Here is a 124153-nt window from a genome sequence, read left to right on the forward strand (position 1 = left end):
TGTGAAGAACAAATAAAATGTTTAATATGTAGAAATGAGGAAAGAGGTCTATTCATGCTGAGCTAACAGTGTGAGCAAATGCACGGAAGTAGGAAATTAAATCAGGTCAGATCACACAGTACACGAAAGGAAGTATTAGTAAATAAAGCTTGAATTTATATTTTGGCAAAATAAATGAAACAAGATTATGAACTCCCAGCAGACAGAACTTCTCTGATTTCCTCCTTAATTTTGCTACCCTGTGTGCCACTGAATAGAACTGAATGGCACAGAAGTTACACGGTTCCCATGTGTTGGTAGACTAAGCCAGTGTCTGTACCCATCTGCTTTTGCCCTCGCCTTGTCTCCACTCTAGAGGCTGCAACAAGCGTTGGTTTCTCAGTTTCCCTCTCAGCCCTCAGTGGCCTTACTTCACAATCTTACTAATGAACTATAAGCAGAAATCTGTTGATGGGCTTCTGGGAGAGTTCTCCTTTGCAATGAAAAGGACCAACGTCCTGGGAGTATTTCTTTCTCTCTTCCTCACACCAGGTCTGGAATTGCAGCAACTACCCTGTGAGCATGAAGTTAGGGAGCAGAAGATCGTAATCTCCAGGCACCTTATTACGTGAGAAAAATGAATTCCCATCCACTGTTAGGCACATTGTCTGTTCTAGCAGCCAAAAGCATCCCGAGCTGATACAATGGGAGATAGTCTGGATTTGAGAGTTTTTAAAAATAAAGTAGAACTAGCTTTTACTCAGGCAGAGTTTGATTTATTCTATTTTTCTCAAGTCAGTGCCCACAGTCCTAACGAATTTGAAACCTAATCTAGTATTTGGCCGAGGTCACTCTAGAACTGGGAATCTATAAATGGGCTGTAACTACGTACCAGAGACAGATGACTTTAGTGTTCAGCGCCACTGCTCATCAATACAGCTTTCTGCACGGTCTCTTAAATCGATTTATTATTTGTTCTATCTGGAAAAGTGTTCTGTTGTCAAAGAGAAAAGGCTTTGACATTAAATAATGACCTACAATATCAGAATAATTGAATGCAACATCCATAAAGAGGAAATAACTGACTGATACGGAAATTCAGCATGACGTAAATGTTACTTAGCTGCCAGATATAAGGCAATATAGGCTAAATTTTCTGCTGTGAAAAAAATGGATATACAATGATTCTAGGAAATGAGAAATGCTCAAAATATCAGATTTTAAGGTACAGCTTCATCCATATGTATTTTTATATCTTGGTGGCCCTCAAAGTCAAATAGGATTCAGTTTAGTCTATGTTCCAATACAACAAATACATTTCTGGTTATTTAAATTGGCAAAAAGATAAAACTCTGAAAAATTGAGAAAACATATAAATGAAATTACTGAAGAATTAACAACCTCATAATTTTTGGCAATCTTATTTTGCACCCTTAGTTTCGTGAATATGCTGTATATCACTACCTATCTCTCAATAGTACCTAATTCAACAATCTTTTGATAACTTTCAGTGGAAGGATTTTGGCACCCTTCATAAATATCAAATAAAAACCAAAGTTATAATTCACATTTTCTTGAGGGGCATTGTTTTCTCTCTAAACTTTGCTTTTAGCTTAGAATTGGGAGTTTCCTTCCCTTTTCACTCATTGTATCGTATTTAAAAATCTCTAGAAATAATGGGTTAAATTTTTTTGAAGTAAAAATGAATTCAAATCTTTGCACTGGTTTATGGGAGAGGTAGTCCACCAGTCTCAAGTATCCTTGCATGGCCTTGCTAAGTGTGCCACCCTCGAGCCTAACCATCCGAAATACTAAGTAGTTTTTATATAGTTATGTATACAAATAAGTTGGTGAAAGTGACCAAAAGATGACTATGGTGTAACTGTCTGCTCCCCAGGAAAAGGGGTCTGGCTTGTTTGATGCTTGTTATAAAACCTGCTGAGGGCTGGACCGGTGGCTCAGGCGGTTGAAGCTCCGTGCTCCTAACTCTGAAGGCTGTGGGTTCGATTCCCACACGAGCCAGTGGGCTCTCAACCACAAGGTTGCCGGTTCAACTCCTTGACTCCTACAAGGGATGGTGGGCAGCGCCCCCTGCAACTAAAGATTGAACACGGCACTTTGAGCTGAGCTGCCACTGAGCTCCTGGGTGGCTCAGTTGGTTGGAGTGTGTCCTCTCAACCACAAAGTTGCCAGTTAGACTCCTGCAAGGGATGGTGAGCTGCTGCCCCCTGCAACTAGAAACGGCAACTGGACCTGGAGCTGAGCTGCGCCTTCCACAACTAAGACTGAAAGGACAACAACTTGACTTGGAAAAAAAGTCCTGGAAGTACACACTGTTCCCCAATAAAGTCCTGTTCCCCTTCCCCAATAAAATCTCTGGGGGCAAAAACATGCCGAGCTCTTGGCCTTGGTTTCTTCAGCTGTGGCAGTCCACTCTGTGTGCAGCCTATCACATTGCCTCATGAGACTTGGGGGCATAAGAACTGGCACCACCATGCTGATGCTCCTACTGGTTTGTATGCTGTAATAAAACATTTTATTCTCATCTATTGAATCGCATTGTCTACTTCTTTGGCATCTGTGGAAATAGAAGTTTTACACTGTGTTAGCCCAATCAGACTACCAAGGACAAACCTGTAGTGTAACAAAATCAGGTGCACTGGCCCCCTGCAAAGAGGAAGACCATACACAAGAACCATGGGGGTATCTCATCAAATGAAGGAAAAGATAAATTCATTATAGAATTCGGGGGGGGGGGGGGGCGGGGGGGAGGGGAGAAGGGTGGAGTTTAGGTAAAATTTAAATGAAGCTGTGTTTTTGTAGGCTCAAAGCAAGGTGGTGTGTAAAGCTCTAAGCTACAATGTATAAACTCTTGGATTCCTTGGAATCTACAAAGTTAAAATATATGTAGAATATCAAATCTAGAACCTCTATCTGATGTCTGCACCCACAGTGGAAATTGCAGCTACTTCGCTAGGTCAAAGGGACTTAGATACTCCAGGCAAAAGTGAGATGTTTTATTCTTAAAGATATATTTTCAAATAGCAAAAATTTCTGATAGTAGCAGCAGTAGTCACTCAAAGAAGGTGGTTATTATGACATTTTACACCTGCAGCATGTCCTTGGGAGAAATACCATTGCCTATTGATTGTGCAATTATAATTTTTAAACCCCAAATCCAGCTATACATATTTTAAAACCATAGTAATTAACAGTGATTTTTAGGAACTTAAAAAGATAGGAAACTTTTGTCAAAAATTATTCAAGAGTTCGCTAGAGGTACAAAGAGTAAAAAGAGTATTTTTGGCCTTAACAAAATATGTCCTATGATTTTTAAATAGGTCATATCAGAAACCTCTGTTATCTGGGCAGAGAATTAGTTGGTTGCTCTGCAAAAAAGAAAACCCAAATCTAATTTTACTTTTTTTGAGTATCATCTATGTAATAGTTTGCAGCAAGTTATTTATATGCCTTTTTAAATAAATAAATCTACCAACATTTAATATACCCCTAATATTTTTTCCATTTATAGACTTTAAAATTAATCTTAATATACTTTCATAACAAGGTAAAATTCATGTAACATAAAATTAACTATCTTAAAGTGTGCAGTCGGGTGTCATTTAGCATGTTCACAATGTTGTGCAGCCATCACCGCTATCTAGTTCCAAACATTTTCATCATCCCCAAAACAAACCCGTACCTATTAGCAGTCACTCCCCACTCTCCCCTCCCCCCAGCCCCTGGCAACCACCAATCTTCTGTCTCTATGGATTTACCTATTCTGGGTATTTCATATAAACGGAATCATACAATATGTGACCTTTTGTGTCTGGCTTCTTTCACTTGGCATGTTTTGGAGGTTTATCCATGTTGTAGCATACATATACCAAGTATTTCATTCCTTTTTATGGCTGAATAACGTCTCATTGCATGGACATACCACATTTTTTTTATCTATTTATTGGTTGATGGACATGTGGGTTGTTTTTATCTTCAAGCTACTGGGAACAGTGCTGCTCTGAACATGTACAAGTACTTCTTTATATACCTATTTTTAATACTTTTTGAGTATTTACATAGGAGTGGAATTGCTGAGTCCTATGGTAATTATACAGTTAACTTTTGAAGACCGGCCACGCTATTTTCCACAACAGCAGCAACACTTTACATTTCCACCATCAGTGCATGAAGGCTCCAGTTCTTTTCATGTACTTATTGGCCATCCGTGCACCTTATTTAGATGTCTATTCAAGTCCTTTGCACATTTTAAAATTATATTGTTTGCTTTTTGTTGAGCTATAAGAGTACCATACACGTGTGTGTGTGTGTGTGTGTGTGTGTGTGTGTATTCCGGGGGTGCCAAAAAAATGTATGCACATGACTTGTATTCATCTTTTATCAGTATATATTGAGTATTACAATTTTAAGTTTTTTTCCTTTCTTAAAATGTGCATACCTTTTTTTTGGCACCTTCTGTATTTAGGTGCTCTTACGTTGGGTGTGTAAATATTTATACATCTTATATCCTCCTCCTGGATTGACCCCTTTTTCATTATGCAATGTCCTTCTTTGTCTCTTTTTACAGTCTATTTTGTTTGATATGAGTATTGCTACCCTAACTTTCTTTTTATTTTAATTGCGTGAAACATCTTTTCCATCCTTTGACTTTCAGTCTGTGTCTGTCTTTCTATATGAAGAAGCCAGTTTTAGAATGAAATTATCACTATAAAAATTAAACCCCCATTTTGATATACAGTCATATACATACCCACAACAGTCATTAAAGGTGTTTTAAACAATATCTTCAGACCTTGATAATTTCATAAAGTCATACCATTAAAAAGCCAATACTTACTAATATTCAATGTATAGAAAACAAATGTGATCTCACTCTTTTAGAGAAGCCAGTCTCACGATTTTTTTCTTTTTGTTTTAAAGCACCTCTCAGATGAACAATCTTATTCATGTCCAAGTTGCTCAAAGTGGTGACTATAATTCCAAATTGTCCGCAGTGAAGTAATGCTAGAAGTTTGTCCAAGTTTCTTACCAAACAAACCCAGGAGAAATTGGCTGACACTTGGTCAAATGTAAAAATATCAGTTACAAATGACTTGGGCCCTTAACTTTAATGTTAAGCCACCTCAGCTGCTGACTGGAAAGATCGGCAGGAGCCTAGGGGACAGAATATTTACAAAGATCTCTCCCAAAGCCAATTTCTGATAAGTTGTCAGACAAACAACATACAAGGTAGTAGACACACAGAAGATAAAGATGATGCTAAAAGCCAATTTTACCAGAAGATACCAAAGTCTAATCAGAACTCTGAAATCCCAGGATACAAATAACAAATCTGACACCAAAGGGCCAAAAAGATCATCAGAGTCCAGATTCAGTGCAAAATCCATGTCATGAGGGATAGAGATGTCTCAAGTGGGTGACATGCAAGGGGCTACAGATATGCATATTACCAAGTCAAGGATCCTGGTCCATGGCAGTGAGGGTCTCGGCCATACCTTGGAATAAACTCCAAATTTATCCTAGCCTAATCAGCCTGAAATCACCAGGGACAAATCTGTAGTCTGACAAAATCCGTTTTCATTTACCCATTGTGGTGAGGGACACCTGGGACTGCTTTGGCCCTCAGACTGGGGAGCTGGCAAAGACTTGGCTGGTGTGTCTATGTGACTAGGGAGCCAAGATGAATGGCAGCAGCGAGGCTGCCTCATGAGCTCCAAGCTACTATGCAGACTATTCAGTTGGGACACAATTATGCCCTCAACGAGGCCTGCTACTTTGGATTTCTGCATGGAATACTACAGTAGAAGCTATTCAAAGCCTGAGTGCTATACTCATAGGTGCTCCAAACTGACTATAAAATGGACGGAATGACAGTTCCCATAATGAGCCCATCACTGCAGAGAATAGCTGAAAAGATGTTGTGATCTGACCCCTTATCCTAAGTGAAAAACTCTACTATCTTTTTTTTTTTTTAAAGATTTTATTGGGGAAGGGGAACAGGACTTTATTGGGGAACAGTGTGTACTTCCAGGACTTTTTTTCCAAGTCAAGTTGTTGTCCTTTTAATCTTAGTTGTGGAGGGTGCCATTCAGCTTCAAGTTGTCCTTTCAGTCTTAGTTGTGGAGGGTGCAGCCCAGCTCCAGGTCCAGTTGCTCTTGCTAGTTGCAGGGGGCACAGCCCACCATCCCTTGTGGGAGTTGAACCGGCAACCCTGTGGTTGAGAGGAAGTGCTCCAACCAACTGAGCCATTGGGGAGCTCAGGGGCAGCTCAGCTCAAGGTGCCGTGTTCAATCTTAGTTGCAGGGGACGCTGCCCAGGATCCCTTGCGGGACTCGAGGAGTTAAACCGGCAACGTTGTGGTTGAGAGCCCACTGGCCCATGTGGGAATCGAAATGGCAGCCTTCAGAGTTAGGAGCATGGAGCTCTAACCGCCTGAGCCACCGGGCCGGCCGCAAAACTCTACTATCTTTGTTTTTAGCACTTGGAGGCCCTCTGTGGTAGGCTATAATGACACTGATCAAAAAAATGCCCAGGATAAAGATGGACACCTCAAACCAGGCAAAGACTCAACAATCTGAGACAAAACTAAGGAAGGGAATATCAAACTCCCTCCATAGGGACCCACAGGCAATGTGGTTATGGCTATTCAAACAGGGGGTTCCCACAGAAATAGGGTGAATGCCAAAGAAATTTGGCCCAATATTGAGCTATGGGGTGGGGGGAGAAGCTCCGGCAGACAGTTAGCCATCCAGCTAGAAAGCTGGAACTGAAAAGTACTTCTATAAAACCCGATCCGTCCACAGAAATCATTTTCTGTCTACTGGAAGAAGTAAGAAGCCAAGTAGCTGCCTTAAAACAAATTCTTCCTTCAGCACCTTTACTGCTTGACTATGAACTATGTATTCTAATTTAACTGCCTTTAAGGAGAAAGGGGGCTACAGAGGTAGTTGAGGTTTCTCCATCCCCAGGGCAGAATGGCTTAATCTCTAATGAAGGTACAATGAGGTGGGGTGGGGTGCAAGGAAGCAGGATAGACATTTTTATGACTCATTTGAATACTAGTGCACGTTCACAGCTATGCATGCAATTGGCCAGATTTGGAAATGGAGCAAAATGTGGAAGGCAATTAACTGTAACCATCTGTGTCAGGCTATTCAGACACTTGTCACACACCTCTGGCAAAGGGAGGCTGCTTCTGCTTGGAGGTGCCCCCTTTGCGGTGTTCTGGACTCACTGCCTCCCCGATACCAACCCACTACATTCCATTTGAGAAACAGATCCTGGTCTGCTATTGGGCATGAAGGGAGACTGAGCAGCTTACACAGTACCTTCAGGTAACACGGCACCTAGATATTCTCATCTTAGGTTGGGTCTACTCAATGCTCCCAGAGTTGGAAAGACACACCAGCCTTTTCATATTTAATGAAAATGGTATATTCAAGAGAGAAGTAAGCCTAATCCTACAGGTATGTCCTCCTCACATGAGAAAATTGTGACCACATCGTTAGGGGCTATTGTAGTTCCTTCTCCTATAATGAAGCCCTGCCAGTTGTGACAACATGGATTAAACTTTGAGGATGATATGGTAAGTAAAATAAGTCAGATATAGAAAGACAAATACTGCATGATTTCACTTATATGTGGAATCTAAAAAAGCCAAACTCATAGATTCAAAGATTAGACTGGGGGTTGCCAGGGGCCAGGGATGGGGGAAATGGAAAGATGTTGGTAAAATGGTACAAACTCCCAGTTATAAGATGAATAAATTCTAGGGATCTAACAAACAGTGTAGTGACAATAGCTAACATGTGCTGTATACTTGAAGTTGCTAAGAGAGTAGATCTTAAATGTCCTCACCACAGAATTTTTAGAAAGGTAACAATGTGAGGTAAAAAAAAGATACTGAATTTTAGCATAGCTAGAAACATTTAAGATTATAAATTTGTATAAGCATTTTTTGAAACATTATTTCAAAGCCTGAAACCAGACTCATTAAAATATTTGATATTTCTATCTCTTTTATAAGCAGTTATAATGGAAGTTTCCTTATGGTTTTCTTTTTTTAATGCTAGTTTTAAATACTTTATAAAACACAAAAATGTTTTAAAAACCTGAAAGATTGAGTACATATAAATTAAAGGCTGTTCATTAGGAAAGAAAAAAGATCTGGGCCTTCAGTTGATTACCCATCCTCAATTTTTAAAAACCTTTTATTATGTATATTCTCATACACACAGAAGAGAAAAAACAGTATAATGAACTCCCATGTATCCATCTTCAGTTTTAACAATTGTCAACATTCTGCCAATCTTATTTCATCTACCTCCCCCAACTTTTTTCTGAAGTATTTTAAAAGAAATCCTAGACACTTCATTTCACATGTAAATATATGTAAATTAATCTTAATCCCAAACAAGTTAACGTAACATAAATAGAACTACAGTGCATAGATGGAGGAATATACCTGTTTAATTCATTCATGAAAACCAGATAGCTAGGAACTATACTAGGTGCCGGGGATATCACAGAGAGAGCCACATGAGGGCAGGAGAAGACAGAAAGTTCATAGGTTATTAGGTGGAAAAACAAATACAAGAATCATTACTCCTAAGTAGTGATGATATAGTTAATACTTACAGATCACTTACTGTTTTACGCCCTTTGGAAATGTTAACTCATTTATCCTTCACAATCATCCTCCAAGGTAAACACTATTATTACAGATGAAGAAACAGATCTGGAGAAGTGAAGCAGTTTGCTGGAGAGCGTTCAGAGCGTAAGTAGTTGAGCTAGGATTTTTATCTAAGTGGTCTGATTTCAGAGGCTGTGCTCTAAGGGAAAAAAAGAGAAGACTACTTTAATATTGTGGTAAAAACAATGTTAGTTGTTCACCAAACCATTTCATTTTCTTCCTAGGCACACAGGAAGATTGTATTTCCTGGCTCTCTAGCCTTTAAATGGGCCATGTGACTAATCCCAGCTAATGGTATGTGGGTGGGCACAAAAAAACCCCAAAACTCTCCCTGGCTAGAGTGACAGCTTCCAGAGCCGAAAGAAGGCTGGATCTCTGGGTTACTACTTAGAGGAGAACCTCTCTATCAGGTACATCTTTACTGAACTTTGTGAGCACAAGAAATAAATTCTTACTATATTAAGTCACTGAGATTTTGGGGTTTGTTATGGCAGCTAGAATAAATACCAAGAGAAACATTTTAATTTAAACTTAAAAATTATGAAAAATTTCAAAAATATTGAAAAGTACGGAATGTATTAACAATAATATCTCTATCCCTAGATCTAAGAAATGGTCACATTTCCTTCAGATTTTTCAAGAAACCCATTAAATACAACTCATAGCTAATAACCAATAAAGCATTACCTTATCTTTTATCCCTCTCTAGAAATAACTACTATCCGGGAGGTCATGTCTATCTTTCTCATTTACATTTTTTACTTCGACTGCCATGTATTAAATTATAGAGTATTATTTTGTGTGCTTTAAAAATGGACAGAAATGGTATCAAAAAATTGTTTTCATTCAATATTATTTTTGAGATGTATCCATGTTGGTACATGTGGATCTAACTCATTCATTTGAACAATTACATAGAAATATAGTAATTTACTTATCCATTCTCCTACTGACAGTTAAGATTGTTCTTTTTTTTTTTGCTTCCACAAACAATGCTGCAGTCAACATCCTTGTACATGTCTAATACCATATAGTCAAAGCAGGTCTCTCTGAGGATTTTCTTACTTAAACTGATACTATGAAAATGAGAAGCCAGCCACGTGAATGGGGGAAGCAGGTGCTTCAGGTATCTGGAACAGTGGACAAGCCCTAACACCTTAGGGGATGGTATGTTTTAGACCCAGTGAGGTTATAGTGTATGAGTGAAGGAAAGAGTGGCAGGAGGAGCAGGAAAGGGCCACTCTGTTAATGGCTTTAGAGGCCAAAGAAAGAAGTTTGGGTCTTGTTTTATATGCAAAGCCATTAAAGTGTTCTCATTTTGTCTAGATTGGTCAGACCATACTCAGAGTATTTTGAGTTCCTTCCCTCAACTTCACTATGAATGAATCATTTGTTGAATGAATGCAGTTACTGCTTTTGCTCTCCGTTTTGAAGGAATTGATTGTAACCTAATAAAAAAAAATTACTTTCCAATTCCTTTTTTGCTCTTTTGTGTCTGAGGGGGAGCTGTATGTTCCAAAATAAATTACATGAATCACAATTTCATTTTTCCATCAAAAGGGCTTAAAAGGAAATGTTCTTTTTTCTCCATATTTTGCAATCAATGTGTTCGTTCTATTAAAATCAGATTGACTTCATGAAAAATATAAAGTGTTTAGGTCAATTTAAGAGCTGAGGAAATATCATGCTGCTAGTTCTGAAACTATCCAACGTGTGCTAGTCTGGTGTTGATTAAACAGAGGAACAATTGAAAAAATGTGAATACAAGAATTATGTATACTACAGGGCCAACCGTTGTACTGTAGGCTTTAAAATTATAAATATTATTTCCAATAGTGGCTTGATGTGAGTCATTCCTTTAGTAACTCAGCCAAACATGTCAACACTTTCTCTCCTTTCCCAATCATTTCTTCGACGAACACTTCCTATATTTGCCTAGTGGCTATACGAGGCACTATAGGAGGCATGACAATTAAGTTTGCGAACTGGTTGCAATGATGTTGCTAACCTTTTTTGATCTCAGAGGGATTATTCATTATGAATTTGTAACAACTGGACAAACAGTTAATCAAGTTTACTATCTGGAAGTGCTGAAAAGGCTGCATGAAAAAGTTAGACGACCTGAAGTTTTCGCCAACAATTGATTGCTCTTGCATCACGACAATGCATCAGCTCACACAGCACTGTCTGTGAGGGAGTTTTTAGCCAGTAAACAAATAATTGTATTGGAACACCCTCCCTACTCACTGATCTGGCCCCAATGACTTCTTTCTTTACCCAAAGATAAAGGAAATATTGAAAGGAAGATATTTTCATGACATTCAGGACATCAAGGGTAACATGATGACAGGTCTGATGGCCATTCCAGGAAAAGAGTTCCAAAATTGCTTTGAAGGGGGGACTAGGCACTGGTGTAGGTGCACAGCTTCCCAAAGGGGGCGTACTTCTCTAAGGTGACCATAATGATATTCAGCAATGAGGTATGTAGCACTTTTTCTAGGATGAGTTTGCAAACTTAATGGTCAGACCTCATACTATCAGGTTGGAAGGAGAGGTACCGGTATCATCTCTTTCAGGAGCTTTCATTTACATTACCTGTCTGATCTCCAATAATTGAAGCACATCGAGTCTCACAGTCCTATTCCTGTATTTTCACCCTATTTTCTTTTAGAATATACTTTTTAATACTAGTTTTCAATTTTTAAAGATATCTATTCAAATTCACAGAAATTTCGATAAAATCTAATCTGATGGATGTGGGTGACATTTTCTGTTTTCTAAAACCCCCATCCGCCCATTAATTTTTTCCTTTTATTTGGAAGTGGTTATACTCTCTGTAGGTAGAACTTTACTGCCAAATAGACTGAATACCCAAAGGCATGGAGTCTAACTGTGTTTAATATATGCAATAAGGCAGAGTTAAAATCCCGTCAATATCACATAGAATCAGAATATGAGTGTTAGAGAAGACTTTAAGGACCATGTTGTACAACCACCGCCTATCTTTTGGGTGTATGTGACCACCAGGGGTTTTTAACAGAAGCCAATAGCTTTCAAGCGAGAAAAACGCTTCAATAAAACAAATCAAAACAACTGCAAAAGAAATGGTTAATTCTAGCCAATTTGTAAAACTTGTTTGTTCCTTGAGGTAGGTTGCATAGGGATGAATGATAGTCGGCCCTCCAGCAACTGCTGTAGGGGGTTTAAGTAATGCGAATGCCTTTCGGAAACACAGTGACGTTATGTAAATGTACTTTAGGACCACAAACGGGGGAGCAAGCGATTTCACTCCAGAGGTTACAGCTTCAGAAGACATATAAACGGCCTTCAAGAATGACTAAGAATTACACAAGTGGACAAAAATGAGAGTATTTTAACCTTCGCAAAAGCAAGAGGGTCTCTTACACCTAAGAGTTACAGATAGGAATCTGCAAAAAGATGTTTGAAAAGAGTCTCAGCAATGGACGCTTTTAGACAATGGATTTCTAGCTTAGCTGCATATAAGAATCACCTATGAAGCTTTTAAAACTCCGGAAGCCCAGACCTCACATCAGACAACTAAAGTCCAATCTGTGGGGCTGGCACAGTATTTTTTTAAAGCCTCTTCCCCCGTGATTCCAAAGTGCAGGTGAGGTTGAGATTACCGTTTTGAAGCAGGAAACAAAATATTAAACATGGATTTTCGGGGGGGTAAAGTGGTGGTAGGACATGGAAGATGAACTGAAAGCCCTTGTAGGGAAGGGCGGCTACTGCAAGCGCAGGGACAAGAACCGAGTGAGAGCCAGCGGGAGAGGATGTAAAGGCTATTTCTGTGGTAGAACTGCCGGAATTTGGGGGTCACTAATGAGATCAGTATCCATCCAACTCCATTAAAGTGAAGTTATTCTGCCAGCAGCCCTGCTCCTACCTCCAATCATATTTTCTCGCATCTTTTCCCACAGTTAAAAAAAAACACACCAATGACGGTAACGTTTTCTATCCCACGAAAGGCGCATGAGCAGACTGTGGGAGGTGCAAAGACCTGAGAAGTCACAAGTGCGCAGCTGCTACAATTTCTTCGCAATTCCATAACCAGAACTCACAGACATCTCGGCGGGACAATCCCCAGCCGCATCGGCGCCATCCTACAGAGCGCGGACAAGTACCTCAGGCCTAATTGGAGCCTTTTAAACCCCGAGGGCGGTGAAGGCAAGGGCGGAGCAAACACTGACGTTCGCGGTGACGACTCCGGCTCCGCCCCCACACCCGTTTCCGGCGGTCGCCGTTTCCGCTTTTCCGGTCTGCGCGCCGGCCCCGCCCCACTCCCACGCACCCCCGAAAGTCCCGGCCCCCCGACAGCCGGCAGAAAAAGCACAGGTTGGTGTCGGAAGTCCCCCTGCCGGTTCCCCTTCCGCTCTGCCTAACGACTTCCGCCTTGGGCCGTCATGGACGCTGCGGCTACCTGGCGAAGCAGCATCTGATCGGTGGCGGAGGCGCTGCTTCCTTGCAGCTGCAGCCCCGCTTTCCCGCCCTCTCCCCCGCCCCTCGCTCCAGTCCCTGGGGCTGGCGGGCTCGTCGCTACATGGGGGCGGGCCTCCGCGGCCGGCGCACGGCTTCCTGTTCAGAGGCGGTCCGGCAGTAGGCGGCGGCGACTCTGCCCGCGCCCATTTCGGCGCGGTGACCGAGCGCCCGGGAGGCTCGCGGGCTGCATCTTGTGCCGCTGCGCCAAGCCTGGCCCTGCGCCGCCATGGCCCCAGTGCAGCTGGAGAACCACCAGCTGGTTCCTCCCGGAGGCGGTGGCGGAGGCAGCGGCGGCCCCGCGTCAGCCCCGGCGCCTGCTCCTGCTGGAGCCGCCGTGGCGGCAGCCGCTGCCGCCGCAGCCAGCCCTGGCTACCGGCTCAGCACCCTCATCGAATTTCTGCTGCACCGGGCCTACTCGGAGCTCATGGTGTTGACGGACCTGTAAGTGCCGCGAAACCCATGCCTGCTCCCCAGCCCCCCCTTCCCGCCCAACTGGCTAAGAGGTTTGCACCTCCCTCTCCCCTAGAGGCTGCTGTTTTCTCCTCTCTGCGGGGCTGCTTAGTCTAGAATTTCAGAACTCCTGGGGCTCAGCGGAGGTGGAGGAGAAGCTTGGCATTTGGGGTCTTTCTGGATAAGCAACCGAGACTTGTTAATTATGCATGTTGTTAGACTTGCTCTGAAAATCCCGTCTTTGGGGTTTTTGCTCAAGTTGCTAACTAAACCCTATTGATTTCTAGGCTGGAAGCTGTTTAGCCCAAAGCCCAAGATTAGGGTTTAGGAATACATAATATTCGAGCTTTAAGAAAATTCCAAAGACAGGAAATCTGTTTTACAGCCTCTTGACGGTACATTTTAAATGTGGATTGTAATTGCTTTTGACTAAGTTTAAATTCGGGAGATGCGTATAAAAGAATCCAAAATGTTGGATTCCAAGTGTTGTTGTTTTTCCTGAAACATTTGAGAGTGTTTGAAATCTTAACGCATTTCGTGTAAGTGAAAGATTTTTTTGTAACTGGCCTGCTGTTATTATTTCTTGAAGTATGAAGGGAATTTATAAATCACCCAAGGTACCCATGAAATGCCTGGGAACATGATTAGGGTGTTAATCCCCTTCAGAATAGGGTCAGAATATACTAATGATTTTCAGTGTGTGAAGAAAAGACACTGTAAAATTGGGGGGCATATATACTTTAATTACTGTTTTATGTATTTTGCTCCAGGTTCAGAAAAAGGTAAAAATTATTAGTTTTTATCTAGATTAGTTTGTATGTTTTATCTGTTGCTAGACTCCAGTGTTTTCAATTGACATAATTAGTATATGGATATTAGACTAAAGTGTCAGTAATTTGTTACTATAAAATGTTTGTTTGCAAATAACCAAAAGAATTAAGAAAGGTTACACTGTTACTGTAAAACATCATTCTCACTCAACTTTTGTACATTGTACTTTATTGAATGGGAGAGAAAGAAGTCTACCCCGTCTAAGGAGAAACTTAAATAGGTGTCATGATTAGAGTTTATTGTAGTGATATACTCTGCACCATTTATTGTTCGATTTCATGAAAATCCAAGAGAAAAAAACATCCAAGAGTATCCATGAGAAAATTTCATGTATGTAAACGTCACCTGTCCTATGTATAGCTATGGAAAAGTGTTGAAAACTGTAGTGTTCCTACTATTTTAGGACCTTAGTTATGAAGAGAGAAACCTCTATGTTATCACTGTAGAATAAGTATATAGTTTTAGTCCCATGCCCTTTATAAGATAACGATTCCCATACATCTCCAGCATAGATCTCTCCACTGAACTCCAGACTATATCTAGATGCCTACATTTAAATACCCAACAGTCGTTTCAGTGTTCCAAGTCCAGAACCACACTCCTGCTTCCACTCGATTCCCCCAAACCTTTCCTATCTCACCAAATAGTGGCTCCATTTTTCCTATTGTTGCTTAGGCCAAAAATATTGGAATGATTTCTGGCTCCTCTTTTTTCTAGTGCCATACCCAGTACATCAGCAAGTCTTGTCATCTCTGACTTCAGAATCTGAGCACTTTTCAATGTTTCCATCAAGTGTTATTCCTTCACCCGTGTTACTTCAGTAGTCTGTCTGCTAACTGGGTTTTCCTCCATGAAACAGGCAGGATAATCCTTTAAAAATTTTTCTGCTCACAACCCCTCCAGTGGTTCCCCATCTCACTTCGAGTAAAAATTTTTACAGTCACCTATTTATAAGGTGGCCATATAATTCATGGTCCAAATCAGGACACTTTTGAGCATGAAAGGTGGTGCTGTTAGTAATAATATTAATCTCAGTTTATGCCTGTTGCTCTGTCTTCGGCAAACCAGAACATTGTGGTCACCACACCTTTAAGGCCCTATGTGATCTGTGCTTTCTCTCTCTTCCCTCTTTAATTTCATTTCCTAATACTCTCCTCCTGGCTTGTTCTGTTTCAGCCACTCTACCCTCTTGATGTTGCTTGAAAGTGGCAGGCACTCTCCCCGCTTTGCTCTGCCCCCAGAAATCTATGTGGTTTGCGTTCTCATTTCTTTTAGGTCTTTATTCAGATATAATTTACCAGAAAGACTTTCTCTGACTATCCATGAAAAGCCCTCTGCCTCTTCACTCTCTGCTCTGTTTCTCTGTACAGCACTTGCTGCCACTGGACATTATTTATTGTTGGTCTCCTCTCCACTGGAAGCTTGGAAGCTCCGTGAGGACAGGGATTTTGATTGGTTTTGCTACTGTCCCCACGACCTAGAACAATGCCTGGCACGTAGTCAGGGTTTAACTAAGTATTTATTGATTTAATACATCAACAAATGAATTTTTAAAATTGTCATCGTAGACCATGGATAATTTTATAGGAAAATTCACTGTTGCTCTTGATATATAGGTGTATATATAAAATAACTTTTCTCTCTTTTGATTTGTGGTAACCAAAATTAGTTAAGTTCCTAAATCATTTTTCCCCCTTGTCCAGGTAGAAACTGTCAGCATTAATGCATTAATAATGTAAAACCAGTGTTCTAGATACACTTTATAAGAGTCTTATTTCTGCCACATTTGATGCTTGTCTGTGAGCTATTGAAAGTAAAAAGGACAGCCTTGGCATTTTAGGCGGTTTGTCTTTGTCCCCAGATTTCTAGTTTTTTTCTTCTCCTTCTGACCCCCACCCTCCCCCAATATACATGCTGTCATCTTAGAGTTTGCACTCTGCCTTGACTTTGTAGGGACTTAGCTTTTTCCACTCTTTTTTAAAAAAAACCCTTAGTTAAAATCAGAAAGTGCTAGTTAGAACCTTAGGTAGTCTTATCGCACTTTGGTGTAAATGAGTTTCTGTGACTTACCACTTTCAAAAATTTGCATTTTAAGTCTTTTGCCCCAAATGGTGTATTTGTTGTCCATAAATTCCTGTTCTTTCTACCCACAGTCTCTACTCTTCTGTTTCTCTCTCTCTCTCTCTCTCTCTCAAACCCATGGTTCTTATTCTCTCCCTTTCTTGAGGATGGGAATTGTGGCTTCTCTAGGAGTGTTCTCAGGAGCTTTCACATGTAGAGGGACTTGCCAGTAGCTGCTTTTATTTGCAGTGTTACACTAAAGCCTTCATTTCTGCTTTGTCATCTGATCTTTCCAGCCCCCACCTCGTTTTCTTTATTACTCAGGTTATATCTTCAGCTTCTATCCCACTATCTACCCTAAGAATTGTAGGTAACTACAAGCCAGAGCTCATTTTAATGGTTTTGCCTTCTTATGCTTTGAATCCCTGGGGGTGGTTTTAGTTTTTCTGCATCTGTGGAATGTGGGTGGGAAGGGGATCTAGGGGTCTTGGTGTGTATTCTTCAAGAACTGATTAAATGTAAGGGAAGCTTTAGAGTTGTTCAGGCCATTGAATCTTGGACCATGGGAATGGAGGTTTACAGAATATGGCGATTCAGGAGGCAAATCAGGACCTTCCTAGGAGCCTCAGTGGATGTGAGTGTTCAATGGTATAATTTGTCAGGGAAAATGGTGACATTGGTGCTGGCTATCAGCCCTGGACAACTAGCAGAAAAAGAAATCAAAACCTTACTGGCGCTGTTTAAAAGTAACGCAAATCTTTTACATCTAACCACATGCAACATTGTAATTACTGTAAAACCTTTGGCTGACACTGGCTCTTTTGTATGTACTCAACTTCCAGTTTTGCCCACTGTAACAAAACAGAAGGATTACTGCTTGGAAACAAAGTTCCACTGGGACAGGGAGGCTGTCAACTAAGTAGCAATCTGCATCCGTGGCCATTTGGGTCTTCAAAGAATATTTTCTCTGACTCCGTCTGATCCATAGTGTGCTAATGTAAGACGGGCTTATTAAATGTTTGAGGTTCGTGCAATACCTTTTGAAGCATTTTGAAAGGAGAGAAATGTTCCTTTGTTGATTTTTTTCCCTTATAGCCACATTACTGGAAACTCATAAAAGTATTAATGAAAAAGTAGGTAACCACACAAGCCTGTAGTGGCTGTTTATCCAGTTTTTCGAAAACACTGCGGTATTTAATAGAGTCAAAGTAAAGGCCATTATCATATTTTGATGAAGGTATGCATATATTTAGTCACTTTCTCTTTTTTTCTTCTTAGACTGCCAAGGAAATCTGATGTGGAAAGGTGAGTATGAAAAAAACCTTAAATCTTTGTCTGTGTTGATATATCTATGAGTGTGTATTTATGTACGAGTAGGAGAGAGTGCATGTGGGTGCTAGGGCTGTGGATCGGAAATCTAGGCCCAGAAAATCTAGGGTGCATTTTATTGTACACCATTTGTTTAGGGAGCCCTGGGAAATGTAATTTCCTCATCCTTGACAAATTGGTGTGAGACCAGCTCTGGACCTTATGTGCTAGAAACCTGTATTCAGTCACTGGCCAGGTCAAGTGCCTGAGGGGCATGAGAAGCGGTAGAAGATACAGAACTTGATGGAAAAGCTGAGAAATAGACTGACTTTCGAAAGCTGGCTGCTAATTTACCATTTGCTAATTATGCTGTTCGATATCTTTAGAGAGTTGGCATTTGCCTACTGCTAATGCTGATTTATAGTTGAGAGAATTTTGATTCAATTGGAGTTTGGGGCTTAAGATATAACTAAACATTAGTATGTTTCCATAGGCCATAGGAGGAAGATACATTAAGGTTTCAGAGAAATCATGTGATAGAGATTGAAATTGTGGCTCCTGCGTAGGCTATTTGACTATATCTTTGGCACTATTTACGCTCCTTGGTTGATTTTTTTTTTTTTTAATACCAAGTCACTAGGGACACTAGGGAGGATTTTAGCAATCCATTAGGGACTACATTCCATTCCTACCCCCAAGTGACCTTTTTGATAGAATTAGACAGATCAGAAAGATAGGGGTAGAAGAGACAATTGAAGCATGCCTGTGTTATGGTTTGACTGATCAGTTTTAAAGGAAGGAAATGAAAATGAAAGTCAGGATTGTTTTGTCCACTCTCAGGTAGGAAGGGAAACTGGGCTCCAGAAAACTGACTCATGCTGCCTATCACTTGAGACAGTGTGGTGTCAGGAAAAACCATGTTACAGTAGTTTGCAGAGGGAGGGATGTCTTTTTTCCAGTAGAGAAGTTCATTCGGGAAAGCTAATAACATACAAATACATTTGCTCTGGGAGAGTAGCAGAGGCTTCACATCCTCTGTAATCCATTGAAGTGACAGTACTGAGGCTCTTAGCACTGGGGTGGCTGCCAGATTTTAATGTACATTTAACATTTCTGCGGTGTCCCACTCTTGCCTGTGAGGCTCTGCTTGTTTTATCTCTTAGGATCCTTCAGAGACACAGGTAAAGTAACTGTATCAGTGTCCTTGATTCTTCTGTACGTTACCAATAATCACATTGCTGGCTGATCCTTAAGGAAGCCTATCAGGTTGTGGGCCACGTATGCTCTCGATAGGAGCTAGACTCTGAAGTCTTCAGTCAGGATTATACTTAAGCAGAAATTTTATATTGGTGCATTGCATCATGGTGTTGCTATTGGCGAGATGAAGAGATGTGGATTGGATCTATAGCTTATTGAACAGCTGTACTAAGAGGAACAGATCAGAGTCCACTTAGAGGGAGGTTGATGTCCTGTTTGGGTCCTGTCATTAGTCCTGGCCTGTTGAATGTTTTTTTTCGGTGTCTTAGGGTAAACCATGAAAGGTATGACTATCAGTTTTGTAGCTGAGGTGAAGTTGAGAGGTCTGGTTAACACATTGATTGACAACATAAAGCTTTTAGTAAAGCTTTGGAGGCTTTATGAGGAGATGATAAAAATTACTGATGAGTATTGGGAGAAAAAGCATTGTAGTGGGTATAGCATACAAATAGATACAGACAGACCTGCTAGCTTTTATTTTCAGTACTCAACTTTCTTAGCTTTGTTTGGATGGTTTAAGTTTGTCATTGACATTAGTTTGGTAAAGAGTTGCATAGTTCTCTGATTATTCAATTTTTAAAAATCATGTCCTTGCAAAATGGGAATTGGGCCTTTGCTTTTGTAGAAATAATAGTTTCAAGCTTTGGTAAAGATCTATTTTAATTCCTTTATCTAGTTTATTATATTAGTGAACCAAAAAGGTCACTAATTTCATAACTCGTAATTTTAATTATGAAATTCATAACTCCTAATTTGCTCTCCTATGTGACCCAGTTAACTTTTATATAGTAATTTTATATCTGTGTATTTAGTATGTTTTAGTAAATAACTTTTATTGCAATATAAAATTGATTTTTAAAATGTGATATATTGCTAAAATCTTTTGGATTTATTACACTGAGGTGGAAAAGAAGCATATGCAGGTGGTATACAAAATGTGACAATAATTCATATGTATTTAGATAAATATTTTAGGTGGTTCATTTTGTTGTAGTGGTTGTAAACAAAGATTGAGTCATACTTTAGTTCAGATGAAATAAATTGTGAAATACTCTTTTAAATATGTTGCTTCATTCAGAATTGTTTTATTTTATAGGAAAATAGAAATAGTGCAGTTTGCTAGCCGGACGCGCCAACTCTTTGTTCGATTACTAGCTTTAGTAAAATGGGCTAATAATGCTGGCAAAGTGGAAAAATGTGCGGTGAGTTAAACTTTTGATTTTATTTTATATAAAATAACTTCGTAAAATGTTAACTTACAATAGACATAGTTTCTATCTGCTGATTTGTTTTGAGAGACATTACTTATGTGAGTAATCATATTTCTATATGATAGTGCATAATATATTTCTGTAGAAACTTATTGTTTATGGACACCTAAGCAGAAAGAAGAGTACGTGGTATCTGGAGACATTTTTATGCTAGAAGACATTAAATAGGAGACTTGAACTGAGGGGGGGAATGGTTAGCTTAACATTTGTACGGTTCCTTAGAGTTTGCAAAATACTGCCTTAAATTTTGCCTGTTAATTCTAGACAGCCCTGTGAAATGGCAGTCAGTATTTTACAAACAAGGAAAGGTTCCCGGAAGTTAAGTGGCTTCTTTAAGGTCACGGAGCTGTTAATAATATCTGTTCATTTCTGTATCATCTACTCAGTCTCCAAACCTTTGTTGAGCTTAGGGTGTAGGGTATGGGTACGGTGGCTGAAGGTTGGTGATTGTTGAATAAACATACCAAAGATGCTAAAATCTGCCCCAAAATTTTTAAGCTATTGTTAAGTGTTAAGGAGGAAAGACAGCAGTAGGGATCTTGCCTTGAGCTATTGAGTTCAGAATTTGGGGGAGGATGGTGTGGTATTAACACGTGAGAGACACATTTACTCCCTCCTGTTTTACTTCAGTCACTTGTAATGAGGGGAATGGAATTCGTATTGAAAAGGGTAGAATAATTGTCATAAAATGAATAAAGTCCTAAAATAATGAGAGCATTGACCTACTTTAATTGCGATCTGCCTTCCAGGCCCAGCTTTACAAGGCCAAGTAGCTGTATTTGGAAAGTGGGGGAAAGTGGGTAGATTCTCTGAGTAAGCTTGACATTGATGCTTACAATACAATTTTTTTCCGTTCAATTATGTAATGCCATTTAAAATTTTTATCAGTTTTTATAGGCGAAAGCAGAAAACCAACTTTATACTGGTTAAATTATATTCAAGTCATTTTTAAATTCTCTTTAAGTTTATCAGGCTTCCTAGATAAATTAAAATTAGCAGCCACCCAGTATAGAGGTACCGCAGTAAATTTATTTTTAGCACCCTGACAAGCTAAATTGAAAATACTTTTATAATAATTTTATATTTGCAAATCTATTGGGGTTTGCACATTCCATAAAATTACACTTCAGAAAGAAATCTGCAACACAGTTGTGTTTCTGCACATGATTTCCTGACATCTCGCCTCAATTTTAGCCCATTGCATTTTCTATCCTCAGTTTCACTAGGTTCCATTATCATTAGACATAAAACTGATGTGAAAATTGCTAAAGTGAAAGGAAAAAAGAGGTTATGAAGAAGTTGAGATTTTAAAATTCTAGAATAATTCTCTTTTTTAAAAAAAGTTAAAAGTAAAACCTGATTTTCACTGTTGATACTCAGTTCCAGCTCTGTCAGCTAAGTCAATGACAAGACTGGAAGAATTCTATTAAGATAAGATACATTGTAGCCACAAATCTTCTCTCTAGGAGTAAGCTGGTATCATCCTTATGTATAACATTGTTCAAAGGTTTGTTTAGCGGGAGAAGATTTTGTACTACATACTAAGTTTTCCTTAGGGGGGAAGAAGTCCTTTCATTCATCTGTTGTCTGTTGATATGATTAGGAAATACAAGTTCGTAGACAGAAAGTCTTTTGTATACTCTAAAGCATGATTCAAAGAATAGTTTTTGTTATAAATATTAATAAACAGGCTTATTCCAAGGTTATTTATCAGAAAGTTTACAATTCATTTCATTGTATTGGATATTTGGGCACCAAGTCTAAATCTATTTTGGCTTAAATGAAGAAGTGTGGTATAGTATTTATGAAAAGCCTAAGGTGTCTTTTCAATAATTTGTTAATTTGGGGCAGTCGTCTCTTAAAAATGTTCAAACTTTCAGTGAAAAGTTAGGTATTTCTGAAGTATATCAAATCTAAGCGTTCGATTTTTCAAATCTGGTGTTAAATCCCAAATTATACCATGGGTATTTAAATTACCTGTTTGATTCCACTGAGTTGTGCTTCAATAACATCAAATAAAATCCAAAACTCTTGGTTTTGATACTGAGCCATATTGCATTCATCTTTAATTAATTCATAGTATAGTATTCTATTAGTTTTTTGAATTGGCTGTTCAAATAAGTCACATTCTGAATAAACTCATGTTGAATTTATGTTTTGGTGTTTTTGTTTTGTGAATGTAGATATAGATGTGTTTTTATCAAGGATAAAGTCCATCAGCTGGAGAATTAGGATTATTCATGTTCTGACACTTCTGTTCTCGACATAATGATTATTTAGCTAGTTTCATCAGAGGTTCGTAATAAATAATGATTGTTAGCCATGCCAGACACGTTACATGTGTAGCTGAGTGCATAAATATACAGTTTGTAGGACGTTATTGGTAGAACAGTCAGGATAGTGTTTTATCTAAGAAAAAGAGAAACTAATCTTTTATTCTAGAGCTTTTTTAAAAACAGTTTTATTGAGATGTAGTTCATATACTATACCATCAACCCATTTAAAGTGTACAACTCTGTGGTTCTTGATATATTCACAGATATGTGTAACCGTCACCACACTCAATTTTAGAACATTCTCATCACCTTAAAAAATAAACCTGTACTGTTTAGCTGTCACCCCCAAGTACCTGCCCCTAGCCCTAAGCAACTAGTAATCTGCTGTCTATATAGATTTGCCTATTCGGAACATTTCATATAATATGCGGTCTTTTGTGACTGGCTTCTTTAATTTAGCATAATGTTTTCAAGGTACATTCATATTGTAGCATATGTCAGTACTTTGTTCTTGTAACTGAATTGTCTGGATCTACTACATTTTGTTTATCCATTCTTCTGTTAATAGACATTTAGGTTATTTCCAGTTTGGGGCTATTATGGATAATGTTGCTATAAACATTTATGTACAAGTTTCTATGTAGACATATGTTTTCATTTCTCTTGGATATATACCTAGGATTGGAATTACTAGGTCACGTAGTAACTCTGTGTTTAATCATTTGAGCAACTGCCAGACTGTATTCCAAAACGGCTGTACCATTTTACATTCCCACCAGCAATGTATGAGGGTTCCAATTTCTCCATGTCAGTATTTGTTATTGTCTCATATTTTGATTTTAGCTGTCCCAGGAGTGGCATCTCATTGTGGTTTTTGTTTGTGTTTCTCTGATGACTGACATTGAACATCTTACCATATATTTTTTGGCCATTTGTATATTTTCCTTAGAGAAATATCTATTTGATACTCAGTTAAATTTTAAAAGAGGTTATTATTAACCGTATTAACAGCTGGCATATGAGTACTTTAAAAAAATGATAATCGTCAGGGACCTACATGGATTCACAAATAAGTTACTCAAAACTAAAGTTTTAATCTTTATTAATTTGATTTCTAAGTCGAAGGACTGTAGCTGAAGCTAGTATATTTTGAATTGAGCAATGCAAGTGTTTAATTACCCACCTTTAAGGTGACTTGGGCTGGATAAACTGTGGCACCCCACTAGGGTTGATGCATGTCTTCCTGGAGGGAGGTCTTTGGTATTTGGCCTTGGCTTTGCTCTGATAAGCATTTTTACCAAGTCCCGAGCGAAGGTAGATTTTGGATGACCTAAATCTGAGTGAAAACCAATTCAGAAGTTGAGAGAAGCAGGATTCAAAATGGTTTTAAATATGTTAAAATCAGACGGATCTTGCTTGTTAGAGTCATTTACAAAAGATCAAGGCCTTTTAGTTGATTCCAAGCGTGCTGTGTGATGGCATTGTCGTGGCTGCTAATAAGTTAGTATTGGTGGCATTGACAAATCCATTCGAGTAGCATTTGGGTGCAAAAAATAAATTTTCTCCAGTGTTTCTAAGTTCTCCTGGCCGGGCCAATAACTAAATTAACAGATTAACAGGAGAAAATGTCCAAATTTATTATATATGTACATATGGAGGTTCCAGACGAATATGGACGGAGTATGGCAGTGGAGGCCTGTGCGCCATTCTGCACTGAGGAGAAGGGGAGTCGGGGTCTGGGATTTCAAAGGGTAGTAACAGGGCAATTCACAGGTAGAGGGGAAGGAACTAACGTGGTAAACATTCTTGTGGCCACCCAGAAACAATGGGGCACAGAGGGGAGTCCAGCAAAGAAGCTTTGCTAGATTTTTCCCTGTCTGCCACATTTAGTTTATATTCTGATGCTAAAGTAATGCTGCCTGGCGCAGGTTTTCCTACCTGAATTCCTTTAAGCAGGTAAGGGGGAGGGTCAAGGGTTCTTTCTGAGTCTTTTGTTTCTTAAAAATCACCAGCTTAAAATCAGTCAGTATCCCACCCCGTATTTCGGTCCTCACGAGGCATCGAAGGTAGCCCTCGTACCAAGCTTTTCGGGCCTAACATAGAGTTAGAAGAAACATTTTTTGGTTCCAGCTTCTCTGATTATTGACTCTTTCTTTGGGCCAGTATCTTAAACTAAGCCTCAATTTTCTTATCTCTAAGGTGATAGTAATCGTCTGGTTTTGTCTAAGGCTTGTGAAGATCAGATAATAAAATGAGTGCGGAAAGACTGAGAAAATGTAGGGTGTTGTGTGTGTGTGGTGTGGTATTAACTATGGATACCATATTTTAAGTTGGCCACTGATAAACGGGAGCAGTGGGGCAAGGATGGTGAGTGAGGCATTTGGAGGTGTGAAAACTAATTGAAGTGACTTGGAATGGTTAGCTTGAAGGTATGTTGGGCTTCCCCTATTTGAAGGACATGAGAGACTAAGTACTGTTCCGGAATAGAAGTGGAAGATAAAAGTTTCAATGAAATCGATTTTAGCTCCGTGATGAGAGCTCTACTGGTTCAAGTGCCCTTGTGAAATGTACTGAGTAGAGAACTGATGGGAAGGACTTCCGTACTGGGCGTGAAATTTGCCTAGATATCCTAATGGGCAGTGTTTGTTGCGTGTTTCGTATGTCCTAGGCGCTGTTCTAAAGGTTTCACATGCATTAACTCTTAATCCTGAGGACAACCTTACGAGGTTGGACGTAATCTCCATTTGACAGTTGAAAACACAAGCACACAGGGATTAAGAACTTGCCCAAGGTTATAGGGCTAGTAAGTTGCACAGTTAAAATTGAGACCAGGGCAGTCTGGGTCCTGGAGTCCATGCTTCATTACTAACTGTTAAACAAAAGTTTTAACTTCCACAGCTGAAGTCTTTTTAAAAGAAAGGGTTTATTAGGACATTGCTAGCAGAAAAAAAAAAAAAAAAATTACCGGTCTAGGGTAATGGAGTCTAAACCTCCAGTAGCATGGCTGGGTAGAAAAGACAAGTATGTCCCTCATCCCGAAGTTTTGCAAGTGTTCTTACAAGTCAAGTTGGGGGTGGTGGTGAGCCATTCTGAAAGAATTGACATTAGCTATACACAAAGGGGTTGGGAAAACCTGAAGCATGGCTAGTTCTGGGGAAAGCACGGCAGACTCCTAAAAGCTCCTGTGTAAACCAGAAGCAGGGGCTCCTGCAGGTTCCATGGTACCTGGCAAAGTCTCTTTTTAGGCAATCTTGGAAACAGCCACCTGGAAGTTCATTTAATAATTTCACCATATTCTAAGGAGTGTGGACAGTCTTTTGTTGGTTTTGCACTGCAATTGTTAACTGACTGACCCCTTTTTGTCTTTTCCTTCTGTGATTTAATTTACGACATCTCAGAATTTTCTCCTTGTCACCAACCAACTCTCGAAGTCTGTAAGGGTAGTAAAAAGCGTTCAATTCCTTTTGTTTTTTTCTAACTTGTGATATTATGTACGTGGAATGTTAAGGATGGAGAAATGAATTGGAAAACGTTTTACTTAAATTGATAGAAAATTATCTTTAAAAAGGTTTCTTCAAATTACTGGGAAATTTTTTGGAAGTAATATTTTGTAATCTGGAACACCTATATTAATACCCCTCAGAGTTTACTTTGGAATGAATCAATGACATGTGAAGTGCAAACTGGCTAGTTTTCAAGGAAGCTGAATGCTTTTGCCCTTTGCTTTAAAGATGATCTCGAGCTTCTTGGATCAGCAAGCCATTCTGTTCGTTGACACTGCTGATCGCCTGGCCTCCTTAGCGAGAGACGCTCTGGTCCATGCGCGCCTTCCTAGTTTTGCCATTCCATATGCCATTGACGTACTGACGACTGGGTCTTACCCACGGCTGCCAACCTGCATCAGGGTAAGTACATTCCCCCCACACCACTCCTTTGTAAAAGTTGAAGGCTTTGGCGTTGGATCCTACTACCATTAAGTAGCCCAGCAAAAACCTTTCACATTTTCAAAACAAATATTTCAGGTAGTTTGCACCCCCCCATAACTAAAATTGTGTTTTCTAAAAAACAATTTGCATCAGAATGTGAGTAGCTATCAAAATGGGTGAGTCTTTTTTCTCTTTTTTTTTGGATGAGGGTGAACAGATGTGCAAATAATACCGTTTCCCCGAAAATAAGACCTAACCGGAAAATAAGCCCTAGCATGATATTTCAGGATGATATCCCCTGAACATAAGCCCTAATGCGTCTTTTGGAGCAAAAAATAACACAAGACCCGGTCTTATTTTCGGGGAAACATGGTATTATACATGCTAGTTGCTTTTTGGAAGTGTTGAGTTTTTAAAATTTATTGTCGTGGTCGTTTTTTATTGACATGCTGCTATTTTATTTTATACTTTGAAGAAGTGGTGGAAGTCATCTAAGACATTAAGTTGGTTTCATAAGTAGAGCCTGAAGAAGATAACGTTGCATTTCTGTCTTAACTGGGTGACTGGTGGCATCATTGACACTCTAATGCATGATAGTAATGGTCACGGTTATTGGATGTAGATTGCTTAAATGAATGTTGAGATTGTCTTGGGTAAAGTAAGAAACTATTGTAAGATAGGCACAGGTAAAAATTATGCTTCTTTGTACATTATTCTAAAATCACTTAAATTTTTTTCAAGGATAAAATTATTCCTCCAGACCCAATCACCAAAATTGAGAAACAAGCCACACTTCACCAGCTGAACCAGATTCTTAGGCATCGACTTGTAACCACAGATCTTCCTCCTCAGTTAGCCAATCTTACAGTTGGTATGTACCCGAAGTTTATTTTTTTAAGAATTGACTCACTAAAATAGTTTTTGACATAGCTTTTGAGATTTTATTCAAACATTATGAAGTTTTGACCTACAATTCTGGTGATGTTTGACTCTGTGACTTGTCAGCCCTGTGATTTCTCTTTATTACCTGGAAATACAAGGCTGGTATTTGAAGCCAGGGAATGGGTGAAATCACCTGGGGCTCTAGGAGAGACAAGTCCCAGGATTGAGCTTCAATAAAATATTGTTTGCTGATGTTAGAAGAGTCGCCCATGGTTTCTTGATGACCTGGAAGCTGGCTACTGCTTACGCAGGAACCACTGACTTGTTTGAACGAAAGAACATTCAATATTTAAAATTTCTTATAAGTAAGACAGTTCTAGGTTACCAAGAAGCCGCTTATTTTCCAGCAAAGTAGACTTCTTCTTCTTTTTCTCCTAAAAGCAAATGGCCGGGTGAAGTTTCGAGTAGAAGGAGAGTTTGAAGCCACCTTGACGGTAATGGGAGATGACCCTGATGTTCCATGGCGTCTTCTCAAGCTAGAAATTCTAGTTGAGGATAAGGAAACAGGAGGTAAATCATAAATAGTGACTTATGTCCCACATATTGATTGAAATGTTTGGTGATTTTGTATTATTGAAACATTCTTGCAGAATAATAAATGTGTTTAGCAATTTATCCTGTAATTTGAAGTAGATTTTATGATAATCATAACTACTTATGACCTTTGAGGTTTCAGTGTTTTTCAAGTGTAATGTTCTCTGGTTTCCATAAATAGTTTCAATTCTTTTTTATTTTTTTAAGTCATTGTTAGTATACTCTTCTTTAGTTGGTACTATGACACAATCTGTGCACTTTTCTGATTGACCACCTTCTTTTCCCCTACCAATAATGGAAGATGGGCGAGCCTTGGTTCATAGCATGCAAATCAACTTTATCCATCAGCTGGTGCAGTCTAGGCTCTTTGCTGATGAGAAACCTCTTCAGGACATGTACAACTGCCTACGTATCCTTCTGAAATTTGAGACGAATTTGTAAGGAATTTGTATCTTCCTCTCTCCCCCACATTTCCAGTTGCCCCTAATCCTGAACTATAGAAGACTAAACTCCCCCCTCCTGCTTTTTTGGTAGAAGTGGGGCTGGGGAAACTGGTCAGTGTGCAGGATAGTGATACATCTATAATAAACCAAGTTTTAAATTCTATTGTTGACTTTGCAGATAAAAACGAAAAATGATGAATTAGCAATAGTACTCTTTGGAGAAAAAAAGAGTACTATTTGGTCTACCCGTGTTCTCTAAACTATGATGAATTAAGGGGTAACTTGGACCTTGTAGTTTATATTATATCAAAATTAAATATAGTACCTTTTTTTAAAATTCTGCCACAAATTATAACACTTTTTAGGATCAGTCATTGGAGAAATATAATTTCAGAAATTTCTTTCATAGCCAGCTTTTTAGGAATAGAATAGAGCTTTTGTTAAATGAGGTTTGCTTGTACTTCACTGGCTGTTGTAGTAATATGTATTATATTTGCTTAACAAGATCCATCAGATTCTTTCTGCTTGTCACTTCAATTAGAAGTGCTACATTCCCAAACTCTAATGTTAATCCGGGAGCGGTGGGGAGACCTTGTGCAGGTGGAAAGGTATCATGCTGGAAAGTGTCTTTCCCTCTCAGTTTGGAAGTAAGTAAAGTTGATTCTGGTGGGTTCATGCTATGACTGTAAATACTCTTTTCATTTCTTTTTCTCTCCTACTTCTGATTAACTATATACTGATAGCTGTGCAACTCTTGCAGCATGATTTTGTATAGTAAGGTCCCATGGTATCATAAACCACATAGGACATCCATAATTGGCACCTTTCCTAGAATATAGCATGTTTTAAATATGTAGACATCTATCTGCTTGTACTGATTCACTATTGTTAAAAAGTTAGATTACTCTGGGCTCATGTCAGATTGCTAAAAGACCATTAATTTAGATTGCTGGCTGTTGTTTTCAAAACCATGCTTATCGCTGTTTTACATTTTGAATTGCGGCTTTTAAAATCTTTTTTGGGGAGAGTTTTGGGAAAAATCAGTATTGAGCTGTTTACTGTCCTCGATTCCCTGTTTAAACTTTGCTTGATTCCCATTTTCTGTAAAGGAATCACAGATAAATAGACAACACTTAGAAGGTTGTTTTGGGGCGTTTTTGCGTGCATGTTTTATTTTTAAATTGTGTCTTTTTGTTTGTTTGTTTGTTTGTTTTGCTGCAGTAAATCAAATATTGTATTGGGTTACAGAATAGCTATCTTCCCAGTGTTAATAAAGTCCCTCCACAATGAGGGCCTGCCATATTCTAGGCTCTGGTTAAGCACACAATAGGTTGCCTCTATTTTATTTCAAAAGTTAGTAGGCTATGTTGAAAAAAATTCTTAGTATTTTTTCTCTTTAGTCAACAGGTTCTTGGGAGAAAAACAGGGACGGCATCTGTTCACAAAGTTACAATTAAAATCGATGAGAATGATGTCTCTAAGCCTTTACAGATTTTTCATGATCCGCCTCTACCAGCTTCTGATTCTAAATTAGTAGAGAGAGCCATGAAGGTAGATGTCAATATATTTTAATACTGGTTTGATTAAATGAATGTAATATAACTTACCATTTGTACTTAAACTTTTAGCACAAACTCTGTAAAATACCTAATTGTTCCTGAAACCCTTTATGAAACTTGTTTTAAATTATTGTTATGCTTCTATATTGGTTTTTTAAAATCGAATATTTGTAATTTTAAAGATTTTTTTCAAAGTTTTTAATTTCGATCGTTTTGTTTTTAAGGCCTATCATTTAATCACTATGATAGCTGATACATATAGTATCTTGATTTATACTTGGCAAAATGTTAGCTATAGTCCTAAGCTACCAATACCATGTAAGTTTATTTTTTTTTAACTTTCAGTTTGCACTTAATCAGTGTGATTCTAAAAGGAATATCTTGAAGCACAATAATCTACTCTCAGGCTTTTAAAGTAAAAATGTTTAAATTGAGCATACAATTGTGTTCTTGTCTATGCAGATTGATCACTTATCAATAGAAAAACTCCTGATTGACAGTGTCCATGCACGAGCTCATCAGAAGCTCCAGGAACTGAAGGCCATTCTTAGAGGTTTCAATGCCAACGAAAACTGTAAGTTCTTTTATATTGGCATTTTGTCTTTTGTGTCAGTTAGCATTCACTATTATTTTCTGAAGGGTCTTTCTTAATATGACTTTCCTGATATACTGGTTTTGTTGTAGAGGTCAGACATTTCTGCATTTTAACTTGTGACCTACTAAGTTTGTCCTAATTTTCCCTTATTTTCCCCTTATTTAGTTTTGCCTTATTTTTGAAATGTATGCATATTGACCGCTCCTAAGACTTTTTTTCCTATTGAAATGGAAGCTATTTTAATATTTGAATATGAATCTTATTTCTTTTAGTTTTTTGTTCTAAGGTTAAGGCAGCTTTGCAAATATTTGTAATGTATAAAATATGCTTCTTTGAGTGAAAATTTATCCTTTGTCTTTAAAAAAATTGTTTTGAATCGTTAATATATTAACAGGGTTCAAAATAAGAAATACAGATATATACACAGTGAAAAATCTTCTAGTTACCTAGTAGATCCAGAGCTTTGGGGGACAGTCAGTCATTTAGAAAATAAGTGCTTTCATGCTAGGAATGTAGTTTCACAGTATCATAATGAGCATGTTTACTCTCCTCACCCCAGTTGTTTTTGGCTGTGATTACTGGGAGCCTACAATGAACAGCCTTTAATTAAGTGAGATGAGGTAAACGAAGTGCCACGTAAATGCGAAGTCTCCATAGCACTGGTAGCAGAGGTACTGCTTGTCATCAGCACAGAGCCCACCTCAATCCATTACAGTTAAAAAAGCAGCTTCTTAGCTATGGACTAGTCAGGCTCGATTAAAACCGCTTTGATGAAGTAGATAAAAACTGCCTGAAGAAAAGAGAAAGTCAGGAAAATGAATTTGTATTCAGAGGACAGTATTTATTCAAGGAAAATGACAGAACAGAGGTGAAAAAGAGGATCTAAAACAAGTTAAAGACTAAGGGGAAGGGCAACTTAAAAATGCAAATACGGGCCTTAAAGAAATAAAGGGTATGCCAGACATCTGGTGAATGTAGTGACTAAATCTTTTTTTTGGGGGTGGGGGGAGACACATGTCCTCTATCAAGATTTAACATTAGATTCCTCATGTCTTAATAATTTTAATTATACGATGTAGTGGAAGTTGTTTCCCCCCTCCCAATTTTAATCCCTCAAGCAAAGGTATTAAATACAAACCTGAAATTTATGATTGGAAAGTATAATTACTAATAAAACTCTCATTGGAGTTAGAAAGCCCACATGACATCCCCCTTTTTGTTTTTTAAATAGCTTTATTCACATACAATTCACTCATTCAGTGTTTTTTAATAGACTCGAAGAGTTGTGCAGCCATCACCACAATCTAATTTTAGAAAATTTTAATCATCCCCCAAAGAAAACCTGCACCCATTAGCAGTCACTCCCCCATTCACCCCTCCCACCAGCCCTTGGCAACCAGGAATCTATTTCTGTCTGTAGAATAGCCTGTTCTGGACATTTCAGAGAAATGAAATCATACACAGCAGGTCCTCAAATAACATCATATTGTTCAACATCGTTTGGTAATAATGTTGATGAGATGACATGGGAATTTAGCTCTTGTTTATATCAATTAGCCTATGATAAAATTGGTTTCATCATACCTCGTTTTGCTTAAAGTCCCGGAACCTATCGATGGCATTGAGTGAGGACTTACTGTAATGTGTGCTCTTCTGCATATTTTTGTTAGCAGAATGTTTTTGAGGTTTGTCCATGTTATAGCATATTTCAGTACTTCATTTTTATTGTCAAATAATTTATTATATGGACATAACCACATTTTGTTTGTCCATTCATCATTGATGGAGTTAGTTTCCACTTTTTCATTTTTTTTGCCTGTGATGGATAATGCATTCATGAGCATTCATGTCCAAGTTTTGGTGTAGACCTGTGTTTTCATTTCTCCCGAATATGTATATACCTAGGAGTAGAATGGCTGTGTCATATGGTAACTCTGTTTTATCTTTTGACATGTTTAACACCTCTTTTTTAATCCCACTAGTAGTGTGTGAGGGTTCCAATTTCTCCACATCCTCACCAACACTTTTCATTGTCTATCTTTTTGTTTCTAGTCACCCTGGTGGGTGTGAAGTGGTATCTCATAGCAGTTTTGATTTGTGTTTCCCTAATGATTGTGACAGCATCTTTTCATATGTCTTCTTTGGAGAAATGTCTGTCCAGATCCTTTGTCCGTATTGTAATTAGATTATCTTTTTATTATTGAGTTATAACAATTCTTTATGTAAGTCCCTTTTCATGTATCATGATTTGCAAGAATTTTCTCTCATTCTGTGGGTTGTCTTTTCACTTTCTTTATGGTATCATTCGTAACGAGATTTTAATTTTCATGATGTCTCATTTGTCTGTTTTTTGTTGTTGTTGCTTGTACTTTTGGTGTGATACCTAAAGTATCCATTACTAAACTCAAGGTCATGCATGAAGATGTGCTCCTGTGTTTTCTTCTAAGAGTTTTATAGTTTTAGCTCTTACATTGAGATTACCTTTCGTTAATATTTGTGTATGGTGTGAGGTAGGTTCCAACTGCATTTTGTATGGGCATATACAGTTCTCCCAGTAACATTGGTTGAAAAGACTGTTTTTTCCCCTATGTAATTTCTTGGCACCCTTGTTGAAATACCACTTTTGTTCTTAAAACTTGTAAGTAGTTTTGCAAATCTTAATGTTTCTTAACTTCTAATTTTTCAAAATAGTGAAATTGTAAAATTTCATTTGTTAGGATTGCAGAAAATAGGTTTGTGATCTTTTGATAGGCTCTGGTTTACTTTAGTATCATCTGTAATGAAGGCTTAATAAGTAACAAAACTCATATGATTGCCCAGGGGATATTTAAATTACTTTAAAAATAGACTCTAAACACGTGTTTCCATAGGAAGTTCTGTGTGATGTTCGTGTAAGTTGTGAAGATTTTTCTTTAGCATTTTGTAGAGATGTCACTGCTTTAGTAGCCAGAAGGTTTAAGTTCAGCTGTGTGCTCTTGAACAAGTCCCATTTTGGGGCCCCATTCTCCTTATCTGTAATTAGAGGGTGTTAGCCCAGGCTCTTCCTAGGTCTCTAACTCTAGTGGGAGTGTGCTACAGCAGTGGTTTTCAAACCGTGGGTGTCTCTAGAGTCCTCAGTGGTAGAGAAAGGTGCTTCCAAAACTGTGTTTTGGAGGGGAGGGAGCTGCGGGCACGTGCAGTTGGGCCTCTCATTCCTGCTTTAATCAGAACAGTTCTGGAAATGAGGACTGCTATAGGAAAGGGTCTGCTGACTCACCAATTTAGGACATATGCTTTAACTTCTTTTCTGAATTCACGTTCATGCATTTATACTCCTCATGCAGTCCTGCTTGATCCCTTTCGTGATGGGGAAGCATGCTTCAGTTGGGTCCTTGACTGGGACCAGGTGTTGTTCTTGGAATCTTTTAATCACTGGCTTTTCTTCCAGCTCCTCACTGGAATAAGCCGCCATGAGAAGCTTGAAAAATGGAGCATTTCAAGGGAGGGCTAGGGGAATACACAGACAGTAGGTTTCGTACAGCCCAGAGGGCAGTGTGTGGTTTCTTGAGGGTGGGGAAGTCAGGGTGGGCATGTCTCGGGGGAGAATAGGCAGGACTTTGAAGGGAAGTTCAAAAAAAGTAGTACAGGGTACTGAAGGTGACTTGCCACGTGGCCCCATTCGCAGCACTGCCTGACTCTTGAGAGCCTCTCTTGGGTTGTGCTGTATCAGCACTGGACTTGGGGTATCGAGGTCAATTCCGAAGCTGTGAACCACACACAGCCATTCCTGATCGCCTAATTGATTCTCTTTAGTCTCTATACATTATATTACTGTCTATTGGCCCGTTCCCCATGTTCTCAATAAACAGATAGGGAGAAATAGGAGGTTTGTGTATATTCCTGCTGCAGGAAAAAGTGGTGTACAGCCCTGTCATCTTGCACAGCCTTTAATTCTCCCTCCTATATTTTATTCATAAGTTTCTCCATTTTTGGTAACACCTGTTGCCTTTAAATGCTTAGAGTCTTATATATTTTGTTTTCTGTAAAAAAAAATACGGACATTGGTGGCTACAAAATATGTTCAGAGATACACACCAAAGTATTTTCTATCTTTTGGACTGTATTGTACATTCTCCTTTGATGCCCTGTCCTTTCAAGAATACTCAATTTTATAATTAGACTGAAATTATAATTGTTATGCCAATTGTCATAACTAGTTTTATGCCATTGTTTCACTTTAAAAATGGTTTTGCTTTAAAGAATACATTCCTATCCCATTAGGAGTTATAACAGTACAGATGTGTTTTAAAAATCAGCATCCCTGCTTCAAATCCGTAAGTGCTTTTTACTATATTAATAATAAGTTCAGCAAAACATAATTTGAATTAATTTGTCACACTGGTCTGAATTATAAAACATTGTAAAAGAAACTCCTATTTGTGCCTTTTTGTTGTTCTATTTCTTTGTTTGGTGTTTTTAGGTAAGAGTTCTGCAGCACCTGCCTGTTAAACATTTGTATACAAATATGTGTCAAATATACTTGAAAGCAGTTTGTTTTCATCTGATTAAATATGTCTCCTGCATTTTTTTTTTGCTTTATTAATTTGTTTGATAATTTGTATAGACAGTACCAATGGTAACTTTATTCATTTTAATTATTGCAAATTCATAAGAGTTTGGGTTTGTTTCTTTGATACATAAAGAAGTATAGATAGCATACATTGTTGAGTTCTTTGCTTTAAAGCATCTTTACAAACTTGTCATTTCTTCCTCTTAAGGACCCATGGCACGAACAGCAAGATTTATTGTCCTTGTTTTACAAAGTAGCACCAAGAAGTCACACCTGGTGAAAGGCTGGGCCTACATTACTGCCCGCCTCACTGCCTGCCTTTCTTCTGTGCTGTAGCTTTAGAGGAACGTGGTAACCAAAAGAGCATATTCCTTTTACAACTCCTCGATCTGATCAGCACGTGGTGTGCTTTCAGTGCTTTGCTCCTTTACTGGAATTTGTTACGCCAGTTTGTGGAATTAAGAGAAAAGTTAATTGGGCCTGGTAGAAATACTGTGAAACTAGACAAGTATATTGGCAACTTTGGGAATTTCTGTATAGCAGTTGCCTATGTTCTTGTTTTATCTGTGACTTGGAAATGAGATTTATAAGTAACTTGAAAAAAAGTTTTTCTATATAATCCATAATATTTAATAGTTCTCAAGTGTTTTTGTAAACACATGGGCTCTAATTGCCAGAAAACTTCTGTGAAGAATGGCATTGAAAATATTTAGGCCATAGATAAAATTTATTCTGTTTACCAAACAACTAATTTTCTTCCCATTGTATCAAAAAGAACATTAATTATTAACTTAGCAAATTACTGATTGAAAGTAACGCTAGAATTCAGCTCACTGATAAGGTTAAGTTTTCACGAGCTATTTTAACCTTTTAAAGGAATCTTGGAATTTTTTGTTGTAGTATTTGAGAGGGTATGTTTGTTTCAAGTCCCCTTAAAGATTACATTCTTCCTTCTGAGCTACTAATCGACTTAATACTACTATTCCAATTTTGCAAAAATCATGTTTTTCCTCTACTGTTCAGGATTGTTCAATAGTTGGTTTGTTTCTATTCACTGAGAAATACTTTTTGAAAGAAAATACTCAGAAATATAATTTTTAATTCTCAACTGTTCAGCTTCCATAGAGACTGCACTTCCAGCTCTTGTTGTTCCCATCTTGGAGCCCTGTGGTAATTCGGAGTGTCTACACATTTTTGTAGATTTGCATTCTGGAATGTTCCAATTGATGCTTTATGGACTTGGTAAGTAACTAAATGATATAGTCAATGTAAGGAAAATATTTTTAACAAAAGGAAAGTTACAATTTTCTGCCATTAGGTATTGGGAGAGGTGGCATAAGCAGTGTAGAGAGTAGACATGGAAGGAATAACTCGTTGACTTCTGTTCCTTGAGGCCCATTTTAATTCTACTTTGGATTTTTTTTTTTTTTTGTACCAGAAGTTAAACTTCCCAGTATGAACTGGATTCGGGTTGTTTTTCTTATGTAAAAGTAATAAATGTTGATGAATGATGTTTTTTAGATTAACTTTTATCACTAATAGATGGGTGACATGGAGATGGATACAAGGGATTCTCATGTCATTCATGGCTGAAGAACATATTTATGACCGTATAAACATCAAATGTGACTTAGGGCACTGAATCCTGGAGGAAATGATGTTTTTCTGGCTTAAACACAGAAGAAATTAAAGTTTGATTTCTGACATATTCTGTTACTGAGTTGGTGTTATAAAATGATGAAATACTAGGAACTTAGTGTTTTTGTATTGCTAATAGAACTTTGTTCTTGAATATATTAGCACATTTTCCATTTAAAATTAATGTTAAGCTAGATATATTGATGAAAATAAAAGGTTTTCTGGAATTTTGTATGGCTATAAAGATAGGTCTTTCTGTGAACTGCTTATGGAAAACTGGCCTCATTACTTTGAATCACATCACATTTATGATGGCTAAATGATGGCTAAATTTATGAATTATCTTTTAACTGTGGTTTCAAACCAACCAGGCAATTATTTGTTTTTCAAAACTTTATTTAACTGTTTTCTTGATTGTGAATTAACACAGTACATATTCAAATAAAAAACCTAAACATGTAAAAATGAGGGAAGCAAAAATAATTCCCTCTTGGCAATCATTGTTATTTTAGGGATGTATGCTTGTCTTAGTCAGCTCAGGCTGCCATAACAAAGAACCAGAGTGGGTGGTTTAAACAACAGAAATTAATTTTCTCACAGTTCTGGAGGTTGGAAGTGTGAGAGAAGATTGCCAGCATGGTCAGTTTATAGTGAGGGCTCTTTTCTGGCTTGTAGATGTCGGCCTTCTCACTGTGTCCACACATGGAAGGAAGAGAAAGAGAGGAAACTCTGTCGCCTCTCTTATAAGGGTGCGAATCCCATCATGAGAGCCCCATCTTTGTGCCCTCATCTAACCTACTTTATCTCCCAAAGGTCCCACCTCTGAATGTTATCACATTAGGAGTTAGGGCTTCAGAATATGAATGGGCGGGGGTGGGGGGGGTAGTTCAATCCATAACAGTGCTCCTGTATTTTTTTCTTTAGTTGAAATCATTTTATATTTTGCTTTCTGCTCAACATTCTATTATTAGCATTTTCTAGTGTCATTAAAAGTTCTAAGTGACATGTATCATTAATCTTCAGCCAATAGCTCTTGCTTATGCCAGAGACCATTTGTGTGTAAAAAACATTTTAATGGAGTTTTACAGTTTTTGTAATTTTTAAGTTTCTAAATTTAGTAATACTAAGCTTTAAATATATAAGTTAAATATATGAAATTACTAGACTAAGAGCTTTGGGCATTAAAATATAGGCAAATAATTCACATATTTACTACCTGCTAGTGTACATTGGCTATTAATTAGTTGTTTTAGCTATAACTCTCCCTAAATGTTAAAGAGGATAACAAATTTGGTTAATTTATGCCTAATGATGCATTTAGTTTTCTCTGACTCAAAAATAACTACTTTCTGCCTAAAACAGTAAGTTCATTTAAGTTTTGGCCTACCTAGATATTTTGTGTCTCGTGTAAGCAGTTAGTTAATGTGCTTTATTCTATAGACCAGGCCACTTTGGATGACATGGAAAAGTCTGTGAATGATGATATGAAACGGATCGTTCCTTGGATTCAACAACTTAAGTAAGCTTATTTATTTGGTGCAAGACTAAAAATGGAAATGTATTTTGACAAGTCACATTTTCTCCGTGATTACTCTTGATCAGTCATTGTCCTTAATTTTTATGACATGAAACTTGAGCACCTTTTGGTACTTAGCATCTATGTTCTCTTGGAATACATCCAAGATGGCAGTGCTTCATATCAAATTCCCCTCTAAAGCAAATACAGGTGTTAAGGGCATGACATTCAGCTTTAATTCCTTGCTACGTTTTCTCTTGTACAAGCACTCGACGAATCACTTACACAATGAATTTTCTTGTATCTAGTGTTCTCTGCAGTAGAGTCTTATTTATTCTTATCCAGGATAATCTTCATGGTATGAAGCTGCCAGCTGACACTTTTCAGAATAATCATTTCTGCTTCTCTAATACTGTTATTCAGTGTGTCTCCAAATCCTTGGAATGCTTCATACTGTTAAAATAAATAGAATGAAAATGGAGCTAGAGATAATTCTATGAGGTTTCATTACCACCCTGATATACCAAGGTATCATGGCAACTATAACAAACTCTTTTCAAATTAATAAAACAAAATTCCAAGGGATGAAAATAAATTTTAGAGATCAAACCTAAAGTTTACATGTGGAGAAGGGATGGGGCTAAACAATTCAGTGGAATCTGTTGATTTTGTGATCTTCTAGTCTACCCCTTCTCCTTTTGCAAGTTTTGGTTTTGTAAATATTTGAAGAATTCAATATTATCAAGTCTTTTTTTTTTTTTTTCATTAACAGGACATGATTTTTAATACCAATAGAGAAATAATATTACATGAGCCTTCTTTTGAACAAGTAGTTTATCTGTATATGAAAAATCATCATCATTACTCTGGGTAACAATTTCTAAAATTTTTGTGGTTTAGCATTTTTTTTTGTGCATTTTTGAGAATTTTGGCTAAACAAGCAAGGTTTAAATACTTAAATGCTTAATAATTCACGTCTTGCATAACTTGAGGTTGTTTATCTGGCAATTCCAGCTAGCAGAAATACAACTTAAAACCAGAAAACTAAGTCCTAAAAGCCTTAAACTTATCAAACGTGTGTCTGTATTTACATAATTTATTCATAAGAAAATCCCCCTGGTTGTCACTTATAGTAGTGCTTCCGGCATGATCCTTGGTGAATAACCAGTGTATCACGAATCTATCATGGCACATTTATGTTTTTGACATAACTTTACTGAAGTATGGTTTACTATCATAAAATTCACCCGTTTTAAGTATACAATTCAATGACTTGTAGTAAATTTACTGAGTTTTGCAACCATAACCACAATCCAGTTTTAGAACATTTCCATCACCTCAAAAAGGTGCTCATTTACAGTTATTCCCCCTTCCCACCCTAAGCCCCAAGCAACTATGTGTATCTTAACTGTTGCTGTTTTTCTTCTAATAATGTACATAGTGGAGATACTAGTCTCACACAGGTATGTTGATGGGACTGGAAGTAGCTATTTAAAAGCAATTTTAGCAAGTTCAGGATATTAATTTTAAATTGTATCCAAAATGATGCAACTATTGGTGTATTTTCAAAATTTATCTTCATTCCCTTCATTAGTAGCCAGTTCTGGCAATTGATCCTGTGAAGTTGCAATTAAATTTAACTTGTTTTCCAGTGGGACAAAAATGATTTCCAGATTTTATACATTTTGGAGTAATAGTCGACAAACTACCATTAAAATGTCATGTATTATAACATGGTTTTACTACACAACTAGTATAGTTTGTACCACATGCAGCTCACCACACAAAAGCAACGGCAACTGTAGTGGTCTATACCCTGTTCAGCTGGGCAAACCTACTGATCATGAGTTTGGATGTGGTGGCATTATTATGTTGCTATGAAAATTTTCTAAATTCATAATCTTATTTTCTGTACTTTTATTATTGTGGATTAGTGAGAGTTTGTGACTTCTCTTTTTCACATACCCCCTTTTCACATATTATATGGTGTCCTAGCCTCAAAGATAGGAAATCAAATAAAAGGAATACTATAAAAAGCATCAAAGTGAACAGTCTGGTGACAACTGAGAGAGAGGTGAGAAACAAAGTAATTAACTTTTACTGGCACCTGCTAGGTATGCACATCGCTTTACATATACACAAGTACAAAAACTGGGACTACATATCTTCAGTGATAACCAGAAAAATCAGGGTCTTTTGTATTTATTGTTTGTTACTCTATTTGTTTTATAAACACGGCAGGTATTTTATAAAGGATGTTACGATTAGTTTGTGCTGTCTTATAAACCATAGGATATCTGTCATCCCCTGTAATAAAATGATATAGTGTCTGAGCTTTAATATTAGTTAATTTTACCTCGTAACTAATCAAAATCATTCACATTACAGTTTAAACTCGTGAACTAGAACTAAAACTAACAGTCCAATACAAGACTGAAGAAATGATTCATCATTGTGGTCTTATGTCCCTCTACTAGTTGAGTTAAATTTCAAATTAATTGCTTTTTAGTGGTCTTAAATAATCTGTTTAAAAATGAGTAGCACACAGTTAATCAGAAAAGTCTGTGATTTTATTATGTGGATTATGTTTTTTAAATTAAGGTTTTGGCTTGGACAACAGCGTTGCAAACAGTCTATAAAACATTTGCCTACAATAAGCACTGAAACATTGCAGCTGTCCAATTACTCAACCCATCCTATTGGAAACCTTTCTAAGAATAAGCTGTTCATTAAACTTACCCGTCTTCCACAATACTACATTGTAAGTATGCATAGGGGTGATTTGGGTGATCGAGTTCCGTTCTATTACTGTTTTGAATAATTGATTATTTAATTGCAAGTTTTAATTTAATTGCAAATTTATCGAATAGTTGACTTTTGTATAGTGATTCTCAACCCAGCAGAAGTAGTGATGATAAGGATGGGGGAGAGAGGAAAATCATGTCTCTAAGGAATTATGATAATCGGGGAGGGTTTGGGGAATATAAGGTATGCCCCCATCCATCACCCTATGATCTTTCCTGCTTGGAATATTGCCTCTGTGTAAAAAGAAAAAATTTGAAAGCAATTCTGTGAAGGTTTAGAAATGTTTTGGTGTCATAAATTTGTTTCGTTTTAATCAAATGTTAACTTGCATAATACAGCCTGTTAAATATGGTCTGGGTGAAGGAACTTTAAAAAAAACTTTATTTTAAAATTTTGATTACAGTTTCATTTTTGTTTTCTTAACAAGGCTATGTTTAATCTCTCAGGATCAAAAAAAAACAATTAAGATTCTACAGAATTAAACACCAAAGGAATGTCAAGGGAATGGCACAACTGCCCCATTCTCTGGGGTACAATAGCTATTCCAGTTTAACAGCTAACTTCAAAACAAAATTAACTTTTATATTTTCTAAATGAAATAATGTACAACCACCATCTTCATCTGAGCTTATTCTAATTTTCAAACACAAGGCTTCATTTTAAGCTTGGAAAAAAACTTAACAAGAACGATGGCCTTCCTTAGTATATAGTGTGTACCTTACAGGAAATTTTTTTTAACAATCATAACAGTAATAATGCCATTAATGAAGTCCTCAATTTAGAATCTCGAACATTCTTCCATCAAAGGGGGGGAGGAGGGTATTCAGTCCAATGAGTCTGTCTCAAGATCTTCATCTCGTTTGTTCCACTTGTATTTTCTTTTCAGTAACTGGATTAATGCTTTGAGCCCAAAGTGAGATGTATTTTTTATTACTGTAGATAACATGTTGTTTGGTGCTCAGTTTCCATTTGTTCCTCTTGCTTGCGTTTTCTCTCTGCTGCTTCTTTCTAATGTTGGCCTTTCAGCATATACCTTCTGTGAGCAGACTGAAAGTTTCTCCCACCTTTTTTCTCTTCTTTTCGCCTTCTTAATCATCTTCATCTTCAGAATCAGAGGTTGATGTAACCCCTGTTATAGCTAAATTTTTCCTTTTTGATTCAACTTCTTCCCCTCCTTTTTGTCTGGCTCTCTTCTTGGCTTTCTTTCTTCCTTCTGGCCTTCTTCATCCTTTTTAAGCTGCTTTTTAGGCTGTTTTTCCGCTTGCCCCCTTTTCTTACTCTTGCCTTCCTCAGTTGCCATGTCACTCTCTGAAGGACAGGTCTGTTTTACCACGTTGGGTCTGCCTCTGGGTTTTGGAATCTTGACTTCCGAAGCTGTAGGTCGTCCTCTTTTAGGACTCACTTTTACATCAGCAGATGCTGCTGCTGTTGTCACTGCTCCTGCCTCCTGGGTTTCTACTTGCTTTTCTGCCTCCCTCTTTCTCCCTCTCCTGGCAGCTTTTGGAGTGGCTATGTCATTGCTGTAGTCACATCCTCATTGCTGGCTTTTCCTTCATGGTCAGTATCTCCCTTTGAAACACTAGTTTCTTTTTCTTCAACTTCAACATCAGATGATGCATTTGATTGTTTAGCTGACGCCTGTTGGCTTGAAAATTTCACTTGCGGATTGTTATCTATCTCCCATAAACCTTCATTAAAGCCTTTTCGTTTATTTGGTTTTCCATACTTATTTTCTGAGTAAGGAAATACATCCTTTGGCCCTAAAAAAGCAGTCCCATGAGTTCCAAAAAAGAAAATGGGTAGTTTGTTTGTGGGTGGCTTTACAGCTCCGTCAGGAACTTCATCTACTCGAACCGACCAATGGGGATAACCTTTCATCTTGGCAAAGACGAAGTCTCCAGGTTTGAAATCGCAAGTCCTGTTTCGCTAGGGGCGAAGCCGGGCGTACGAAGCCCAGGGCGGTAGGGACGCGGACGAGCAGGAGCCGAGGCTTTGGGGGCTGGCGCAACAACCGGAGGAGGGTGTCCTGACTTGCCTGCCGGGTCGCGGGCACTGAGGCTGCAGGGGCGGGCCGGCCGCCTCTGCCCGCTCCCACGCGAGCCACCTGCTCCACCAGCTGCCGCAGAGGCGTCTCAACGGCTTCGAATCGCAACCATCGCAACCGCCGCCCGCAACCGTCGCAACCGCCGCCCCCCGCCGCTGTCGCTGCGCTGCTCTGAAGGAACTTTATTTTCTAATCCTTGATTGAGTGCATATACATCCACTTTATTGATTACATGCACATTTCAGTGCATAGTAAGATTATTCTATCTTACTCCCTTTTCACTCTTTCTAGGTATTTCCCAGTTAGTTTCTTTGAGGTCTTTGGTTAAAATTTTGCAAAAATTGAAACACGAACTCACCCTAAATACATTTCCCTGCTTGTTGGAATTTCTTTGTACACCAAGTAGATACTTCTGGCCAGGAATCTAAGGTGTTCGAAAAAGTTAATTCAAGATTGTTGGTTGAAGGTAATAGGAGTGAATTTTTTTGAGGTTTTGACCTGTACTTTTAAAAGATGTCTTTAAAAAGTGCCCTCTGTATGCCTGATCACTGCACTGTACACCTGAAGCTGAAGCTGAGCAATAATGAATGTCAACTACAATTATATATATATATACATATATATGTGTATATATATATGTACACATATACTTACAAGAAGCAGAGTACAGCATTAGGAATAGAGACAGTGGAAATGTAATGGCTGTGTGCGATGTCAAATGGATTGTGGATGGGGTAGGGTGGTTATCACTGGGTGGGATATAAATGATAAATGTCTTATTACATTATTTTGTACACCTGAAACTAATTAAAAAAAAGAAAAAGAAGAATGGATACAAGAGGGACCAAGGAGGATGGTAGGTTTTATGGGAAGCCCAACAGAAGAAGAGCTAAACTTGTCACCTCCTCGCTCATCTCCCAGTGTACTTGGAAAATGGGTTGTGCATTTCTCATTAACTTGAACGAGGGAAAAAGATGCTTTGCATATTTGTAAATAAATGAGAAAGAACCTAGTGGGAAAAAAAGTGCCCTGTGTAGTCTGACATATCTTTTTTTATATGTATTTTCAATTAAAGTTGACATTCAACATTATTTTCTGTTAGTTGCAGGCATATAGCGTAGTGGTTAGACATATAATTTACAAAGTGATCCCCCTTGATTAGTCTAATACCCACCTGGCACTATACATAGTTATTACAACATCATTGACTATATTCCCTATGCTGTGCTTTACATCCCTGGGACCATTTCGTAATTACCAATTTGTACTTCTTAAGCCCTTCACTTTTTTCACTCAGATCCCCAACCCCCCTCCCATCTGGCAACTATCAGTATGTTCTCTGTATCGATGAGTCTGTTTCTGTTTTATTTATTTTGTTCTTTAGACTCCACATATAAGTGAGATCATATGGTATTTGTCTTTCTCTCTTTGACTTGTTTCACTTAGCATAATACCCTTCAGGTCCATCCATGTCCCAAATGGGTGAGATTTCATTCTTTTTTTTTTTTTATGGCCAAGTAATATTCCATTGTATATATTGTGTATATATATGTGTGTATATATATTGTATATATATGTATATAGTATACATATGTTGTATATAGTATCTATGTGTGTATATATATGTGTATATATGTTTATATATATCCCACATCTTTATCCAGTCATCTGTTGATGGACACTTAGTTTGCTTCCATATCTTGGCTATTGTGAATCATGCTGCAGTGAGCACAGAGGTGCATATATCATTTTGAATTAATGTTTTGAATTTCTTCAGATAAATACCCGGAAGTAGAAATTCTGGGTCATAAGGTAGTTCTGTTTTTAATTTTTTGAGGAACCTCCATGCTGTTTTCCGTAGTAGCTGCACCAATTTTCAATCCCACCAACAGTGCATGAGGGTTCCCTTTTCTCCACATATTGTTTGTTGATTTATTGATGATAGGCATTCTGACAGGTGTGAGGTGATATCTCATTGTGGTTTTAATTTGCATTTCTCTGATGATTAGTGAATCTTTTCATATGTCTATTTGCCATGTGTATGTCCTCTTTGGAGAAATATCTGTTTAAATCCTGTGCCCATTTTTTAATTGGATTTTTAGTTTTTTTTGGTGTTGAGTTGCATAAGTTGTTTTTTTTTAATTTATTGGGGTGACATTGGTTAATAAAATCATATAGGTTTCAAGTATACAATTGTGTAATACATCATCTATATACAGAAGGTGCCAAAACACATTTTAAGAAAGGAAAAAACTGTATTAAGATTGTAATACTCAATATATACTGATAACAAAAGATGAATACAAGTCACGTGTATACAATTTTTTTGGCACTTCTGGTATTGCATTGTGTGTTTACCACCCAAAGTCAAATCTCTTTCCTTCACCATGTTTTTTGACCCCCTTTACCCTTTTCTACCTCCCCCTCTCTCCCACATGAGTTCTTTATAAATTTTGGATATTAACCCCTTATTGGATATATTGTAAGTATCTTCTTGTATTCAGTAGGTTGTCTTTTCGTTCTTTTGATGGTTTCCTTTGCTGTGCAAAATCTTTTTAGTTTGATGTCATCCCATTTATTTTTTTCTTTTGTTTCCTTGCTCGAGGTGACAGATCAGAAAAAAATACTACTAAGAGCAATGTCAAGAGAGTTTACTGCCTGTTTTCTTCTAGGAGTTTTATGGTTTTGGGTGTTACATTTAAGTCTTTAATCCATTTTGAGTTTATTTTTGCATGTGGTGTGTAAGAAGGTGGTCTAGTTTCATTTTTTTGCATGTTATCTGTCCAGTTTTCCCAACACCATTTATTGAATAGACTGTCTTTACCCTATTGTATAGTCTTGCCTCCTTTGTCATAAGTTAAATGACCATATAAGCAAAGGTTAATTTCTGGGCTCTCTATTCTGTTCCATTGGTCTGTGTGTCTGTTTTTATGCTGGTACCATGCTGTTGTGATTACTATAGGCTTGTAGTATAGTTTGATAGCAGGTACTGTGATACCTCCAGTTTTGTGCTTTGTCAAGATTGCTGTGGCTATTCAGGGTCTTTTATGGTTTCATATACATTTTAGGATTATTCTAGTTCTAAAAAGTGCCATTGGTATTTTGATAGAGATTACATTGAATCTATAGATTGTTTTGGGTAGTGTGGACATTTTAACACTGTTAATTCGTCCTGTCCATGAGCATAGCATGTGCTTCCATTTATTTGTATCTTCAATTTCTTTCTTCAGTGTAGTCTGACATCTTAACTTAGAGTTACTTACGTAAACTAATAAATCTCATTGATGTGAATTTCACTTTTTTCTGAATTTTTAAACACCAGATGTGGAACTAGATTTGGCACATGACAAAGGATTGTCGTTTCATTTCTTGGTGAGCTTCCCGATCGACCTTTAAAATGATATTCAGAATATACACACAATAATCAAACCTGTGAACACACAAGGATCTCTTACGCTGAGCCACACACACACAAAATGGTTGTAATTTATTATTTTCTGACCTTAATTCAGTATCAACAAAAAGCCAGGCTTCAGTTTCAATTACTAGTGATTTGTTATGAAGCAATAGTTTGGATCACAGGGTTTAGACCAAAACTGAATGTATATTACTCACTTAGGGATGACATACTCACAGGAGTAGAAAAACTACTACCGTGGACGTTAAGAAGAACAGAGGACAGGCTTGCTGTCTTCAGATGTTTTTCTGCTGTTTTAATTTTCTCAGATTTATTAAGATGTACTTTATATGTAGCAGAAATTCAATTTTTTTGGTCTTAATTTTTAATAAATGCATGTAGTTTTGTAACCTTTATCTCAACAGAACACAGAACAGCTATCCCCCCAAATTCCTTCATACTGCCCCTCTGTAATCAGCCCCCCTCGGTGCACTGTCAGTTAGTGACCACTGACCTGTTTTCTCTCTGTCTGGTGTTGCCTTTCACTCTAGTTTCTTTCACTCAGCATAATGCCCTTGACTTTCATCCATATTGTTATATGTGTAATAGTTCACTCCTTTCATTGCGTAGTAGTATTCCATGGTGCAGATGTGCCAGTTTGTTTAGCCAGTCTCCAGTTGAAAGACTTCTATCTGGGTTGTTTCCAGTTTGGGTCAGTTATGAATAAAACTGCTATAAAAAACCTATTTGCATATGGGTTTTTTTTTTGTGAATTTAAGTTTTCATTTGTTTTGGATATGTAACTGGTATTGGGATTGTTGGGTTATAATAGCAAGTGTATGTTTAGCTTTATAAGAAATGGCCAAACTGTTTCCAATGTGGCCAGATCATCTTTGGATTTCTGCCAGCAGTACAAGAGAGTTCCAGCTGCCCTGCATCCTTTCCACTTGGTATTGCAGTTCTTTGTCTTTTTTTTTTTTTTTTTTAAGTTTATTAGGGTGACAATTGCAGGGTTTTTTTAGTTAGCCATTCTGACAGATAATGTCGTGCTATCTTATTGTAGTCTTAATTTATGCTGCCCTAATGACTGATGATGCTGAAAATGTCTTTTCATGTGCTTATTTGCAATCCATGTATCTTCTGTGGTGAAGTTCATATTACTTTTCATTCTTCCATTTTCTCAGGTGTATTTGTGATACTTAGGTGTTGGCCAATTTCCTGAAAAGACAATCGGGAAGGGTGCAGGGGAGGGGTAAGGGAGGCAGGAAGAAAGGGAAGTGTGTGTTTGTCAAGAATGGCATTTATTTCTCTCACTAAAGTATTTAGGGGACTTTTCTTAACATTTCAGGTAGACCTTGAAAATACTAAACTGGTATAGTGGGTAAGAGCAAAGTCTCTGGAGCCAAACTTCTGGGATCAAAGCATGAGTTCATCACTTCTTAGCTCTGAGACCTTGGACAAGTAACCTAACTTTTGTGCCTCAGTTTCCTCCTCAGAAAAATGAAGATAAGAATCTCTGCTTCACAGTTATTAGGATTAAATGTGTTAACATCTGTCAAGTAGTTAAAACAGGACACGGCACATAGTAAGCTCTTTATCAGTGTTAAATCTTGATGATATTGTTCTCCTTATCCTCACAGTGACTACATTTTTCAGTTGAACAATCAGGGTTTATTTTTATATGTTTCCAAGTACGAGAAATAGTTGTCATTTTTCTCTGACATAATAGTGGAATTCTTAGGATGTTTTTTAATGGTTAAGTGAGACAGCAAGGCATTTTAAAATACCACTTTAGAAACTCGAGTATAACTACTGGACTTAAGCATAAAATTTTTTGAATTTGTAAACTAAGCTATGAATATCAAGAACAGTTGATGTGAGTAGTCTAAATGTCCTATTTGCTACATAGTTTATGGTTGCTTTTACTGTTGTTCTTTAGCCTGATCTAATTTTTAGAAAACAAATTATGTATTTACTTGGAATGCTTCTTTTGACATCACTATTGATTTGTTTTTGTTTGAAGAAAAAAGACATTAATGTTAGATTTACGATTCTGAAACCTACCAGTATAAGGAGGAAAATGTCCAATACCTAATCATTTCTCTGGGTCTCCTTTCTCATTTGGGCCTTTTTAGGTTGTGGAGATGTTGGAGGTTCCCAATAAACCCACACAACTGTCATACAAGTACTACTTCATGTCTGTCAATGCTGCAGATCGTGAAGACTGCCCTGTCATGGCACTCCTGCTGCAGCAATTCAAGGAAAACATCCAGGAATTGATTTTTCGTACAAAAACTGGCAAACAGCCTCGAACCGGTACCAAGCGCAAGGTATGATCACATATGGAAATGAGCACAGAATTTGTGTGTATTAATTTTGTTGTGTTCTTTAACTGTTTTTAATATGGGAAAGAATTAGATAGGGTTTTTAAGAGAATGAGCAGCAATAAGGTTTAAGTAACAATTGTCTACATTTCTTGAAAATGCTTCTCCTTGAATTAATAGTTAATTATATGCCATTTTCCACAAGAGACCTTGTTAAATACACAGTATTTACTATTAAACTTTCCTTATTTAGACCAATATTTGCTCAATAAATGTTTGTTGAATGTATAAGATTTTTGGTTAACCTTGAGCTTTGTCAAATAGTTTAGTAATTACATCATGTGTACTTTTTTACTCACTTATGTTCTTAAATTCTAGTTGTCTGATGATTTGTGTCCAGTAGAACCCAAGAAAACCAAACGATCAGGAGAAATGTGTGCCTTCAATAAAATTCTAGCTCACTTTGTTGCTATGTGTGATACAAATATGCCATTTGTAGGACTTCGGTTGGAGGTAATTTTTTTATACAATTTTGGGGACTCTAAATGAAAGAATAATTTTTAAAATGCTTTGCTAAAGCTGCATGGATTCCATTAGAATCAGAATGGTTGTAATCTTGTTCATTTTGGGAGGTGCGGAGTTGAAATCATAGTATCTCATTGTATACATGTAAACCATAAATTATTTCATCTCTCTGATTCAAATTGCTCTTTATTGAAATGGAAAGTAAATTCTTTGCAGTTAACAAAAAGGGACAGCTTTTGAGAGTTAATATCTTGTATACCTCTTAGTAGGAGTATTATTTAACTCTGTTAGGGATGGTTAGTTGATAACAGGCAGGGGTGGCTTGCTTTTGAGTTGGTGAAGCCATACATGTTGCTTACACACTGATAACATTGGGTTCCTTTCTGAGAAACAGGTCAGAAAGAATAATTAAACTCAATTTACTTTTGTTATATGGAGGAAGCGATAGACTTATGCAGAATTAGTGTGTTTTCAAGAATACACTGCTGTTATAATCCAGCATGAACCCAAAACATGAAAGTAAAGGGAGGTAACAGAACCTGTATTTTAATATTTCCAAAAAGGGCTTTAAACCAGGATCGGCAACCTTTAAAAGTGATACACTAAAACCTTAATTATTTCCCTCCAGTTTAAAGTTTTATTTTTGTAAGCCTCCTCCCCTCTGTAAATTACTGTGAATGAAGAGATCTGGAAATGTGGAAATGGTTTATTTCAATTGAGCTGATGAAGACCATCTTGGGAAGACTTCTTGAAAATATTTTCATGCTTCAGAGCAGGGGTCGGCAAACTTTTTTAAAGGGTCAGATAATAACTATTTTAGGCATGTTGGTCATATGGTCTCGTACAACAGCTACTCAAATCTGTTGTGTGGTATGAACCGGCCATAGTTGATATTTAAACAAATGAGCATGTCTGTGTTCTAGTAACACTTTATATACAAAAACAGGCAGTGGGCTGGATTTGGTCCAAGAGCTCTTGTATGCTGACCCGCTGCTTTGTAGTGTTTTGGGATCTGAAGAGGATAAGGTGTGACATTGTGAAGAGCAGCAATAGCCCAGAGAAATCCAAGCCCGGAAACGGGCACCTACAATAGATACTCCTGTCCTCAGTGTCCCAGCTCCTAGAGCTGTGAGCTTGATGAATGTCCCCTTATTTGGGTACTGGCCATTGCTCCTAAACTGTGCGGGCAGTGTCCATGCTTCGTATCTGCTTGACTGTGTTCTTGGGCTTTTGCATTGTGCCATATGGATTGATTGTATGGATATCATTCAGTTACTACCTTTGCAGTGCGAAGGGAGACTACATGGTGCCCAGAGGTGATGTAACACAATTCTTTCCTCTCCCTGCCTGCTCTCTTTCCCCCTGCCCACAGGCTAGACATCGCAGAAACTAGTGTCTTTGTGGTGCCACATAGACTAACACGTATAGATGCGTGTTCTCTCTGTCCTTCTCTGTGCTCCTAAACTGTTGTGCACATAGGACATGTAAGCACATTCTGTAGTACTCTATTGTACTCAATCAACCTCTTAAAAGCTTACCTACTTTTTCTCTCTCAATGAAAAAGACATGTTAGAGACAAAAGCAAGCACATTTGCTGCTTAAAGGAATTTATATGAGATGTCAATAACTAAATCTAACCTTATCAAGGATGTTTATATCCCTGATCCATAGAATAAAGGTAATATTTTTGAGCCCTCCCACACTTCACTTCCTTTTGAATCTGAACCCTTACTGATGATTTGGTCAGCACCTCTTTTTCTGAACCTCTGCTTTTCCCAGGCTGAAAGAGCAGGGCTCAGTCAAATACTGAGGGCTGCCTTAAATCCTTGCTGGAACAAGGTGGGTATAAATAGTCCACCATTGAAGACCTGGGAATATTTGCCAAAGGCAAGCATTTCTTTGGTAGATAGGTGACTTTCTGGCACACCTAAATAACCTGTAGTTCCACAGATTGGGTCTCAGGCACTATCCCTGCATTTATCTTTTAACTCACTTTCTGAATCCTCCAGTTGGGAACGATACCTCATTTGGGGAAATGCATATTGGAAATCTTTTCTTCTTGGGTTTCACACAAGAAATAGTTTGTTAAAAATAAAAATGTATTCCAGGAAAGTGATAAATTAAAAATTGTTGTTTGTGATTAGAAGTGAGATATGGCTATCATTCAAACTGTTTCAAACAAACATAATTGAATGACACAAGAAAGCCAATCTCATTTTACAGTTGTGTCATTTGGAACCACCAGAATTGATTCTGGATTGCTTTTGGCTCACTACAAAAATTGGATCAGTCTCCCGAATTTTGAAGATTTGCCCCTTAGGGAGGTGTTTTTTAAATACTAGCTCTGAATCGTCTTTTCAGTTTGGCTGGACTTAATTTAGTTTCCCAGGAAATAAATGATGTGGCCAGTGCTCATGCCTAATACGTTGTAACTTGGGCTGTAGAACAGATGCCATGAGAATAGGCAATAGTACTTAGAAAAGGTAGTTTCCTTTGTAAAATTGGTGGTCTGATATAACCTGTGCTTTTTTTCTTTCCAGTTGTCCAATCTGGAGATTCCACATCAAGGAGTACAAATGGAAGGTGATGGCTTCAGCCATGCTATTCGTTTATTGAAGTAAGTGCCTGTCGTGTGTCCCATTTGGTGCCACACATTGTAAGCACCCCGCCAGAGCTGCTCCTCTCCATCTGTGAGACAGCATAAAGCAGAATTCTGAACCTGTGGATGTCGCGGATTTCTACATAGAATTACTAAGGTCTGGCGAGGATTCTTTCCACCTGCTGAGTGGAGATCCAGCACAACTTGATATTTTAGGATGTCTTTCCTCTGCATTTCTTTCTTTCATTCAACAGATGTTTCCTGAGCGTGCCTATGTGTCAGGCTTGAATTCTGTTAGGGTCCTTCCGGATACTGTGGGTTCATGAAGCAGGGGGATCTGGGCTAGTTTGGAAGTCAGGAAAGGTATCACTGAGGAAGTACCAATCGGACTCTGACTGCAGGAGAGGTGAGAATTAAAGTAAAGGGGCCTTGGGTGGGAGTGGGTGGTCCTAACCAGAAGAGATAACTGCTCTTGGGAAGACTTGGAGGCAAGAGAGCTCAGCATCCTGGAAATGAAAGAACTTCAGCATGGCGGGAGTGGGGAGAGGTGAAGCTGGAGATGTAAACAGGAAGGCATCAGGTCCCGCAGGGCTTTGTGAGTGTCCTTAAGGAAGTAAGACTATCCTGATGGCAGTGAGAAGCCATCAGATGATTTTAAGCAGAAACTGACATCGTTAGATGGGTAGTTTTGAAAACTCACCCTGGTAAACAATATGGAAAACAAATTGGAGAGGAACAAGACTGAGGTGGTGAAACCAGTTGTTGAAATGGTTCACACGAGAGTTGTTGATGGCTTGGACTAGGGAAGGTTCCACAGGGACTTAGGAGGTGAAATATTCAAGGGTTGATGATTAGATTGATGTTGAAGATGAGAAAGGAGAAGGTGGCAAAGGTGACTCTCTTAGTTTTATCTCGGGCAAATGATGGATAGGTGGTTTCTGAGATAAGGACACTGAAGATATGAGTTTGAAGGGGCTTTGCTAAGTTTGAGGTGCCTAGCATCCCTTTGGGCACATAGGGGGAAGTGTCTCAAGCTCAGATGACAGGTCTAGGCAGGAGAGGTAGATGAGTCATCACCAAGGTGATAGTAATTGAGTTGAGATAGTACTGTGTTTCCCTGAAAATAAGCCCCAGTTAAGATCATCAGCCAGACGAACACCCTAATGCGTCTTTGGGAGCAAAAATTAATACAAGACCTGGTCTTATTTTGGGGAAAATAACAGTATAAGACCCGGTCTTATTATCGGGGAGACACGGTAAATTAGATCACCAGGAAAGAGAATACAGGGAGCTGGGCAGCAGGCTTGGTTCTAAACAGATGGAGGCCAAGGGGCTAAAGGATGCTTAAAAGGCAAGCTAATGCAGTGTGTGTGCTTCATAAGGTGACCAGGATGCACTTGCAAAGCTAGCATGCCATTTAAGACATCAACCTTTTTCTTTTTTTTAACTATTAGGTGATCAAGCTGAGATTCAGACAAAGGAGTCTGGCTTTAGAGCCATCTTGTTTTTCTGTTTTTTTTTTTAATTAATTTTATTGGGGAATATTGGGGGACAATGTGTTTCTCCAGGACCCATCAGCTTCAAGTCAAGTTGTTGTCCTTCAATCTAGTTGTGGAGGGCGCAGCTCAGCTCCAGGTCCAATCACCGTTTTCAATCTTTAGTTGCAGGGGGCACAGCCCACCATCCCATGTAGGAATCGAACCAGCAACCTTGTTGTTGAGAGCTCACGCTCTAACCAGCTGAGCCATCAGGCCGCCCGAAGACATCAACCTTTTTGATGCAGAAAACATTTTCTTTTTTCTTTCTTTTTTTTTTTTGACATTTGTATTATTTCTTAGATGTTGCTTAATAATACAAACCATGTAAGCAATTTTTATTGATTGAATTCCTCTGTCTGACAAGAAATAGCAGCTCTACAGTTTGAACCAGCAGGGCTTTAATTTTTATTACTTGGGAATCAGTTTGTTTCTGTGGAAGACGGGAAGGGCTAGCAAATGGCAGGCACTCCACCCATGTGTCAGGCTGCTCACTCTGGCTGCGGGGCTGAAGAACTGGAATAGCTTCTCTTCCTGGCTATCTCAACGCCATCTCTATGAGCCGTTTTCAGGAGAGGGAAAGCTAGTCTTACAGTGGAAATCAATATGGAAAATGTAGTACTTTTAATGTAATTGCCTTTGGTTTTGAATTACTTCTGCTTAAAATGCAGGGTATTTTTTTTTTCTTTTCACTCTTCTTGGCAACTGCAGATAAGTAGATGATGTTAACATTTGTGTTCTGTTCTCTTAGTTATGTTTTGCATGTTTTGCAAGAATTTTAAAATATCTTACGCGCAGTAGTTTTATGAAAGAAATTTCAATCCCCTTTTTGAACTTGAGAACTCATAATAGTCCTGCTTAAAAACGAAGCACTTCGTATTTCTAAGCTTCATTTTACAATAATTTTTAAGAAAGTCTTTACTGTATCCTGGCTAATATTTTCTTTAATTAAAACTTAAAAGGAAACTATATAGAAATGAATAAATTAAAGATAACTGTCCACTATATGCTGCCCCTTATGGGGGGTAGGTAGAAGTGAAGAAAGGAAAAGTAAACAAATGTCTAAACGTGACTTTATTAAATTAAAATCCTGCATATGTGATTGCTCTAATACATTTCATCTTCAGAAACTGTTCTTTATGCTTTTAGTCCTAGATATATTAATATTAAATGAGAGTATGAGTTGATACGTCAAAGCTTTAAAATCAGCACATTTTTCTTCTCTTTGCAAAAATATGTTCTGTTCTTGTTCAGCTTACGTCCTTGAAAATCTGTTGAGCAGGCCTCCTTGATGTATCTCTGAAAGTATCGTGGCAAACACCTTAGATTGCTATGGTTCACGGACCTGTTGCTTTGTGCGGATTCAAAAGAGCCTTGATTCTACAGCAAAAACGGCACAAGGCTCAAGCAGCATGCTCATGGTGCCTGGTTTTGAGCTCTTGAGCAAACCTCCCACCTTCTGAACTGACGGTACAGTAATGGGCAGAGATGCTGGTCCTCTCGCCACATCCACAGGTTTTTTCATCTCCTCCGTTGTGTTTCTTTGCCTCTTGTAGCTTATGCACATAATGCATAGGCCCAGCTCGTTTTTGCAAGTTAGGGCTCAGCTTATGTCAGTTGTGTGACTCAGTCCTTCTGCATATGTATGTACAACCTTTATAAAACCCTGTAGGCACAATGGCGCTTCTTTTACTAGCACTTTCAGTGATCGCCCCGGTTCTGTACCACAGGGACAATATGGTTACTGATGTTTGCAAAACCCCTCAAAACGAAACTGACACACACAGTACATGATGGCCAAAAAGGAGCAGTGCTGGTACATATCTGCCCTAGAACACCAAAGTCGACTTCCTAAATATGTTCAATACTTGGAATTATAGGAGAAAAATCAGTCAGGAGTAGCTATTTACATCGAAAAACTTTTTTGAGTTGGTAGAAATTTTCAGATAAGGTTAATCCATTATCCAGGAAATGTCTTCCTCAGTTCTTAATTTTTGGCAAATATAGTAGTTTGAGTTTGTAACCATTTTGTCAGGTTTTCCTTTTTGGGAACCTGTTATTTTCTTCCCCCTCACATAATAGTCATGTGGGGAAGATAAAAATTATAATTTTGGTTTACTTTTATTCTCTCTGTTACATTTATAGCCTTAAAAGCAAGTGAATGTCTTACAGGTTCCTTGAAGTAGAGCCAATTATATCTATCACAGATTAAGAAAGGGATAGGGAATGCATTTTCAGGGTCATGTTGTCCCTGAGAGCATAAATTAGGTGTCTCACCGTAGTTCTTCCTTGAAAATGTGCTGGCTTCTGTGTGTTCATTTTCTAACCAGATGGATTTCACGAAACACCTGTTTTATGTGAAAAGAAGGTAACGTACTACATTTATATTTTCAAAATCAGGATTTAAAACTCTATCTAAATTGGCTGCTTTGTAACTCTTAATGGGTTAGGGTTACGTTCTGAAGGGTAAGGGTAGGCAAAAGTCTTCAGTAGACTTATGAAGTTGAAAAGCATATATGTAATGTATGTGATTCCTGTATAATAACTACCCCAGATAACATTGGATGAAATCTTTTTAGTAGTGATAAAAGATATACAGTATGAAGGATTAACTTTTCAAAAACTTAAAAAACAAAAGCTGTACATTTTAGAGGAGCTATGATGGAATTTTTAATTAACTGAGAAAATTTCAATGCTATGTTAATTCTATTTTTATGCAAGCTATAGACCTTTCTTCCCCCCCTGCAGATTTTGTTTTTTACCATATGCAGTCTCTCCTTTTTGCTCTCTTAAAGTTGCTTATTCTAGGTCAGTGGTTCTCCACCCCAGGGTGGTTTTGCCCTCTAGGGGACATTTGGCGATGTTTGGAGATACTTTTGGTTGTCATTAAGTGAGAAGAGGGGGTGGAGGTGCTCCTGGCATCTAGTAGGTGGACTCCAGGGCTGCACAGGACAGCCCCCCGCAGTAGTTCTCCAACCCACGTGTGAGTATTGCTGAGATGAGAAACGCTGTTCTAGGTGTTACACTCTAAATAAGAGGCCTAAACCCAGTGATTCCATGTTTCCAATTATATTTGTTGTTTTTTGCCTTAGATATTGATAATCACTCTACCAAGTCTGAGAATTAATCCACCTTCCCTGTGACTTAAAGGATAATGTACAATTAAATAACATATTATCTCATTATTTCCTCCGTTACTAATAAACAGCTGAAATATATTACCTCATGATGTTTTATGACAAATAAGATAGTTCATAAAGCTCCAACAGGAAAACAGATAGGTAGGTGTTTTAAGATACCAAAGCTGATACATTCCTTTTGTATATGTGATATATGTAGGGGACAATATGTATGTTAAATAAGCTAATACATGTGAAGCTCATCACAGTGAGTGTTACCTCTTCAAAGGAGAAGGGAGGGAGATAATGAACCTGGAGCTTGGGCATCTCAGTCAGTGATCAAGACTTGGTTTACTGCAAGGGGGATTAACTTATATGAATATTTGCTGTATTAGCCACCAGAAGCACTTTATATGGTGGTTTGTTTTTTTAAAGATTTTATTGGGGAAGGGGAGCAGGACTTTATTGGGGAACAGTGTGTACTTCCAGGATTTTTTCCAAGTCAAGTTCTCCTTTCAGTCGTAGTTGTGGAGGGCACAGTTCAGCTCCAGGTCCAGTTGCCTTTGTTAGTTGCAGGGGGCACAGCCCACCATCCATTGCAGGAGTCAAACCGGCAACCTTGTGGTTGAGAGCCCATGCTCCAACCAACTGAGCCATCGGGAGCTCAGCAGCAGCTCAGCTCAAGGTGCCCTGTTCAATCTTAGTTGCAGGGGGCACAGCTCACCATCCCTTGCGGGACTTGAGGAGTTAAATCAGCAACCTTGTGGTTGAGAGCCCACTGGCCCATGTGGGAATCTAACTGGCAACCTTCCGCATTAGGAGCATGGATCTCTAACTGCCACCGGGCTGGCCCCCATCACTTTATATGTTTTGTTGTGTTTTAAAATCACTGACAATGTATGGTAATTATTTATTTCCATTCTGTGCTTGGGAAACTGAAGTTCAGAGAGTTTAAGAGTCAGAATTAAAATGCAAGTTGCTGACTTCAGTGCCCTTTCCACTGCATCATCCTGCCTTCAAAGAATGATTATATAAGTGTTTTGTTTTCCTTAGTTTTTCCTTGAGGATGCTCCAGATAGATGTCGTATAAAGCCAGTGTCCTTGCTTTTCTTTTTTATTTCAATTAAAGTTTATTGGAGTAACGATTGTTAATAAAGTTACATAGATTTCAGGTGTACAATTCTGTATTACATCATCTATAAATCACATTGTATGTTCACCACCCAGAGTCAGTTCTCCTTCCATCACCATATATTTGATCCCCCTTACCCTCGTCTCCCACCCCCCAACCCCTTACCCTCTGGTAACCACTAAACTATTGTCTGTGTCTATGAGTTTTTGTTTCTCATTTGTTTGTCTTGTTCTTTTGTTGTTTTTAGTTCATATACCACGTATCGGTGAAATCATATGGTTCTCTGCTTTTTCTGTTTGACTTATTTCTCTTAGCATTATAGTCTCAAGATCCATCCATGTTGTCACAAATGGTCCTATTTCATCTTACCGCCAAATAGTATTCCATTATGTATATATCCCACAACTTCTTTATCAGTTCATCTATCGAAGGACATTTTGGTTGTTTCCATGTCTTCGCCACCGTAAACAAAGCTGCAATGAACATTGGAGCACACGTGTCTTTATGAATAAATGTTTCCAGATTCTTGGGGTAGATACCCAGGAGAGGGATTGCTGGGTCATACGGTAATTCTACTCGTAATTACTTGAGGAACTTTCACACTGCCTTCCATAGCCAATGCACCAGTCTGTATTCCCACCAACAGTGTGAGAGTTCCTTTTTCTCCACAGCCTCTCCAACACTTCTTACTATTTGTCTTGTTGATGATAGCCATTCTAACTGGGGTGAGGTGATATCTCGTGGTTTTTATTTGCATTTCTCTGATGATTAGTGATGTTGAGTATTTTTTCACATGTCTATTTGTCATTTGTATGTCCTCTTTGGAGAAATGTCTGTTCAGGTCCTCTGCCCATTTTTCAATTGGGTTTTTTGTTTTTCTGTTGTTGAGTTGCATGAGTTCCTTGTGTATTTTGGATATTAGCCCTTTATCGGAGGCACTGTTTGCAAAAATCTTCTCCCATTCAGTTGGTTACCTCTTTATTTTGTCGATGGTTTCTTTTGCTGTGCAGAAGCTTTTAAGTTTCATATAGTCCCATTCATTTAATTGAGCGTTTACTTCGCTTGCCTTTGGAGTCAAATTCATAAAATGTTCTTGGAACCCAAGGTCCATAAGTTTAGTACCTATGTTTTCTTCTGTACAGTTTATTGTGTCAGGTCTTATGCTTAAGTCTTTGATCCATTTTGAATTAATTTTGGTACATGGTGACAGATAGCAGTCCAGTTTCATTCTTTTGCACGTGGCTTTCCAATTCTCCCAGCACCATTTATTGAAGAGGCTGTCTTTCCTCCATTGTATGTTTTTAGCTTCTTTGTCAAAAATTGTCTGTCCATATTTATGTGGTTTTATTTCTGGGTTCTCAATTCTATTCCATTGGTCTATGTGTCTGTTTTTCTGCCAATACCAAGCTGTTTTGATTATTGTAGTCCTGTAGTACAAGCTAAAGTCAGGGAGTGTGATACCTCCAGTATTGTTCTTTTTTCTTAATATTGCTTTGGCTATTCGGGGTCTTTTGTGGTTCCAAACAAACCTGATGACTTTTTGTTCTATTTCTTTTAAAAAATGCCATTGGGATTTTGATGGGGATTGCATTAAATCTGTATATTGCTTTGGGTAATATGGCCATTTTAACTATGTTGATTCTTCCAATCCATGAGCTTGGAATGTCTTCCCATTTCTTTGTGTCTTCTTCAATTTCTTTTAAAGATGTTTTACAGTTTTCAGCATATAGGTTTTTCATATCCTTGGTTAAGTTTATTCCTAGGTGTTTTATTCTTTTTGCTGCAATTGCAAAAGGAATTGTTTTCTGTATTTCTTTTTCTGAGATTTCATTGTTAGTATGTTAGGAATGCAATGGAATTTTGTACGTTGATGTTGTAGCCAATAACTTGACTGTATTTGTTGATTGTTTCTAATAGCTTTTTGGTGGAGTCTTTAGGGTTTTCCTTACATAGCATCATGTCATCTGCAAAGAGTGACAATTTAACTTCTTCATTTCAATTTGGATGCCTTTTATTTCTTTCTCTTGGCTGATTAGTCTGGCAAGGACTTCCAACACTATGTTGAAAAGCAGAGGTGATAGGGGACAGCCCTGTCATGTTCCTGAACGTAGAGCAAAGGGCTTCAGTTTTTTACCATTAATTATGAGATTAGCTGAGGGTTTGTCATATATGGCCTTTATTGTGTTAAGGTATTTTCCTTCTATACCTATTTTATTAAGTGTTTTAATCATAAATGGGTGTTGTATCTTGTGAAATGCTTTTTCTGCATCAATTGATAAAATCATATGATTTTTGTCCTTTATTTTGTTTATGTGATGTATCACATTGATGGATTTGCGGATGTTGAACCATCCTTGTGCCTCGGGGATGAACCCCACTTGGTAGTGATGAATATTCTTTTTAATGCATTGTTGTATTCGATTTGCTAGAATTTTGTTTAGGATTTTTGCATCTGTATTCATCAGAGATACTGGTCTGTAGTTTTCTTTTTTTGTGTTGTCCTTACCAGGTTTTGGTATCAGAGTAATGTTGGCCTCATAAAATGAGTTAGGGATTACTATCTCTTCTTCAGTTCTTGGAAAGAGTTTGAGCAGGATTGGTATTAGATCCTCTTTGAAGGTTTGGTAGAATTCACTAGTGAAGCCATCTGGTCCCGGACTTTTGCTTTTGGGAAGGTTTTGGATGACTGATTTCAATTTCGTTACTGGTGATCGGTCTGTTTAGATTTTCCAATTCTTCATGGTTCAGCCTAGGAAGGCTATATGTTTCTAAGAACTTGTCCATTTCTTCTAGGTTATTGAATTTGTTGGCATATAGTCCTTCATAGTATTCTTGGATGATCCTTTGTATTTCTGTGGCGTTTGTTATAACTTCCCCTTGTTCTTTTCTGATTTTATTAGTATCTTCTCTTTCTTTTTATCTTAGTGAGTCTAGCCAAGGGTTTGTCGATTTTGTTAATCTTTTCAAAGAACCATCTCTTTGCCACATTGATTTTTTCTATTGTCTTTTTGTTCTCTATTTCATTTAGTTCTGCTCTGATTTTTATTATTTCCTTTCTTCTGCTGACCTTGGGTTTCATTTGTTCTTCTTTTCCTAGTTCTTTAGGGTGTAACATGAGGTTATGTGGGATTTTTCTTGTTTCTTGAGATAGGCCTGTAATTTTATAAATTTCCCTGTTAAAACTGCTTTCGCTGCATCCCAAAAATTTTGGTAGGATGTATTTTCATTCTCATTTTTTTCTATGTATGTTTTGATCTCTCCTATAATTTCTTCTTTGGCCTTTTCATTCTTTAAGAGTATGTTGTTTAATCTTCAAGTATTTGTGGTGTTTCCTGCTTTCTTTTTGTGGTTGATACCCAGTTTCAAAGCCTTGTGATCACAGAATATGCTTGGTATGATTTCAATCTTCTTAAATTTGCTGAGGTTAGTTTTATGTCCCAATATATAGTCTATCCTTGAGAATGTTTCATGTATACTAGAGAAAAATACATAGTCTGATGTTTTTGGGTGAAGCTCTATAAATGTCAATTATTTCCGTTTCATCTAATGTGTCATTCAGGGCTGCTATTTCATTATTTTCTGTTTGGATGATCTATCCATAGCTATTGATGTATTTAGGTCCCCTAGTATAATTGTGTTTTGGTCAATTTCTCCCTTTAGTTCTGTTAGTAGTTGCTTAGTATATTTCAGTGCTCCCTGATTGGGGGCATAAATATTGATGACTGTTATGTCTTCTTGTTGTATAGTCCTCTTTACCGTTATGAAATGTCCATCTTGGTGTCTTGTTACCTCTTTCACCGTGAAGTCTGTTTCATCTGATACCATTATGGCTACACCTGATTTTCTCTGGATACCATTTGCTTGGAGTGTCAATTTCCACCCTTACTTTGAGTCTATGCTTGTCCTTGTAGCTGAGATGTGTCTCTTGGAGACAGCATATGGTTGGGTTTAGTTTTTTGATCGAATCTACTACTCTGTGCCTTTTTATTGGTGAGTTCAGCCCATTTACATTTAGGGTGATTATTAATATGTGGGGATTTCCTATCATTCTACCTTTAGTTTTCTGGTAAGACTGTGTCTCCATTGTTTCTTTGCCTTTTTGTTGTTGTCTATTATTTCTGTGTGGTGGTGTTCTGTGATTTTTTTTTTCCTGTTTCTTCCTTTATTACAGTGTATATTTCAGTTTTGGATTTTTTTTGAGCAGTTACCATTAAGTTTATGTAAAGGAAAGTTTGATATTTAGAGTATTCCATTTTCTTCAGCATGCTTACTTTGTCTGTTCCGATGTTCCAGTTCAGGCCTTTACTCTCCCCCTTTTTATGTTTTCGTTACCACAAATTGTCCCTGTTGATGGTGGTCTAATAGCCTCCTTTAGTATTTCTTGTAGTGCACTTCGTGTATTAGAAAATTCCCTCAGCTTCTGTATGTCTGGAAAGGTCTTTATTCCTACTTCATATCTAAAGGATATCTTTGCTGGATATATTATTTTTGGCTCATGATTTCTCTCTTTCAATAGTTTGAATGTTTGGTTCCACTCCCTCCTGGCTTGTGGAATTTCTGCTGAGAAATCTGATGATAATCTAATTGGCTTTCCTTTGTAGGTTACCGTCTTCTTTTCCCTGGCTGCCTTGAGGATTTTTTCTTTGTCGTTAATTTTTGACAGCTTCACTACAGTGTGCCTTGGAGAAGGCCTGTTGTGGTTGAGGTAATTAGGTTCTACTTGCTTCTTGGATTCGCGGATCCAGTTCTTTCCATAAGTTTGGGAAGTTCTCATCAACTATTTGTTTGAATGTACTCTCTGTTCCGTTCTCCCTTCCCCTACTGATATGCCCATTATTCTTATATTGTTCTTTCTGATGGAGTCAGAGAGTTCTTGTAGAGTTCTTTCATTTCTTTTAAGTCTCAAGTCTCTTTCTTTTTCCATCCGTGTCATTTCCAGGTTTCTGTCTTCGATGTCACTGATTCTTTCCTCCATTTGGTCAACTCTGCTGTCTTTCCTCCATTTGGTCAACTGGCTATTTCATTCTTCATTTCTTCTATTGAGTTCTTAATTTCCAGACATTCTATTTGGTTCTTTTTTAAAATTTCAGTCTCTTTTGTAAAATGTTCATGTTGTTCTTTGATTGTGTTTCTGAGTTCATTAAACTGCCTTTCTATGTTTTTTTGCATCTCATTGAGTTTTTTCTGAACTGCAATCTTGTATTCTCTCATTTAAGTCACATGTTTCTGAATCTTTAAGTTCATTTTCTGGAGACTTTTTATTTTCTTTCTGAGCTGTCTTGTTGCCTTGGTTATTCATGGCAATTACTGATTTATTATTTCTCTTCTAGACATCTACAGGAGTGGGTTCTGCAACAGGTTGATAGGAAGAGGTCTTTCTTTTGTTTTCCAATACGTGTTGGTAGAATGTTTTATTTTCTCTCCGACTGCAGCCTTTTTTTCCTCTCTCACACAGTAGTGCTATGTTTTCTCTGCACTATTCCAGCTTCTCACACAATGGGGGGATTCCCTGGGAGACGGGCCTCTCCTCTGTTAATAGTTCGCCCGGGTCATAGGGCGCCACATCCCTGTGGGGGTGTGGAGAGCTTTTGAAGTTCCAAAGCTCTTCCTGCACCAGATTCAGAGCCCCTGTGTTTCAGCAGTTCTGTTTACTCCTGCAGGGATCTGCCCAGATAGGTGGGGCCAGGAGCGGGGTAAGTTGTGAGAGGTGGCCCAGAGCATTGGCGGCGACCACCACCACCACAGCCGGTCCTGCTTCCACAGCTCCCTCCCCTTTGCCGGATCTAGTTGGCCTGCGAATCTGTGTCTGCGGACAACAGTTCTCAGAACTGCAAATATTCTGTTCTTTTGATCTGACACTGCTTGTGTTTCGCTTCTAGCACCGGGCAGGTGGGGGCGGGGCGAGCTCTGAGAGGGTAGGGAGGAGGCGGCTAGTCTCCATGCCTAAGGCTTCCGTTCTCTGCTCGGCAGTGAGGGCTTAAACCACCGTTTTCAGCCTGCTTCCCTCAGTCTTTTGTCCGAGGTTTCTGCCGTGAGCGTTGGGTTCAGCCGTGTTATCTGCTGCCCCCTCAGTCCTGTGGGCCATAAGCGGAGCCCTAGCAGTCCGAGTCCTTCCCTCTCCCGCAGCTGCGGTAGTTCCGGGATGCAGCGAGCTCGGAGCCCTGAGCCAGGTCTGCGTCCTGCGCCCCCGGGGCTCCGTCTCCTCACTTCTCCCTTCCCTCCTACCCTGCTCGCGCAATTCTCCCATCTTTAGGTGAATTCAGTAGTGGGCCTCTTCGTCTTGCCTGTCTGCTGTGCAGGGAGTCCATTGTGGAGTTATAGCTGTTTAATTTGTTGTGAATTGTAGGGGAGATTTTCAGAGGCTCACCTCACACCGCCATTTTGATGACATCACTCCATGTCCTCGCTTTCTTCATTCTGAAGAATTGTTCTCTTTTCTAATAACAAGATTAAGGATGAAAAGAAACATCACTTTGTTAACATGAGAGTCCTAATCTATGTTGATGTGAATGGAAATGGGTTAATGCTATTAATTGCTGTGAATTGTATGAATTGCTTCCTTTTGCAGAATGTGCCTAATAGGGGAGTTTGAACTGAAACTATAATGTAGAGACCCTTCTTGTCATCATGGAGATTATACTTTTGTCTTTCTGTGATGTGAATATACTTGATATGCTATCTTTCATCACCAGAATTCCTCCGTGTAAGGGTGTAAATGAGGAAACCCAGAAAGCCCTGGACCGTTCTCTCCTCGATTGCACTTTCCGGTTACAAGGTAGAAATAATCGCACATGGGTGGCAGAGTTAGTGTTTGCAAATTGTCCACTTAATGGCACGTCTACCAGGGAGCAAGGTGAGATGCTTCACAAACTTAGTATTTGCACCTTTCTAGGTTTTATATATGTATAAATATATATCGATTGTTATCCATCTTCTCTTTTAATCCTTTAGGACCATCTCGGCATGTTTATCTGACATACGAAAACCTGTTGTCTGAACCTGTTGGTGGTAGAAAAGTGGTTGAAATGTTCCTTAATGACTGGAATAGCATTGCACGGTTATATGAGTGTGTGTTGGAATTTGCACGTTCTCTACCAGGTACATGTGATTTTAAAAAAAGCACCCCCCCCCTTTTTAACTTAAGTAAAACATGAACCGTGTAGGTAAAGATTTTGTAGGGTGTCAGATGGGCACATGTCTTATTAGGGAGACCACTTGTTGGACGGTGTAGATGCCTGACCACTGCACTGTATACCTGAAGCTGAAGCTGAATAATATTGAATGTCAACTATAATTTAATATATAGTCACGGGATATGGAGTACAGCATTGGGAATAGAGTCCATGGAATTGTAATAGATATATGCGATGCCAGAGGGGCAATAGATTGGGGGAGGAGAGTTATCACTTTGTGAGAGGTGAAATGTCTATTGCATTGTTTTGTATACCTGAAACTAATAATAATAATAATAGTGCACATTGTAAAAAAGAAAAAAATTAAGTATGTCTAATGAAAAATAAGTTTCCCGTTTAACTTAGGCTTTAATTTTCTTCCCGCAGAGACAATCACCTGTTAAGTTTCTTAGGTATCCAGTTGTTTGCACATAGGCATACCATATTGTAACAATAGTTGATACTTACTGAGCGTTTACTATGTGTATGTTTATTAGATACAGTGTAATAAACAGTTTGCTTGTGTTAACTCATTTACTCCTCACAGTCACCCTATGAGGTCGGTGAGTTATTCGTTATTTTACAAATGAAGGAAAGAAGTCACAGAGACTAAGAACTTGCTTAAGGCCACATACCTAGTAAATGGCAGAGCTGGGCTTGGAACCTCTAATCATCTTGTTACACTGCGTCAGTGTATCTCCACCCCTCCCTTGGCCCCTTTTGTAGAAATGGAAATGGAAGCCTGCTATCTATTTATGCTGTTGCTTTCTTCTTTCCTTTTTTTGAAAAATTACATATTTCGAGACATTTTAATCTAGGCACACAGTATTGCTAAAATGCCCTCCTTTTCAAATATATTTTTTTAAATTTTACATGTGTGATCTTTTTAAAAAAAAATTTATTTTTCAGTTACAGTTGACATACAATATTATATTAGTTTCAGGTATACAACATAGTGATTAGACATTTATGTAACTTACAAAGTTGCTTGTGTAATCTTAATCTTTTTGTTTCCTCTCTGCTTAGACATACCTGCTCATCTAAATATTTTCTCAGAAGTTCGTGTTTATAATTACCGAAAACTTATCTTGTGTTATGGAACCACCAAGGGAAGTTCAGTAAGTGTATGAATTAATTAAAACTGAAGTTTCTGTCATAATCTTTGAAAAATCAAGAATTTAAAAATTATGAAAACTGCTTTGTAATAATTGAGTGCTCCAGTAAAAATTAGGGATAAAATGGTAAATTTTAAATTGTTTGTTGATAGAGAGTATACTATAATGCTTAACTCTTTAAAATTGAAAATAAATTATAACCTCTTTGATAGGATATATAATCTTGAGTTTTGGACAAGGTAATGTAATTTGGTATTTGTATTTTTTCTTGATTGATTTCAAATCTGCTTAGCAATGTGGTTTTTATAATGAAGATTATGTATGAATGGTTTTGAACAATATGGCATGTCTGTGCTTTTGGCCACATGACTGTTTTTTGATCCTATTTTAATCTTGAAGATATTCCTCATAATCTATAGTTTCTTATTTTTTTCCCACCCCTTATGTAAAGCCCTAGAAATTTAGTCTAAAAGTTTAGCCAGCTAGTTTCTTTCTAGACTCTTTCACATCAGGCAGTATCAGAAATTACTTGAGTGTTTTAAAATCTATTTTAACTGTGTTGGGGTGGGTTCTTTTCTCTTTATGACAGTGCTTAGAGGGTGACTCTTCTTCAGTTCAAGAGAAGAATGAAAAACAGGAAACACCAATGATAATTTTTAAATAAAATTTAATCAAAATGTTTTCTTTAGCTCCTTCTCTTTCTGTTTTATTTGGTAGAAGTCGGCTGTCTATACATGCTCAGCGAACATACTGGTTTATAGTAACAGCACATCTGGAATTTAAAGAGTCCAGTCTGAGTTGCTTTCAAAAAAAGACCTCCTTTAGATCTTTGGAATTTTGCCTTACTGTTGAAACATTTTTTTGTTCTGTGTGAATCTGTTACTTAGTTTCTGAAACCTGTTCTCTTTGATTTAGATTAGTATCCAGTGGAATTCCATACATCAGAAATTTCACATTTCTTTGGGAACTGTTGGCCCAAACTCAGGTTGCAGTAACTGTCACAATACCATTCTCCATCAGCTTCAAGAAATGTTTAACAAAACACCAAATGTGGTTCAGTTATTACAGGTAATTAAATTTATTTTCTGTTTAAAAATAAGATACAGTCAGTGTTAATGTCTCATGTAAAACTCAGAAATCATGTAGACTTGTCTTTAATGATGCGAGTGGGTACCTTTGTCTTTTAAATCTTGCACTCTTCTTGGAGAATTTTCTTTGATTCAAAGTGAACGCTGATCCAGTTTGCATTCTGTTCAAGGAAGAACTTTACAGACTGTGTCAGAAAGACATCTCATTTGTGACAGTTATACATGGAAAATTCTGAGGTTTTAGTATTTGTACAGAAACTCGTTGCTCTCACTGTGTTTGTTCATTATAGGTACTGTTTGATACTCAGGCTCCGTTAAATGCCATCAACAAACTCCCCACTGTGCCAATGTTGGGCTTGACCCAGAGAACCAACACTGCGTACCAGTGCTTCTCCATCCTGCCGCAGTCGTCCACCCACATCAGACTGGCCTTCAGAAACATGTATTGCATTGATATATACTGCCGGAGTCGGGGCGTTGTGGCAATACGGGATGGTGCCTATAGTCTTTTTGATAATAGCAAGTTAGTTGAAGGATTTTATCCTGCTCCAGGACTAAAGGTAACAGACTTCAGTGTTACAGCATGAATAAACATAAATATGATCTGTCAAACGATTCCTTCGAGGGGGATATAATGGAGAAAGCAACACATTCCTGTTTAAATGTAGTAAGTGGCCATGTTAATGCATCACCTCTGCAACTTTACTCTGAAGGAGCCAGAAGTTCTACTAAAGTGCTGTGCTGATGTATATGAGATGATAAAATGTCCTTTCCTTTATTTCCTTATCCTGTAATTAGTAAAGGGGAAGATAGTGAAGAGAGTCCTATTTGCCATTTGGAACTTTAAAAGTAGTCTTTGTCATTGATTATTGAGAAAGTTTGATTCATCAGTTCAACTATGATGCTTTTTTAAAATATGGGGTCCTTGGCCACACAATCCCTGGAGATCCTGATATAATAATAGCTCAGTTGCGTATAGTTTAGAGTCAAATAGTTGCAAATGGCTTGTTTTGAAAATTGGTCCCCTGCAGCCCTCTCTTGCCATTTTCCTGCTGTGTTTTCAACTCTTATATAGCTGATTCTCTTATCTCTAAATAGCATGTTTATGTTGCTGTTCGTTGACTTCTTAGTTGTGGACATTGTCTGAGTCTCATAATGGAAGATAAGGATTTAATTCTTTTTTAATGCTTTCTTGTATGCCCCTTCCTCATTCCAGGCTGCTTTCAGTACACATACACCTTATTCCTTTTCTCCTATCCTTGCAATATGGTTAAGGTAGCAATTTTGATTAGATAACTTTTCAGTGTTCACATTATTGTGCATATATAAACACTGTTCTATCAAACTTACTATGATTATTCTTTCCCTTAGTATGTTCACCTATCAGATACCTTACCAGTTTCATCTTGAAGAAATCTCTTCCACAGTCCTCTGACCTCCAATCTGGAATGGTAGCGCTGCAGACCTTTTACATAATTTTGACTTAGGAATCTGCAGAAGGATAGTGAAAGGGGAGATTCTTTCACTTCTCTCTTGTGTTGTATGCCCTGTGGCTTGGACCCCATGTCTTTTTCTTGTTTTACTCCATTGTTTTTGTGTAATACTTTCTACGTAGCTTCCTGGGAGAAGGTACATGGGAGATGGGAGGTTAATTTGCAACGTTGTATGTCTGAAACTGTCTTTAGTTTATCCTCATCTAATTGAGAGAGTGGCTAGGTGTGGAATTCTAGGTTGCAATCATTTTGAAGGCATTAGCTTCCATTGTGACTGTTGAGAAGTTTAATTCTGTTGAAATTCTTGAACCTTATGTGACTAAGTAGGCTCTTTCGGTCTGAAAGCTTGTATCATTTTACTCGGGGGAATTTCCTTGCATTGTTTCTTGATTTTTTTTATTTTTTTTATTTATTTATATTTTTCCTGTTAGCTCTTTTTGGTACTCCTACTGTTCTGATGTTGGACGTCCTGGATTCATCCTCTAATTTTCCATTTTTTACATCTTTGTTTTTGGGAGAGTTCCTCATTATTTCCTTTTATCCTTCTATTTTTCATTTCTCCCAAGGCTTTTTTTTTTTTTTTTTGCCATCTTTTAAAAATTTTCCAACCGTTCTTTTTTGCTTCTAATTGTTCATTTTATGACATCCTGTTCCATATGGCTAAATGATCTTGTCTTACCTCTTCGTACATAATCTCCATTTCATCTACCCTGCTTTTTTTGTTCTCTTTTATGTTGGTGTCTTTCTTCAAATATTAAGTGATTCTTAACTCTGCTCTTATTTAAAGTGAGACTTGTGGACTGGTCTTCACTGCAGGGTGATCTCCTTGGGTAAGTCCCATTGACAGTAGGTACTTTTGTTAGGTTAGTGTGAGTACTGAAAGAAGTTTCCAAGTCTCTGCAGAGATAGTGTACATCTGGCTTCCAATTTTTGACAAGTTAAATAAGAGAAGGAAACTAGTATTTTCAACATTCAATATGTAATCCTTAATCTCCATTTTTAATATGGTACCCCTTCTCTCAATTATTCTAGGGTCCCCCAAGTCAGAGACCCTCTGCCAGGGTGGTAGAGGTCAACCTAACTCAGTGGAAGTGACAGTGGCTCTGGAAGGGTTTCATTGTCTCTTTTTTTTTTTTAAATGGAGGTACAATTGACATATAACATATTAATTTCAGGTATACAACATAATGATTTGATATTTATACTGCTAAATGTTCACAAGTCCAGTTACCATCTATCAGCAAAATTAAAAATTCTTTTTTCTTGTGATGAGAACTCACAAGATCTACTCTTAGCAACTTTCAAATATGCAACACAATATTATTGACTATTGTCACCATGCTGTACATTACATCTCCATGACTTACTTATTTTATAAGTGGATGTTTGTAACTCTTGACCCCCTTAACCCCCTAACCTCCTTCCCCTCTGGTAATCACCAAGCTATTCTCTGTATCTATGAGTTTTGTTTTTTAGATTTCCCATATAAGTGAGATCATACAGTATTTGTCTTTCTCTTATCTGACTTCATTTTGCCTAATAGCCTCAAGGTCCACCCATGTTGTCACAAATGGCAAGATTTTATTCTTTTTTATGGCTGAGTAGTATTCTGTGTATGTGCGCACACCACATTTTTATCCATCGATGGACACTTAGGTTGTTTCCATATCTTGGCTACTGTAATAATGCTGCAGTGAACATAGGGGTGCGTACATACACCTCTTTGAATTAGTATTTTCATTTTCTTAAGATAAATACTCAGAAGTGGTGTCGTTCAGTCATATGGCAGTTCTATTTTTAATTATTGAGGAACCTCCATACTAGTTTCCGTAGTGGTTACATCAATTTACATTCCCATCAACAGTGCACGAGGGTTCCCTTTTCTCTGCATCCTTGCTAACACTTGTTATTTTCTCTTGTTTTTTTTTTTGTTTGTTTGTTTGTTTGATAATAGGCATTCTAACAGGTGTGAGTGATATCTGTCTCATTATGGTTTTGATTTGCATTTGCCTGGTGATTAGTGATGTTGAGAATCTTTTCATGTGCTTTGTGCCTTGTTTGCCAAATCTTTTTGGTTTCAGTGCCTCTTAGTCACCCAGTCCATCTGTTTTTGGTTCCACCTTCATCCCCATTTCAGAGGTATCTGGTGCTGCCAGTGCCTACGTGTCTTGAAGATCTGGACGGAAATAGTTTTGCTTCTTGGCTTTTCCACTGCTTGCTTGGGATACAACTTCCTCACATCCGGTGGTTTCGTTACCACTCAGCCATCTGCTCTGCAGCCTCCGGAATGTGTTGATATTATTCTCTTCTGCCATTCTTTTTGTCTTTGACTTATTGCTTAAAAAAATCTTTTTATAGGCGTTTCAGTGGGGTATTAGGAAAAGACGAAATGTGTGTTGTGAATCCATCGTCTTTAATTAGAAATTAGACTGTTTACTTCTAAAAGCTTTCAGTGATTCTGATAAGCTTATGATCTATATTTTTGAAGATTGGGAAGATGGAGTGTTAAAAGAAATAATCTGCTTGAGACCCAAACTCTGGTAGCCTTGCTTAACTTTTTTTTTTTTTTTTTTTTCAAAGATTTTATTGGGGAAGGGGAACAGGACTTTATCGGAGAACAGTGTGTACTTCCAGGACTTTTTTCCAAGTCAAGTTGTCCTTTCAGTCTTAGTTGTGAAGGGCGCAGCTCAGCTCCAGGTCCAGTTGCCGTTGCTAGTTGCAGGGGGTTCAGCCCACCATCCCTTGCGGGACTCGAGGAATCAAACTGGCAACCTTGTGGTTGAGAGCCCACGCTCCAACCAACTGAGCCATCCGGGAGGCAGCTCAGCTCAAGGTGCTGTGTTCAATCTTAGTTGCAGGGGACAGAGCCCACCATCCCTTGCGGGACTCGAGGGGTTGAACTGGCAACCTTGTGGCTGAGAGCCCACTGGCCCATGTGGGAATTGAACCAGCAGCCTTCGGAGTTAGGGGCATGGAGCTCCAACCGTCTGAGCTACCGGGCCGACCCCAGCCTTGCTTAATTTTTGATGACTCATCTTATAAAACAAGACTCCCACACTTGACGTTTCAAAATTAAGTCATAGTAGATAAAAAGGGAAAAGATGACTTAGTTTCTCTATTCCGTTTTCCTCTGTCACATTTTCTAGCTGAAAAAGTGAGAACTCTCAATAAGTAGGAAATTTTCCAAGTCATTAAAGTTACTTAAATGGCCAACTTTTCATTTTTCCCCCCATTTCTGGATCGAAGTTCATAAGAAAATATTTTGACCTGGTGTTAAGAGGTGCCAGGGTGTACTTCTTTATTCAGCTTTTTGCTTACACAGTACTTCTTAGCTGATATGATTTTTTAACTTAGATGTTTTTGTGGCGGTGGTGAATTGTTTTCCTAAATTTCCCTCCTTCAAAATTACCAATATCTCTTTCAGGTTGTCCTAGTAATAGTGACTGTATTATATTTACATTTCAGAGATAGACATAATGTATTTCTGTTAAAATATTATAAATAATTAAAAGAACCACACTAAAGTTAGGTAAAATAATCTAAATTTTACCTGTTTATATCCATAGACATTCCTGAATATGTTTGTTGACAGCAATCAGGATGCTCGAAGACGGTCTGTAAATGAGGATGATAATCCCCCTTCTCCCATCGGAGGAGATATGATGGATTCTCTAATCTCACAACTCCAGCCACCACCCCAGCAACAGGTGATATTCCTGAAGGCATCACATTTGTTTAACTTAAGACGTTAACTTTGTAGAAGTTAAGGTTCTACAGTTGTCTGGGCTTATTTGTTGAAAGGCACAGAGGTCCTTGGTGGGCATAAGATGTCCAGGAAATCCTTATGAAAAAATAGTGACAGCGAGAGATGAGGAGGCGTCCAGTGATGTGAAGTTAAAGAGTACCAGAAATAGCATTCACCATACTGGCAATAGCATTAACCTCAGACTCGTGCATTTAAAATGATGTCAGGTGATCTCCCATGTGATCACAAAAGGGGATATCCAAATGGCTAACAAGCATGGGAAAGGTGTTCAAGGTCATTTGGCATCGCAGAAGTACAAATGAAAAGCACAATGAGATAATATTCCATACCCACAAAAATGGCTTTAAGAAAAAAAAAATAATCCTTGCCAACATTTGGTATTAGGAGCAACTGAAACTCTCTCTTTCTACTGAAGGGTTTGTAAAATGAAACAACTACCTTGCAGTGGTGTTGAACAGTATTCCAGAGGGCTAAAGCTGAATGCTATGCATACCTGTGACTTACCAATTCTGCTCTTATGTATATATACGCAACAGAAATGCATTAAAAAGCACAAGAACGTTCATAGTAAACATTATTTATCAAAAAAATTGTAAGCAACCTAAATATCCAGCAACAGTGGAATGAGTGAATAAATTAAGATATACAGTGGAATACTTTACAGAAATGAGAAAGCAAACTATTGCTACATGCAACAATATGGTGAATTTCACTGACTTAATGTTGAACAAAAGAAGCCAGATACCATGTATATAATGAGTACATTCAGTATTTATATGAAATGCAAAACCAAAATTGAGTGATGGAAGTCAGAATAGTGCTTACCTTTGGGGAGGCGATAAAGACTTGGAAGGTATGTAAGAGAGGCCTTGGGTTCTGGTAATGTTTTTCACTATCTTGGTCTTTGTGGCAGTTACGTTTTAGGTGAAAATTCATCTCGTGGGACATTTAAGATTTGTGCACTTTACTATATATGATTCGTACCTCAGTTTTAAAAAATAGACTAGAAAGGATTATGTTGTCTTAGAGTTTTTATTACTGGAGATGAAGGTAAAGGTGAGTAGAGACCAGGTTTGAACTACCGTATTTCATTGTCTCTAAAATTCCACCAAATGTAAGATGCACTCTTTTTCATGTACTGCCAGAAACAACACTGCCAGGTAAACTATGACAGATACAGGGAGCGAAAAACCTCTTGAGGGATATAAGCAGTGGTATTGCAAGGTCAGAAATGAGGATGTTGCTATTTTTAAAACATTTTGAAAGTCAGGGAGTTTTTAAAAACTTGTGTTATTGATGTGTATTTGCACATCTTCATGAAGTGTGTGAATGTTAACAGTGTGACCTTTTATTGGGGAAAGCCACACACTCATACAATATGTGGTTGGCCATTTTACAAACATTTAATTTTCTTCTTTTCAGCCATTTCCAAAGCAGCCAGGATCATCAGGTGCTTATCCTCTTACTTCACCCCCTACATCTTACCATAGCACAGTTAGCCAGTCTCCCTCTATGATGCATACACAGTCTCCAGGTAAGATACTGCTTATTCCCTTGTCATGTCCACCTTCAAATCTAACACACACACACACACACACACATACACACATACACACTGCACATGTAGCCTTAGACTTCAGAGAGAACTTTTCTAGTCTGTGGCTAGATATTTGCCATTCATTCATTATGGTAGGGTTATGAAATCTGTGTTCACGATTCCAAAGCACTTGAAAAGATTTGGATTAAATGGAAGTGCCACCCAGAGCCAGACTCAGGGCACAACTCCAAGAAATGCTAATCACATGATCTGTGTCAGAAGTGAACAAACTGAGGTCTGTGGGCCAAGTACCGCCCTCCACTTGTTTTTGTAAATAGTTTCATTGAGACACAGCCACGCCCATTTATGTAGTGTCTGTGGCTGCTTTCCCGCCAGGATGACCCCTTTTAGCAAGTTTGCCGAGCCTGGTATATATGTAAACTATGCCCGCCCCTCAGAGTTGGGCAGTGCACAGCCTATTTGTTCAAACAAAGTGGCTCTATTGTCGGCCCCATGAAGTGCACTGGAAAATTGCTAGAGAATGCCAAAATTTTACTTTTCATTTTTTTAAATTCCTTCCCTTTTTATTATTATTATTTTTTGTTTTTTTAATTTTATTGGGGAATATTAGGGAACAGTGTGTTTCTCCAGGGCCCATCAGCTCCAAGTCGTTGTCCTTCAATCTAGCTGTGGAGGGCGCAGCTCAGCTCCAAGTCCAGTCACCATTTTCAATCTTTAGTTGCAGGGGGCGCAGCCCACCATCCCATGCGGGGAATTGAACCGGCAACCTTGTTGTTCAGAGCTCGTGCTCTAACCAACTGAGCCATCCGACTGCCCTTCCGGCAGCTCAGCAGCAGCTTATTGTCTTCAATCTAGTTGTGGAGGGCGCAGCTCACTGGCCCATGTGGGAATCGAAGCAACCCTGTTGTTCAGAGCTCGTGCTCTAACCAACTGAGCCATCCGGCCGCCCCACAATTTTACTTTTAACTGAACAGTTCTTTGCTATCGCTTACGCACTTGCTGTGTGCCACATGCTACATGTTGCTGAGGATTCAGCAGTGAGTCACATACCAGCCCTGCTCTCGAGCTTATCATCTAGCAAGGAAGACAGGTGTCACATTTCTTGGGTAGATGATCCCCTCCCTGCTCCTCGGAGATAGTTGGACTACAGATGAAGACTTGGAAGTTATTGTCATGTCACTGAAGGTCGTTGAAGCCCGAGTGGATGGGTGGGCTCAGCCCCTGAGGAGCACTGGCAGTCAACCGAGAAGGAGCAGCAGGTAGCGAGGACGAAAACAGGCGACACAGGCATAGAACCGATGGGGAGTGTGATTCTAGGATATGAGCTGAGACTGGTTTTGCACAGAAGATAGAAGAAATAAAATTATTTTGAAGTAATAATAGTACCAGACAGGTATATAGTGTTTACTATATGCCAAGCTCGTTGTAAGCACTTTACCCATTTAATCCCTGTAGCAAATCCATGGCATAGGTCCTGTTGTTATTCCCGTTTTACAGAGGAAAACTGAGGCATGGAGAAGTTAAGTCATGTGTCTAGGGCACACAGGTAAATAATAAATATAACTAAAGTTAATCAAGTTGATCAACATATTTATTGAAGGTAAGGCATTGCATTAGGTATTCTAGAACATGAAAATGAAACTCATAGTGGTAGAGAATTTGAAACTTGATGATATTGAGGGTAGTTATGGTAATGTAGCAAGTATTTGAATGTTGTACTTATTCATATAGTTTTGGTAGTCATAGTTCCCCTTTCATAATTCTAAATAAAACTAGTCCTGTGGCTGGATACCATGTTTCAGCTCACGTCTCCCAGTTTTTATATCTCCTCTATCTAGGCCTCTCCCCGGAATTCAAGTCCTGTATTTTCCAGCATTTCCATGTAGCTGTCTAGTGGACATCTGAAACTCAGCATGGCCAAAACCACTCCTGACCAATCCAGTCCCCCTCCCCACCCTGTGCTGCTCCTCCCACAGACACCCTTTCCTTCTGCTCCGGCCAAAGCCATTACAGCCATGTTGGACTCCTCATCCTCTCACACCCGCATTCAGTCCGGTACCACATACTGTCAGCACTATCTTCAGAATTTATCCAGAATCTAACCACTTTTCACCATCTCAGCTTTCGCCCTTTCCCAAGCCACTAACCCTCTCTCACCTGGATGATTGCAGTTCCCTCTAACTGGTTTCCCTGTCCTTGCCCTATAGTCTGTTTTTCACACAGCAGCTACAGTGATCCTTCTGAACAGAAGTTAGTTCATGACTCCTCTGCTCCACACTCCGCAGTGGCTTTATTTCATTCAGGGTAAACCCTAAGTCCTTAGAGTAGCTTACAAGTCCTTAGTGTGATCTAGGACCACCCCCGCCTCTCTCGGACCTCATCCCCTCCCCCACTCCCCCCTGGCTCACTCTGTTCCAGTCACACTGGCCGCCTCTCTGTTATTTATAACTGCTGCTACCTTTGGAGCCTTTGCAGTAGTTCTTCTGTTTGCCTGGAATATCTTATCCCCTGGATATCCTCATGCCGTATCTCTCACTTCTTCGTGTCAGCTCACGTGTCCCTTTCTTGGAGAGGTCTTCTCTGATTGCTTTATAGAAAGAACAGTGCCCACCTCTGCCACTGCACAGTATCGCCCCCTTACCTTGCCTTGTTTTTGTCCACAGCACTTACCACTACCTGACATATACCAGGGCTGCCAAAAAACGTATACACATGCCTTGTATTCATCTTGTGTTATTGGTATATATTGAATATTACAATTTTAATACAAATTTTTCCTTTCTTAAAATGTGTATACATTTTTGGGGGGGCACCCTCTGTATTTGTTAGTCTTTCTCGTTCTACTAGAATATACATTCCATGAGGGCAGGAATTTTTGTCTCTTGTTACCTGCTGCTTCCCCAGTGCCTGCAGTACTTGGCATGAAGTTGATACTCATGCCTACTTGTTAAATGAGTGAATAAAAAGTACACTGGATGTTTAAAAAAAGGATTAGTCAATATAAGAGCTAGAATTTGGGCCCCGTAGAATTGATCTCTCTTTCAATAATGAAATTGTTCCAGTTTTCCTTTGTGCTATTTATGGCAGCTTTACTACTTGTTTCTTTAGTCTGTAAAGTCTTAACTTGGGGTCCTTTGACAGGACATAATATGTGTCCTGCAAGATCATCTATAATTATTTTCCTTTATTAGGAAATCTGCATGCCGCCAGCTCCCCCAGTGGGGCTTTGAGAGCCCCTTCACCAGCGTCATTTGTTCCAACTCCTCCCCCATCCTCGCATGGAATCTCAATAGGACCAGGGGCCAGTTTTGCTAGTCCACATGGTGAGTCCGTACATGGAAATCGCTGTAGCATAAGAGTGACATGAAAGTAGTTTTTGTTAAATAAATTATTTTCTTACTGCAAATTTAGTGCTTGTTGATTGGGGAAATAGCAAAAGAAAATAAATTTTTTTTTCTTTTTTTTTTTTTTTTAATTTATTTATTAGTTTCAGGTGTACAAGACAAAAATAAAATTTTTTTAATCACACTACACGGAGATTTACCAGTTAGTCTGTCTGCTTTGGACTCTCTCCCTTTCCCTCGCTTCGGCTCTTCCATCACTCATCCCCTGCTTGCCTGCCTGCTTGAAGCTCTGTTGCTCTTGCTTGCTCTCTACCCCTCTTTGTGTCTCCCCCCAAAATCCCCCCCCCCAAAAAAAATTGGGACCCTACCATATGTATTATTTTGAGACTTGAATTTTTTAACTCTTTAACTCAAAAATTCTATTTCAAATTGGTTCAGATAAATAAAGAATACAAGAGGTAGCCAGTGAGGTGTTTCCTTTTTATTCCACCAGCTAATCTAGTTCCTCTTCCCAGAGGTATTTTAATGTTATTCATTGCTTATTAATACATCTCTTGCAGAGAGATGTTTTATGCATACACGAGCAGATACTTGTAAGTGTTCTCTTCCCCTCTTTTACACACATGGCAGGCAGCATACTATTGCACATGGTGTTTAGTGCCTTAGTTTTTTCACTTAAATATATCATGAAGACCATGTTAAATCGTAACGAGCTTCCTCAGATTTTATAACTGGGTGGCATCTGTGATTTTACTCTTTACTATTAACATTTGCAAGAATGTTTCTGACAGTAAAAACTCTGTATCATCATACTACATGGCTTCATAGTGTCTCCTTGTTTGGGCATACCATAACTTAACTGTTCTCCTATTATGATAAGTTTAGAATGTTTCCATTTTTTCACAGCTAAAAATGGTGTTATCTATGCTCACACGATTATTTCCTTAAGTAAGTTCCTAGAAGTGGAATTGCTGTCTCAAAGGATGTGAGAAATTCTAAAGATTTTGAAACATTTTGCAAATTGCCCACCTGAAAGGCTATACCAATTTCCTCTAGTATCATACAAGAATGTCTGTTTTCCTGCATCATTGCCAACACAGGGTATTCTGATTTTTTAAAATCTTGGTCATTTTGATAGGTAAAAAATGGTATCTTATTTGATGTGCATTTATTAGTGAAGTTCATTGGTCTTTAGTGTTTCTTATTTTATGCCTGCCAGTTTATACCCTTTGCCTTTGTTCTTGTGTTTTTTTCTTACCAATTTGTAAGGACCGTTTACTCTCTGATATGGTAGAAGTATTTTCTCAGTTTGTCATTTGGTCACAAAGGGGTATAAATACGTTAAAGGTACCTGTCTGCAGGTTGACATTTAAATATCAAATTGTTCACAAAGTAACTGCTTTCAAAACTTGATTCTTTGGCTCATTTCTTAGTCAGTGTAGCCTTTACTAAATAAAGAAAATGGAAAATATCCCTCTCCTCAGCCTTCTCTGAGTAGAATGAAAACCATTTGTCAGGGTTAGTTTAAAAATAATAAAGATTTCTTTCCTTTAAGGAGCTTTCAGATTTTTTTTTTTTTTGGCTTAATATTTTCAAATATATAGTAGGTTGTTATATGGTGTCAATTATTACATATTACACATCTTAAAGCTTATGTGAAGGTAAAGGTAAATTTTATCCTTTCTCAGTCTTCATCTTTCTAATGTTTATATCATGTTTAAAAGTACATAAACTACACAAAAGAGAGATTCAGATGTGTCACTCGAAGGAACATCATGCTTCAGTGAAATAGCTTGCTGAAAAATAATAAAATTATCACCAGGTAGGGTCTAAGCATTTAAATGCTGTGCAATACTTCTCAGTTATTAAAATACAGGTTTTGAAAACCGTTTGTTTACTTGTTGACAGGAACCCTGGACCCCAGCTCTCCATACACTATGGTGTCACCAAGTGGACGAGCAGGAAACTGGCCGGGGTCTCCTCAAGTGTCTGGCCCATCACCAGCGACACGGTTGCCTGGTATGTCACCCGCCAATCCGTCACTACATTCTCCTGTTCCAGATGCTTCTCATTCCCCTCGAGCTGGAACAAGTGAGTGTAATCATTTTTATGTTTGCTTTTGGTTTAATCAACAAGTGACCTATTTTGTTTCATTCTCACGTTTGAAGATCATGAGCTACTTGTTGAAAGGGGATATTTAATAACTTCAACTTTTATCCATTTAGTAAATCAGTTGTAACAATAGTTAATTGGCAAAATCAGACAAAACATAAGAAAGAAATGTCTCCTCCAGAAGTCTTCTGAGGTAAGATCCAGTACCTCTGTTACGACTACTGCTTTAGCTGTAATACTAGACCTTAAAAGATACCTCAAGTTAACTGATAAAGGTTCTGCAGGTTAACACAGAAGGAAGAGTTGTACAAATATGTTAGCTTTTGCTGCCTGACTTTTAGTGGCTTAAAACAATTGTATGCTTACTCACCATTTTAAAGGTTGCTGAGCCCAGCGGGGTGATTCTTTCAGCCTCTGCTGGGCTCACTCATGCATCTGTGGTCAGCTCCGGGCTTGGCGGGGGCCTGGTTGATTTAGGATGCCCTCTGCTGGCAAGGCTTCTCTCTGCGCCGTGTGGTCTCAGACTTGATCATGAGCTTGTTCACCTGGTGACTGGACAGGAGGCTCCCAGAGAATGAAAAACCTAGGCTTGCAGCTGGCACTGCATCACTTCTGCTGCATTCTGTAGGCCACTGCGAGTCACAAAGCCAACCCAGATTCTAGGTGGAGAAATAGACTCCACCCCTCCTTGAAGGAAATGCGGCCAAGTCTCATTGCAAGGGAGTTGTCCACATGGAGAAAAACTGGCCATTTTTGCTAAGAGAAAGCTAATATATGATTGTTACACCACAAGGAGTAACTAAAACAGGATGGATTGCTGTAGAATATCAAAGGTTTGTAATAAAAGCAAAGCAAGGAACAATGAGGTGATATGTATTTATAAATGAAACAACATGTTTTCCTTCTCAAAAGGTTCCCAAACGATGCCAACAAACATGCCCCCACCTCGTAAACTACCTCAGCGCTCCTGGGCAGCCTCCATACCCACCATCCTTACTCACAGTGCCTTGAACATTTTACTGCTGCCCTCTCCAACGCCAGGCCTCGTACCTGGCCTGGCAGGTAGTTACCTTTGTTCTCCACTTGAGAGATTCCTTGGATCGGTCATCATGAGACGACACCTTCAAAGAATTATTCAACAAGAAACGGTATGGGTGCCTGGTGAACTAACTCATAAGTGGTGATTGTCAAAGGCAAGTGCTACGTTACCCCTCAGAACAGGATCTGAACTAAAGTGATAATTCCCTCGTCTCCTTTAACCAACTTGTTAGAATTATGCTTTCACCCAGCCCTAGCATTAAAAATGGATTCCATTATTTTCTTTTTCATTCTTATGTTAACATATTCCTTCATTTTATAATTTGCCATGCTGTGGTTAACATGGACCTGGAGCTAGGTCCGCACAGTACCATAGGACAGTGCGCCCAGGATCTGGCTTTGCAGAGAATAGCATGTGAGTAACTACTTGTTCTCTAGAATGCTTTTGCCGGCAGGCTGACTTTGAATCTGAGTCTCTATTGAGATCAAATTAATTATAATCACGAGGATAAACGCTGCTTTTTAAAGTGCACCAGTAATTGAATTGATTTAAAAACCCTTATAGAAAAGACCTTTTAACCTATTTTGCTATGGTGATACCTTTAGTTCAGAGTTGAGAGTACCCATTCTCGAGCCGGCTGCCTGAGCTTGTAGCCAGGCCCTGCCACCTGCTAGTAAGAGCTCGGGCAAATTTCTTCACCTTTTTGATAATAGTAGGTAATTCTCCCTAACTCATAACAGTTGTAGGAATTTGAGATATTTCATATAACGCCTATAGCATAACGTCTTGGTATTCCGTGCATATAGGTTATTTATAATTATTGTTGTTGATGTCTATATGTGTTAATGAGGTGGTAGTCAGAATAGTGAAGGTTGAAAATATCTACTCCAAGGATGGCACCAAGCGATTTTGTAACCTTTATATTCAGATTTGAAAAAAATAGAAGTTTTCACATAAGTTGAATAAATTAGCATTTAAAATGGTAATCATCAGACCTGTGATCTAGCCTCTACTCTGCCACTTTGAAACTCATTTTGCTCATTTGCATAATCATATTAGGCTAGAGCAGAGGTCAATAAACTGGGCCTAGAGGCGGGCAAGTCCTGCCCATCAGCTGTTTTCATAAATAAAGTTTTATTGGAACACAGCCACTTCCACTCAATTATGAATTGTCTTAAGGCCGCTTTCAGCTACAGTGGCATCATTGAGTGGTTGCAACAGAGTCCACATAGCCTCAAGTATTTACCAACCCCTTGGCTAGCATGAGGTCCCAATCCAGATCTAACGTTTTGTAATTGTACTCTTTATTCTTTTCTCCTAATATGCCATTGTTTTAAAAACTTGCTGTTGTGGGAAATTTTAAGCATATACAAAAGTAGAATTGAATAATAAACTTGTCTGTTCTCATCACCCACCTTCAACAATGAACACACACCGATATTGTTTCATCTATAGCTCCTCCCAAATTGTTTGATAGCAAATTCCAGACATCATTTCATCCATAAATACGATTTCATTATCATCAAATAATCTAGTTGGTGTCCAGATTTCCCGTTAAACCACTGTTTTCACAGTTTGAAACAGAATCCAAACAGGTTTTTAAGTCCCTTTCAAAACTATAGGTTCCCCCTCCACTTCTCACATAATTTATTTGTTGAAGAAACCATATCATTTGTCCTGGAGAGTTTCTCACAGTCTGGATTTTGCTGATTGCATCCCTTTGGAATCATTTATCATGTTCTTTGGCTTCCCTATTTCTATAATATGGATCAATCACGGGGATCTAACTACTGAATCCAGGCTCAAGTTGGTTGTTGCAAGAATATTTCATAGGTGGTGTTGTGCTCTTCCATCGAGAGACATATGATGTCTGATTGCCTTTGTTTGTGATGTTGTGATGCTCAGCGCCTAGATACCTTCGTTTAGGAACAGGTGTCAACTGAATTGTTCTCCTTTTGAAACAGTTCTCTAGGTAACATTTTCATGGTGTCTTCATCTTGCATGTTGGCCCACGTTAACTTGATGCATCCTTGTTTTTGCAGCTGCAGCTGATAAATTCCAATGAACCCGGGGTGATTATGTTTAAGACGGATGCGCTGAAATGCAGAGTAGCCCTTAGTCCCAAAACCAACCAAACACTTCAGCTAAAAGTGACACCTGAGAATGCAGGACAGTGGAAACCTGATGAACTTCAAGTTTTGGAGAAATTCTTTGAAACAAGAGTATGTGTTTGTTAATGCATAATTTTAATAAAATCAATGAAACAAGAGTCAAGGTAGAATGAAGAATAACTTGCTTTATTTATCCCTATAGGTTGCAGGACCTCCATTTAAAGCCAATACATTAATAGCCTTCACCAAGCTATTAGGAGCTCCTACACACATCCTCAGGGACTGTGTGCATATTATGAAACTGGAGCTGGTAAGTTACAGAGATACGTAAACTTTCATAGCCAGTTTGATTTGAGGAGTTTGGAGGTGGAGGGAGCAGTGTTTATTAGTTTTCACCCATTTAGGTCCTTCCATTTTTCTCTTAAATTCTTCTTAATTTCTAACTTAAATTTTGTCTTTGAATGGGTAACGCAATCCTCTTGTATCTTTTAAATTTAGAACATGATGCTGCAGTGGGAAATTTCCCATCCATCCCTGTCCAGCCATCTAGTTCCCTCTCCACAGGCAACCCGAGTTACCAGTGGCTTACCTTTTATAACAGCAAATACATTTAATATACACTCTTCCTACTCAGTAACCCTCCCGTGGTTTCTTCTAACACTGTTATAGATTCATTTTTTTAATTATTTAAATTTTTGATCCATTTTAAGTATATCTTGGTGTCAAATATGAGGTATGGATCCAACTTTTTCAGATGCCCCTAAATGCTCTAATACCATTTATCAAAAAAATCTTGTCATCTTCTCTGGGAGATTTTTAATCCCTCTTTTTTCCTGTGAAACTATACAATTACATAGATGGAATCCATATGACAGCTGATTATATTTTTCCAATCTTACAGTAGTCCTTTCATTTTAATGTTTCCAGTATTGTTTTGGGTAATTATAAATACCTCATTCCTTTTTTCACTTGGCGTTTTAATATCGGGACAGTAATGTTTCTTTGGTAATAGTCTCAATATTTGGCTTCTGCTCTGATAGGCTATAGGAAACATTATTTATGTCAGAAAATATCCATTTGGGTTTTTAAAGGAGTAAATATTTATGTGGCTAAAAAAAAGCACCAGTGGATATAATTTAAAATTATTAACACAATTTGACTAGTTTGTTTTACGAAGGAATTGGAAATGAGACTGGGGAGTCTAGACTGGCACCAGTTAAGAGCTTTGAATGCCAGGTGTTGATCCTGGGAGGGGGTGAGGGGAACAACACGTGTCACTGCTTATCACTGAACATTTGTGAGCTAGATTAGAACCATGCTGTAGGACGTTTGGCAGTGGCATAAGGATGGATTGGGAGAGGCAACCACTAGAAGGGACCATTAGGAGGCCACAGGAGAAGTAACAAAGCCTTGAGCTCAGCGGCATCAGTGAAAATAAAGAGGAAGGAACAGATGTCAGAGACACTGAAGAAGCAGAATCCGTGGGCCTTGGGAATTAATGAAGTGGGAGGGGAGGAGGGGGAACATCACATAAATCCAGAATCGACTTTTCAGTTAGTAACTTCACGTATGTATTTCCTTTGGAAAAAAAAAATGCAGGTTATCAACTTGATGTTCTGTTGATAAGTATAAAATATCTGACTTTTCAGACTCCTAATGTTCATATGAGTTTATCTTGATTTTGTTTGTTTATTTTTCCCCAAAAAAACACAGTTTCCTGACCAGGCAACACAGCTGAAATGGAACGTTCAGTTTTGCCTGACGATCCCTCCCAGCGCACCGCCAATTGCACCTCCTGGGACTCCTGCTGTGGTGCTGAAATCCAAAATGTTATTTTTTGTAAGTACCACGCAGTGTGTGTGTGTCGCAGAGGTTCTGAGGAAAAAGCCATGTGAGGCTAATAGAGCAACTTTGCGATAACTGGAGAAATCATCTTTGCTGCCAAACATAGGCCCAGATTCCTTAATTGTCAGTTTGGACTTCATGTAATCCTGGTTCCTTCAGGAGTAACAGAAAGTTATTGAAGTAGATAGTTGTGTGACAGTTGCATCTTAATCATAATATTCAGTTGTTTGTCACTTTTCTTGTCACACTTAATTTTCTTTTGCTTGATGTATCTTAATGTGACAGTAGAGAGAGAAAATGATAGTACCTTTGATAACTTTAGTCAAATGTTTTATTTTCTTACTGTGTTTTTACTCTCTTTGTGTGTGTTGTGTCTACAGCTTCAACTAACTCAGAAAACATCGGTCCCTCCCCAAGAACCTGTTAGTATTATAGTTCCAATCATTTATGACATGGCTTCAGGTACCACCCAGCAGGCAGACATTCCCAGGCAGCAGAACTCTTCTGTTGCTGCTCCCATGATGGTCAGCAACATTCTGAAGAGGTTTGCAGAGATGAACCCACCACGACAAGGTACATGACCAGTAGATGGTATTTTATTGCATATATGTTGTAAGAGTTCTTTTGAGAGATTTCCCCTTCTCCCCTCTGCTCTCTCCTTACCTACTTTGCCCCCAATTCTAGTAATAGAGCTCTGGTTGCTGTGGCCCTCTTAATGTCTGCCTGTCGCTTTCTTCCTTTCTCACTGGCTCTTCGTTTTTGTCCATGTCTCTGCTGCCTGGACTTTATTTTTGTTAGTGATTTACTATTGGTACTGACCCAGTTGCTAATGCCAGAAGCTTGTATTTATAGCACACATTGCCACAAAGCCCTAGGTTAGGATGATAGAATTTTCCATGGCTGTAATTCCTGCCCTACCATCGATACCTGCCACTCTGTACATCACCAAGTTGAAATGCATGTCGGTTTCTCATATTTCATGGTTCAATCATGAATAGAATAATATCATTCAAAGTTCTGTATCTTCTAAATGTTTTGTGAAGAATAAAAGCTGATACAAATGGCATCACTGCTTTTTGGGCTTCTTATGTAAGTTCAGGCGGGTGCAAGTGAACCTTTTCACCAAGTGCACAATGAAGCTCTCAAACTGAGCATTTGCAAGGAAACCAGAATGTTTCTGGCAAGATAAACAAGGTCCCTTCAATACTGTAGTAGCCTATGCTTAACACATAACTCCTGGCAGTGCTAAATTTTTGGTTATAAAACATAAAGCTCAGCAAAGAGAACTTTTCTTCCATTTTGCTTATTTCTAATATTAAGGAAATTAAATTTGCTTATTTCTAATATTAAGGAAGTTCTCTATATCTTTCTGTTTAGAATAATGTGACAACAGAATTATGTTTTTAAATGAGGGAAAGTTGTTCTCTGAAACATTTTTAGATACAACAGTGTCAAAATTTTACTAGAAATAGGAATCATGAGGGAAGTTACACTTTTAGCTGTTTGTTTCCCCATATCGTATACATAGGCAAGTTCTCACTCAAGTATAATTTATAAGGAATGCACTGGGCAGTAGAGAAGGGTATGCTTCTTTTGTTGTAATACTTCTTCCACTTCTTACAATTTTCTGCGTTCATCCTTTGACTTATGTCTTCTTTCAGCTAAAAATAGGTCCTTAAGAATCAAAGTTTAAAGCAATCAGAATATTCAAAGTAGCAGTCCAGTAGGACTTTAACAAAACACCATTCTCTCATAAGCAGATGACTGTCATGTCTTGTGGAATTTGAAATTAAAAGAATGTTTTTGTCCTGTTGAGATCAGGCAAGTTTTCCTACTTATCAGTAACAAAAACGTGTTTTTAAAAAAGAAAGATAAAACTTCTTTTATTTAAGAAATTGTTGGGGTATTTTGGAAGTGTTTTTCTTTTATTTCTGCCTTAGCCTGGTTTCATTTTCTTTCTGCACCTTAGTTTTCCAGTGGTTGGAGAGAAGATTGCAGTAACTTGCACAGGGTCACTGCACATCCTGCCCTTTGCCAGAGGCCATTGTCTAATTGAGGTGTTCAGTTCTCTCACTTTTCAGCCACTGTAGTGTTCGGCTGTCCTCTAGGGAAGGAATCCAGCTTTTGGTTCATAATATTTATAACTGGTTTGGGTTTCTTATATTGAAATACTTATAATATTTATAAGAAGGAAGAGACAGGGTATTTGGTTTCTTTGAGCAAAGGGGAAATTGAGAGGATGAATCATTAACCTCCCTCACCCCCCCCTTCCCAAATCCATCACTTCCCCTCCTGGTGAAGTGCTTTTAAGAAAAACCACTTTATTTTTGTATTAATTGATTTTAATGTTGAACTCCAGAAATTGATCATTTCCTTAAAATTTAGGAGAAAACTCCAGTAGATGTCATAGAACTGTACTGTCCAATATAACTGTCACTAGTGGCTATTTAGATTTATCTAATTATTGTATCTAATTAGCATTAAATACAATTTAACATTCAGTTCCTCAGTCACACTAGTTAGAAGTGCTCAGTAGCCACAGTGCGTGTATAGAGGATTTCCATCATCACAGAAAATTCTATTGGACAGTGCTGTCACAGAAATTTTATCTGACCTTTAATGCAACATTAGAAGGACACCATTGATGTTGTAACTGATGCATAAATATAAGTACATAGATCTTTTCATTAGATTCAAAATGCATAAGCAAGTTGTCAGTAGTCTTGAAACCCAACTTCAGAGGCTTATCCAGTGCTCCAGTGTTTCTATATTGAAATTCTAGGCATGTCTTCTTAAATTCAAACCTAAATTTTGGGCTTACCCAAAATTTCCTCATGAGGAAAAGAAAAAACCCAAACCAAATTATCATCTGATACTTAACACCAAAGCTTAATCCCTTATAACCTGTGCAGTTAAAATTTACTTTTTTATTTTGATCTTTAAAGTTCTTGCTAATTTTAGATTTAATTACCCCTACCCCCACCGGTGTGTTAACATCATCTTTCCTGTATTGCGAATAGCTAATGACCATTTTTCTCTGTTGCAGGTGAATGCACAATATTTGCAGCTGTTGGTGATTTAATGGCTAATCTTACACTGCCCCCTGGTGGGCGTCCATAGACACTATTGTTTTTAAACCAGGAAGGCTGACAAATGAGACAAAACAACAAAAAAAAAAATCTGAATTCAGCCTTCAGTTTAAAAAAGAAAAAGGACTTTTTTGACTTTTAAGAGCTTAATATTCTAAACTGGCAAAAACTTTCAGGGTGCACTTCTTTCATCAAAAAAGACCATCAATCTTTTGTATAGTGAACTTGTATAGTGTGTTTAAATGGGACACGTTTCAAAGTAGGAAATACATCCGTGTCCGCTTGCCAGTAATAGATTTAATATTCTGTTTTATACTATAAAGTTACAAAAATGCCAAACTTGTTTATTTAATTGTTTTCCTATGTTTTGGGTGTAACAGTCCTTTTTGGTTTTTGTTTTGTTTTTTAAGGCAGGTCTGTCATTTTTGAATACTGTAAAACTGTGATAAACTTTATATTGAAGCTGTATTTTAATATGACCGCTTTGAATCCTTACATGAAAATGTTCTGGGAGTTGTTATAAACACATCCCAAAGAAGCAATATTTAATAAAACTAGGTTAAAAAAAAAAACAAAAAAAAAAAAACAATGACACTCACTTGTGTGTATATCAGCTCTATAGACTTCTCAGGGCCTCCCTTCATCTTTAACCTGGTGGGGCCAATAATTAATTTTTAATAATACATGTCTGCAATTTGATAACATCTGCTTCTTCATTTCCAGTTTATTTTCTTCAAGCATTCCTAAATTGACTGGTGGTGAACGTTTAGCACCTTGGTTGTCTTTCAGTTTAAGATTTGGGTAAAAGGAAAAAACCCAGTCTTTGAGAAGAGACAGTGAGTACTTCATATTAATCAAGGATCCCAAATACTGTAATCATTCTGATCCATTGAGGATGTGGTGACTTTTTCTGTTGGGAAAATTTAGTTTACAGGATACTTCTGCATACGGCATTAATTAGGAAACAGAACTTGAATGTTCTGCCTTTGCATGAAATTTCTGTGATGTTTCCGTATCTTGCTTAATTTCTCCCCCTTACCTTCCCCACCAAAATTGGGGTTATTCTAAACAATCCCAGTTTAATTCATTGTCAACAAAACGATAAAATGTTTTGCTTGGAAGAAACCTGGTCCAGTTCCCTCACTTTGAAGAATCCAAGATCCAGGGCCTGTCCAAGGTCAAATGGAGTTTCTGGTACTAACACATCTCAGCAGAGTTGCCTTTTGGAGCACTGTGTTGTCTCTCCCAGTCAGTCAGGAACTTGGATAAGCTTCGAAGAACGTGATCAGAAGCAAAGGTCTTCTGGTGACTTGATGTTATTTGGGAAAGTTTTTTAAATGATAATACCATGCTGAGTTATCTGGTCAGTGTAATATTGGTTCTCTATTAAATTTTAGACACTTTGTCTAATTCTACTTTAAGATGATTTAATTGAGCTTCTGTAACTATCAACTACCAAGTTCTAGTTTCAAGCATCTCACTGCAGCTATATCATATCTATTCTCAACTTTGCTTGATTCTCTATTCATTTCTGGTCAGAGTTGAGGCCTTCTTTGCCTTTCTTCTATGTCTTATTTCTGCTTTCATCTCCTGTTTCTCGCCCAACTCGGCTGCTATTCAGGAGCAGGTGACTAAACTTTTATCCTTCCTTTAACTTACCTTTTATCCTTCTGCTTCCAGTTCTCCTTATAGTGGTTGGTAATCATGTCGGTTTGGCAATCTAAGATGTCTTTGTCAAGGGTCAGTCCTTTTCTATTTGGAGCTGAATCCTTTCTTTCATGTAGAAATCTACATGTATATACAACAAATGTATTTTTATCTGTAGGGTAATATTGTCTCAAATAATTTTATTAATAGAGTTAACTTTTCAGGTATTTTCTCTTTTAAGTGTGGTGGGTTTTGAAATGTTAATTGCATTTTTAAACATGATGCATTCAGTACATTTTTTCCTAATTATAACTCGTCTCTGAATGCATTGTGCAAATCAAAAGTAAGATAGGATTCAGTGAACAAATTTGCTTTTGATGCTTATTAAGAGTATGCCCATGAATTTGAAATTTGATATCATGCTTGGTACTTGGAATTGCTATACTTTATTAAAGCTTGAAAACACTAGCATTTGAATCTCAGGCTTCATCACAAACAATGTCTTTTGCCTCTTTTGTTACCCAGTTTTAAAGGGACTGGATGCCCGTAGAGATTTTTCCTAGTGGTTTGGGTCTTAACTTCAAGGTGTTTTCAATGTGCTTTTAGTAATTTTAGTAATAAATAAAGCTTATACAAGTTTCAGAGAACTACCAACTCTCTAATTTTCATGAAGATGTTTTGGGTAGTAGTATAGTTTAATACTAGTTTAACCCTGAAAGAAGAAATTGGTCCTAATTTGTCACCTTTTTTCTATCTACTGAAATGCCATTTCAGAATGTATAGACGTACTTTCAGAATTAGAGAGGAAAAAAGCAAAAACTTCAATAAAACATACCAAGTTATTAATAACGGGCTGAACCTTACATTTGAAAATTAACTCTGAGTGAACTAAGTGCAAGTGTAAACTAAAATATACATTATTTTGAATTTAAATACCACTAATTACTGTGTTGCAGTTAACACAGTAACCTGTTCAGCCACAGGATACTAATGGTTTGTTAGTCATTCTTTGGACCGTGGTTAATTTGCTAATGCAGGAAGTAAAATTTTGCTACTCTAAATTCAGATCCAATTTCAACATTAAAAGTTGTTTCTTTCATGATTTTCCCCCCAAAGAAATACCTGTTACATTTTGCTTTAATATTTATCTCCCAAGTATTCTTGATATAAATATACTGAATATTCTTGATACTCAATATACTGAAAATTTTAAGACAACTTAGTATTCAGGGAACTTAGAGGACAGAATGGGAAAATGTTAGTGTATGTTTCATTGTTAATTGTGGGATTTTATTTTTCATTTAGTTTGATGGGAATTGATAGTGTGTCTAAGGGGATGATTTTAAATTTATTTACGGTAGATTTAGTATTGAGGTTGTTTAGAAAAAATTAGCAGAGGCCAACCAGAATTGGCTGCACAACTCCAGGAGACCATGATCTGCTCACAATTTTCTATAAATTGCCTTCATTTCCAAGTGGTGTGATTTGTTTAAATACTTTGCCCAGGAACGTGACTGATTGATGAAAGGGCACATTTAGTATCAGTATCAAATAATAGCTAATATTTACTGAGAGCTTCCTGTTGTCAGGCACTGTTCTAAATATTTCAATGTGTATTTAATCTTCACAACAATCCAAATGGAGTAGGTATTAATATCCTCCTTTTACAGATGAGCAAACGGAGGCCCAGAGAAATGATTTGTTGAGATCAAATTTAAGATTGCTTAAGATCAAACAAGCTAAGGACAGTTTGAGTCCAAACCTAGTTCTAAACACTGTGCCATTTTGCTGTGAACCGTGAAGACGGGGAGGCTTCAATCTCTTCCCTCAGAGCCTTCTGACTACACGGTTTTAACATGTTTTCCAAGCTCAAGAAGCTCACTCAGCAACTAAAACTGAGATGACCTCTTGTCGTTTGAAGTTGACAATCCATTGCCTTCTGACCCCCATGGCACAATTATTTGGAACTTAACTCAGACTCTATCTTACACGAGGAGCACTAATTATACAGTGGTACCTCAGTTTTCTAACGTATTCCGTTCCGGAAGACCGTTCGAGTTCTGAAACATTCGAAAACCAAGGCACGGTTTCCCCATAGAAATTAATGCAAACTGGATTAATCTGTTCCGGACCTTTAAAATCAACCTTTAAAATGGCAAATTTAGCATGAATTTTACTATCTAATGATACCATAGATCCATAAAATTTACGCCGTTCGTAAACCGAAATGTTCATCAACGGAGACGTTCGAAGACCGAGGTGTTACTGTATAATCAAGAGTACTAATTAATCTTAAAATTCGGTGCTTCACGTTCACAGTAGAAGAAGCCCTTATCGGGCTGTGGGCGGTGCAGCCCTGCAGAATCCACCCTCAAGAGTCCAGGTGATGTGTCTTCCAGCTTGCCTCTGCTAGGTGGCCCAATGGGGGACGTTTTTGAGCTTTGTGTCACCTTGGCACACCGCAAACATAATAGGTGGGCAGTACAGGCTGTCACATTTCACTAATGGCCCCGATTTATTACAGCTAATCGGTGGGCTTAGGAACCAGTTAACTTACTAGAATTGTATAATGCGAGGAACATGTAAATGAAGAAGTATGCCTTGAGCACCTACATCCTTACAATAAACAAAAACAAGCACTGACACGAATCCGGGGCTGGCGAGGTCACAGTTTGGGGAAACAGAACAGGGCGTTAACCGTTTAAGGTAGAGGCTTTCTGGGCAAGCACCGGACAAAGTATTTACACGTCTGCCGTTACCTAAGACTAGGGTGGGGCCGACATGCGCCGCCGGGGTTCGAGGGCCCCCCTGCGGCAGGCTCTGCAGCGGGTGCCCAGGACTTGGGAGCAGTCTCAGGGCGGGGCCGCACCGCGCCGCTTCCGGGACCGCCCAGATTTACGCGCTTGCGCATTGCCGTTCGCACCGCGCCTCGCCCCGTGGCCTCCGGGGCTGGCGCGGGACATGGTGCTTTCCGAGCTGGCTGCGCGCCTCAACTGCGCCGAGTACAAGAACTGGGTTAAGGCGGGCCATTGCCTGCTGCTGCTGCGCGACTGCCTGCAGGGCTTCGTCGGCCGCGAAGTGCAGGCCTTCCACCGTGGCCTGCTCGCCGCCTCCCCCGGCCTGGATCCCCGCGCCACCTGCCTCAGCGGCTCGCGGTGTATCCCGCGCGCCCGCCAGGTGAGCACCTGGCCCGGTACCTTGATCACCGCCCCCGGTCCCCATCCCCGTCCCGAGCGCAGTATCCGCGCCCTCCCTGGTGCGGGGCCGACTGTAACGCCCGGGGTTCAGATGCCCAGACGCCAACCCCTCCCTCCCGGTCCCTCCTCACCGCTGCCCCCTATAGTTTCAGCCTCAGTGTCAGGTGTGCTCAGAGTGGAAATGGGAGATTTTGAAACATCACACCAACAGAAATGGAGATATCCACTGGGGAAACTGCCGGCCGGGCCTCTGGCCCGTGGACGCTTGGGAGGTGGCCAAGGTAAGCACCTGCGGTCGATAGGGTTGGAGGAGGTGACCCACCAGGTAGGAGTCACCTGGAGCCTGGGGCCTCATAAACAGATCCAGAGGGATTGGATGTTTGATCTAGGGTCTAGTGCCTAGCTGGTTCAGGGCTGTTATATCGGACCCAACCCAGTTTAATGAAGTGGAAGCCTGCTTCCGGAAGGCATTTGAGTTTGCTACGTAGCTTTGCTTGCAAAGCTATAGGAAAGACTTCAATAAGAGATGCTGGGACAATATGTCGAGTGAGTATTATGAGCACAGGCGCAGAAAGAGAAACGTGACAGGCGTTTTTGAGGGTAAGCTCCCTGAGTAGCTCATATTGGCTCTCGGGTACCATGAGGATGGCAAAATAAGATAAGGGAAGTTAGGCTAAAATATAAAGGACTTTCAGTGCCCATCTAAGGAATAAAACTTTGGGGAGCCTGGGATGGGAGGATACTATTAGGCCTGTTTTCAGATTTTGGCAATGTAATTTACTAGCTGGGCCAATTGGGGAATTTTTTGCCTTTTTTGCGTTTGCTGGAAGCCAGTTCCGGGGTGGGGAATCAAAGGGGCCTCCTCACACAAAGCAGCTTTTGCAGTCAGTCTTCTGACAGTAAGCAGCAGGCACAAGCTTGGTGCCTGGGAAGCAGAAATCCGAGGCACAGCTCAGCTGCTGTGGTGTGACATTGGTAGCCTCTGTTCCCTAACTTCAAAAATGAGGGAGTGGGGCTATATCCGTGGCCCCCAGTTTTTTGGCTCTCGTGGACCAGTAAACCCACCACATATGCACCCTCATCCCCATTTTTTTCAGAGCCGCATAGAATTGCCAACTTGTACTTTTACCTAGAAAAGAAAAATAAAAACTCTACCATGACTGTCCCTCACCTATTTGGTATCCATTGCAGCTTTCATACCTACCCTCAGAATCCTCTTGAAGCCCAGGCCACCTGTTTATGCCACTTTTCATTGCTGTCACCTGCAGACCTTCTAGCCTAACCTTGTGTTCATATTTCTCCAACCCCATCCTCCTGTTTTCTCCTTTCTCTGAACTTGCCTAGCCCAGTTCCAGCCCTGATGACGACATCATCTGCCTCTCCTCAGGGGAAGAATCTCCTCACAAGGGAGCTGACTGGTTTCACTTTTAGTTTTTTGTGTTTGTTTTTTTTTTAACAAGCAACATATTTATTTGTTTATTTATCCCTTCTCCAGAGCCCACCCTCCCCTTTGGCAACCATCAGCTTGTTCTCTATATCTATGGGTCTGTTTCTATTTTTTTGTTTATCCATTTGTTTTGTTTTTTCTAGATTGCACGTGTAAGTGAAACCATACAGTATTTGTCTTTCTTTGTCTGATTTATTTCACTTAGCATAATAATCCTCTGGGTCCATGTTGTCGCAAATGGCAAGAAGAACGCAGAAATACTAATTCTAAAAGATATATGCACCCCTATGTCCATTGCAACATTACTACTAATAGCCAAGGTATGGAAGCAACCTAGGTGTCCATCAATAGATGAATGGATAAAGAAGGTGTGTGTGTGTATACAGAGGATGCCAAAGAAATATATACAAGTGGACACTTTGGTTGACGTTCAAGCAGTAGTTCACTATAACCAGAAGTGTGGATCCTGATGGTAACCACTTTGAGCACCTCTTGTAATTATAGAAGTCAATCATGACTTGTATTCATCTTTTGTTATTGGTATATATTGAGTATTACACTTTTTTCCTTTCTTAAAATGTGTATACATTTTTTGGCACCCTCTGTATGCATACATGAGGTCGGACAATTAAGTTCTCAAATTTATCCTACAAAAAGTGCTACATACCTCATTGCTGAATATCACTACAGTCACCTGTGAAGTACTCCCCTTGGGAAGCTTTGCACCAACCAGCGTCTAGTCCACCCTTCAAAGCAGTTTTGGAACTCTTTTTCTGGAATGGCCGTCAGAGCTGTCATCGTATTACCCTTGATGTCCTGAATGTCATCAAAATGTCTTCCTTTCAGTATTTCCTTTATCTTCGGGTAAAGAAAGAAGTCATTGGGGTCCAGATCAGGTGAGTAGGGAGGGTGTTCCAATACAGTTATTTGTTTATTGGCTAAAAACTCCCTCACAGACAGTGCCATGTGAGCTGGTTCATTGTTGTGATGCAAAAGCCATGAATTGTTGGTGAAAAGTTCTGGACGTTTTTGTGTAACTTTTTCACGCAACCTTTTCAGCACTTCCAAATAGTAAACTTAGTTAATTGTTTGTCCAGTTGGCACAAATTCATCAAAAAAGGTCAGCAACATCGTTGCAACAAATTTGCGAACCTAATTGTCAAACCTCGTGTGTTTACATACACAGAGGGTGCCAAAACACACACACACACACACACACACACACACACACACACACACAATGGAGTATTATTACTCAGCAAGAAAAAAGAATGAAATCTTGTCACTTCCAGTTCTGGATCATGAGTCCCAGCACCACGTCTCTCTATAGGCGCCTGTTCCTGGAGAAGACTGTTGCTGCCTTTCCCTCACTAAGCTCCCACTCATGTTCCTCTGATGTAGGAATATTTTTCCTGTGAGTCCCCTAATGATGTACGGGACTTCGAAGTGAGTGCCGGGATCATGTCTCGTGAGACCGAAGCATGGAAACGGACCCAGGAGAGGCAAAGAGTTAAAAAGAGGATAGTTTATTGAAAGCAAAGGGTCAGAGCTCCCTAGCGGGAGGGGGTCCCAAATGGGGAGTGCCCCATGACTGAGGCAAAAGCTCTTACTTTTATACCTTCCCTTGCCTGCTTGGGGAAGGGGAGCTGTTTCAAGAAGGGAGCTGTTTGAAGACGGGAACTGGCACTTTCTAATGAAATTCGTCTACCAGGTTTGTTCTGCTTGCCCATCCTAAAGGAATTAGCAAAGTAACCCATTCTTATCTATCAGATCTGCTCCGTTTGTCAGGCCAAAAGGAATTTTATGATTAACCTCAAGGCCTTGTTACATTATGTCCTGGAGCGAGGAGTGATTTTAAAACCTGGAGATTTAGGATATGGCTGTCTTTGTTTATTCCACCAGGGACCTCCCTGTCTACCGAGGGACATGCTAGCTAACCTGTATCACCTCCACCCTCAATCCCAGCTGCTAACCTTGCTCATGCTTCCTGGAGTTGATGAATGCCCCCAGATACATGCTTCCTCATCTTTATCAGACCTACCAACCTAACTCCATGTGCACTGTCTTCTTCCTTCTGCTACAAAGGAAGAAGGGCATCTCCCCCCTTATCACCCTGTCCCTCCACTTGTGTGTTGGCACTTTTCCTCTCCCAGCTTATTCCCATCAACATACAAATAGCTTTAATATTCCCTTGGTTTATTTAATTTTTTAAAAAAGAAAAGATTATAGTTATTATATGACCTAGCAATTCTATTCCTAGGTATATACCCAATGAAATGAAAATAAACATCCACACGAAAACCTGTGCGCTATTCACAGTAGCCAAAAGGTGGAAACAACACAAATGTCCATCAACCAATGAACGGATAAGCAAAATGTAGCACATTCATACAATGGAATATTATTTGGCCGTAAAAAGGAATGAAGTACTGATACATGCTACAGTATGGATGAACCTTGAATATTTGGCTAAGTGAAAGAAGCCAGTCATATATTGCATGATTCCGTTTTATATAAAATGTCCAGAATAGGCAAATACATAGAGATAAAAAGTAGATTAGTGGTTGCCAAGGGCAGAGAGGGGGGTGATAACTAATGGGGAGAGGGCTTCTTTTTGGAGTAATGAAAATGTTCTAAAATTGACTGGTGATGGTTGCACAACTGAATATACTAAAAACCACAACTGTACAGTTAAAAAAATTTTATTGTGTAATTAACATTAACATTAGTTCAGGAGTACAACATAATGATTCAATATTTGTGTATATTGCAAAATTTTCACCACAAGTCTAGTTACCATTTTTTTTCTTGTGATGAGAACTTTTAAGATTTACTCTCTGAGCAAGTTTCAAATATGCAATACAGTATTATGAACTATAGTCACCATGCTGTACATTACATCCTCAGGACTTAATTATTTTATAACTGGAAGTCTGTACCTTTTGCCTCCCTTCACCCATTTCCCCACCCAGCCTCTGGCAACCATCACTCTGTTCTGTGTATCTATGAGCTCAGTGTTTTGTGTTTTAGATTCCACGTATAAGTGAGATCATATGGTATTTGTCTTTCTGTGACTTATTTCACTTAGCATAATGCCCTCAAGGTCCATCCGTATTGTCACAAAGAACTGTACACTTTAAATGGGCAAATTGTATAGCATGTTAATTATATCTCAATAAAGCTGTTTTAAAAAACCCACTTGAATGAATACTTGGAAAATAATATTTAAAAAGAGAGAAAAACTTCCCTTGATCTATTCCCTCCAGCTATCTCCTCATTTCTCGTTCTGCCTCCTATGTGCATACCCAGTAGAACTTCTCAAAAGGAGGGTTTTATGCCTATTCTCTTATCCTCGGTTCCCAGTGACTCTTCAACCCTCTCGACTTTGGCTTCCACCCTTGCCACTCCACTGCAGCTGTCTTGTCGGGGACATGTGACCTGTAGTTTTCTAGCCTCATTCTTCTTGCCTCTCAGGCATTTGGCACTATTGGCCACTCTTGAAACACTGCTGGCTTTGTGACATCATTCTCTCCTGGGTTTCCTCCTACCTCCCTGGCTTCTCTTCTCCTCAGCCTCTTTCTAGTGTTGGCCTTTCTCAGGACTCTTCTGTCCGCCTCTTTGGTGATATTGCCCAGGTCCCCGGAGTTAAATACTACCACATGGCTCCCATATTTGTACCTCTGCCCTCTCCTCGGAGCACCAGATGCGCATCTCCCATTGCTTACATGACCCTTCCACTTTATTACCTCCTGGGCACTTTGTATTGACTTCTCAAGCAGGACTCTTCATCTCTGCGCCCCCCCCCCCGCCCCCCGCCAAACCTGCTCCCGTGCCCCACCACCAACTGCCTACAATCATGCTTCATCTCTTTCCAAACTCTCACTACCTTCTTTGTACCTGCAAAATAGCTCCGGAATCCTCCCCCTCTCCATCTCTGTGTTACAACTCCTGTCCTCTCCTGTCTGCAGCCTCCCACCTTGCCTGCTTCTGCTGCTCTGGGTGGTTGTCCACACAGCAAGATGTGCCGTCTTCAAGTGGGAATTAGATCCTTTCCTTCCCTTGCCTAAAACCCTTGGGTGCCTTCCTAATGTCCTTAAAAGAAACTCCAAACTTTTTTCCAGAGATAGTAAGGCCCAGCATGATCTGGCGCCCTGTTTATTTCTCCAACCTCACCTCCTACTAAATGCAGACAGCAGAGGGTAGTGAGAGGCAATGACGTGTGTTTCCCACTGTGCGGTTATCACATGGAATATGGTGATATTCCGCACAATTTTAAGAAACAGCTTTCAGTGGCGAGGAGGCAGCGGAGCCTCCCTTAAAGGGAATAATTACTAGAATAAAACTTTAACGTGGAAGAGAGACGTTTATATTGGTAAGAAAATGCCAGACAGGGCACACCTTACCTTGTAATACAAAACTGCCTGGTGTTGCGGCAATTAAGGCCCCTCTAACTTTGGATTTTCCTCAGCAACAGCTGAAGTAAGGGAAATTTCTTTTCTTCCTTTTCATTGAATTACCTTGCCTGTGGTACGTTAGTTAACTTCTTTGTTAACATTTATAGCATCCGTAGTAGGCGTCTTTCAGAAGGCTGGCATGTCAGTCAGTAGCTGTTAAGACCTGCTGATACAGGCTACTGGACCTTTTGAGAGGGGGCATTCAGTGTATGTGAAATTCTCAGTTACGTGAGGCCCACGTGTAGGGTTCCACCACCGTCAGGAGATGGCCCTGACTCCCTGCGGTGTTTGGGCACCACAAGCCTTTTTTGGAAAGCCGTTCCGAAAAAGAAATACCAATGAAATGGTATTTCTACAAAATATAGATAAATGTTATGCCCGCCCTCTTTGTACTCAGGTATTACAATCAGCATTCATTCACTCACTATGCTGGGTAATGGCATTGTGTGGCAAGCAGCACTGTAGGAGAGGTATCGTGGTTGCTTGCCTACTGAAATATGTTTGTTTTCAAGGGAACAGGTCTCTTTATTTCGAGTTCTCATTGCGAGTAATTTTTCATTTCATTTTTTCTAGTCCCTTGACAGGAATGTACTCTTGAACTTAGCTTGATAAAGTTGTTATCTTCAGGTGTTAACTTGGAAATATTTCAGGAAAGAAATATGCCCAAGCCTTGCTATAACACCATTTTTGGAGTCCGTGCCAGAAAATCCTACAAAAAAGCAAGATCATGCTAGAACGAGGCCCTTCTGGTATATCTAGTGCCTCAAAGCCTGGGATTCCATTTGTAACTCCTGTGGAGATTCTACTCACCTTGCACCATCGCCACGATAACTGCCACCATTTATGGCCTGTTAGCATGTACCAGGCACTAAGCAAGTGCTTCGCATTAACTTATTTTCGCAACATCCTTCGAGGTAGATGAGGACAGTTACCCCCATTTACTGATGAGGGATCTGAGGATAAGTAACTTGCCCAAGGTGACACAGCTGGCAAGTGGCAGAGCTGAGCTTTGAACCCAGCCCTGTCACACTCTAAAGCCTGATTCTTTATACTACCGCACTGAACTTTCTCAAGCCATTTTAGTGTCCACTTTGGATTAACTATTATTTTAAAAGTTTAAATCTTTAACAACTCAGCCAGTGACACTTCAGCAAGGAAAAGATAAAAGGTGCTTTATACCCATGCTTCCTGCTTATATGCCATTAAGGAAGGACAGAGAACCAGTTATGTCAAGTGTCTAAGTGTCTCTGAGAGCAAAGGGACAGATAGAGCAACCCTTTAGTTATTGCCCTTGGCCGAGGCTTAGCTGTCACACCGTTCCCTGACTTGCATTTTGGATTCGTGAGTCTCCTAACTCGAAACCTCAGTAAGAGAATTGCAGTCATCTTTGGGGAAATAGGCAAGTAACATTCACCCTAGCAGCTCCTCAGGTGCTCCTCGTGCCTCCCCTCCTCCAGGCCTTCATGCCCCGAGGACTGGCAGACAAAACAGGACCCGAGGAATGTGATGCTGTTGCTCTTTTAAGCCTCATCAACTCCTGCGATCACTTTGTGGTTGATCGAAAGAAAGTCACAGAGGTAAGAGCTGTCAGAATTCAAGCCATACAGTGAGTCATTCACATCGGTCCTGTGAAGACCACTCTGTCATGCTAAAGTAGCGTGCAGATGTAGCTCATGGTCTCTTACCAAAACAGTGGTGTGCAAAGAAAGTTAGACTTTGCTTCAAAGTTGGTGTCGCTCAGAAGCTACGGGGGTTCACATACCATGAACTTTCTGTGATGTCCAAGACCCCTGTGCGAATGCAGTCAACAGACTGACCCTTCCGGTCTCCCTAATTGGCGCTTCCTGACAACTTGCTATTGGACCATTCACCACTAAACTAGGTGAACCTCAAATTTCTCTTTGCCATAAACAGAAGCAAAGTAATTTTTTGTATTAAAAATATATATAGTAACATATATAAATATATAATATATAAAAAATATATTATCTGTAATAAAAATGCATTATTCTGTCCATTGTATGCCAGCATTTGAGTCCTGCTCCTCTAAATCTCATTGGCTAAACAGTTGCAAGACCAAGTTACATAGAACCGAAGAAAATATAAACACTACCATGTTTCCCCCAAAATAAGACCTAACGGAAAATAAGCCCTAGCATGATTTTTCAGGATGACATCCCCTGAACATAAGCCCTAATGCGTCTTTTGGAGCAAACATTAATATAAGACCCAGTCTTATTTTCGGAGAAACAAGGTAGTAGATAAACAAGGTCAGAATAGATTGCTATGCTTGTCAGATTTCCTCTGGGAGATTTAGACTTTATCTTTCACCAGAGAACAGCTCTGGCACATTTATTACTCTGAGCATCATTGAAGAGAATGTATCTGAATGCATTATTTATAATATGTAGAGAAAATGCATGTGTGTTTTACTAGCATGCCAGCAGTTGAAGGTAGTAAGAATTCTCCGTGATATCAGCAGAAACAAAAACTATTACAGTACAGAGTTGACCCCTTTGATATCTCTTAATGAAGATGTGGAAGACATTACATGAATTAATTAATGTATGATTAAGCAGCACCATTTGTCTTAAATATAGGCAAAAGTTGATTTTCTTTTCATCATGGTTTCCACATCAACTCCCTTGGCCCAGCTTCCTGAAGCTCGAACAATATTTAAGATTTTTGCATTGTCCGCTTCAACTCTTGCTCTTTGGCAGGTTGATTTTTAGTTAAGGGATTGGGGAAATTGTAAGGGATATTCAACCAGTTATAAGATTTCAATGGTTAAGGGTAGTTGTCGGCTTGCTTGTATTTCTTAACCCGATGAATTTATTATTCATGTGGCAGGAGGTTGAACATCCTCCAGAGCCTTGATAGCACTGCCATGCCACACGCGTGGTTTTTGTAATTAACAGAGCCTTTCTGCGACTTTTCTTTGGAATTGCAAAATCTCAGTTTATCCCACTGTTTGACTTTGAAGACTTTTATCTTTTTTTTTTAATTTTTTATTGGAGAATATTGGGGAACAGTGTGTTTTTCCAGGGCCCATCAGCTCCAAGTCAAGTAGTTGTTCAATCTAGTTGTGGAGGGCGCAGCTCACTGGCCCATGTGGGAATCGAACCAGCAACCCTGTTGTTCAGAGCTCACGCTCTAACCAGCTGAGTCATCCAGCTGCCCCCCTTTTATCTTTTCTCTGGTCTTTCTGTAGGTGATTAAGTGCCGTAATGAGATCATGCACTCTTCAGAGATGAAAGTATCTTCTGTGTGGCTTCGAGATTTCCAGAGGAAGATCCAAAATTTTCTGAATGAATTCAGGAGTATCCCAGAGATTGTGGCGGTATACTCCACAATAGAACAGGTAAAAATTAAATTGAACAGTTCTGGCATAAAAAACTAAGGAAAAAAAAGCTACCGCCATACTTCATATAGAATTTGAGGTTTATTAGGTTTAAAGGAAATTTTAGAATGTAAACGGGGGAAAACGTTTTGATGGGAAATCTAGAATTGTGCTGAGCTGAGAAGCTTTTCTGTGGTCACAGAATGCTATTAAAGTGGATCCAGTCAATGCTGTTTAATTATAAATTCTTTGATTAATCCAGTGGAATGTCTCTTCCATTCAATCAGTTCGTATATTTGTTTGGAAATCCAACAGCTGTTGACATCTGACTGGGCTGTTCACATCCCCGAGGAGGATCAGCGAGATGGGTGTGAACATGAAGCAGGCGTTCACCTGAGTGTGAGCCAAGCAAATGAAATAGAAATGGAATTACTAAAGGAAAAACTTCAAGAGATGTATCTTCAAGCAAAAGAACAAGAGGTGTTGCCTGAAGAGGTAAAAAAAAATGTATTATGTCCTGAGTGAGAGAACAAAACAAAGAAAGGTGCCAGGGAGGAAGAGTAGCTCATTTTAACATACTGCCAGTTATGGTTCTGATTTATAAGTCAAATAATTTCCAGAAATGAATATTCTTTCAGCACAAATTAGTATTACCTTTAGACAAATATTTTCACTTAATCAGCAAACATTTGAGTGCCTAATATGTGCTGCAGAGTAGAACAACACGGTAAGGGCTATCACAGAATTCTAAACAAATGTTCTGGAGATTCTCTGCAAGTCGGGGGCGGTGGGGAGGTGGTTACAAAAACAGGCTTTGCTGAGAAGGTGCTGTTGAGCTGGGACTAACTGAATCAAATCAGTTTGGCAAATTGGCAAGAGAAGTGTGTTCTTGGCAGAAGGAACAGCACCTGCCAAGGCATGAAAGAATAGCTTGGGCCTGGGCAGTGGCAAGGCGGGCCGAGGAGATATGGTCAGATGTGAGGTGGTCAGGTAGATTGAAGCCATATTTTGAAAGGTTTTCTGTGCTGCACCAAGGGGTTTGCACCTTATTCCCAGAAAGCGGTAGAGAGCCAATAGATGTTTTTAAGCAAGAAAGAATAAATGAAATAGAGCAGATACAGCTTTTAGAAAGTTAATTCTTGTGGCAGTTGGAGATCAACCAGGAGGCTCTTGCAGTCGTGAGGGTGAGAGAAAGAGGACAGAAACTAGAAGTATGAAGGAGCCAGATTCAGGAGGCATTGCTTGGGCAGAACTGATGGCTCTTAATGACCGATTAGATTACTTGGAGCATGGCATGGGACTGGAAGGAGGTGGAGAAGGGGGTGGTAAAGGATCAACAAGGTGTCTAGCTTCGGACATTGCTAATGATGGTTTTAAATCCTGATCGGAAGTACAGGAGAAAAGCTTTGTTACATGCAAGGCATTAAAAAAATAAGAAACAGTAAATTGTACTCTAGTAAGTTTCCGAAATATTCCAGCATCTGCTGGATTAGAGTTCTAGATCACCAGGAGATCTTAGACAAATCATTTTACCTCTCTATTCCACCTTGTCCGAGGAAAGTAGTTTTGCTGGTTACCTCGTTAAACACAGAGAGGATGTTTATGTAATATAAAGTGTGTACTTCATTCATTAAGCCATGCTCCTTACTGGTCCATATGCCTGTGTTAACTGTTCTGACCTTGACCGAGACGCTTCATTCAGTTTGGTGAGCCCCTTTAGCACAGGGACTGGGTACCTCCGGTTTTGGGGTGTGCATACCCTGGCATACCATAGGTATTTAAAATGATGAATAAGGCTGTTTCCTAAATCCATGTGTTTCATCTTGCTTTATTTTAAAGTGCTATGAGAGCCAGCCCCAATTCTCTTTCTACTGCTGCTTTTACACTTGATCTTAGCCAAAAGGCCGAGAAGCGATCTGCTGTTGCTTTTAGAAGCAGAGTCGAACAACAGAAGATAACTAGAGCATCGGGCTCATGGTCCCTGAGTCATCAGTAGTTCCCCCTTCTCTCTTGAGGGAGCTGCAGTTCTTTCCTGTTTATGTAACAGAGCAAAACGCATCAGCAGCAACACACTCAAGCCAGGAGTCTGTGTGAGCTGTGAGCTGGAAAGGAACCCGGTAATCATCTTATATCCCCTGCTTTACACACAAGAACCTCAAGGAGCAGGCACTGTCAGATGCCAGGCCATACAGCTGGGGTGTGAGAGCTGGCCAGGGGTCTCCCCATGCTCGCCCTGTGCCTTTCCACATGCCGCACTGCGTCTTGTAGCACCAAGGAGCTGGCAACTGGAAATTTCAAAGCCTCAACTCTGTTTTACAGACAGGAAATTGGGGTTAATTGGCTTGTCCTGTGGGTCCCCAAATCTCTAGATAGAGTTGATTAGTTCTTGTTTTGCATGTTTTCTGTTCAGTAGACTATGGCATTTATCTTGCTATTTCAGTTGATCAAAATGTAAGTTTGGATTGATTGGTGTATTATCTCTAAGAAGTTGGAGGCTGGCTTTCCATGATGTGTGGAACTTGACCTTGTTTGAAAGTTGAGTGCTAGACATGGTTATCCATACTCTTTAGGTTTAGTCCCCAAAGTCAGAGGATTTGATAAACCAAATTTTAGTGACTCTAAAATGCCATCAATTATAAGACACACCATTCAGTTACTTCATAGAAAGAAAAAAAGTGCTGCCAATTTATTGTAAGACTATCAATGGTAAGATGCATTCTCATTTGAGATGTTAAAATATGAAAAAACGTGCATCTAGGAATCAAGAAATACAGTGATTATAACCACAGGACTTTTTTTGTGAATGTTTAACAAGACCTGTTTCTGGTGTTCGTTAAAACATAGGGAGTATCGGTCGGCCAGATGGCTCAGTTGGTTAGAGCACGGTGCCCTTAACAACAAGGTTGCCGGTTCGATCCCCTTATGGGCCACTGTGAGCTGCGCCCTCCACAACTAGATTGAAACAACTACTTGACTTGGAGCTGATGGGTCCTGGAAAAGCACACATAAATAAATAAAAGTTAAAGAAAAACAGTAGGAGTATGGCTGGGAAGCCAAGTTGAGAAAAAAATGGTTAATGGTGGTCATTTAGTGTGACGGGTCCCGAAAACACATCACAGAGCATGGGAGTACCAAGGAGCACATAGCAGAGAGAGCTCATCATCTCCATTCTTTTCTGTTAAATTTAGAAAACAGAAGATTTAATAGTCTTATTCATTATTGTAAATACCTTAATGATATCTAACATAAAAAGGGGCTCCCGTGAAAATACACTATGCATGTATAACTGTGATTATAAAATGCGTTCTGCTTCAGAGCCACGTGGGAGCAGCAGCTGTTCAGGCCCCTCAGGACACCTGCCGAGTGTGTCTCTCAAGAGCCCAGCTGATACGGAATTTAGCTACGACCCAGGAGCACTTCACGTGTTCCTGCCGGCCCTCCATGGTCTGTTAGGACCTGGGAATTTAAAAATTCAGCTAAAGAGCGTGGCCAGTTAGTTCAGTTGGTTAGAGCATAGTGCTAATGATAGCAAGGTTGCCGGTTCGATCCCCGCATGGGCCACTGTAAGCTGCGCCCTCCTTAAAAAAATAATAATAATAAAATAAATAAATAAAAGTTTTCAAAAAAAATTCAGCTACAGAATGTTGAGTGCAGTAAGTGGCCAAAAAAAAAAAAACCTGTAAAGAATTTGCACATTCTTGGAAATCATTACTGATTTTGTAAACCTGGTGAGGGAACCACCTTCACAGAGATCTATGGGGAAGCTTGGAGAGAAGGGACAGTGACAGAATATACTCGAGGCAATCAGGGAAAGGATCAGAATGACACTTTATTTGTTATATTCCAGAAATATTTACTGAGCAAGTGTCTGCTATGTTCCAGGCACAGTTCTAGAAACTTGGTGTGCCTCAGTGAGCAAAACAAAGATCCCTGTCGGGGGAGACAGACAGTAAACAGTCAACGTAATAAGTAAATGATGTGGTGCTTTAGAAGAAGTATTGTGTGGAGCTGAGTATGGGGGATCAGGAATGGCAGAGTGGGGACGGGTATCAGGTTTCAATAGGGTGCTCAGTGTGGCCTCATGTAGAAGGGGAAACTTAGCCACAGCTGGGAGGAGGTAAGGATTAGCCATGTGTATACCTGCAGCAAGAGCATTCAGGCAGAGGGAACAGCAAAAAGGAGAGCCAGGGTGGCTAGAATGGGGTGAGGGAAGGAATAGTGGGTGAGGAGGTGAGAGAGGGAAGGTGAAAGAGGCAGGTCATGTTGGGCCTTGTGAGCCACTGGAAGGACCTAGGCTCTTGCTCCTGAGATGGGAGCTGGGGCAGAGTTCCCAGCAGCAGAATGACAAATGGAGCACATCAGCTGCTATGTTGAGGAAGCCAGGGAAGGGTGGGGGAGCAGTTAAAAGCAGGGAGACATGTTAGGAGGCTGCTGCGGTTACCAGGTAAGAGAAATGATGGTCCAGACCAGTGTAAAGGTGGTGAGCAGATGGGAAGACGTGGCATGTGAGAGAAAGGGGTGTCAAAAACAAGCCTAAAAGTTTTGGCGTAAGTGGCTGGAAGAGTGAGGTACTAAGCATCTTTTCCCTGTAACCATGCCTGGCACATGGTAGACTGACTCTCGCTAAACATTTGTGAAATAAATGTAGGAAGGAATGTACCAGACACAATGCTCAATGCTTTTAGTAGATTATTTCCAATCCTCACAAGAATCCTAGGTGGGGTTGGTATCATCATCCTTTATTTGCACACATGGAAATAAGCTCAGAGAGGTCAAGTGTCTTGCCCAAAGTCACACAGCTAGTTAAGTGACAAAGCAGTTCTTCACTATCTAAACCTGTCTAAGTTCCACAGTTTTTTCACTTTTTCCAGCTCTATTTTCTCTTCCCCCTTTACATGTAAACATGCATAAGCCTTCCCCATTCTTAATCATTGAAAAAAAACTTCTTTTGACTTTTTGTCCTCTCTCCTTCGCCCCACCACCAAGCTAAAATAATTGCCCCTCTTAAGCAAATTTCAAGGGCAGTCAGGGTCAGGAGGTGATAGCACAAAGGATCACAGCTCCCAAGTCATCAAATGAGAAGGTCTCCAAACAGGGAAAGAGAGACCCCACTTCATCTTGGGTCGTATGTGTGGTACATCAGTTCACGGGCATCTGATGGGAAGTGCAGGAAGGACCCTGGGGTGCGTCTGCAGCACCAGGCACAGACAATAAGCACTAACGGTACAGTATCCACGGTTACTAATGTACGCTATGAATAATGTCATTGGTGTAACCTTCATTTCACGTGTTTATGGTTTCCAGATTTATTATTTAAAGCCCAGGTGTCTTTCAGGGCGCTGTAGCCTTGTTTCCAGCCGTGTAATAAATAGCTCCCGCTGAAGGGCACGTCCCCATCTACTTACTAACCTATCTGAAGACCTGCCTGGCCCCCCTGCTCCCTATTCATCATGGCCACAAGCCGCAGCCAGTCTTCCCTCCTCCCTTCCATCCCTGGCAGCCATCATCCAGCATCTGGCTGTTTCATTCGCTGACATCACAATCACCTGAGTGCTTGCTTAGTTTCACCCTAGACCTACTGCCTCAGAATCAGTCTTAACGTTTAAGAACCACCTCTCAGCTAGGGGTAGGGTACTCCATCACTTTTCTTCATTAGATGTAGATCATCTTGACTTAGTTTGGAGTTGGGGGTCTTCCATTTGAAAAAATTCACCACACCCAAAAATGAGTAACTCTCATCTTTAATAAGCACAGTGACCAGTGAGGGTATCCTGGGATAAATCTGGTGAAAACATTTCCATGGTACAATTCTGAGAGTACTTTCACTAGTTTCAATGTCAGGAAGTACGTTACTAGTGGGACTTTAAATTGGTACAACCTCTATAGATGGCAGTTTTGGCAAAATCTGTTAATAAATTAAAACAGAAAACTATCAGAATTAAAACTGCATTTCACTTCTAGAAACAGATCCTACAAATAGACTTGTCACTTATACAAAATAACACATGTACCAGGTTAGTTACTGTAGCATTATTGGTCTCAACAGAAGGTTTGAAATAATGTGTTAAAATGTGAAACATCCATAACTGAAATATTATTCAGCCATTAAAAAATATAAGGAGGCCACTCTTTATAATCTGATATAGAAAAGTTCAGTTGAAGATCAGTGTCTAGTATGCTGCCATTTGTATTTTTTAGAATGTGTATATAGTATATACCTATGCTCACATAGAAATGCATAGGATATCTCTGGAAGAAACACAAGAAATTTCATTGTGGTCTCCTGTGAGGGGAGGAAATAGGTGACTGAGGATAGGGTTTGGAAGAACATCCACTTTTTACCTTGTACCCTTGTGCTCATTTTGAAGTTTTTACCTGTACATATATTACTATTAAATATACCGGGGGTGCCAAAAACATGTATACAAGTGGACACTTTGGTCCACGTTGCTCAAGCACTAGTTCGCTGTAATCAGAAGTGTCTGGACACTGATGGTAACCACTTTGAGCACTTCTTATAATTTGCAGAAGTCAGATGTGACTTGCATTCATCTTTTGTTGTCGGTATATATTGAGTATTACAATTGTAATACAGTTTTCCTTTCTTAAAATGTGTTTACATTTTTTTGGCACCCTCTGTATATACACAGATACATGTTCATCCATATGGATAACCATACACAATATACGTATCCATATCCATATGAATGTACATGTACATATATATTTAATACATGTACAGGTACAAAATTCAAAATGAAAGGGTTTCATTTCATTTTGATATATACATATATATGTATGTATGTATATGTGTTTGTATGTGTATATGTGTATACATATACTGATGGTCCCCAACTTACGATTTTTCGACTTTACGATGGTGTGAAACAGATAATGCATTCAGTAAAAACTGTACTTTTAATTTTGATCTTTTCCCGGCCAGCGATACGCAGTACTATACTCTCTGGTGATGCTGGGCAGTGGAAGCGAGATGATTTTGCCCAACTGTAGGCTAATGTAGGTGTTCTGAGCATGTTTGAGGTAGCCTAGGCTAAGCTATCATGTTCTGTAGGTTAGGTGTATTAAATGCATTTTAGTCTTAGGATATTTTCTTTTATTTATTTATTTATTTATTTATTTATTTATTTATTTATTAGTTTCAGGTGTACAAGACAAGGTAATACTTAGACGTTCATCATTTATATCCCTCACACTGTGAACCCCCCTCCCCCCATCCACTATCCCTCCGACCTCACACTGAACCATCACATTATATATATAAAATTATAGTTGGCATTCATTAATGTTTAGCTTCTGGTGTACAATGCCATGATCAGGTATCCACAGTATCCCTGAGGTGGTCTCCCAAATAGGACGCATGTCCATCGGATACCCAACATAATCTTTACAACATTATTGAATACCTTCCCCAAATTAATTTTCAAAAAAACCCTGAGGCCATCTTGTGGTTGCCAGCTGCTTCCAAATCCCTTCACCTTTCCCCTTATCCCCAACACCCCCCCCACACCCATCTAACAACTCTCGGTTTTTTCTTTGTGTCCCCAAAACTGTTTCTGATTAGTTCATTCACATAGTCTTTTCTTTAGATTCCATATATAAGTGAGATCATATGGTACTTGTCTTTCTCTTTCTGACTTATTTCACTTAACATAATGTTCTCTAGATCCATCCATGTTGCTGCAAATCATAAGATTTCTTTCTTCTTTATGGCTGCGTAATACTCCATTGTATAAATGTACCACAGCTTCTTAATTCAGTCATCTACCGATGGGCATTTCGGTTGTTTCCATATCTTGGCTATTGTGTAAAGTGCTGCAATAAACATAGGAGTGCATACAGATTTTTGAATTGGAGTTTTGGATTTCTCCGGGTAGATGCCTAGGAGTGGAATTACTGGATCATAGGGTAGTTCCATTTTCAGATTTAGTCTTAGGATATTTTCAACTTATGATGGGATTATTGACATATAATGCCATTGAAAGTCAATGATTGTGTGTGTGTGTGTGTGTGTGTGTGTGTGTGTGTGTGTCTCTTTCATACAAATGCAGGAAGTTTTAAAGCAAAAGAATTTGAGGAGGCAAGCAAACACCACCTTGTGCAGCTCAGAACCGGCTATCCTGGGTCTTGTTTTGAGTAAAGGATGCTTTGTTTTAAAGGGTTGGTTTGGTTTTGTTTTTCACCCCTTAACGTGTTTGTGGACGGGTGCCTGTAGCCAGGGTTTCTGTCTCTTGGTGGACACGTGAGCAGGAGCCAGTCTTGGAACTAGTCAGTTTTCATCTGAATTACAAGTCTGCTATAGAATGATCTGAACTGTACATCGTATGGTTTCTTCTTGCAGATCTCAAATCGACTGACAGTGGTAAAAGAATTTCTAAGAAAAAACAAGGATCTTAGAACTGGTCTTACAGAAGACATGCAGAAGCTAGACAGCCTCCATCTGCAGCGTCAAAAACTGGAGTCAAATGAACCAGACGCACAGACACCTGAAGGGAAGGCCTGAGGTGCATTTCAGTGTTTGATGTTAAATAAGGACAGAATAGCCTCATTTCTTTGATGTCTGTTCTCTTATGTAAGGTCACACTGCACACACAACCTAGTCTCATCTGAAGTTTTCCTATGTCCTTATTATTTGAGAGAAAAGACACTAGCTAGGCTTTGTGCTTTCTGATCGATGGTTCCCACATGATGTTGAAGTAATTCAACATCAACTCCCTGTCAGCTTTGTTTAACCAAATATACCTGAAGTCATTGGTCTAGTCTTAAGTGAATCAACTGTATAACATAATCCAAAAGCATGTCAGCCCCAAAGTGATGCTGATGATGCCTGGCTCTTAGCTGTGGCATTAATAGCAACTTGTTAATTTCCATGAGAAAAACTTGTTAAAATAACTGTCTTCAGTATTTTACTCTTGTTTTCCTCAAATAACATTAAATATTTTCTTTTAGGTTGCCCTTTGACAAAAATCAGGCATGTTCCGTGAAAGTCAGCATGGCTTCCATCTTAGTCATCCTTTTCTGTACAAAAGGAAAAACTTACAGAGTTTTTACTCTACCAACCAAAAAGGAATTTTTGTTGTCTTTTCCTAAAGTTTCCTTTGATTCTTTGGGAATATTTTATATATATAGATAAGCTTGGTGCTACGTGACCTATACTGACCAAAAAATATTAGGTGCTCTTGTGCCAAACTTTGCTATCACCCAGGGGTTTTGTGTGTGTGTGTGTGTGTGTGTGTGTGTGTGTTTTATTTTGGTTTGTAAGGGTGAAATTCGGTAAATCAATAACGCAGTTAGACTTAGCTAGTTTGCGATTTGACTCACCGCATAGCTCGCTGTCTAGCCACCTGTAATTAAACCTAGCTAGTTTGCAGTGATATTCAGCTGTTTTCCTTTGTTTTTCCCTTCGCTGATTAACTAAAGAACTCTGTTTTGTTCCCTTTCTCAAGACTACCCATACCTCGTTAATCCATTTAATTAACAAAATTCTAACCTGGAAAGGGCAATTTCTTAATCCTCAGGCGCCCAGACACTGGAATACACGTAAAGCCTCAGGCCACAGTGGCTGAATGTGAGAGTCTGGAGTCCAGAGATAACATTATCTTAAAACAGACTAGACCCCAGGAAGCATGTCAGCCCTGGAACCTGCCTGACCGACTCCCCCTTTCCTTTGTTCTTTTTCTTGTGTACCTACATAGGAACGGGGAGATGATCTTTGGACAGGAGTCCGCCATCCTCCCCGATGCTGGCATTCTGAATAAAACTGCTTTTCTTTCCACCAACCTTGTCTCTGGATTTTTTAACTTTCTCAAGTGGCAGGCGGACTTAGCATGGCATCAGTTTGTTTTGTTTTGTTGCTGTTTAAAATGTTGATATTCTTTTCTGGTCCTAAAGTTTAGCTGCTTGACAAAGTCAAGGCTACGTTGGGCCAGCCCTGTGTGAAGGGTTATGCGGAGTTCTCTGCCCACTGGCGGACATTCCTGCCCGCCCGCCCCCATTTTCCTGAAAGTCTCATTCATGAACATGCCCAATGGTAAGACAGGATTGTAATGATGGCACTAAATCTTCTATCTTGAGATTCGGATCTCTGGTATAATTTGAATTAACAAGTGGAATTTAGCTTGGGACTTTTTGAAAGCTTTCTTTTCTTTATTCTGCTTCCTACACATTTACTCTGCAGACCAATTTTAATGTTTCTATTTACTTCCGCCCAGCGCTGGCCCTGGGACTCGGGAGAGGTTTTGCATCTGTATGGGAGCCACTCCGGGCTCCAACTTAAATCTACATAACGTATGCAAAGGTTGTGATAAACAGCTTAACTGCACCTTCCCCCACCCCAACGACAAAGTGCAACTCAATAGAAAATTCCACTGCAGGCCTAAGCAATTTACATCCTGGTTAGAAAATATAAAACTTTGTTTGGTTGAGACCAAACAAAGACTCAACGCAGTAGTTTCCAGCACACTCTGCCCTGCTGACCTTCCTTTTACTTTAATAAATCTTCCTTCTATATTTCTACCTGACTCGTGAATGTTTTCACGACCCGCTAGCAAGCAGCCACAACATCCAAGGGGCCAGCTGTGATGTACAAGTGGCGATATAAATCCCTTTCTGAAAGAAGGCAAGAAAAAAACATTGCCTGAAAGGATCTTTTCTAGCCATTTCCAATTAGGACAACTATTACTACAGTTTCTGGTAGCCAGAGGCAGTAGGACAAGGAGGGGGCCCAGGCTCGTCACTGAGAAGCTGAAGCACAGTGACTTGATGACCAAAAAGGGGTGGAGGGCCCAGACCAGCATCACAAATGGGTGTTGGGGAAAGCTCCACGGTTGCTGGTTTTTTCATGGCACTTAGGAAAAGTAAACCCCCGTGGCAGTCACAGCCTTTTCTGTTTGTTAGCTCCCAAGTGCCAAGCACAGGGCCTGGACCATGTGTGCTCAATGAATATATGTTGACTGAAGTTCAACTGATAGCTTAGGAATATTCATATATATGTAAATGTTAGTTATACTGTTACCTAAGCCTGGTCCTTCATGAGGCGATTTAAGAATGAAATGTTGGGCGCCGGCCCGGTGGCTCAGGCGGTTGGAGCTCCATGCTCCTAACTCCGAAGGCTGCCGGTTCGATTCCCACATGGGCCACTGGGCTCTCAACCACAAGGTTGCTAGTTCAATCCTTCGAGTCCAGCAACAGATGGTTGGCTATGCCCCCTGCAACTAAGATTGAACACCGCATCTTGAGCTGAGCTGCCTCCCGGATGGCTCAGTTGGTTGGAGCGTGGGCTCTCAACCACAAGGTTGCCGGTTCGACTCCCGCAAGGGATGGTGGGCTCCATCCCCTGCAACTAGAAACCACAACTGGACCCGGAGCTGATGCGCCCTCCACAACTAAGACTGAAAGGACAACAACTTGAAGCTGAACTGCACCCTCCACAACTAAGATTGAAAGGGCAACAATGACTTGGAAAAAAGGCCTGGAAGTACACACTGTTCCCCAATAAAGTCCTGTTCCTCTGCCCCCCCAAAAAAAAGCTGATTTGAAAGGTGATTGTCGTGCGGGGCGGCCTGCGGGGTCTCTACTCCCACTCCCCACATAAGAACGCAGGACATGGTGAGGCCAAAAAGGAACACCCATGGAGCCATAAGTAGGGGAGTCATACCACTATATTCTCGCTGGCGGCATCCACCTCTCGCAGTCCGCTCTTGCTGTTGCTAGCCCCCATTTTCTGCTAGTGTAGCCACAGCAGTTATATTAGTGGCCAATGGCTCAACGGTTACAGCTGACGGCTAACTAGCCACAGCTGATGGCCATCTGATCACAGTTGATGGCCATTTACTACCTGAGCCAGCACCTTTGTATGTGAGGCCGAGAGCCTGGAAACTGCTTTCTGGGGCTCTGTCCCCACAGTGATTAAGATCAGGAATTAGGGAGCTAAGAAACTAGGGGAAAGGAAACTTAAGGAAAGGGAAACTTAAAATCCCTTAAGGAAAGGTAAACTTAAAATCCCTAAAAGAAAACTGAAAGGTTTTTCATTCTATTCGCTTTGCTCCCTCAGCTGCCCATCAAGGATGTGATCTGCACTGAATGGGCCAACAGTGGTGTTATCTTCCGTATATTTTTTACATTAAAAGGCGTTTAATGTCATTTTGTACTTGGATGAATGCAGATGTGCCTGTAACTTCCTGCTTTAATTGTTCCCATTACTGTGTGATTTTTAATCATAAATTTTCTTTCTTCATTATATAGTCAATTCCTTCGGACAACTTCAATAGTAAAGAATTTTCATTTATCTTTCAACTCCCCCCAAAGAAACTTAGTACTTCCTAGCTTTCAGATATACAACACTTGGTATCAAATTAAATTTGATTCACTAACCAATTTAAGACCTGATTTCCAACTTTAGGAACTTAGGGTTATGAACCCTTTCATTTCATAGCTCTAGTATCTAGTTAGCTTTTCCTTTATCCAACAAACGTTTATCAAGTGTCAACCACGTGTCAGGCACTGTGAGGATTTTCAAGGTATGGATGATGGTCTATGAGCTTTCATCTTCCTGGATTTAATGTGTGCTCTGATAAATTAAAGATATTGTTCAGAAAACATTATGCTGGCAGCATTTAATTACATTGAAATTGAAACAAAGAAAGGAAGACATTTCCAGAGAGGGCTTAAAAGCAAATGTGGCATGTACAGGGACATCAACCTGTGGGCCTCTCTTCTCCAGATCTGTGCATATGGGCACAGGGTGTGCACAAAGGGTATTCTCGGCAGCATCGGCAGCCAGCCATCAAGAGAGTACTGGTTAAATAAATCACAGAGTATTATGCAACTGGTAAAGAGAATGAGGAAATGCTGCATTGCAGTAATGTGGAATAATCTCTAAGACATATTACATAGAAAAGCAGAATTTTTAACAATGCATAGCATGCTGTAAAATTATTTGTATTTTCAAATAACAGGTGTGGGGACAGAACCCCAAAAAGCAGTTTCCAGGCTCTCGGCCTCACACAGAAAGGTGCTGGCTCGCGTAGTAAATGGCCATCAACTGTGATTGGATGGCCAGCAGCTGTGGCTACTTGGCTGTCAGCTGTAACCAGTGAGCCATTGGCCACTAATATAACTGCCGTGGCTATGCTAGCAAAAGAGAAAAAATGGGGACTAGCGAGAAGATGGTGGCTGGCAAGCGCGGACTGCTGTTAGGCAGATTATGTAGATCCTGCTTCCTGTGTCTCCAGCCCAGCCGCCAGCGAGAATATAGTGATATGACTCCCCTACTTATGGCTCCGTGGGTGTTCCTTTTTGGCCTCACCACGTCTTGCGTTCTTATGTGGGGAGCGGGAGCTGAGACCCCGCCGGACACCCTGCATGACAACAAGTCTGGAAAGTTGTGTGTTTTTCCCAAGAAATTTTGCTGTGTTACCTGTGAAAGGAATCGGGGTTGAGGGGAGTCGTTAGAATAAATTTGGCTGTTCTATTATATTTTGTATACTCCCATGTGAAATTTTTACAACAAACGTGCACTTGTGTATTTTGAAATTTTTTATTTAAAATTTTTAATTTCAAAAGAGACATGAACAATATAAATTCAAGATGCAAGAGTTTGTGTCACATTTCCTGGACTATGTTGTAGCCTCCATTTTTCTGGAGGTCAGTCTCCCTCCTGGGGCATTTGTGAGTTGTCCAAGTCAGAAGCAGCCCGGGGAGTTGTTTCCTTTCTGCAGGAGGCTTTGTTTTATCTTGGAGTGCCTTGTTTTCATCCAGCGACTTGATTTGCTCTCGGCCTCTCTCCGTGGGACACACAATACGTGGTTCATAGTTTTGAAAGAATTAGAGAAGAAAAATGGTTTTAGCACTGTGGTTGTAAAGATAAGGCAGTTCTTTGGATTTTAGCCTGTGCTTTGCCAGGGAGCCCAGAGGACCTAAGGAGGAAGTCATTACTTATTAAACTTAGTATAAAACACAAATTCTGGGAAATAAAAAAAGTGTGTTAGCAATGAAAACTTTTGGAAAAATAACTCTGCCAATTCAGAACATGTTACTGTCTTCCTAAAGTAGTGGTAGAGACCTGTAGACAGTTTAAGTTAAATTACAAAGGCCAGAAAGGATTGTTTGAGAGTGTGAGGAGATTATGAAATGATTGTTAATAATTTGAAAGATTTGTTTTTATTGAAGTATTAATCACTTATGTGGCTTTAAGCACGAATATCCTAGGCAACAAAAGTTTCACTCTCTTAGTAGTTGGGTGGGCATACTATGAATTAGATCCTGTAAGTAGAGCATTGCATTAGAGTAGAGGTGTTGTAATCTTTTGGATGAATTATAAATGTTGAGTGACAGGAAATTATCAGCAGAGTACCTCCTTTCCCCTTAACAGGTTAATTAGAAACCTACCTGTTCTGAAATGTCTTCAACAGACAGTGGTCTTTTTTTGAAATATAATACTCAAATTACAAAATACATTTTATAAGACAAATCTAAAAATATATTAATTTCTACTGATGGTGAAGGGGAAAATTCTTCAAAGTTTTAATAAAAATCTTGATATAAGGTTATGATTCATTTCAGAACTTTAAGAACAGCTTTTTGTTACTGCACTGTAGTCTGAATTATCTAAAATATTAGGAGCTGCCACTAACAGACTTCTTTCCTGCTTTTCAAAACCATGTTCTATATATAATATATGCATATTAGTAATGACCACAAAACTGCAAATTGAGCATTTTGTGACATCTTTTTGGGAAGGTGGCAGTGAACTTACATGCTTTATTACTTTCTACTGAGTTTCAGAAAGGCATGAGAATTTTTATTTCAGAACCGTGCATGGTTAGCCAGCCTACAAAATGGCCCCCAGTGATCCCTGCTTCCTGGTATTCTACCCTTTTATTGATCTCCTACAGTGTACTGATCTCCTACAGGGTTGGTTCATGTGATCAATAGAACACAGCTGAAGTGATGGTGTGTCTCTTTCCATATTAAGCTATAAAAGACTATGGCTTCCATCTTGGGCTTTTGCTCTCTTGGAACACCTGCTGAGGGTGAGAGGGGAGCGTGTTGTGAACAGCCTCTAATGGACCACATGACAAGGAACTTAAGCTTCCTGCAAACAGTTTGGAACTGGATTCTCTAGCCCCAGGCAAGTCTTCAGAGACTGCAGCACCAGTGAACAGCTGAGAGACCCTGAGCCAGCAGCACCCAACAAAGCCACTCCAATTCCTAACCCTCAGAAATTGTGATAATAAATATCAGTTGTTTTAAGCTAAGTTTTGGGGTGATTTGTCACACAGCAATAGATAACTAATACACTATAGTTTTCCAGTTTGTTTTTTACCCTGTATGTAAAATGTAAAATGCAGAAACTGCCTACAAAGAGGACTTCTGCTTCCATGCCACAGAAGATAAAGGGGAATCTTCCAGAGTTCCACTAACGTGCCTGTCTTATCCAAGGCCTGATAATTTCAGAACTTTTCAGATGGTTGTTTTACAATTTGTTCACATTTGAAATCTTTAACAAAAGCAGGGTTTAAGCAGTGTTAAACGTATACATTGGAATTCCCCAGTAGACTACTTTGGAACTTCCCGTATCCTCCAGAGGCAGGCGGAGATTTTCGATCAAAGCCTACAGGGTATCCTCTGCTGCAGAATGGCCTCACATCCACAGCCCCACGCTTCTCTTTTCCCTCCTACCCTGCTCCCTGGTTTAAGAAAACTCCACAGCACCTATGAAATTCCTAGCGGATACTCTGGGCTAATACTATTGACTACTAACCATCACTCAAACTTTGCTACTATTGAACACAGGTCGATAGGTTAACCAATTTGACAAAGTGGCATTCCCCTCATTTTTAGGCATGAGGAAAAGAAAGGATTATGATTTTGTCATTTTTATTTTCTATGTACCTAGTGTTCAGGGTTGACAGCAGCTGACCTCAGAGTTGTTTATCCTGTTTCCATGGAAGATTCTATCATTGTTCTTGGTCACCAAGAGATTCTAGGTTATCTAACTAAGTACTCCTTAAAAGTCTAAACTAGATTTTACTGAGTTCATTTAAACTCACAAGTATTTCCATCAGTAGAAATAGCCCATGTACTTTTTCTGGTGTAAAGAGATTTGTGGCTCTACCAAGTTTTAAAAGGCATGTGTGCTAAGCATCTTTATTTGGCCTAGACACCCAAAACATGTTCCCAAGAGAGCTTTTAAGAAAAAACAAACAAACAATGAGCTAGATAATTTGAAGTGTCTTTGTTCAAACAGCCTTCCTCCTCTATGTAAAACTAACCCTTGAGTTGCAGGTCCTGTGAACAGGAAGACCAACCAATGTACCCTCAGCTTCTACAGAATATTTATTTCCAGGTCAAGAAAGAGGCCAGCACTTGGTTTCAGTTCAGTGCTACTTTCTATTTATTAACCAAACTGCAGGTTTACATTAGATTTGCACTGTTTTAGAGTCAAAACCAAAGTTGTCATTGGTGTCTTCTTTAGGAAGACTAATAGTTCAGTGCTTGCAAGCTGCGAAAATTCGATATGGTCCTCCCACTCATGAAGAAATTCGTTTCGAGGACGGAGGATTGGGGCTGGTGGCTACCTAGTCGGAGCAGACAACCTCAAACTCGCAGACTGTAGTGCAGGTGTCGGTGGTGGTGGTGGCGGCATCGGTGACGACGGTGGTGGCACCAGTAGTGGCACCGGTAGTGACGGTGGCAGCATCGGTAGTGACCGTGGCAGCATCGGTGGCAGCAGCAGTAGCCTCTGCAGCGCCGCCGCCATAGTGGTAGGTTAGGTAGCGGCTCGCCTGCACACTCTGCACCACCACGTTGGTGCCATGGCACGCCATCAGAAGCAAGTTTCGAGGCTGTACGCGATAAGCGAAGCGCATGAAGGCCATCGAGTATAAGATGAGCGCTGTAGTCATGCGGCCGCTGATGACCTCCGGCGACGCCTTCATGTCGTTAACGGCAGCTAGCGGTAGGCCCCAGTTGGCCACAGGACCCCAAAAGTGTGTGCTGGTTATATAATCCCGGAACTCCTTGGTCTTCATGTAGGCCCTTGCCTTCTGCCATAGTGCTGACATGGCTGCCCTGATCACTGAGCCGCGGGAGTGCCAACGGTTCAGTCAGCTCACAGTGAACAGCCAGCTCACAATGACGGGGCGTGGAGACCCGAAGCCGCAGCCTATCGGGACGCAGCGTTTGCCCACGGCCTCGCGCCTTCGCATCACTGCCGTAAAGTGCGCCAAACAGCAAGTGCCGCTGTCGTTTGTGTGCCTTTGGGGGCCGGAACGTGGCCTCGCCTTCGTGCCGTCACGTGACTGCCGTAAAGTGCATCGGTCAGCTTGTACCGCTCTAGTGCGTGCCGTTGGGGGCCCCAGGGCAGCGTCGTCCTGCTGCCTTCCTTCATGTGAGTACCTTTAGTATGCAGTGTGCATACGTGTGTGCGCATGTCTGTGTGTGTGCCCCCCTCTAGCAAAGGTGGATTCACAGCCTCGTCCTTCGCCCCCATCGTGCTGCAGCCACCTTACAGTTCTCCACATGCCACCCAGGACGGTGAGTGTCCGGCTGCCTGCTTCTCCTCAGCTACACGGAGGGAAACTGCTTGTTCTGTCCGGTCTGTGGACAGTGTTGACTAGATGTTGATACAAAATTCTTAAACCAGGTAAAGAATTTTAATCCTTACATAATTTGCCAGAGCGTTACTTGTAGACATAGTCGCGTCTCACCACTAAATATTCCAGCATCTGGCTCTTAACAAGGACATTCTCTTAACCACAATATAACATTCCACTCAGATACTTAACATTTAATACAGTACTGTTATCTAATGTGCAGTTCGGTTTTATGGCTTCTTTTTTTTCTCTCGTTAGAGAAATTCAGGATCCAACCAAGATTCACATTTAGTTAAATCTCCCTTAATCTACAAGAGTTCCCTAGTGTTCTTTGGCTTTAGTGACATTGACATTTTTGATGAGTACATATCATTGCTTTTTCAGAATGTCCTTAATTTGGGTGTCCATCTTCTCATAATTGGATTTAGGTTAAATATTTTTTGGCAAGAATATTACACAGGTGATGTTGTGTCCCTAATGCATCATAATGACAGATACATGATGTCCCTTTGTTCCAACATTGGTGATATTAAGTTTGATCATTTGATTAAGGATTTGTCTGCCAGGTTTCTTCACTGCAAAGGCACCTTTCCCCCTCTGTAATCAAGAAACAATGCAGGGGGAACCTGTTTGAGAGTGTATGGATATTCTATTCTCCAACAGTCTAAATAGTTAATATCGATTGACGAAAATTCCTTTTTTATTTTTGTTTTTAAGGAGGGCACAGCTCACTGTGGCCCATGCAGGGATCAAACCAGCAACCTTGGTTTTATTAGCACCACGCTCTAACCAACTGAGCTAACCAGCCACCCCAAAGCAGCATAATTTTTAAATAACACTTTTAAAATGCTGAGCTTCCATATGGATGAGTGGTATACTAGTGTAAATCAATTCAGTATAAGTTTGAATTAATAAATTAATGAATTGAATGACATTTGAGGCTATGCTGCCAGATGCCACAATGTCCTAAAAGAATTGTAAGTTACCACTGCTTGTCCACAGAAGCTTTAAGTACTTGTAGATCATCTCACTTGGGTTGTTACTTAGTTTCAGTTACCTACTGCTGCCTAACAAATCACCCCAAAACTTTGTGGCTTAGAACAGCAATCCTTTGTTTTACTCACAGATTTGCAATTTGGGTGGGACTCGTAGGGGACAGCTCATCTGCTCCATGGATTGCCAGCTAGGGCAACTCAGCTGAGGCTGGAAGATCCACTTTCAAAATGGCTCACTAACATGGCTGGCAAGTTGATACTGGTTGTTGGCTGGGAGCTCAGCTGGGACGGTTGGCCAGCAGGTCTTAACTTCCTCTCCACAAGCTGCTTGTGTTTCCTCATAGCATGGTGGCTCAGCTCCGAGAATAAGCAAAACAACAGAAACAGAAGCTATGTGGTAGGCAGAATTCTAACATGATCCCCAATAACCCTCCAAGAACTCAGTCTAGCCATTTTGGCCTCAAGAGACCCTGAGCGCAGAATCCAACCATGCTGTACCCGGAATTCTGAGTTACAGACTGTGATCTAATAAATGACGACTGTTTTAAGCCACTGAGTTTGTGGTAATCTGCTGTGCAGCAACAGAAAACACTAATATAAGCTATGTTGGCTTTTACGATCTGGCCTCAGAAGTCACATGACATGGCTTTCTCCAGTCACAAGTTTACCCAAATTCAATGAGGGGACATAGACCCATCTCTCAAAGGCAGGAGTGTCAAAGTCACACTTTAAGAAGAGCATGTGGGATGGGAAATATTGTGGCCACCTTTGGAAAAGTACAGTTTACCACATTACTTAACTTGAAATCACATAACTATAGAACATTGGAGTTGAAAGGATCTCACAGATTATCTGTCAAATAGGGATGATTGACAGTGGTATGTACTTCCCAGGAGTATTGTGAGGCTTCAATGTGTTAATCTTAATTCAGTGGTGAGTATAGGGCCTGGTATATAATAAGTGCTCAGTGAATTTCAGCTAATACCATTATTATAATCCAATCCAACCCCCTCATTTTACAAATAAGTCATGAAACCTTGAGAGATTATGTTATTCGCCATGGTTACACAGTGAATTCATGGTAGCCCAGGATTAAGGTTTCCTATTCTCACATCAGTCCTCTGCACAAGTCACTTTTACATCTGATGTGTTTCTGTCCTTCCAATTACATTGTAATTTCTCTTAGGTCAGGGAAAGTATCACCAAATGAAATACTCCTTCTCCCCACAAGCCTTTCTAATAATGTGTTGACTGGATGTGGCCCAATTTGAACAAGACAAGGTCTGCCTATTCAGAGAGACATTTTAACAGCTAAAGAAATGGAGGTATGCACAATGTGTAAATGACTTTCCTGGTAGATTCCAGACTGGTAGATGCCAGCTAACTACAGCCTTTCTATAAGGTTTGTGTCTGGTAGATATTCCTTGCTTGTTACAGTAGCAATGAATGGCCCAAACAGAGGGGGAGACAACATTGTAATGGAACTTAACCGGCACTTGAAGGGAAACTTGAGAAAGATACAGGGTGAGAAATGAGCAAAGCTGTAGAGAATTCTACCAGGCCGAAGCAGAGATAGTGACAAAACAGTTTTGGGATTAGAGAACGTCAGTAATGCTATACTACAACTACCCTTCTCCACAGATAAATTAATCCTGCTGTATACGAGGTCTGACAATTGAGTTCACGAATTTGTTGCAACAATGTTGCTAACCTTTTTTGATACCAGAGGCGTTTTTCATTATGAATTTGTACCAACTGGACAAGCAGTTAACCAAGTTTACTATTTGGAAGTGCTGAAAAGGCTGTGTGAAAAAGTTAGATGAAAACGACCAGAACTTTTTGACAATAATTCATGGCTCTTGCATCACGACAATGCACCAGCTCACTCGGCACTGTCTGTGAGGGAGTTTTTATTTTTATTTTTTTTTGTGAGGGAGTTTTTAGACAGTAAACAAATAACTGTATTGGAGCACCCTCCTTACCTTCCCTGATCTGGCCCCCCAATGACTTCTTTCTTTACCCGAAGATAAAGGAAATTTTGAAAGGAAGACATTTTCATGACATTTAGGACATCAAAGGTAATACGACGACAGCTCTGATGGCCATTCCAGAAAAAGAGTTCCAAAATTGCTTTGAAGGGTGGACTAGGTGCTGACAACGGTGCATAGCTTCGAAGATGACCCTAGTGATATTCAGCAATAAGGTATGTAGCACTTTTTCTAGGATGAGTTTGCAAACTTAATTGTCAGATCTCGTATTTCACTATGTTTTAATAGACGAGACTAAATAGCTGAAGGTTTATCATTATTTTAACTAATATTTCTTTACCATTAATTATTGGAAGTGACATTTCTGCTCTCTGTGCTGCTTCCCCAACATAAAGCTGTCTGGGCCTACTGTGTGACTCAACCCAGAGACACTAAGATGAACATGGTCGGCAAGTTCACCATCATCTTTCAAAGGAAAAGGATGGGAGAAGACAAGCAAGTACAAAGATAGATCCCAGTCTATTGAAAATGTGCCATACATACTTTCTTCTAACCAGGATTCCAGGTCACAGGTCCAGTGAAATCCTGCTTGACATAACGACCCTGAACCAATGCAACTCTTCAGTGAGTTCCAATGCAATGGACCATAGAAAGCACATCATTTTATTTTAATTGTTATTTTTAACTTTTTATCTTGAAATAATTTCAAAGTCACAGAAAAGTGAAAATAGTTTAAAGTAAGAATAACAAAGCAAGAAGTGTCAAAAGAACGCCTATATATCCTTCACCCAGATTTGCCAGCTGTTAACATTTTGCCACATTCGCTTTATTTTCTCTACCCTAAGGATATTTCTTAAGAACTTCAGTGTATATTTCCTAAGCATATGGACATTCATGGACTTTCTTTTACATTACCACAACACACCCTTCAAAATCGAGACATTTGACATCGATATATAATACTATCATCTACAATCCTTATTCAAATTTTGCCAATTGTCCCAATAATGTTTTGTTTTTCTAGTTTAGGATCCGGACCAGGATTGCACATTACATTTAATGGTGATGTCTCTTTAGTCTCCTGTAATCTACAACAGCTCCTCCGCCTTTTTGTGGCATTCATGACCTTGATATTTTAGAAGAGTACAGGCCAGTTATTTGATAAAATGTCCTTCAATTTGGGTTCATTTGATGTTTCCTCATGGCTACCTTCAGGATGTTCATTTTGGGCAGGAACCCCACAAGGGTGATATTCTTCCCCAATGCATCATGTTTGGATGCACATGATGCCATGTGTCTGGTCACTAGCAGTATTAAGGGAGTGCTCACTAGCTTTCTCCACTCTAAAGTCAGTGTTTCCCCCTTTGGATTTAATAAGTAATTTGTTGGGAGGTACTTGGAGATTATGTAAATACCCATTTCCTCATCCAATATTTAACCTACTCGATTTAGCATCTATTGATGATTCTTGCCTGAATCAAGTTTTACTCTAATGACGGCAACATTTTATTATTTATTTATTTATTTATTTTTAAAGGTTTTTATTGGGGAAGGGGAACAGGACTTTATTGGGGAACAGTGTGTACTTCCAGGACTTTTATTTTCCAAGTCAAGTTGTTGTCCTTTCAATCTTAGTTGTGGAGGGCACAGCTCAGCTCCAGGTCCAGTTGCCGTTTTCTGGTTGCAGGGGGCACAGCCCACCATCCCTGGTTGAGAGGACGTGCTCCAACCAACTGAGCCATCTGGGAGCTCAATGGCAGCTCAGCTCAAGGTGCCGTGTTCAATCTTAGTTCCAGGGACGGAGCCCACCATCCCTTGCGGGACTCGAGGAATTGAACTGGCAACCTTGTGGTTGAGAGCCCACTGGCCCATGTGGGAATTGAAACGCAGCCTTCGGAGTTAGGAGCATG

General features: G+C 39.4%; 3 protein-coding genes and 1 pseudogene across 10 annotated transcripts; 2 read left to right on the forward strand and 2 right to left on the reverse strand.

The window, feature by feature from the left end:
* Positions 1 to 13100: 13100 nt before the first annotated feature.
* Positions 13101 to 89700, forward strand: MED14 (mediator complex subunit 14). Of its 2 annotated transcripts, XM_081043311.1 has the most exons (31): positions 13104 to 13633; positions 17813 to 17839; positions 20196 to 20301; positions 26378 to 26551; positions 27314 to 27443; positions 27896 to 28024; positions 28350 to 28457; positions 29006 to 29138; positions 29892 to 30042; positions 30513 to 30624; positions 36311 to 36436; positions 38273 to 38351; positions 40950 to 41109; positions 48730 to 48924; positions 49297 to 49431; positions 51984 to 52060; positions 64521 to 64681; positions 64780 to 64926; positions 66027 to 66118; positions 67031 to 67183; positions 67494 to 67763; positions 72263 to 72403; positions 73885 to 73996; positions 77212 to 77343; positions 79273 to 79455; positions 80389 to 80624; positions 82558 to 82737; positions 82829 to 82936; positions 84340 to 84465; positions 84852 to 85044; positions 87518 to 89700. In XM_081043311.1, the coding sequence occupies exons 1-31, from the start codon at positions 13419 to 13421 to the stop codon at positions 87589 to 87591; spliced, it is 4365 nt and encodes a 1454-aa protein (XP_080899437.1). In that variant the 5' UTR covers positions 13104 to 13418; the 3' UTR covers positions 87592 to 89700. The 2 variants fall into 2 exon arrangements, with proteins under 2 accessions (XP_080899438.1, XP_080899437.1); XM_081043312.1 differs by lacking the exon at positions 77212 to 77343 and having other exon boundaries at positions 13101 to 13633.
* Positions 42084 to 43058, reverse strand: LOC308494248 (PC4 and SFRS1-interacting protein-like; annotated as a pseudogene). Its single transcript has one exon. The product of its transcript is annotated as a PC4 and SFRS1-interacting protein-like (transcript).
* Positions 89701 to 92104: 2404 nt separating the features above from the next.
* On the forward strand, positions 92105 to 111436 carry LOC308495328 (uncharacterized protein CXorf38). Of its 6 annotated transcripts, XM_081043314.1 has the most exons (7): positions 92105 to 92384; positions 92551 to 92685; positions 99763 to 99882; positions 101517 to 101666; positions 101961 to 102140; positions 110005 to 110167; positions 110613 to 111436. In XM_081043314.1, the coding sequence occupies exons 1-6, from the start codon at positions 92169 to 92171 to the stop codon at positions 110164 to 110166; spliced, it is 963 nt and encodes a 320-aa protein (XP_080899440.1). In that variant the 5' UTR covers positions 92105 to 92168; the 3' UTR covers position 110167; positions 110613 to 111436. The 6 variants fall into 6 exon arrangements, with proteins under 6 accessions (XP_080899440.1, XP_080899439.1, XP_080899441.1 ...); XM_081043313.1 differs by having other exon boundaries at positions 92119 to 92384; positions 110005 to 111436; XM_081043317.1 differs by lacking the exons at positions 92105 to 92384; positions 92551 to 92685 and adding an exon at positions 94761 to 95562.
* A 6608-nt stretch (positions 111437 to 118044) lies between these two features.
* Positions 118045 to 121296, reverse strand: MPC1L (mitochondrial pyruvate carrier 1 like). The gene has a single exon (XM_081042819.1). It carries the CDS (start codon positions 118727 to 118729, stop codon positions 118244 to 118246), a length of 486 nt encoding a protein of 161 aa, XP_080898945.1. The 5' UTR covers positions 118730 to 121296; the 3' UTR covers positions 118045 to 118243.
* Positions 121297 to 124153: the final 2857 nt, after the last annotated feature.

This window comes from Rhinolophus hipposideros (assembly GCF_964194185.1).
Source record: "Rhinolophus hipposideros genome assembly, chromosome: X".
Classification (NCBI taxonomy): domain Eukaryota; kingdom Metazoa; phylum Chordata; class Mammalia; order Chiroptera; family Rhinolophidae; genus Rhinolophus; species Rhinolophus hipposideros.

What these genes read in the sequence shown, in the direction of transcription:
- LOC308495328 (XM_081043314.1), top strand. Translation starts at nt 92,169, where the DNA reads ATGGTGCTTTCCGAGCTGGCTGCGCGCCTCAACTGCGCCGAGTACAAG. An exon ending in ACGCTTGGGAGGTGGCCAAG is followed by an intron (nt 92,686 to 99,762) that starts GTAAGCACCTGC and finishes CCCCTCCTCCAG; the next exon opens with GCCTTCATGCCCCGAGGACT. An exon ending in AAGAGGTGTTGCCTGAAGAG is followed by an intron (nt 102,141 to 110,004) that starts GTAAAAAAAAAT and finishes TTCTTCTTGCAG; the next exon opens with ATCTCAAATCGACTGACAGT.
- MPC1L (XM_081042819.1), bottom strand. Translation starts at nt 118,729, where the DNA reads ATGTCAGCACTATGGCAGAAGGCAAGGGCCTACATGAAGACCAAGGAG.
- MED14 (XM_081043311.1), top strand. Translation starts at nt 13,419, where the DNA reads ATGGCCCCAGTGCAGCTGGAGAACCACCAGCTGGTTCCTCCCGGAGGC. An exon ending in ATGTGGTTCAGTTATTACAG is followed by an intron (nt 67,184 to 67,493) that starts GTAATTAAATTT and finishes TGTTCATTATAG; the next exon opens with GTACTGTTTGATACTCAGGC. An exon ending in CAGTTTTGCTAGTCCACATG is followed by an intron (nt 77,344 to 79,272) that starts GTGAGTCCGTAC and finishes ACTTGTTGACAG; the next exon opens with GAACCCTGGACCCCAGCTCT.